The 118,092-nt window shown below is 40.9% G+C and overlaps 7 protein-coding genes across 11 annotated transcripts in view; 4 read left to right on the top strand and 3 right to left on the bottom strand.

The window, feature by feature from the left end:
• The first annotated feature begins 1,004 nt into the window (after nucleotides 1-1,004).
• On the top strand, nucleotides 1,005-7,816 carry tmem151bb (transmembrane protein 151Bb). Its single transcript, XM_086049496.1, has 2 exons — nucleotides 1,005-1,475; nucleotides 4,136-7,816. The coding sequence occupies exons 1-2, from the start codon at nucleotides 1,374-1,376 to the stop codon at nucleotides 5,543-5,545; spliced, it is 1,512 nt and encodes a 503-aa protein (XP_085905622.1). The 5' UTR covers nucleotides 1,005-1,373; the 3' UTR covers nucleotides 5,546-7,816.
• A 740-nt stretch (nucleotides 7,817-8,556) lies between these two features.
• On the top strand, nucleotides 8,557-11,537 carry mtres1 (mitochondrial transcription rescue factor 1). 2 transcript variants are annotated; one of them, XM_086050161.1, is made up of 4 exons: nucleotides 8,557-8,682; nucleotides 9,210-9,651; nucleotides 11,003-11,075; nucleotides 11,162-11,537. In XM_086050161.1, exons 1-4 carry the CDS (start codon nucleotides 8,664-8,666, stop codon nucleotides 11,342-11,344), a joined length of 717 nt encoding a protein of 238 aa, XP_085906287.1. In that variant the 5' UTR covers nucleotides 8,557-8,663; the 3' UTR covers nucleotides 11,345-11,537. The 2 variants fall into 2 exon arrangements, with proteins under 2 accessions (XP_085906287.1, XP_085906288.1); XM_086050162.1 differs by lacking the exon at nucleotides 8,557-8,682 and adding an exon at nucleotides 8,691-9,111.
• A 668-nt stretch (nucleotides 11,538-12,205) lies between these two features.
• Nucleotides 12,206-19,510, bottom strand: bend3 (BEN domain containing 3). Its single transcript, XM_086050160.1, has 5 exons — nucleotides 19,360-19,510; nucleotides 18,732-18,805; nucleotides 17,415-17,469; nucleotides 16,384-16,556; nucleotides 12,206-14,818 (listed from the first exon to the last, which is right to left on the bottom strand). The coding sequence occupies exons 3-5, from the start codon at nucleotides 17,464-17,466 to the stop codon at nucleotides 12,599-12,601; spliced, it is 2,445 nt and encodes an 814-aa protein (XP_085906286.1). The 5' UTR covers nucleotides 17,467-17,469; nucleotides 18,732-18,805; nucleotides 19,360-19,510; the 3' UTR covers nucleotides 12,206-12,598.
• A 4,790-nt stretch (nucleotides 19,511-24,300) lies between these two features.
• On the bottom strand, nucleotides 24,301-54,372 carry pdss2 (prenyl (decaprenyl) diphosphate synthase, subunit 2). Its single transcript, XM_086050579.1, has 8 exons — nucleotides 53,887-54,372; nucleotides 46,358-46,492; nucleotides 35,812-36,010; nucleotides 34,270-34,344; nucleotides 29,244-29,417; nucleotides 27,345-27,476; nucleotides 27,197-27,232; nucleotides 24,301-25,345 (listed from the first exon to the last, which is right to left on the bottom strand). Exons 1-8 carry the CDS (start codon nucleotides 54,132-54,134, stop codon nucleotides 25,190-25,192), a joined length of 1,155 nt encoding a protein of 384 aa, XP_085906705.1. The 5' UTR covers nucleotides 54,135-54,372; the 3' UTR covers nucleotides 24,301-25,189.
• A 6,314-nt stretch (nucleotides 54,373-60,686) lies between these two features.
• On the top strand, nucleotides 60,687-110,889 carry sobpa (sine oculis binding protein homolog (Drosophila) a). 3 transcript variants are annotated; one of them, XM_086050226.1, is made up of 8 exons: nucleotides 60,687-61,154; nucleotides 67,761-67,881; nucleotides 70,595-70,804; nucleotides 75,744-75,895; nucleotides 76,699-76,722; nucleotides 95,181-95,276; nucleotides 102,031-104,047; nucleotides 110,751-110,889. In XM_086050226.1, the coding sequence occupies exons 1-7, from the start codon at nucleotides 61,059-61,061 to the stop codon at nucleotides 104,044-104,046; spliced, it is 2,715 nt and encodes a 904-aa protein (XP_085906352.1). In that variant the 5' UTR covers nucleotides 60,687-61,058; the 3' UTR covers nucleotide 104,047; nucleotides 110,751-110,889. The 3 variants fall into 3 exon arrangements, with proteins under 3 accessions (XP_085906352.1, XP_085906353.1, XP_085906354.1); XM_086050227.1 differs by lacking the exon at nucleotides 76,699-76,722; XM_086050228.1 differs by lacking the exons at nucleotides 76,699-76,722; nucleotides 95,181-95,276.
• LOC147137821 (uncharacterized) lies at nucleotides 105,564-106,954 on the bottom strand. Its single transcript, XM_086049738.1, has 2 exons — nucleotides 106,536-106,954; nucleotides 105,564-106,321 (listed from the first exon to the last, which is right to left on the bottom strand). Exons 1-2 carry the CDS (start codon nucleotides 106,638-106,640, stop codon nucleotides 105,923-105,925), a joined length of 504 nt encoding a protein of 167 aa, XP_085905864.1. The 5' UTR covers nucleotides 106,641-106,954; the 3' UTR covers nucleotides 105,564-105,922.
• Nucleotides 110,890-116,783: 5,894 nt separating the features above from the next.
• The window catches only part of rock2a (rho-associated, coiled-coil containing protein kinase 2a), a 41,876-nt gene continuing 40,567 nt past the window's right edge, over nucleotides 116,784-118,092 (top strand). For both annotated transcript variants that reach the window (XM_086049387.1, XM_086049386.1), the window contains exon 1: nucleotides 116,784-117,659. In XM_086049387.1, coding sequence (XP_085905513.1) covers nucleotides 117,561-117,659 — 99 coding nt within the window. In that variant the 5' untranslated portion in view covers nucleotides 116,784-117,560. The remainder of the gene's footprint in view (nucleotides 117,660-118,092) is intronic.

Here is a 118,092-nt window from a genome sequence, read left to right as displayed (position 1 = left end):
TATCTTCTTCACTAGTAGGTTCAAGAATTCATTGGTTAATTAAATTAAATTAATAAAAAGTATATAAATTAAATTATATAAATGAAATTCCAATTAATTGTAAATTGATATACTTTCAAGGTCTATATCGACTACACACTACACATGACTACATCCAAACAGTTGGGCTAGTGAAGCGTACTCTCTGTAACCAATTTCATCCGTTGCTTGCTAACCAATAAAATTGGTAGTAGTCCCATAACCAACAGGAGTGCATGGTCAACGTTTGACCAATCTATTGGTTAATGCAACCAATATCACCTTAACCAACTAGATTGGTAGTTTTTTTTTTTTTTTTTTTCAACCGAGCCGTTTTCAGGGTGCAGCTGACTTTGGGGGAGAGGTGGCAAAAATCACAAGGCAGAACTTTTATAGTGAGTGCATTATTGCTGTAATTGGCCTGTCACCTCATCAATTCATTCGTATGATTTGTTTGGCATGGTTTTCCTGATGCAACTACACGATTTTTATCCAAGCTTGCAGAAATGCATAACATATACTGACTTATTTTTGGTTCCTTTTAGAAAGCCTAGATGATATTCAGTCCCCCACTTCATGCTTAAACGTTGTTGTGTAAATCATTGTAGTAGAATGCGGTTCTTTTTTAGATTAAAACCCATACATGAGTAAAGATTAAGCAGTGTATTACAATGGCTTTGACGTGTATGAATGACCAATATCAATATTATTGGCAGAAATAGAAAGCTCCAAAATCAAGTAAGAGGCCAACTCTGGATACAGGAAAAAACTTTGTTGGATTCACTAACACAGATTTCAACACATTTACAAAGCAAATTTCAACATTAAAAAAAATGCTTCTCATTAATGTGATGTTTTCAGTTATTCGTATTTTTTCAAGTAAAAAAAACACCAGATGCGCAGAATTGTAGTGTTGTTGTTTTGGTAGGTGTGTAGGATGCTTTCCCTTTAAGTGATTTCTGCAACAGTCTTGTCTCGCCGTGTGGGCTACCTGCATGCCTCCTGCTTACCTCAGCACCACGGAGAGCAACCCTGGCGACTGTACACACGCCACGAACGACGTCGTCCGCTAAAAAGAATCGCAGGTCAAGCTACCAATATTCTGGACGCCGCTTTGCTATCGTGTTACTGCGGCACATCGTAAAGGGGGGTCGAGGGGAGTTTGGGATGCGGGCTTTCCCATACACGCGTATCCATCTTCGAGCTACCGCATTCACATAGTTGGCTCCAAGATGCGTCTTGCGCTATTTCTCGCTTATACCTCGTGCTCTAGCTGCTGTCAGTCATGAGGAGTGTGCATTAGCGAGGTGCTCCACGGCACGCCTCTTCATCCTCATCAATCGCCCATCAGCATCATGTCTCCGCCAGCGTCGGCTGCGACGGCCAGTGAAAGCACCACCACCACCACCACCGCCGCCGCCGCCACCGTCGTGTTTGAAGAAGACACCAGGGAGGAGGTATCGTCTTAACGCATACATCTTGTTGTCTTTTCGGGAGAATGTAAACCAATCCATGTGCATGCGTTCACGGCTTGCGATGCTAATGTGGAGTCATGTGTTTTCACAGAAGGACTAATGTGACATAATCAGCCTGTTTGCTTTTTAACATGAATAAATCAATTAATAGATACATAAATGAATAAATAAATCACGAACCAAATAAATAACACAGTGAAACCCAACACTAGTTCTCCATGTTCGGCAGACTTGACATATTGCGAATTCTTCTCATTAGCTGTGCGACTGTCTCTATCCAAAATAGTAAAGTAGGCTTACACAGTCAACATTAGAAATATGCTAGGATTTCTGTCCCATAAGGTACAATAATATACCGTACATGCCCGATACGAGTCATTGCTGGAGTCCCGTGCAACAGCCAAAAATGTTAAGTATTTCCTTGGAAGTCCAATACACTCTCACATCAGTGATGAGCCACCTCATGCCTGAAAGCAGATTGATTTGTGATTTTTTTTTTAGTGAGGATAATATTTCAGTGGACAGTATAATAGTGTCAATAAAGTATAATAATGCCAATAAAAGTGGTAACACAAATTATATTTACGTCTCACACTCACCAAAAACTTTTATTACACACAACAAACAAGCTTTGTACTGTTTTTCTTGTGTATGTGTGTTTGTTGCCGTGTGAGAGGTTTTTGTGTGTGTGTGTGGGGGGGGGGGGGTGTTTGTCAGTGTTTTTTTGTTTTTTTTTGGTGTGTGTGGAGGTTTATTGGTTGGTGTGAGAGGTGTTTAACTGTGTGTGTGTTTGTTTTGTTGTGTCTGAGTGGTTTATTGTGAATGAGAGTTTTTTTTGGTGTGTGTTTTTGGTGTGTGAGATTTGGTTTTGGTGTGTGTTTAATTTATATGTTCAAAGGTTTTTGTTGTTGTGTTTTTTTGTGTGTTTGTGTGAGAGAGAGGTTTTTGTTGTGCATTAGAGTTCTTTTTGTGTGTGTTTGAGAGAGGTAAATGTTATTTTTGGCCTTAACGGGACCTCACCATGTTGGTGACGCGTGCACAAGATAACCAATAAAAGATGTGACACACAATCAGAAAACCAGGGCATCTATACAGAGTTAACTCCTGGTGCAACTTTCAGTCCTGCAATTAAAACACAACATCCTTTCAATCATTTGCTCCAGCGCTTGTCCTGATCAGGGTTCCAGGATGAGCTGCGGCTTTGGGCAAGAGGTACACCCTGGATTGATTGACAGCGCACGGACTGACAACCAGTCCTTCACACTCACATTCACACCTATGGACAAAGCAATCAATTTACTTAAAGGGTCAACCCAAACATATTTTTTTCAAGAGTATGTTTGATGCAAACCCACTAGTTGAAACAAGGCATTCCGATAGATATTGCGTTTGTGGAATAAGAGTTAATCTACCCGTTTTTAGCCATCTCCGGGGGCGGCCATTTTGTCACTTGTGTCGACTGCTCAGGGTTCAGGTAACAACCAATTGTGGCTGACATGTTTTCTGAAGTTGAGCCATGATTGGTCGTGTTGTTACCTGAGCCCTGAGAAGTTGTGATGTCATTTTCAGGTGACAGAAGTGACAAAATGGCCCCCTGAGATGGCTAAAAAGGGGTGGATTTCTTGAAAAAAACGTGTTTGGGTTGATTTCTTCTTTAACATGCATGTTTTGGGGATGTGGGAGGCAGCCAGAATACCTAGAAAAAAATCCACACAAGCATGGGGAGAACACGGCAACTCCACACAGGAAGACCAGAGCCAACATTGGAAAACCCAAACCCAGAACTATGAGGCAGACATACAAACATTGCGCCACTGTGCTGCCTAAAACATAACATTGTGCAACAATAAACAATAAGTCCAATTCAGTAATGTGTGGTACGATGTAAAATGAGACTGCAATTTCTGTCAGTAAGTTGAACAGAAAGAGAAGATGTTACAAATAACAAGAAAGAAATTCACATTAGGTGGCTGGGACTCTACCATTTGCATTTTAGGGCTATTGTGGAAAATAATCATACATGACACCTTGGCTGTGAGAGTGGGGAGTCCATTTGTTGACTGAAAAGTACAGTTTATATACCGTCACAAGCAGAGGTGGGCATTTTACTCAAATTTCCCGGTCCGTTTAACACCTTCCGCCTGCAGCCGGGGTACCCTTCCGCCATCCGTCTACGTACTTGTCAATAATAATCTAAATAAATAATAATCGCCCATCGATTCATCAAACCTTTAGGGGGCAATAAATGTAAAATACTGGGATGAATTAATGTATGCAGATTTACATTTAAGCATTACTCATTTATGGACTGTGTTTTCATCTACACATGGGAAATATTGTGAATGACAACTATGTAGTGTAAGTGTTTGTTGTGATTGTTTTAAGGTGTTGTCATTTTTGTTGCGCATGTTGTGCATGTTTTTTTTTTATCATAATGTATTGCACGGTAAAGCTTGCTGGTGTAAGTGGACTCCCGGAAGAATAGCGGTGCCGTCTTACCAAAGCTAATGCAGATCCCAATAAATGAGATGAGACACAAGAAAGACGCAACAATCAAGACAATACCACTCGCATTTGTATGCCTTACAAGGATGTCCTTGTAACACTTTTTATTGATTGCATTCTTTCTTCTTTCTCCGCAGCAAAAACCCCTCAAGCAATCTCTGAGCAAGTCGCTGTGTCGGGAGAATTTCTGGAAATGCCTTCTCTTGTCCGTTCTCATGTACGGCTGCATGGGCGCCATGGTTTGGTGCCATGTGACCGAGGTGACCCGCCTCACCTTTGACAGTGCGTTCAAAGGGAAATCCATGATGTACCACGACAGTCCCTGCTCGGATGGCTACATTTACATTCCTCTGGCCCTGCTGGGCATGCTCTACTTGGTCTACCTGGTGGAATGCTGGCACTGTCACGTGCAGAACGAGCTGCAGCACAAAGTCGACGTGGATGGCATTTACGAGCGAATCCAGAGAATGCAGCAAGCCAAGCCTTGCATCTGGTGGAAGGCCATCAGCTACCACTACGTGCGTCGCACCAGGCAGGTCACACGCTACCGTAACGGCGACGCGTACACCAGTACCCAGGTTTACCACGAGCGAGTCAACACTCATGTGGCGGAAGCCGAGTTTGACTACGGTCACTGTGGAGTGAAAGATGTCTCCAAACAGCTGCTCAGCCTGGAGAAGTCTGCCCTCACAAAGATGCGCTTCACCAAGTGTTTCAGCTTCGCCAACGTGGAGTCTGAGAATTCCTACCTTACACAGCGAGCCAGGTTCTTCACTGACAACGAAGGCCTCGATGACTACATGGAGGCCAGGGAGGGCATGCACCTGAAAAACATCGACCTGAAGGAATATGTCATGGCTCTGTCCAACCCCGAGCACCACCCCTGGTATCTGTCCCACTATGTCTTCTGGTTCGCCTCATTCCTCACCTTCTCGTGGCCTCTACGAGTGTTCACAGAGTATCGCACCGCGTACGTCCACTATCGCGTCGAGAAACTCTTCGGACATGATTACATTCCAGTGACGCCGTGTGAGGACCGGCCATATTGGCGACGAATCCCTCGCGTCAACACCATCGACAGCACGGAACTGGAGTGGCACATTCGGTCCAACCAGCAGTTGGTGCCCAGTTACTCGGAGGCGGGCCTCATGGACCTAGCCCAGTGCCCCTCCGGTTTCAGTGGCATTCGGCAGAATTGTGAGCGCTGCCACAGGGCCATCAGCTGCTCCTCGGTGTTCTCCAGAAGCGCCCTCAGCATCTGCACGGGAGCCAGCTCCCGAATCCCCTTCAGCGGCAGCCGATTCTCCTTGGCCCGACGCTACGGATCGCAAAGAAGCTGCTTTTGGAGGAGCGGGAGCTTGGACGACCAGGAAAGTCCCAGCGAAAACACACGCTGTCTGTCGGCGCGCCTCACCGCAGACGATGAAGAACCCCCGGACTACGACGACGCACTGTGCTACCCGGTGCTCATCGTCCACTGCAGCGAGAACTGCCACAACCACAGGTCCTTCCACAGAAACGGCTCTTGTGTAGAGACTTCACTATGACCGTGTGAAAAAACAAATCCAGAATATCTGTAGCATACAAACACTTGGCTGCATGTGAGATACAAAAACAAACGCCTAAATCCTGAATGTGTGAATCAGCAAAGCAATAAGTGTGATCAGTGATGTGTGAAACCCCCACGCGGACAAAGACTGTTAACACTGTACATCATTGCCATAGCTTTCGAAATCTCGATAGATAAAAGTGGCGCTGCAGTTACCTCAAGAGAGCTGGACACAAAAAAACTGTTGTCATTGAAATGTGTGCAACAAATGCATCATCAGTGACCAGTTACTTGGCCAACTTTGGCCACCAACTTTGAACTACAGCAATAAATGCAGAAACCCGAGTAGAATCATCTCATGTGTAAAGTCAAATGGAGAATGTTAGTTGCACTAATGCATATCAAAGGAAGCAGAATGAAATCAGAATCTATGCCACACAATACTCGCCTCTTGCTTTTATTTTTAGTTGATTATTATTATTATCATTATTATTTTTTTTTTGTGGTTTACTTTCATAATCTGTCCATTCATTCATTTTCAATATGGCTTGTCCGCATTACCGTCACGGGTTAGCTGCAGGCTCCACCTTGGACTGGTTGCCAGCTAATCACAGGGCACATATAGACAAACAACCATTCACCCTCTCATTTGCACCTACGGGTAAGAGAGAGTCTTCAATTGCCCTCAGAAGAACGTTTTTGGGATGTGGGAGGAAGGCGGAGTACAGGGAGAACATGAAAACTCAACTCCTTATTCTAATCCCTTGAGAGAAATTCTATGTACACTTTGCTGCAGATCATACACATTTTTTTAGATCTTTGTCAGACTTTTAATGTTTTTGCTAGCATGACACAAGAGACTGAAAATTGTGCCATACCATGCATCTGCCCATCTATTATCGAAAGCGCTTGTCCTCGTTCGGGTTGCGGGTAAGAGGCGGACGGAGTACATTCTGGACCAGTTGCCAGCCAGCCGTAATTCTGTTTGCTCCGTATGCTTCCAAAAACCTTGAGCTGTTTGACTGTTATATAGGAAATTCATTTGAATTGTTTTCACCACATAATTGCTTGCAGAAGAATAAGCAATTTTGTAAGTGGGAATTTTATTATTTTGCAAACTTTGGGTATGATATAGGCTACATACATATGGTACATACTGTACAATGAACTTGACTGTTGTAAGTGAATTTGATCATGTTGGTTCAAAGATACTCCCTTCAAGTGTACTTTTTTTTACTACCAACTGCCACGATCTGAAAATGACCCGTCAACTGTATATCACCTGCATGATTCTTGCAGATGGATGTTTACATTTTACACGATGAAGCGGTTAGAAACCTCATGACTGTATCTGTCGAACATCTGCACTCAGTGTGTATTTATCTGCAAAAAATATCATCAGGACGCCAGATTCATGTCCACAATTGCATAATCATGTTATATTAACACAATGTGTTTAACAAACATAGCTGATTGTCAACCACCAGCGATGCTTGGTGCGTATCAATTATGTAGCTATAGAAAAAGGAGTTCCTGCAAAGTCACATATCCATCCTACATTTCTCCAGCTCTTTCAAATACGGTTTACATACAATTAATGCAAATATGTTTGTGCACATATGTTTACACACTTGGTACACCATAGACATTTTATATATTTTTTGTATAACATGTAACTGGTGAACATAGTCAAGCAAATATTTAGGATTCAGTGTAGTCAAACCAGTATTATGCACTTGAAATTACAATAGACTATGACTTGTACTGAAGATGAATGTTGATGTAAATTCGTTGAAAAAACTGTACTACGATTCTCAAGCTGATATATTGGTCCCCAACCACCGGGTCATTTTGTATATATTTGGTATATATTGTTGCAGCGGTGGATATACTGTACGTCCCTACCGGGAATACGTCAACACCCACTATCTGCACCACACTGTAGAAGAATGGTGGCCGGTCCGAAATAAACCACTCCCTGGTAGAAAAAAAGGTTGAGGACCACTGTTGTATTGCATTATACATAACAAATCAAATTTGTTACTTCTTGTACAAATTTACATTATTACTGTCCGAATATTCAAATGACTAAAGGTGATTATATTTAAAAATATGTAAGCAATTCTATCTTATGCTGGAAAATATCTGCAATAAATGTCAGTACAAGATTGTGTGTTTAAATGACGGAGCTGCTTCAGGGGGACAATCAAGACACTTTTTATACTTTAGTCTTTATCCATTCACCAATTTCCTACCTTGTCCTCAATAGGGTCACTGGTAAACTGGATTTCCCACAATGGAATGCACCAATCACAGGGCTCAAATGTCATGCCATGTCATCTTCCAAACCGCTTATCCTATACAGGGTCACGGGGAGTTGCTGGAGCCTATCCCAGCCGTCAATGGGCGAAGGCAGACTACACCCCGAACTGGTCGCCAGCCAGTCGCAGGGCATACATAGACACTGTCACTGAGCGGGAATCGATCCCACGCTGCCCGCACACAACTCAGGCGTGTGTACCACTACACTATCAGGGACTCAGGGCTCAATTGATAAATAACTAAATAAATACATAAATAAACATTCACACTTGTTGACAATTAGTCTACAGATGAAAACTAAACATGCATCAACCTATGCATGTTTTGAAAATGTGTGAGGAAACTGAAGGACCCAGAGAAACCCATGCATGAACGGGGAGTAGCCTACATGGTCAGACCTCAAAACTGTGAGGCAGATATGCTAGTAAAAACAATAGACCAACGTACTCTGCTACTGCACTTTATATCATCCTAAAATTAGAAAATTAAAAGCATTTTATGTATTTTTTTCCTCAAGCACAGTCCTTATATAATAGTTATATTTTCTAATTCATGTGGTTACCGTGTAAATAATTTTATCGTGTTAAAATGGAAATGTATTTTGTGTTATGTTGTAAAGGCGTGTTAAATAAGACAGATATGAAACACAATAAAGGCGGATTAATGAAGACAGAAATGAAAGACAAATAAACAAAGCCTTCCGTACTCTCCTAGACGATAGGTGGCAGCACTACTGTCTGACAGCTGATGTGATACAAATATGAGTCAGAGACGACGTATTAACACGACAAGCTATGCGAGGTTATTTTCTAGGTGAGTGACTACACGTGTGCGTCCTTTCACTTCAATGATATAACATAGCACTACGATTTAGCAGCATAATGAAATATGATGTTTATCAATCACGGTTCCTGCCTAAATTTGAGGGAAAAAAAACACGATGAGTGTTCGCCTCGGTTAAACAGAGGAAGCCGATCAAAAACATGCGGAAAAAGCCCAACCCGTAGCCGTGTGTCGATTGCTTTCAAATTATGCGTGCATATTAGTCTGGGCTTGAAGACAACGGATGACAACACAGTTTACGTTCAACACTCCCACGTCATTGATATTTCGGCGAACCGAAGATGTTTTTTAATCTGATGCTTGTGCCAATCATAACAACGAATAAACGACGGTAATCTCGCGAGACTTGAAAGGTCGACAGAAATGTTTTCATTTCAACTAACGAAAATGACTTGTCAGGTCAGTAGTATTTTGGCATATTACACGTCCACTATTTAGTGGTCTAGTTTTCTTTATTTCGTTCCTTTTCATTAACTATTAATAACCTTGGTTTGTAGTGACTGGGTGGGGCTCCAACATGCACAGTTTGGTGGTACAAGCTCTTGCCATGAGACAGCTGGGAAGGCTGAACCCGCGTCATCTACTGGCTGCTGGATATGGTCCTGCACAGGCGGAATGGTGTCCCAGGACTATCCATACACGCCAGCTGTGGGGCTGCTCCGCTTACCCCACACTGGGCTGCCACGGGCTGGCTCTCTGCAGCAGGGATGCCGTCAGGAGGTGGTCTGTACATCAGCTGAGGTTCAAAAGCAACAGGAAGAAAGGTGCTGCTAAACCAACGCATGAAGAAGAGGAAGAAAGAGACTCCGATAGCAGCGATTCTGAGGAAGAGATGGATGAGGACCCGAACATGCCAAAGGACTACAAAGACATTGAAAAATATGTGCAGTCCTTCCGTTATGATGTCATTTTAAGAGCTGGCTTGGACATGGCGCGCAAGTAAGTCTCACAGATTAGATACACATGACAAAAGCTTGACCTGATATGCTGACAGCTAATAATGTGATCTTTTTACCCTGCTAAGAAAAACAGCATGGTTTTGTTGTGTTTTCTTGCTGGTATTGCTAGTATCACCAGCTCCTGGCAGTGCCCCGGCAACATGCTGGCTGGTCCTGTGGCTCAGTTAATAGAGCAGGTTGCCCAATGAGTGAAGGTTCGGCTGTTCGAATCTTGGCTGTTTTGTTTTGCTTTTGTCACCAGCAGGACTAGCATGAAAACACCAAAACCATGCTGATCTATGCTGTTTCTTTTAGCAGGGTAATAATATCACGTACTGTTACTTTAGTATACATGTTAGACTTTACACCAATCTGATCAAGTGTGTCAAAATCGGACGATATTTTGCATTCTATGCAAAATTGCTGATCGACTGTAAATTTGTGCGATCTATCAATGATGCCATTGATCGGCTCTGCAAAATAAGACTTTACAGCAAACAATCTCGCTCACTCCGGGATCGTTCTGTGCTGACATAGTGTATATGTGAGCCCAAGAGCTCATCTATTTTAGCTTTGACGCGTGTCTTCTGAGCAAAAAGCCCTTGTGCTGGGAGGCAGGAATCCCGCCTCTGCATCCTCGGCCAGCCAATCACAAAATAATAGCATTCGTGTTGTTTATTTATTTTTTTTGCGTGTTTGTGTGTAGGTGGGAGGGGGAGGGTGGGGGCTGAAAGAAAAATCTTTATTAGTTAGGACCTATTATTTTTTCCAATACATTTTCATTATGGCGGGGGTGACTGTAGCATAAATATACAAATTGTTTAAATAGAGATATTGCTCCATCTTCTGTTCGAGTATCGTTTTTTTTTTAAACTTCTTATCGCTGATTGACCCCAAAAACCCTGATTGTGTGTGTGTGTATAAAAACAACCTCTGTCAGTTTCACCTTTAATCTTTACCCCCAAGGACCACATGAATAGCCCATTGGCCTCTTCTAAAAATAGCTCGCCAGTGTTGGGACATGTTGATTTTCAAGGAATGTTGTAGAAGTGATCATTTCAACATGTAAACAAGGGCAGATATGACTGGTAATAGAAATAATGTTTTGCATATTGGTATTTATGTTTTAAAATTAAATATAGCCTAATAATAACATGAATAATGGTAGTTGGAGCACATGTTTTTTCAGAGGTTTGTGTCAAACTGGCCAGTTCTGGTCAAATGTCAGGTAAGTGAGATTTGTTGTCATCTTGAGTTTAAGGAAGATGCTTATTTTGGTTGCAATAGCATGTTCGAAAAAAGAAAGAAAAAAAAGTGCTCCATTCATCCAATTACCTTTTTCTTTCCAACAGCAAAATTGAAGATAGCTTCTACAGTAACAAGCTCAGATTAAATGGACAAAAGCTAATCAAGAAAAGTAAAACGGTGAGTGTTTAACAGCAATGTATTTCTACCACTAATTTCATACATTTCATGTATTGTTTGTCCTGACAAATATGTTCTATATTTAGGTGAGAGTTGGGGACACTTTGGACCTGTTGATGTCCGAGAACCAAGATACCAACACTGTTACTTTCATGAGAGTTGTCCTGAAAAAGGTTTTAGGTGAATCCACCAATGCAGAAAAATACAAAGTTTCTTTAAGGCGCTGGAAGTTTATAACATTACCCAAGGATGAGGCCTTTAAGCACTGAGGTTCTTGATGTTCCGACTGGAAGACCACGGGCCAGTTAAGGCCACTATATGGACATGGTCCACTGTACATATAATATCCTCTGTGATGTGTCGACTAAAGTGTGCTGGAGGCAACTGGGAAGATGAACAGTTTGGATTCCAGACATGGAAAAAACATTTCCCAGCAGTGCAATAAATGTGCACGTGGATGAACTTTGCATTGTTTGATGACTTGACTTGTTTACCAACTTCCAACTGTTTTTGATGGAAATGTTAAAGATGGCCATGTAAGATAAATGCACTGGCAGGACAAAATTGTGCATTTTTAACAGGTTCCTTAGTTTAGGTACCTTTTAAAGATGAAGTCAAAAAACGTCTTAGCAATACATTCTATGCACCCCCACTAGTCTAAAAATGGCATTCTGATTAATATTGCGTTTGTGGAATACGAATGAATCCACCCGCTTTTATCCGTCTAAGGGGGTGGCCCTTTTACCACTTTCCGTTGACTCAAAATTACATCACAGTGCCTAAAGAGCTCCGCTTGTGAATGTCACGACCTAATTAGAAAACAGGTGAGCCGCCGTGGTCGCTACCTGAGCCTGTAAGCACTTTGTCCTTTTCAGTCAACAGCAGGTGGTAAAATGGCCACCCCCTGAGATGGATAAAAATGGGTGGATGTCTCATTTTCACTGTTAAACAGTCTGCTGTATTTGGACTAGTGGTGAACATATGTAAACAATGTTTTCGACTTGACTTGTTCTTTAATGCTACTGCTGCCTGCCAAACAAACTGGCACAGGGGTGTCCAAGTAGGGGCAATTTATCCGTGTTAATGTGGTACATTATAGTTCAATGTCTGAACAAGGATCAAATCGAGAGTCAAAGTGTCAAGTGATTTTATTAGAAATAAGTGCTCAACGACTGTCATGTTAAATTTTCTGTAATATAAACCTCTATAACAAGGCTTAACAGCATGTTATTAAAACAGGTGTAACAAAGCAACATCAGGAACTGAACATTTCTGCTCATTTAGAAAACTATACTATGAACTACTGTACTTTTCTTCTTGTTGAAGGCTACAACAATGTTAGCTAAGCTATGACAGTTTTGGCTTAAATAGCTTTTGTCATACATGTCGAGCTGTAGCAGGACTAGGAGTTGAGCAGAAGAAACACGTGAGAGGTTGGCTTGATCCTAAAAAGGACAGGTCTGTAAAGTGAAGCTTATATGCTGTGCAAAAACGACAAAGTGTGTGTCTGGGGGCGGCTGCAACTACAACACAGAATTGGACCTCTTGGCCTTCTTCAGAATGTCACACTTCTTCCGATTGGGGCGCCTGCAGCGTTCATCGATGCTTGGCACGCACTCGTAGTGCCACACTTCCTCCATCTTGTCCACAGGATACACCGTTTCCACGTAGTGACGGATCAGTCTGAGGCGCGCAGGGTCCAGCTGCTTCTTGTTGCAGGCCCCTGAATGGTTGTACTGCAGCCGCAGGTTCTCCTGCGTGAAGAGCTCCGGGAAGAGGCGCACCAACAGTCGGGCGGCAAAGTTCCCAACCGAGAGGCTCTGCTGCACGATTTCCCGAACCTCCGCGTCCGAGAGGAGGTACGCTGGCGGAACTGTGAAGTCGGGTTTGGAAACAATCAGTTCATCCAGGGGAATTTTGCAAAAGTCTTTACTACTCTTCTCGGGAGGTACTGTGGGAATTTCCGGATCCTCCCTCATGCCGTCTGGGTGGATCTGGTTGAGGAAGAAGTCCTGCTCTGCATCGTGACCGTAGACTTTGCGGTGCTGCAGGTAGGATCTCCTCTGCTCCGTGTCGCGTCTCCGGCACCTCTCGTCAAGTTTGCCCACAAACTCCAGCATCCACACTCGGTCGTTCCTGGCCTGTGGGTAGACCAACTGCACGTAATGGCGGATCAGGTTTACGCGCTGGGGATCCAGCTGCTTTTTCCCCAGAGAACCGCTGCAGTTGTACAGCTTCCGCGTGTTCTCGTGGGTGAAGAGCTCAGGGAACATGAGCACCAGCAGCCGGGAGGCAAAGTTCCCAATGGACAAACTACATTCGTAGTTACATTTCAGCTGCTCCTTGGACAAGAGAAACTCCTGGGGAACAGTAAAGTCCGGTATGGGGATCTCCAGGTTGTCAAAGTCTATCGGCGATAGCAGCGACTTTTTGGACTTGCGTGAGGGCCTTTCATTGTCACACATCTCTGGAAGCTTCAGGACAGAAACGTCCTCGGACATGCTAGCCAGGTCGTAGCGCTCATCGTTGATGTTCTCAGGTTCACTTCCATTGCCGTTGCTGTGAGCACCGTCAAATGCATCATCCATATGCTGAATGCACACCTGAAGCCAGCTCTCCTCAGGCACATCTGGAAAATTGGTTTCCATATACTTTTTGATGATTTCCATCCTGTCCGAGTCGAGAATCTGCTGACCCGCGCTGTTCCAACAGTTTGAGCCCTCGAGCGCTTTCGTACCCTCTCGAAAGAGCTCAGGGAACAGTCGATGCATGAGGAAAATGACAAAGTCTTCCGGGGAAGAGAGCTCATCCAGCTCCTCTGTGGCTTGATCGTTGAACATCCCCACCAAGCTGCCCTGCTGGTTGTCTTGAGAGAGGTGCTCCCCTCGACCTTGCGCATTTAGGTAATGATAGGTTGGAGAGCGCTCTGCATTTATTCCGTCTCCCGCCATTGTCTGCTTCCTGAGCAGCCGAGCACTCTCCATGTCCCTCTGGGCCCAGAAGCGATTAAAGAAGTCATTAATCTGAGGGAGGCACTCTCCCTTCCATACGCTGTTGTTCTTGACTGAGGGATAGCACGCCTCCACATAGTTGCGGATCAGCTGCAAATGTAAAGACTCCAGCGATCGCTTGCTTGCCATGCAGTCATGGGAGCACTCCCTGGCTTTCAACAGCTCAGGGAAGAGATGCACCAGCAAGCGACAACCCAGCTCTCCAGCATTGGATGTCTGCTCCATGAGAGGATTCAACTCTTCGCTTGTCAGCAGATATTCCGGTGGAGGCTGGAATTCCGCCACCATCGGCACTGGTTTGATCTGCTTCTTTATCCGCATGACTTCCAGACTCAACAGGTCCACCTTGCTGTGCAGCTGAGTCATGCTGGAACTGAGGCTATTGAGAATGAAAAACATTTTCTCAATTAGAGGATAAATGCTTGAGTCTTTTGACCACGCTTGGCCGGAATTGTCCATGCTTGGAAATGCCTCCGATAAGCCATTTTCCTGGGAATTTAGGAGAGTGGAGGAGAAGAGGCTGTTGGAGTTGAGCTGATTTCCAGGACATTGGCCTGCTTGCTGCTCTGCACTCTGTGCGTTCTTCTTCTCCAGGATTCTGTGGGAGATGCTGAAGAGAGGCTTTCTGTAGGAAATTCTGGATTTGCCCTGAAGGTTGTCCCTCATCTCCCCACTTGTGCTGAGACACAGAGGCTCGTGTCTGCTGCTTTCATCTGCCAACTGCCGCCTCATCTAGATACAGTAAATAACAAAACGTGTGCAAAATTAGTGCACCATTTCAGACCTGACAAGTAGGGCTGGTTGATTTAACGTTCTGGGTTCGAAATCGTGATTGTCCGATTGTACAAAGCTGCTTATTTTTAAAAGCCGTCTTTCACTAATCAGAAGCGGCTAACGTCAATCGAGTTGGTTTAAAAAAAAGCGGCGCGTTTACGTCAAACAGCGCTGGGTGCTAAGCTAATTTTGCGCTGCACAACGTCTATGGGCAGCAGCTACGAGGTGCACATATCTTCTAAATAACTAATCCTCACCTCTGTGCTTTATTGAACCATTTTAAAACCCTTAAAAAAGGACTGTCTCCCTCACACAGACTCTTTAGTGTCCTTGCATTATTAGAGTAATAGCTTTTAAGGTTTTGATGGCATGATGTACTTGTAATTAAAAATATATATATATATTTCTAAACTTTACTGTACTGTATTACAGTGAAACATGATTTGGAGAAAATATCTGGGAAAATTTGCAATTCAATCATTTCCTAAATTTGTTCAGCCCTACTGGCAACCTTTAGGTACACATTCCTAACTTTAGAGGTAATGTTATGCGTGTAGCATGAAAGCTAGCTGTTTTCTCTGAACTGTGATCTGCTTCTCTCAGGCTGCCGGTGAAGTCCGTGCACATGACCACCGCCAAAGAACCTTCAGCAGTGCACGTTCGTGCAGCTAAGTTACCAAGCAGTGAGTTGGCTTGGCCTTTTATGCGAATTAGTCACACGGTTGGTCATGCGCTACACACATCTGTGTAGACTGCACAGTACAATAATGAAAGAACCGACTTTACACATCAAAGTCAGCTAGCTAGAGTACGTGTTGTCCTAATCCCGAGCGACAATACATGCATAGCAAACAAACAAAGGTTTTAAAAGGAACCCTGACTGTAAGGACACGTTTGTTCTATATGATTCGTTCGGTCGCTAGTAGTAACATAAGATCAAATTTTCAAAAACAACTTCCAGTTTAATACATTTTGTAGAAACTTTATTTGCATGTACGGCACCATTGTTGTTTACGGCACAATGCATTCTGGGCAGTGACAGAATGGTTGCTGACTATATTGCTGCTCTCTGCCGAGCACAGCAAACCGCGAACTACTACTAGCAGCAGCGAAAAGGAGTCAAAATGCCACGCTGTTCGTCTTTTTATATCTTTTTAAGATGGCGCCAACGCAAATGGTCGCCCCTGTGATGAACTCTCTAGTATTGTCTTTGTTGTTGTGATTTTCGTCCCTTTTTGGCCCTTGCGTACACAAACAGAAGACTTCTCTAAGCATTAGTGAGTCTACTCTTGGCCATTTTTCACCAACTTTCACAAAACCATAAAGGTTTTTGGTGATAATGCTGGCCGTGCTTTACGGTGCAAGCCGACGGAGCAGAAGGGGGAAGCGAGCCACTGTGCTAGTCAGGCTCTGACAGCGTGGATTTTGAATGGTAAAAAGTGCATGGCACTTGGTTGGTCTTTATTTTCAAATTGGGTGTCCTAGATTAGCAATCAGATTAACTAGTCTGTGGAAAAACTCACCTCTCCTGCCACTCTGACTCTCTTGCCACTTGACAAGTGTTTGGAGTCTGGTTCCATTTCTGAAGAAGTTCGTTTACCAGCCCCAGTGGTCCCAGGTGAGCCTCCCCCACGCTCTCCGGGCGCCCCACAAAAAGCAAAGTCCTCAGTCTCATCTTTTTGAACTTGCTTGTGTTCTGTCAAAATAAAATTATCATGTCTCTTTTATGTTCAGCCACATTGAGAAACAGTGATATAGAATTAACTTCAATAAGGGGGGGGGGGGAAACAATGTAGGAAGATACCGGGTTTTCTCAATTATTGGTCTTCAATCTAAGTGTCTCTATGCCCCAATTAATCGCTGACTACAATAAACACCACACCTCAAATTAAAATATCTCCCCTTTTATTCCTCACAAGAAAATAACAGGTGGTGCCACTAAGTGGTTGTAATGACCTTTACATGACATTTGGCACCATGTGTGGTGGTAAACATCTATTCCTCAACACACACGAACCGTGTGGAGCAGGCATGGTATCTGTAAAGTTAAAGTTTCAGGACAAGTGCCGCTGTATGCAGCACGGAGCATCCCTTAGCAAAAATTTCTGAACACTTCAACGGACCCGAAAAATAAATGGAATCAGGACTAATGAAGACCGTGGTACCATAATTTATTTGTGACGAATGAGAACAAATATTCAGTAGTAGAAAATGAATTTGGAGAAATAAAGGCCTCCAGTCCCCTCTTCACACTTGGTGAGTAAAACATTGCCTCCCGCCACGACATAAATACAGATGGACACTATACATTTTTCTTTTCAAGTTACTGTGTTCTGTTTTTCTATTAGAATGTGTGCTCATAGACTCCCTTTGCCTGATAATACTTTGAAAAGTGTTATGTCATTTGAAAAAGACAAGGTATGTATTTATACAAAATCAGACCAAACTAATGGAATCTAAAAGCACAGATAATGTAACAAATTATTTTATATTTGTCATTTGATTGTCATCAGTAATGGTGACACATTCAAGTTTTGAAAAGATGCTTGCTTACCCTTTTCAAGCATTTTTTCATCTGGAGCTTCCCCATACTTGGAGGAATTCATAGCCTGCAAGACAACAATCATCAATATGATGTGCTGTAAATCAAACATTGCAATACACCATAATAACTACTCGCTAAAAGTTGGAGATTTTACACTTTCGGGGGAAATTTCAGAATAACCCGAAAATAAAATACACAATAATCTTCACATTTGAACTTAAAGCAGAAGTCAAGCCAAAAATTGTCTTTACAATAATATGTTCGGTGCACCCATACTAGTCTAAACACGGCATTCTGGTTAATATTGCATTTGTGGAATATGAATTAAGCAGTAAAATCCACCTGTTTTTAGCCATCTCAAGGGGCGGCCATTTTAGCACTTGCTGTCGACTGAAAATGACATCAAAGTTGCTCAGCTAATGACTAATCACAACTCACCTGTTTTCTAAGTTTGGTGATGTGACGTTCGCAAGGCTGAGCCCTGAACAACTATGATGCCATTTTCATTCAACAAGTGGCCAAATGGCTGGACCCTGAGATTGATAAAATGGGTGGATTTTGCTACTTATTTCATATTCCACAAACACAATATAAATCAGAATACTGTGTTCAGACTAGTGGGGCTGCATAGTCCATATTCTTGTAAAAAACATTTTGGGTTAAATTTCCGTTTTAATTGACCTCTAAATTATTGAATGCCTAAGTCCAACAGTTCAGTGTTTCAATACTTTTTTGCAAAACCTGTTCTGTGTGAAGGATCTTAAAGATAGGTTTCACAACTGGTGTTTGATCCATGAATCCACCAAGACATTTCCAAGGAGGTCCACTTCTCTACCTTTCTGTGACTCATCCAGCCTCTGTGTGTCTTTGTGTCAGCCTGGCCACTTCCTCAACTCTCACAATGGGAAAGTACTCTTTTTGTACAATTGTTGAGTTTCATCTTGTTCCCATGACGTCAAAATGTGAACACCATGATGAAGTGGGTTAATTAATAACAATAATGATAATAATAATAAATCTGATATAATTAAATACCAATTCTAATTGAACCAAGAAATGTATCGGTCCATTCATGGATCAAACACATACAGTTTGCAGTTCAGCTCCTTGTTAGAGAACAAATTGCACAAACAGTTGGACATGCACATTCAAAGTTTGGATTAAGTAAAACTCATTTGAAAATGTTACATATTATTTTAGGTTCATCTGAAATTTCACCTAAAAGGCCAATATCTCTATTTTTCCTGAGTAGTGTTTGTATTTATTGCTTCTATTTGACTTAACCTGCTATACAAGAATCCGATATTAAACCTTTTTTCCCCTCACCTGTAGAGTGTTCCAGAGTTCTTTTAAACCAAGCTACATCTTTCATTTGCGTTTGTAGTCCGTCTGCCGTAGAACTGTGAGTGAAGAAACAAAGACGCGTGGGAAACGGTGATCGGTGAGGTGATGTATTGTCTTGTGCGGACACATGGCCGAACATTGCTGGCTATGAAACAGAAACGTGGCACATCATGTCATCGAAGAAGCCGTTAACTTGTCGATGTTGTTGCGCACGCCAGCACAGTGACACAGCGTGCGGCGTGTGATCGCATCATGTGTCACTGACTCATTGCAGGCGAGCTGATGTGACGCCGATTCGTCAGCTGGACGTTCCACACTACTTCCGCATTCCATCGCCCGTCACTCTTGTACAAAAACACCAGCAAATCCTGCAGCGCCGACAGCGGCTACTAGCAGAGCAAGGCATGAATCATTTCTTGTTTTTATGCCCAATTGAGTCAAATGAATCGGCCAGTGGTGTACGATGTGTGAATTCGAGTGACGCGACGTGGTTGTACCGTGTTTGCGTTGACCAACCCCTCGTCCTGCTAAAGCTATTGCTAATTTGACGGAACAGGGCTGGAAGAAAATAAAAGAAAAAGAGCAAGTGTCCGTGTAGTTAAACGCTCACCTTCATGAGTGCGTGCAATCCTGTCTGGCCGTGTTTGCACAATGTCACCGCGTATAACGGTTGTTGCCGTTGTTGACCATGATTTCCCCCCGTCCCTCCACTCCTGTGCTCTCTCGCGTGACGTGTTGTGACGTCACATTGCGCGCGACCGTCTCATTTCCGCACAGCTAGGTGAGCTTTCTCCCTAACTATATATTTAAAAACAAACTAACAAACAAAAACTAGGGGGTATAACGTTTCTTCTTGTTAGTGATTTTGTTCTAGAAAAAATACCGATTCAATTGTCTGACTTCCCAAAACAAATCATGTTGTATTGGAAATTGTTATACATAGACAACTACTCCATGCGACTGCTCTTTGGAATAATGGTTACAGAAATAAATAATAAATAATAAATAAATAAATGCAATTTTGTCACTTCTGTTGACTGAAAATGACATCACAGTTGCTCAGGGCTCAGGTAACGACTAATCATGGCTTAGAAAACAGGGGTCGCGGGGAATGGCAATATTATCATCCCCCAAAATATGGAATCATGAAAACAAGCAAAACAAAAGACTACTTCAACACACAACTAGTACTTTGTTGCACCTCCTCTGGCTTTTTTAACAGCTGTCAGTCTCAGAGGCACGGTATGGTTGAGCCAGGATTGCCATGTTTTCACTAACAGGTTCATTTTATATATTTTTTGATCAGGAAAATGAGTTGGCATTTTCTATTTTATCAATAAATTTGGGGGAAATTAGGAAGTAAGTGACTCCATGAATAACGCCTCTTAGAATATGGCCGAGTGGAATTAATAAGGCAAATTGCCGCTCCCCCTACCATTCTATCCTTGTTCGGTCGTAGTCACTGGAGGGACTGATTACAAACTCTCCATTGGAAATCATTGTACTTTCATTGCTTATAACGTCCAAAAACGGTGATCAATCGGCACCAAAATTATGTGGACATCCCTACTAATGACCATTTCAACATATCAAATGGATTAACCTCTCCATGGCTGATTTATATGAGAATGAGGAAATGTGGAAGTGAGCAGAGCTACATAGATTTAGCCTGGGACGAGCGCACAGTGCTTCTTTACCTGCTGGGAACATTCTTGAAAAAAATATGTTTGGGTTGACTTCCACTTTAAGCACTTTATTCCAATAGTCTGAATTTTTTATATATGTTCTTTTCAAAGTTCTTTCTGGCAAGACGCATCAGATCAAAGTTCACAGACGCAAAAATGAAGCATACCACGAAAAGAACACTGTCCCCACTGTGAAACATGGAGGAGGCTCTTTTATGTTCTAGGGCTGCACAGGGTAAAATGAAATCTTAAGACTATCAGGGGATTCTAGAGAGAAATGTGCTGCCCAGTGTCAGAAAGCTTGGTCTCAGTCACAAGTCATAGGTCTTGCAACACAATAATGACCCAAAGCACAGAGCTACAAAACACCAACGAATGGTTAAGAGCAAAACACTCGACTATTGTGGAAGGAAGAACAGGGGGCCAAAATATAAAATAAGTCTCACCTTAACTAACAAAAATCCTGATTGCCTCAAAAGAGAGTGCAACCTTTTTAAAAAAAAAATGTTTCTTAAATAATTTTTAAAAATCTGTGGAACCACAATTCAAAAGCAATGGCAGATATTTATTGGTTAATTTTCGTTACATTTTTATTTCTTATTACTTTTGACAGACTCAATTTATTATGTGACCACCGTGGGTTTTTCTTTCAATTACAGAGGGGGACCATACCAACAATTTTGTCCCAAAGCGTAACTGCAAATCCGTGCACGCAACTTCGGCTTTTACTCACGATTCATATTATATAGGCAACAGCGTCCTCAAGTGGCAAGATTGTGTAGTAACAGTTTAATGGATCTGCACTCAAGATCTCTTGAAATCATTTATACAACGGTAAGATAGATATGCGTAGAAAGTGTCCAATATTTTATTCAAATACCTTCGTATTGTTTCATGACACCAATGGCTGCTGCTGATCTTCACTGCATGACCACCCCAACCACCGAAGCCCCCCATCCTGTCCTACCAATCTTGGCAAAAACATTGAAATTATTAATATGATACTGCATGCTTTCTTGGTTCTGGTAAGGGTAACTAACAGTTACAGTATGCAGTAACATACAAATATAAAATATTTGTACAGTGTTACAATGTCTGTCCAGGGCCTTCTGAATCAGTGGTGCCGAACTTAAACTATTTACAATGAGACTGTTTCTTCAAACAGTTCAAATTTGTCCTCACAGTTACCAAAGTGCTTGCCCTACAGCAGAATTTTTCCATCCTCTGTTTAGTCAGAATCAATTGTTACAGACAACTTGGACAAGTCATACAAGTTTGTAGCGATCTGCATACATTAATACTAATGTATTTAATGTAATTTCCTGCAATTCAGTAATAAGAATATCTATTATGTCCGATGCATTTTATTTATATGATTTGTTTTTGTTGTTTTATTGGATGTTGCCCTGAGCAAGAACGGTGTTTTTCACTCATCTTGCCATGAATACAGTTATATGGTTTCCGTAATTGTGGCATAGTGGTGGTATAAAGAGGTAGATTAAATTGGGTACTTCCCCTGCATTTGCATATTATAATTTTTCATGGTTGGTTTTGAACAGAAGTCATGCAAAAATGACAATCAAAGAGGAAGTCAACCTAAACATATTTTTTTCCAGAATAGTCCTATGCAGGCCCGCTAGTTAAAATACAGAATTCTGATTAATATTGCGTTTGTGGAATATAAGTTAAGCAGCAAAATGCACCCACTTTTAGCTATCTCGGGGGGGCGGCCATTTTGTCACTTCTGTCGACTAAAGATGATATTGAAGTTTCTCAGGCCTCGGATAACGACCAATCAGCTGAGCTGTTTTCTGAAGCTGAGTCATGATTGGTTGTTATATGAGCGCTGAGTAACTTCTATCTCATTTTCAGTCGACAGAAGTGACAAAATGGCCGCCCCTTGAGTTAGCTAAAATGTCTGGATTTCTCATGTCCCACAAACGGTTGACTTCCGCTTTAAGCTTTGGTCGGCCACATAAAATGCCGACGCAGAGGGCCTGGTCTGGCCTGTGTCTTGCGGGTCTTAAGTTGAACACATTGGTTGGTACAAGTGGTTGTAGCCATTTCTATATAACAGAGCTGCGAAAGCGCTTTTCTATGACGACTGAAGCGTTTCGGTGAGATGAACAGAAAATTCCATTTTAATCACTGCCCATTTCGTGCACATACTAGCAGCCAATGTTCTGTCCCTTCAACAAATACGTTGACAGAGAGACGATCTAAGAAGTGAGTGTGTTGGCTGACGTGATTCTCATTAGTTGGTTAATGAGCTGTCTCCGTGGCGTTCTGGCCTGTGTCGGCCAACAGTGCAAGAGGAAGCGCGGCCCGGGGTCAGCCAGGCGACGGCATGCGGCACTTAACACAGGAAGCAGCTCGTTAAAGTGTCATTTTTAGCCAATATAATCGTCTGTGTCAAGCAGGGGTGCTCAGCCGTACTTGTGCCATCACGGGAGAATGACTCTCATCCATCACTGTTCGCAATCCGCTCATATTACTGTCACAGGTGTTTGCTGAAAGACCATTCGGAAGTGCACCAATGGAGAATTTTATCATGCAGAACTTGCCACACATTACACATTTGTTCCCGGTTGGATGTAGGGAGCACAAATTCAACTAACGGTTATGCTCGGTCAACTTCAACCTCAAAGAAGGCATCACAGGATTTTGCATTTTGTTTAATCAATTTGTTGCAGTTTGCAGTCAAAAAGTGAAGTTTGCAGTCGGGTAATACATTCAGCATCTTAGGCCAGGCTTGCCTCTTTGGAAAAGTTTTGTTTAGTAAGTACTTCGTACATTCTGGCCGTGACCCAACTGCCTTCCTTGTTTAGTTCTTTTAACTTTCCATGTACCTTTCCTCATGTCTCCTCACGGCGAGAATGAATATTTCATGAAGCGCCCGAGGCTTTCCTTGCCACATGCTGTGGACAGGAAGCCATGATGGCCAAGGAAGCCCAAACAGTAGAGCAAGAAACCTAGCAACATACAGCACTTTTTTGTTTTTTTGTAATTAAATGAGTCCAGGTCGCCTCCTCATGCATTACAATACAGCTTGTCCTTCATTTACCTTTGTGTTTCTTCAGCTCACTTCTCTACTTCGCTCATTGGATGTCATCTTTGTTGAATTTAATTTCAAACCAAGGTGATGTGAAACTGGCCAAAAGCATGATACCGTACAGAGATTTCCAAACTTTTTTTTTTTTTTTTTTAAAGCTACACAACCTCCATGACGTCATGCGGCACACTGAGCTCTGCTCTTCAGGTAAGGCCTGGCTTTGACGGACAGCTGCCATCAAGCGGCCCGAGTGGATTCACGCCTCAGCTGCCTCCTCCTTGCAGACAGCGGCCCGGGGAAACCACAGGCTACCAGGCTGGCGCCAGCTCGCGCAGCTCGGTGCAGGGCAGCGAAGCCCAATCAATAGCTCTGCATTTCCTGTCCATTTGCTCAAGTCTCTTCATTAATAATTACTGCTTGGCAGAGCTTCAGTGTTCTCGCTGGCTGGGCCAAGAGGAGAGGGCTGGGTGACCTTTGCCCGCCCCTGACTTGACTTGGATCGCATCACACGCGCAATAAAGTGACATGGATCACTTTATACTTGAGCTGTACAGGTGCCATTTCCCTCTCTAGAGAGGGAATATCATGTCAAACTCAAGTTGAAAACCCAACAATTGTTACAATAAGCAACTGATCAAAATATTTGATAGAACACGACTATTTGGGTATGCTTGTCAATTTGGCAAATGTCATCAAATGGTGCTCTAAGTGGTAAATTGGTTTGCTTTCCACTTAAAAATCACAATTGCAAAATATCTGTTCATATTTGTTCACGGCAAGAAATGCTTTCCCATAGGAGAGAGAAATCACCCAATATGGTCATGAAAAGTCATAAAACCTTTATTAACTGCACACATCAGATTGTCACATTAGACAAATGAGAATAACTTAACCACCGTATTCAAACAAAAAACAACATTCAGTGTAAATTTTAATGACTGCCGCGTAATGTAAATGTGATCCATGTGACCGATGTACTTCACACTCAGGGCTGCACGACTTCAGATTTTTTTTCTCAAATTGACACTGATATTTTTTCAGTACAGTATTAATCAATGAAATATTTTTTTTAACAAATCAAAGTAGTAGGGAACACTTTGCAGCAATCTATATTCACTGACATTGGATTAGAACCAGTCGACATCACGCTTTAAACGTCATTGTGGAGTAGTATAGTCGATTAATCGACTAGTCTGGACAAATCACAGCTCAGGCCCAGTTACTGAGCACTCCATTACTTAACTTGTGGTGCATATTCATCTTCTTTCCCTCTCTCTCCCCTTTGTGAGGCTGACTCTTACCTTTTGGAATATATATATATAATATAATAATATAAAAATGCATCCAAAGGACAAAGTAAAGCAAAAAAGTATTCCGACGTCACACTGACTTTGACGTTCCACTTAATTCCCGCAGGGCTGATTTCCAACTTCCAATCAAACAGGTTCAACAAGTCAAGGAAGAGTATGCATCAATTCAAAGCATGATGCAAAAACGTTTTTCTTTTTCTTTCATCTACGCTGTTGGAGCACATTCACAGTTTAGCTCAGCAGTCCGTGAGACAGCACCTACTTTGGTTGCTTTGTTTTCACAAGTCAAGTCACGTGTTCTGTGGTTCTCCCTTGCTGGCCTCTGCACAAAAGGACCAATCGGGGTTCACCTTTCAAACGACAAACGTCTATGTGCATTTAAGTGAATCCTGGTCAAAATTTGGTGATGGCGGAGGCAATGTTTTCCAAGGCGGATCGAGCCTCGGAAGAGGGGAAAGCCTGGATGGCTTCCAGAGCCCTGTTGCCATGGTAACAGCATAAGTTGACCGCCGAGCTCAAGCCTTTCTCTGACTTAACTGCTGCCAAAAGCTGTTGAGAGAGCAAAACACGCATTATTATTTCTTTTTTAATCGTCATCTTTGTATTAATGCTTTTGCCGCTCCAAAGATTTGGACACACAACAGAGAAAAGTTAAAGAATTTCTTCAGGATACAATTTTCATCTGACTTGTGAAGAATACAAATGCAATCTTTCGCCATAATTGTTAAGAGTGAGTTCAAATTTTTTGGCTATAATGACACTGAGTGCTTCTTTTTCTAAATCCTAAAGCAAATGTTTTTGAGTGAATACAATATACAGTCATTGTTTGAGAATGGCTTCCAGTATAGGTTGTTTTTTTTGATTGTCATTCCAATACGGCAACATGAATGTCTAAAGTAAGTTTAACGAGCCTTGAGCAACCTCTTTCATACACTGACTGATGGAACGCGTTTCTTTTCTTTTTGCTGTGGGCGTTTTACCTCATGAATTTGAGAAGTGATAAGCACCGTGGGCTGTTCTTCTTTTCCTTCTTCAATAAAAGAGCTCGGCCTCACCCTGGCACATTATCAATTTAGGAGATTCTTTTTCACTCTCGCATCACAGCATATTGCTTGCAAAATTGCCGTCCGCAATGCTGTGGAGACATTTAAATGTCTGCTTGTTGCCGAAGAGCAACAATTTTTTATTAAATGGATTTGAATTAGACTGGGTCCATCCTCCCCATTGTTAGGAGATAGCGATAATAGTGAACCTAACTCCTTGACACCTAACATGGCCGATTAATGTAACGTCGACACACATTTAAGTTCAGTTGTTTAACCTTAAAATATGAGCTTCCAAATGATCACAGTGTGATGGTAAACTGGCTGGTAAAAAAAGACAACAGTGCAGCTGCACGGTGACAGCAGTCTAAAGAGCCCAAATACAGGGCGCGAAATTGCTCGTTCACTGCAATCGCCTGGCGACAAGTCAGGGTGTACCACGTGTGATCTACTCTTTGCTAAAGAATTCATTGTGAGCTGCTTATTATGTTAATAGGAAATTGCAAAAAACATTTGTTCACAGACATTTTTCAAAATAGGACGATAATTGAATATTTGCTTTGCTATTTATTTTCACGCTGGGTGGGCACTTAGCAGTCACTCCAAAGACCCGACTATTTGTACATAAACATAAGTCAATTTCCCACAAGACTGACTTTTAAGAAGGCCCCAACTGTTGCTACATAGTATCCACTTCTATGATCTTTGCAAAGTGAGGATATACACAGGCAAGGTACTGGGAGCACTTTTCGTAGACCCCGGCTCACCTAATGAGGATAAGCGGTACGGAAAATGGATGGATGGCTAGCCCGTCTCTGTCCACTGTTGACATTCATAGGCAAGGCAGTTTGTTTGAGGGAGTTGGTCGATAGGTTTGATCCACAGGTGTCATTTTGCGAAATACTGTCCAAATGCAATTATCCACTCATGACAGAAGGAGTATTCATCTTTAGGCCCAAGGTCATCATCCGCTTCCTGTTAGGCTAGCGAGCTCTTTCCCACCTAAAGTGCTCGTCAGGTCACATGACTTTCTCCTTCCATGCAAACTTCTCACTATGTGTCCTTTCCAGCTGAAGGAGATTCTCCCACAATGCCAGTGTCTTCGAGCCTCAATGTCTCCTCCACAAATAGGCCTTGGTAACTAATCTATCCTGCTCTGGTTTCAGACAGGACCAAATAACCCCTGCAAACCCCCCTCCCCTCAAGCATCCCAATCTCCCTCCACCCAATGAGTCCCCGTCTTTCGCACCTTGACTTGGGAAGCTAACTTTCATATAAGTTGCAGTGAAATGACGTCATTTGCTGGCTTTGCATCACGAAAAGGTCAGGGGAGAACAAACAAAGCAACTGTGCTTACCTTGGAATAATCCAGCTGGTTTCTCAATGTTTTTGCCTAATCGAGAAAAAAAGCAAACGAAAGCTTTTTGGTGAGCGAAAAGGAGATTGCAGTTTAAAACACTTGAACGTGTTGGGGTTGCGGCGCCGGTGCCACGGTCGTACATTACCTGCCGCAGTTGCTGCTGCCATCGCTCGGGGCCAACGATGTGACGGTGAAAAACCACAGGGGCGGCGCTAAAACTGAAGGGCGCCTGCTCTCCCACGTTGCTCTTCATAAACGGCTGCAGGTCAGAGTTTAGCTGCGGGAAGGAAAGCGCAGCAATTGAACAAATCCAATCAAGGAAATGTGACTCATACCTGGTTCCACCCCTGATCGAGACGAGCATGATGAACGGCCCTGTAACTAGCACAGCTGGCGTGATGCAAATGGCTCTTAAAAGAACCCATTTCAACGGGAACCCATGCTGGGATCCCTGTAGCAACACAGCCAGCCACAGCAGGAGAGGGTCTAATAGAAAAGTGCATTAGTGGTAGTGGGCTCAGTAAAAATGACAGTGGACCAACACTGAAAAACAAACTAAAAAAAGTATGATTATAAATAAATAAATACAAATGCAGAATCGGACAGGTTGAGACATCACGCAGCTCCTTCACTTCCTCAAAAGTGAATGCTTTATTTTTATTTATTTTTCTGAGTGTACGTATATCCTCACAATATGGTAACAGTGTTAATAAACTAAACATGGAAATGGTAATAATGGTGAAGGAAATTAGAGCTCAAAACAATACTCATTGGCTACATATTTGACATTTCTGAGAGTTACAAAAAGAAACACCAAATGTTATGCTTTCCGGTGGGGCTGAACTATTCCATTTGGAATTGAATTCTTAGTAGTCTCGCAAGGACATTCAGTTAAAGCGGAAGTCAACCCAAACATATTTTTTTCAAGAATATATTCCCAGCAGGCCCATGAGTTGAAACACAGCATTCTGGTTAATTTTGCGTTTGTGGAATATAAGTTAAGCAGCAAAATGCACTCATTTTCAGCCATCTCTAGGGGCGGCCATTTTGTCTTCTGAAAATGACATCACAACTGCTCACAACGACCAATCACGGCTGACCTGTTTTCTGAATCTGAACCTGTGATTGGTCGTTGTCAGCAGTTGTGATGTCATTTTCAGAAGACAAAATGGCCGCCCCCAGAGATGGCTAAAAACAAGTGGATTAACACTTTTTCCACAAACGCAATATTTATCAGAATGCCCCGTTTCAACTAGTGGGCTTGCATAATAGAACATATTCTTGAAAAAAAAAATGTTTGCGTTGACTTCTACTTTAACAAGGAAAAAAAATGTCACTGTCACAGTCTTTAGCGTTCTTCCCCACAATTGTTTTCTTCTCCAACCTGTGTTCGAACAATTAAGGAACAGAGTCAACTTTGCAGGTACTGTCCTCATACAGTTTTTTGTTTTTCTGTGACAATATCAGCTTGGAGATCTCTGACCAACACCTTTATTAGACACTGAAGCATGTACGTGCGAGCTTTGCATACTGTTAACCTTTTACGCGTGCCGTCACTGTCCTCAACTGCGAACTGTAATCGTAACGCACTTCTCGGGCCAGTGACTTAAACCACAGTGGTGAAACACAGACGAATGAAAGGGATGTCATATTGCTAGCTAATTCAACTGGGGCTTCATTCCATCCCATTTCAACAGCAAACTGTTTTTTTTGGCACTCATGCTTCTAATTCAGCGCACCTGCTCCACACACTTAGCTGCCACTACTTGCTTTCTCTCCTGCTGCCAGTCTCTACGTCAAATACGCCGGTAATGGTGCACTGTGCCTCTCATTAAAAAAAAAAAAAAAAAAATTACAAAAAAAAGCTGTATCATGAATTTATAAAACCTCCCCGGTCAGCCGGACAGGGTGTAAAAAAGTGGACATGCCCAGGCAAATGAGGAACTTAGGTCACTCGACACTTTATGGAAAAACAGTATCATAAAGCTTCTGCGTTCATCTCTGCACCCGTATTCCACTCAATAACCCAAAATGGCGACGTTACCTTGTGGCCTAACGACAGGTGTTTGCCGTACATGTAGGCCAGTCTTTGGGACTTGTTATCATGTTGTGCCAGCTCCATGGCAGCTTGGCAGCTCTTGGCCAGCAGCGCCCCATGAGACAGGAATGTCTGCTCCTCCCATGCTGTTGTGTCGACTTCAGTGGTGAGATTGTTCTCCTGCAAAAACAGGCAGACGTCTTGAATGTCGAGTTCCCTCTGTCCACACCTTCAGAGTTTCTATTGAGCAGCACTGAGTTCATTTCCAAGTCCAACATTGTCCAACACCCCTGACAAGAACACTGGTTTGACACAAAGTGCATACAAAAAGTCTACACACCCCTGGTCAAGTTCTTGGCAATGTCACTGTTGTGCCAAATTTTTTCCACTTAATGATGACTGTTTTTCCTGCATTCATTAGTATTTGGGATAGACCGATTATCTGCTACGATATTAGGCATTTTAACAATCGGAATCGGGCTTTTAAAAAAAAAAAAATCTGACGGCTGATAATAAATCAATTTAAACTGTGTTAACTTCAACGATCTATTTACTAGTATCAAAATGTTCTGTTAACTTTAGAAGAGCATTTACTGACCCAGGGAACACTCTGCACCTTTTGTTTTTGTTTGAAATCAAAACTAAGATAAGTGAAATTTTAACATTTCTGTCTGGCGAACTTTGTTTACTGTCGAAAACTATAGAGAGCTATTGTTTAAGTTTTCATTTAACTCCTTAAAACATGCGAAAGACAATGGGAACTCCCCGAACTAGGTTAGAATTTTACAACAAAGATGTATATTGTCAAAAACTTCTAATTATCTTAAAATAAAAAAATAAAAAATAAACATTATGCAAATCAGAAAACTGTTCAATAAACATATGCTTAAAGACGTTTCAACAAAGTTAAGAGTTTCAATTTTTTTTTTGATTTTGACACCAATATTTTCCTTTTTACTGAAAATGAAAATCGGTTCCAAATATCGGTTATCGGCCTCCTTGTCTACTAATGATCGGTCCTGAAAAATCATATCGGTCAATCTCTAATTAATGCCGTATTTTTCAGAATATATATTGCCCTCGCAGTACACAAGTCACACCAGTCAAAAAACACATCATGAACAACAAAAAACACAAGTCGCTGTATGCAGTAAGTCACATTTGACAAAAACCGAAACCAAAAACAGTAGATCTTGGACACGCCCCCGACATTTCTGTGACCTAATCTGTTGAATTAAAATTAATGCACCAAAAATTAAGAATACGGTACATTTAATTCTTTTGTGCCCTGACTGCTACCTTTGAACAATTGTGATCCCTCTGATGTTGTGAAAGTTCTCTCAAAAATGCGAGCAAACGCCTATTTGAACATCTGAAATTTATTTGAGGTTAAACAAAGGCACTTCAAATAGTAGCTGAGTTCTGATTCCTACTGAACATGGTTTAAATGTGATTGGTTGATTCTGAACACATCCCCAGTTAAAAGAAGGTGTGCACACTCGTGCAACCACATTACCTCAGTTGTTTTTACTTCCCCACTCCAAAAGATTAGTTTCTTTTCGACTGAGCTGTACGGGTTATAGGTCACATTAATAGTGGAAAAAGTTATGACATTTTACATCACACATTTGTGGCATTTGAACAGGGGTGTGTGGACTTTTTATATTCACACTTTACCTCACCAACTCAAATTCAGAAAATGTTTATCCCGGCGGGGCAAATCACTTGGGGTGTTTTTGTTGTTCTGCTACAATGTAAAGGCGATAACTGACAAACATGTTCAATAACACTAACGTGAATATATTAACCATTGTTTTACAAAAAAACTGTCCAAAATAATTTCTGTCTGAAGTTTCCTCCTGTCAAACATTAATCATCCAATCAAAATGCTAATGGCATCGATGCCTTCCTTCTCTGCCAGACAGGAAACATCAAAAATCTATGAATACAAATTATTTGTCATTTTCAGGAAGTGCTTGGCAAAATAGGTCTGCTGCGATATAGAAAAGTTCCACCTCAATGTTTACACATTGGAGGCTTGGGATTTTGTCATACTTGTTCAAATTGCAACAAATTAATTATTCCTAAAGACTGAAAATACTTGAAAATCTAGTTTCCCAGAATGGGACTCAGAACTGTGTTTGAAACAGGAGGAATAAGATGAGCGTTTGTGTTTGTTGTTTATTTTGGAAGTCTCCTCAGTGATGCAAACCAAAGGCCCTCTTTTGTATTCATTTTTTTATTATCGACTTGCAACATCCAAAACTAACAACACAAGTCTTCGGATGGAGTCATTCCATTTAAGTGGTTCTTCGTTGCTCTTCCTGGGCAAGTTTCGTTGGAGGGCATAATCGCCTTCACTGGTGGAGGGTCGAGGGGAGGCTGCTCTCTAATCTTCTTCTTGTCTTTCATAAAATGTGTGCTTATGTGGGGAAAACTTTGTCAACGTAAACTTTGATTTGACTTGATTTGTCGCTGTAAAGGACCCCATGAACATTTGCTGTTAATTGTAGCATCTAACGTCATTCCCAATAAAAACAAACCAGGCTCGAAATATTTTTTTTTTCTTTGCAGAGCTAATTGCGAATAAACAGCTTTATTTGAGGAGCAACTTTCTAACTTTGTGGACCTCTGATTTCAGGTTCTCAGGGAACCGAAGCAAGGCTTGTATTAAACAATAAAAATATGGCAATCTAATGGGTGAACAATTGTTTTTTATACAAAGCATCAACAGTTTGTATTTCTTAAATTCACATTGTGTATAACAGTAAAAAGTTAGGGTACTCGGCTTCAGGAAACAGGTGAGCCATGATTGATTGTTGCCTGAGCCCTGAGCATCTGTGATGTCATTTTCAGTCATCAGAAGTCACAAAATGGCCGCCCTCAGAGATGGCTAAAAACGGGTAGATTAACACTTATTCCATGAACGCAATATTAATCAGAATGCCTTGTTTCAACTAGTGGGCCTGCATAGAACATATGCATGAAAAAATATCTTTGGGTTGACTTCCATTTTAAAAAACAAACAAAAAAACAAAACAGCATCCAGATAACTTCTGTATAGTTAAGATAGGCAATGAAAAAAATTAAAAGTGCCTCCGCTTTGAGCAGCTGATCCGTGCGTCCAGATATACCGTAACTCATTTTCCTGCTGTCCCTCATTTTCTTCAATATTCCTTACTAATATTGTCTCGCCTTGAGCTCTTACTGCCATGAGCCTTCGGCTCATGCAGTCAGTGCCTAATTGACAATTAGTGACTGACAATTACGAATCGACAATAATGTGCGGGTGCTTTGAAATTGACGTGAAACCGGTTCCCAATACACATCACTACTTTTGACAGTCGCGTTTGATTCTCAGTTTTGCCATTCAGTATGTAATAATAAGGCAAAAAATATGAATTTCGATGCAATAACAACGATGAGAAAACCACTTATTTCGGGCCTTGCCAACAACAATGAGGCCGCCTGACTCGGGTGGTAGTGCAGCAAGATTGCTGGTTGAATTACCCGAATATTGGCCCGAATATAAGACGGCCCTGATTATAAGACGGCCCCCTCTTTTTCAAGTTTGAAAAAAGTTTTTTTGAACACCAACTTAATTTTTATACAGAAAATAATTACAGTACATCTGAAACAAATGATTATAACAATATATTTGAGAGAAAAGGCATGTTATTTTGCCTCATTCAAATCTTAATATCTCAACATTTAAATATGTAAACTAAAGCGCAATCACATTCGTAAATGAATGGTTTTTGAAATGTAAATAAACCAATCTATTGTGACCAAACAACAAAATTGCAATAACTGCATTAACCATCAAAGTGAAGTCTAACTGTAACTGTAGTCTTGAAACAAATCTGAATAAGGAAAAACATTGCAATAAAATAATGCAAACTGGTTTAACTTGAGAGTAGCTGAGATCTGTCATGACAGAACATTACTCCTCACAAACAATTATCTGCCTCGCTGTGCTCAGTGTGGCTGTCCTTAACCCCATCCTCTGGCTCCTCCCATAGCACGTCATCCTCACGTGACAGGGGTTGCTTTGGCGCCATCAAACGTCGTGAATGGGTATCATGTCTAGACCCCGAATATAAAACGACCCCCACTTTTTCCCAGTCTTATTTCAATGCAAAAAACACCGTCTTATATTCGGGCCAATACGGTACTTGTGGGAGGTCACTGAACGCTGAGGTACAGACCCTCTTGCAGCCAATAAATTGATTTGATCTGTGATCCACCTTGATTTAGACATACTGTAAATGCTGACAAGTTACAACACACCGAGTCAATAGGTGCATTGATGAGACAACTCCTACTTGTGATCACTTTGTCAGTTTCTGGTCAAATTTGCAATAAGGACGCATTAAAATATTCTTGGAAGTTGACTTGAAAGTCCACAAGAGATATTTGTTTCATTTTTTGCAAACAAGGAGGCCTACAATTTTCCTGACATTTTACAAACATATTTTATTCATCTGTATTTTGCACGAGAAGCATCAGGGTTTCTAGGACGTTTAAGTCATCAACTTCTTTTCTATGCATGTACTCTAAATATTTGGACAAGAATGAGCAAGTCATTTCAAAGTCAGACAACTTTATGAACACACCACCACACAAAGAGGGTGTCTTTCCATGAAACTAGCAAGCTTTGTTTGTTGCCACAACAGGCGGCGGAAAATTAACCACATACGTGTTGCCGTGACTACTACTTTTACTAAGTTAAAGAAAAATTGGCTCGTGGAAACTGATTGGCTGATAAATTTAGAGAGTCACCACTGGCTATCAAAAAAGTTCCTTTAAAACCTTGCTTGCATGTATATTTCTGTAAAATCTGATCAGATCAAGATGTCATTTGTTGTGCTTGTGTCTTTTCACAGGCTGCCCCCTGGGATAAGAAAAGATTCCTTCTACATTTGGATTTGATGTCCTTTAAGATCCTGGACTGCAACTGTCCACCCTCATTTCTTTTCAATTTCCTGTTCTCACGGCGAACAATGAATTAATTAACATACTTGTAGTTTACCTCAGTGTTATTGGGATTCTCATAGTAGATTCCTTGAACAATATCGCCGATGGCACTGGAAATCAGTTCAACAACCTGGCAAACAGACAAAAACACAAAGCAGACATTAGGGTCAGCCTTTCAGCATAACAGTGGCCCTCAATATTCTACATACAGTGTTAGCGAGAGAACAGAGGACTCATGATTAAAAATGGCATAGAAACAGATGGAAGAATTGCAAGCTGATTACACGTCATCTTTAATGACCAGAATAACAGGTAAGATCTACACAGTTATTATCGTGTCCTGCTGAAGTATGTGCCGAGTGTCTGTGCCACTACAAATCATTCCCGCTGATGAGACATGAACCCTTGATGCAAATAAGAAGATAAATAGATATTGTAATCATTTGCTCTTTTCACAGCGGTAACGCGGAGGAGGGAAGTTCCCTCGCCTTGGACTGACTTACGTTTGCAAGACTGCAGTTGCCAATGTCCTCTTACAGGGGGCATGAGCGACTACATTTTAGCTTCCAGAAACGCTGCTCATTGTTAAGCTCCCACATGAGAGGCTGATTAGAATATTCACTACAACAGAATGAATCGCATTCAGAGTTCATTCAGCTCATTGCAGACATCGTCGGTTCATCAGAAAAGTCTGGTGACGCTAATGCTTGCGCTGCCCTTTGGGTAACGTAATCCATCTGGGGGAAAATATTGAGGAAACCTGAGCTTCACCCACGGACCCGAAAGGACAATGTGCCTACAGTGTTACTCTGGTGTCTCTCCCTGTCTTGGGAAGTGGGGGGGCTCGGGGGGGGGGCTTTTTTTGGAAAGTATCAGATAAGCTCTCCCTCTGCTTCCCCGTTACTCCGTTCCCAAATCCAGTCGGATCATGTTTTGCCGACAGGGCCTGCAAAAGGGAAGAAACCAGAGCTGCTAGGCAAGATTACTTTACTAAAGCGGCCTAGGTTACCTCTCAAGGCCATGACACACCATCTCCATCACTCTCATAGCTTTATAAAGCTGTAAGACATCTCATCTCCAGGTCAAGATGTTGGCAAAAATTCCTGGACAGGCTACAAAAATGTTTGTATTTTCATAATACTGCTTCATAACCTTGAGAAGAGTGTATACAAGGGATGGACGAGTACCATAAATTATTCTTATTAAGAACTTGTATTATTTATGTAAAATGACCACCATGTTTGTTTACGCTTTCCTTTTTTTTTTCCCATACCTTGATGTGGCATATTGCAAAGTGGCCTTCAAATGATGAAACCAACGACTGCGAGTCTAATCTAGTGTTGGCAGAGTGCCTGGCAAAGACAAGTATGATCTCTTGTCATCTTGGTATTGTTGTTGTATTGCATTATCGCTCCGCCGACTACTTTCTACTAGGGAAATATGCTCTTGCCCCACACATACGTGGATTTATTCAGTCTTACGGGTACAGTTCATTGTCTTTAAAGGGGAAGTCAACTCTGAAGTGGGACTGCATTGAACATATTTTTGAAAAAAATATGCTTGGGTTGTCTCCCCCTTCAAATGCCACACATATTACCTTGGTGTTGTTTAACTGGGCCAATCCGGTACAAGCATTTGCAAGGAGGAAGTCTCCACTCAGGACAGCCATCTTATTCCCAAACTCCATGTCCTTCAGCAAGCCGTCAGAAGACGTCAACTCTTTCAAATTGACAACGCCACGATGCACCAGGAACGCTGTGTGGATCAACTCTGTGATTTCTGCCAAACTGCGCTGGCTATGACACAGACAGAAAATAAATAAATAAAAGCATTCGGGCAAAAAAATATTTTGTTAAAGCGGAAATCAACCCAGACATATTTTTTTCCAATAATATGTAGTCTGCAGGCCCACTAGTTGAAACAAGGCATTCTGACAAATATTGCGTTTGAGGGATAAGAGTTATTAATCCACCCCTTTTTAGCTATATCAGGGGGTGGCCATTTTGTCACTACTGTCGACTGAAAATGACATCACAACTGCTCAGTGCTCAGGTAACGACCAATCACGGCAGAAAACAGGTCAGCCGTGATTGGTCGTTCCCTGAGCCCTGAGCAGTTGTGATGTCATTTTCAGTCGACAGAAGTGATAAAATGGCTGCCCCCAGAGATTTTTAAAAACGGGTGGATTAATAACTCTTATCCCTCAAACGCAATATTTGTCAGAATGCCTTGTTTCAACTAGTGGGCTTGTATATAACATTCTTGAAAAAATATGTTTGGGTTGACTTCCTCTTTAAATATAGGTTTTCCAGAGATTTGACATTTAGTAAGCTTTTACAATAAAATATTTTGATGGTCATCATGTTAAGGAAATGTGGAGCTTGGTGAGTATAATCATCCAGGTAGATTGGAAAAAAGAAAAAAAAAAAAAAAAAAAAAAAAACTTGATGTACACAAATATTTCCCTTTAAATCATTTTAGTCCCACAATAACCACATTTATTTCATACAATGTTTTATACAACCCTTCCTGATGCAACCTACTAGTAACATCAAAACTCATTCTCACTCTCTGAAATGTGAAAAAGAATCAAAATACACTCAGCAGCTTGTTCAATATTAAAAGTAAACTCATCATTAGCCTACAACAGTCACTTTTGATTCGAGGCTCTCAGTGCAGCCTTAGGGAGGATATAATCAAATGTTGATTCAGTCATTGGTGGGAGAAAATTAGGACCCTCTCCATATGGAAGGAGCTCACAGGGCTGAGGCAGGAGGGATTCATCTAGACAGGGTCGGGTGCCCTGATAGCCACTTACCTTTTTCAGCCACAGTGAGAAACTGATGAGCCTTCTCTGCTCTCCTCCACCCCCTCAGCCCCCACATCCCAAAACACCAGAACCCACACACGCGCATTTAGTACGCAGCCAGGTAATTGCCGAGTTCAATGTCATTTAAAAAAAAAAAAAAGAAAAAAAGATGTGATTAGCATTCAATAATGCAATGTAGTTTGCTTTTCTCAATCACATCTATTGTCTGGCAGGTTAGATGCTGGCTGCAGCGAAACACAACGGTCGCCCTCGAGGGGCGTCGCAATAAGTACGTGGAAAAGATCTTATTTGAAAGTCGCTTGTTCTCAAGGTGCACTCAAGTGATGGCAAATCTTGAGTTTAAGAGGTGAAACTATTGTTAGGAAAGAAAAGATGTCATTAAAACATGGTAAAAATGTTAAGTTCAAGAGTTCAAACTACAGTTCATAATTAGTGATTAAACTGCTAAACTACAGCATTCAACTTGCATTATGATATGAATAATCATCTGACATTGCAACTGATACAAATTATTGCACTGATACACGGCAAGGCTCCATATTCTCATGAGAATTAGGTAGTTTTGCGCATACGGGTAACTAAGTATTCATTCAGCAACTGTACTGTTGCTGCTCTTGTGTATCTTGAAAGTTATGTTTGGTTGCAATCCTCTTGCATTCATTCAAAATAAATGTTTGAATGAGTGTTTACGACTGAGTTTTTACTATTGTAAAAAAAGAAGTAATTTTAAAGTGGAAATCAACCCAAACACATTTTTTTTCAAGAATATGTTCCCAGCAGGGGCACTAGTTGAAACACGGCATTCTGACAAATATTGCGTTTGAGGGATAAGAGTTATTAATCCACCCGTTTTTAGAAATCTCTGGGGGCAGCCATTTTACCACTTCTGTCGACTGAAAATTACATCACAACTGCTCGGGGCTCAGGGAACGACCAATCACGGCTCAGCTTCAGAAAACAGGTCAGTCGATTTATTTCATTTTATTACTTAAGTTTTTCCTTGTCTTCCTGTGGGGTTAAAGTTTGGGGATGTTATTAATATTTATATTTCAACTGTGGGCTTGTGAAGCCCTTGGAAATACTTTTGGGATTATGCTTGCCTAACACATGAAAGTCTAAAGCCCAGCCATTTGGCTTTCCTACCCTTTGAGTCTGAAGGTAAGACAAGCGGCTGGATTAGTTTTGAACTAACAACCTTAGTCAGGTGTGAACAGCCCAGCAATTTGCATGTTCTAATTTCCATGACCAAAGGGCAAGCCAAGAGGTTGAAACCATTCTTCTGTAAATGTGGCAATTACTCTGTGCTACTGGGGGATGGGAACCGATGTTGCTATGGGTGGGATGAGAAAGAGGTAGCATTTTAGAACTAGTCTACACTAAAGTACCACACTATTTTGTGTTCAACAGGCTACAATTAGTCATTTTATTTCCACTGTTGTGATCATAAGGAACATTATTTTTTTCCCCTAACTTCTCTGAGAGAAGTTAAAGGGACACGTGGGTGAGCTTGACATTGGCACTTATATAATAAGTCTGTATGTAAAAACTTTCACAAGCTGACGCGGACAAGAGCATGAATGCGCACACGAACCCCGACCGGTTATATTTCGGACATTTAGCGACGCTAAACTCGTATCAACTCTCGGGAGGCAGACGGCGACTGGCAGTGGGCAAGCAATCAGACAAGCATGGATCTTCATCCCCCAAACAACGTACACCCCCCCTCCCCCATATGCTCCCCTCCCCAGCTAACAGGAGGATAACAGTACAGCCAATAGCAACAACTAACTTCAGGCCATTAAAACAAAAGGCGTTAGCACAACAACATTAGCTCCTTACTGTCCGCGCAGCGTGTGGAGGTGATCATGAGCCTGCGTCTTCATGTCGCGGCGTTGCCTCCCAAGCAGTCGCATGCGTTGTCCGACACCGCTTGCAGCAGCGAAAGTGAAGCGGTGTCAGAGTGAGGTAAGACCGCCGGGGGCGTCTTGAAGGTGCGCATCCGACTCCACAGCCGAGTGTGGTCGCATTGGAACGCACCATTTCGGCTGTTAAGTTCCATTTAACGTCGCGTTGTCGGTCGGAAAACTGGGGCCATTCCTCATCCATTCATCATCAAATGTGCACGTCTCCTTTCCCAGTCTCAGTAAATATCCTGACTGGTGTTTAATGCCTCGCCCGTCCTAACGGTGATCAGCAAAGAAGCATTAGTAGAGATGTCCACATAAATTTTGGTGCCAATTGAACACCGTTTTTGGACGTTATAAGCAATGAAAGTACAATGATTTCCAATGGAAAGTTTGGAATCGGTTACTCGGTTACCGTGACTCCGGCCGAACAGGGATAGAACGCTAGGGGGCGCAGCCATTCCCCTCATTAACAAGGGCCGATATTTATGGAGTCACTTATTTCCTAATTTCTCCAAAATTTATTGATAAAATAGAAAATGACAACTCTTTTCATTTTCCTGATAAAAAAAAATCTATAAAATGAACTTGTTAGTGAAAACGTGGCCATCCCAGCCCCACCGTCCCATTAAAACAATTTGTCTTTTATTTCTTACTGGGATTTGTTTCTGGTGCATAACATTCAATCAAGACTTCTTTACTTAGAAATTGCTGCAATGAAATATAAAAGCATGTGGATAGAGTGATAGAGAAGAAAAATACCCAATGCATTCAGGCATAAAATATGTTTATGGATGTGTACATGTGACTGTAATTTTGAAATCTGTAGTCAAGTTTATTCAACTATTTTTCAAGTTATTGTAAAATGGGTTTTGGAAAAGAGAACACGCTTACATTATTGCAATGTTTTTATTCACCCCAATTTAACATTTCAGTACAGATTTGATCAAGAATCATACAATACAATACAACTTTATTTATATAGCACTGTAGATTCTCGGCATTTTCCTTGTTCTTAGTTGACTGAGTCAGTGAACTATTACCGGTATGTGGCCAAGCACTATCTACTTATCCACCTTGGGTCCTTAGTTTAGTCACGACTACCCATCCACCACATCACACCCACAGACTTAAAGTATATATGAATGGAATATCAATAGGCACCTTATGTCTGAAGCCAGAGGGCAGCCATCTTACGTTGCCTCTATTTCTGACAACTTTTATGTTTTTCCCTTGAAAACAATGTTTTCAGTGCGTTTTACGCTGGGCTCCCTGTATTGAGACATGAACGCCTCTCAATAATGAACTTCACTGTTTGCATCAATCATTCAGTGTATGTTATCTCATATAATCAAATTGTGATTGACACGTTAGCATTATATTTCACAGCAAATTTTGTCTCGATGGGTTTTGCTTTCATTTCATTGTTGATGGTTCTGACGACATGATGCAGACAAATCTTTGAATACCATTTAGAGATATACCTTATAAGTGAAATTTAAGAATTCCATTCTCATCGATGAAATGCACATTTCGCGCTTCCCCTAGACTTATTGGTATAACCATATGCCATACATGGTGGCATTTTCGCCTCAGAGAAAGTAAATAATGTGAAAACACCAGAGAAATCACTGTATTCAAGTTAGGCGGGCGAATTTGGCGAGTGAACATAAGATCGCCAGCAAGTATGCAGTATTGTTTTACTATATATATATATATATATATATATATATATTTTTTTTTTTTTTTCCACTTCTGCTCCACCATGCCCCCTCCCCTTTTCCCTTTTTACAGAACTTGCTAAGTCCACTCAAGGTGAATGGGGATTTGATTGTAGGATACACACCAACAATGCCATTTTACTCTGCAAATCTCACAACTGTGTGCCAGGGTAATTTCTGGGTGAAATCTGACATTTGTGTGCTGCGCCTTTCAACACAAGGAACAACTGTGTCTGAGGGGTGGGGCGTGGCTAGCAGGTGATCAACTCGGTACCTAAGAATACAATGGAAAGAAATTAGGGGTGTGGTACTCATTTAGTTGCGGTGGGGGGGGAACAGTTTCGTCATAATGCCCTAAAACACCAAACGACGTTCACCAACAGTGATAAACGCTTAACCCCTGTGGCGTCCGGCCGGCTGTCGGCAAGTCACGCTGGCAAAACACACCGCAACGACAGACAGCGACGCTGACCATTAAAGTACCTTCTGCGCATGCATAAGATGTAATACCCTTCCATACCATCGGCGGCGGTAGTCACCATTTCCCATGGTTAGAAAACTCCAACCGGAAAGATGTTGGCCGGGGGCTGATTATAACAACGTAAAGAATGCATTCAGCTATAGTCTTCGCTCACGATGAACTCCCACGCTCACTAAACCATCACGTTCTTGACACGGTATTGTGAAATACATTGTCAACCCTCGCTCTTGTACTTGTAAGAAGATTAAGGCAGCGGATGCGTGCTCACTGTTTTTCCGTCTTTGTCACTTCACGTTGGTGCTCCGCGCGCTGATTTGCTAGCTAACAGCCAATCAGAGTGACCAAATGTCACGACTGGCGACGCAGATTCAACATACGTAAACGCCCCCAAGACGCTTACAGACGGGTTACGACACTACGACGGTGGCCACTACACCAAACAGACGCAACGACGCTCAACGACCTCCGACGTCGGTTTGGTATATCAGGGTCTTAAAACTTGCTCTTTGGGAGGTGCACTGATATATACACACACTATACCACACCACACTTTTACATAATCCAGCTATATTTATATGTATTTTTGTATTCTATTTTGTTAACCAATATTTTTAGCCAGCAAAACAGGTCAAAGTGCGATAAAACACTTTAAAATAAATAAAAATAGAAGACATAGGATTTCTCATCGCATCACAGAGTTTTACAATTGCCCGACAGTACATGAGAATAGGCATTCTGTGTTATAAAACTGTGTGGGTATCCCTTCACATTTTCTGTTAGGCCTAACCTGCAGACTATTAAGAAAAAAGACAGGTGAGGCCTGTTGACTGTTTAGCCATTATTTTTGAAAAATAATCATCAACTTACTTATGCTGTTTATAACAAAACCATGTGTGGGGGTGCAGCCCTGTATGGAGGTTTCTACTGAGCAACGTATCTTTCAGTGGTAGCATGCATGCGCGCTAAATCATATGCCAGCAAGCATGCTAACGTATGTGTGTATATATGTGTGTGTGTGTGTGTAATATATATATATATATATATATATATATATATATATATATATATATATATATATATATATATATATATATATATATATATATATATATATATATATACCCCCATTTCCTCCCATTTTTCATGGAAAACATACAACGAATGTTAGCAGCATTTTTTGGAAGATTTTGTGGCATTTGAAAAAAAAAAAAAAATCCCATCCCTCCCCCCATGCAGTCATGCAGTTCAATGGCCATTTATATGCGGATTTCCGCAATTCGCAGGCCGGCACGACCCCTATCCCTGCAAATAACAAGGGTTGACTGTACTACTTCTATCATTTATTTATGAGGCCATTTCTATTAGTGTAGTTAATTATCATTTCTGTTGATGATCAATGTTGTAACGCTTGCAATTGATTATTGAATTGCTTCAAGTGCGATAATACAGGTGAATTAATATGCAACAGTGCCCACAATGGGCTCATCAAACAGTCCGATATTGAAGTGATTACCAGTAGTGTGTAAATGAAATTGTAAAATATCTGACATCAGACACATTTTCATTTTATCTTCAGTAAATACTGGTAGTGGTTCCTTATGGTCATTAAAGATGATACATTCGAAAATAATCATTTGATGGAACAAAAGTTCACCTGCAGGAATGAACTCAACTGTTACTGCATGTACAGTATGTCCCAAACCTCTGTCTCCTATCTCTCAGTCCAGTTATGTATCTGAGGGGCTTTGAGAGGAAAAAGGGGAACAAGGGGGCCCGTGTATAAATAGCTTTGGTGCCTGGTTGCATAGCAACTGATGCCATCTTGCCAAGTTGTAACGCCCCTGACCACGCCTCTCGTCCTGAGTGTTCTATGCCATTTTACTCCCTCAGCTGTCTGCCTCAGCATCAAATGCAGCCATGAGGATGAGAGAGTGACTTAAAACAGGACTTTCTATCAGATGGACAACGTAATGTGTTCAGTGGCATGAACATATAGTCATTCATTCGTTCGTTCGTCCATTCATCCATCCATCCCACCGCTTGCCTCATATACACAACGACATTTCGGTCTGTCCTATCTAGCTATCAACATATCCATCCATCCTTCCCGCCTGTCCATCAATCGTCGCTATGTTTTGGTGAATCATCAGTCAGGCAGCAGAGTGGGGAATCTTTTACAAATGCTGTCTGTCAGGAGGGAGGAGACCATCCCCCAGAGGTTTCAATCATCCCCCACCTTTCATCTCGCCATCAGCAGAGGTGCTAATGAGCCTGAGAGAGGTAAGAAGGAGAGCTTGCGGAAGCACAAATGAGGTGATCAAGTCACGCTGCGTGCATGTCTACATGTGGGGTCCGGCCGTCCAACACAGTGAAGTGAAGGAATGCATGCAAGTACGGCAGTGATCCAGAGGCGTTGTCACTTTTTGGAAAGCAATTGGCATAGACCCACATGCCTGTTAAGAGCCTCATGCTGGACATGATGTTTGCACAGAAGGCTGGAAGGACCCGAGAAAGCGGAAGCAACTATCAAATTTGATAACATGGTATAGAATAAATTATTAAATTATGACCATTAGAAACAACTAGTTGAAGTATTAGAAGATAGAAGTGGAATCCTGAATTATGAGTTCAATTTGGTCCACGACCAGGCTTGTAACTTAATTTATTTCTATAGCAATCAAATTTTCCCACTGAAATGCGATTCCACCACCCCTAAAAAAAAAAAAAAAAATAAAAAAAAAAAACACCCCAATTTTTTATATGATTTATATTTAAAAAAAGAATAATAAAAACCATAAACTGGTTTTATAAAGTGTAATTTAATGTAATTACAATAGCATTCATGTATTGGATGTGTGCCTTTAAGAGGCATGGCCGAGTAACTGACAGGAGCTGAAGCTGGAGTCCAGCAACAATTGCTCTGCGTATGGGTATGACTACTCATGAGTTTCGGGTTGAAAGGGGATGCATGAAGTGGAAATTAGTCTCATGCTCAATTTGTTGTCTTAATGTTTCTGCCTGTCTTTATCTTGTCTTGCTTCACATGGTTATCATGCATGCCCTTCATGGATGAGATTTTAGCTTATACTAATAAAGAAAAATAAAAGTGCTGTGTTTTGTCATTTTTTTCCTTTTAATTTTGTTGTGCTTTAAAGAGGGCAGGGAGAGGTCACCACACATATCTAGCTAGCTAGCTAGATAAATATGATGATATACAGTATATCGCGAAGACGACAGATAACGTGATCGTGTCACTCTTTCTACTATCGTACTGTCGTCAATTGTCATCTGCATCAAACAGCATGTAATTAGTACATCAAATGTGGATTGATTTGTGCGCATATAGCTTTCGTTTATCAAACCTATGCAGCACCGCTGCCAGCAGGTGGCATAATGAACAACAACTTAAGGAAGTCAGTAATACTGCACATAGTCACCGGACATAACAAACCGTCACGTGTACCAAATTTGGACTAGACCGCACAATGATAAACTGTACACTCACAGATACTCCACATCTACAGCGTTAATTCTGAAAGAATGAAGGCATATGTTTCCAGCCAATACCAAGAAACAAGTCTACCAAGTGACATTCCACTGTTGATGTAAAAGATGCAGTGCGGGAAGGTCTTTTGATGGCACAAAAACCACTTTGGAGAAGGATTAGACCAGACAGTGCATCAGACAGCACCATGTCTGCCATGTCGTTCAATCGCTACACACGCATGGACAATGATGTAATTAATAGGTCCCCCTACCTTATGTGCATGAAGATCAGAGTGCTGCTTTGGTCCGGTGTCTCAACGGCTTAATTTATGAGGGACGGACTCTGTTCGCATTATGGACATGGCCCAAAACGCTGCCACAGCGCCAGGAATAGTAGAAGGTTTGAGAGACAGCATATCCTCCCTTGGGCATTTAAGATCATCTCCCACTCAGAATGGCGTTTGTTTTTAATGTCACCTGAGTGGCATGTCTCCTCTACAACTATAAATTAGTCCTTGTCCCAGAAATGTTCACTGCACACGTGCATGTGCCAGCCTCTCCTTTTTCACATTTTGGGAAATATGAGCCCATTTTGGCCGGGAGCACATGACCGCGTTTCTACCCCTAAAGCCGGGAGCACTGTTTTCCGTTTTTCTACCTTGATAGCCAGGAAAGCAGATACGTCATTTTCTTTTTTTTTTAACCAATTCTTGGTCTCTTAGCCAATGAAATGCATCAGAATATACACGTGATGGTTTCGTGAGCCGTCGGAGTATGTCCCACAATTTTTTCGAGCAGTAATGGCGGACGCAGACAATCACGGGAGCTCTAAAATAAGTGATGGGAGTGATTTAAAATGACGTGCTTGTGGACTTTGAACCAGTGGAACCAGTCGATCGTGATATATGGTTAAGTTACATGTTTGTTGACAACAATTATATCCACGGTTTTGTAACAGAATAGAGAATGGTAATTACCACTCAATTTTAGAAAAAAATTTACTTAGTGCTTCTCTTGCACCGACACTTTATTTTTACATTTTTGATTGAAACTTTGAATAATAATAAACTCAAGCATGTGTGAAAGCCACAGGTCTAAGCTCTCAAATTATTTTGAAATTCTGTTTCTATCTGCTACAGGGGCTGAGATATCAATTATTTTGTTGGAATTGAATTCTTAGAGGGTGATTCTAAAGTCACCATTAGGTTTTCGAGAGATGTTTCGCTAGGCGCTTTTGGCCTTAATGGGTTAGACCTTCTTCCGCAATCCAACAGAAAAGGCTCAACAGCTGTGTACCGCATACATTGAACATCAAGTGTGGCAATTGAAATCAAAGTAAATTAAACATCATACAAAATAATAAAGCATGAAAAAAAATATTTCTATTTGGTATATTCCACCAAGTAATCATTTTCCCAAAGTGAGATACTGGCGAGCGACAAACACACTGATTCGCGCTGATTCGCTAGCTAACAGCCAATCACAGTGACCAAACGTCACAATTTAGGACGCCGATTCAACATGCTGAAATGCCCACCAGACGCTTCCCAACGGGATGTGAGGTTACGACGCTGTTTGCTACAGCAATCAGACGGCGCAATCCGAGGCCCCGACGCTTATCGATGTTCAACGTCGGGTTGGTCTATCTTGGCCTTTAGGAAAATTCAAACGATGCCCAGCTCTAGTGCTTAATCAGGGCCAGTGACATGAGTGGATTTTACCTGGGGTAGATGCCGCTGACCATATCCTGAGCTAAGGGATCTGAGGACGTGTGGCTCGGTCCTGCAGCTTTTGAAAGGAGGAGGACAACCAGTCCTCTCATCTGAAGGCTGTTCCTGCTGTCGTAGACAAAACCTCTGCAGAGAAAGAGGAAGAACAATTAGGCCTGCCGCACACCAAGCAACGGGACTGAAAAGCGGCTAACCGGGCCATCGCAATAAAATTACATTTGACGACGCCTCCATCCACATGACGAAGCGTCTGAGCACTACACGTCAACCGACACACTACAACTAAAAAACTATGACCCTGAATTGGTGTTTGACGCTCCAGCTAGTAGTCTGGTTATGATTTGTGAGGCCCAACCAAGGATGGCGAATATGAATTTGTATTCATAATGTCAGCAGGCTTTAAAAATATTGAAAAAAAGTATGCACACTCTGGACATGTTTGTTGAGAATATTTCTTTAAATTGACATCTGTCAACCCCAAAGCTGGAATTCTGCATTACAGCAGAACGTACATAGCCGCTGCTTCGATATGACATGGCATGACAGGCAATGCATTTTATGCCCAATCTATGTGACCAAAACAAATTACATATTAAAAACCTTTTTTTTTTTTTTTAAATCTCCTCTTCTGGATAATTTTCTGCACTTTGATAAATGTAAAAGGTAAAACGCTGTCTCGTTCCTTCTGTCGTGATGTGTGCTGACAAGTGACAAGTGTCACCTTTGATGGCAGTGTCAGCTGAGGGGGCCTTGATGATGTGATTGCGCCAAGTCATGTAACAACGGCAATATAAATGCAGGCTTGTTAAAAACAAGCAACTAGTTGAGGCTAGCATGAAACTTCAAATGGATGCTTGATTATTAAGCATAATATTTTAACAAATTCCGAGTGATATGCACGAGAGAGTTAGCTGGGGGCCAATGACCAGCTGTTGCACTGGGGGAATTTTGGGATAATACAATTTTCCTGTTTTGGCAGCCGTTGTTTGTTGCAAACAAAGTTATCATTATAGCAAAATATTTTGCATCATACAAAACTACGGTATGCCAATTGAGACGAAAATACACCAGCAAATATGGTCATGCTGTAATGCCCCAATAAACGGTGCGATTAAATCTGTGCTGGTGCGACCAACTTTTTTAGTTGGTCACACCTTTGCTACCAGTATAGTGGAGAACCCTTCTTTTTGATAAACATTTTTTGTAAATTGCCAAATTGAAACGATGAAATCATATATTCTAAAAATGGTGACACTAGGACATATAGTTAATGATCACAGATTCACTGCAATCCTGTAATTGGAGTGTACAAAAATATTTATGCATGTACACAAACAAAGACAGGCACACACAGAGTGCAATGGTCGCTGCCTGTGCGGTAGCTCGATTAAATATCTTTTTAATGCCTCGTGGGAGCGCTTAGTCAGAGCACCTCTAATCCTGTCCCTATGGGAGCCCCTTGTGCAATGAATCACGCTCTCGTTAGGGGCTCCGAGGCAGACAAGCGGCCACACCCCCGCTGCTCAATGCCCAGACATCAGCCTCACACCTCCCACACGCCACCGTCACACCAGCCCCCACCCGACTCCCCCTCTTTGACCCACCCCTGCACCACACAGGGGAAGGCGGAGGACAGAGTGGATGTGAGAGATGGACCGTGAAAAGAGGGAGGGGATGCAGAGAGACATAGTGGGAGTAAAGCCTGAGCAGAAATGAGAATGCAAAAAAAAAAAAAAAAAAAAGAGAGAGAGAGAGATGACAGAATGACTACGTGAGTGATTCACATTGTCGTGGTACTGGCAAAACACACAACCATTCCCAAGAGCAAGTTTTTGCACCTTCCACTTCCACAAAATCCTCACAGTGGTCAATGACCTTTTGGAGCACTGTCCCTTCACCTTGTTAAAAAGGTTCAATTATGCTCCATCATTTTTCACACAGTAGTAAACATGCAACCTGCAAAACAAAAAAAGAACTGTTTTGTTTTACTGTTATGAGGCAGCTCTCTTCTGAGAGTTGGTGAGGCTCACTGGTCTGAGGGCTGGGATGTGATTAATATTTATGTCACTATCTACAACAGCATCCATCAATCAATCAATCTCGTGCAAGGGCATATATGGAGCATGGATGGGTATGATAAAAGAGAGTGAGTGAGGGGGGGACAGAGGAGATGAGAAAAATGGGCTGCTGTCATCTCGAAAGGGTTGCGAACAGGTCACCACGCCTTCTACTTGGGACTGTGCACAAGAACTTTCATAGGCCTACCAGCGACCGGACTGAGAAAGATCTCAAAATAATTCTTCCCTTGAGAAGCAGCTGAAATCTTAAGGCTTCTTTATACTCCCGCGGGCGACGTCCGCGCAGACGTCACTGCGGCAATTTTTGAAGGCACATTTTGCCTTCATACTCGCGCACAACCCACACACGTTGTTTGAAAATGTGTTGCAGTTTCACTCCAAGTCGGAAGGTGTCGCTAAGGCTGATATTAACTAGGACAACACTAGCACTAGGTGGAATTTCCCCATCCTTTTCTGGCCAATTACGTTCGGCGTTTTTTACTGCCAAACAACATTCAAAATAACGATGACCGGACAATGCATTGAATTGTATTGCAACTATTTAGACTGACAATAATGTAAAAACTTTACTTAAAGCTGAAGTAAACCCAAGCATATTTTTTTCATGAAAATGTTCCCAACAGGCCCACTAGTTGAAACACGGCATTCTGATTAATTTTGAGTTTGTGGAATATAAATTAAGCAGCAAAATGCACTCGTTTTTAGCCATCTCTGGGGGCGGCCATTTTGTCTTCTGTTGACGGAAAATGATATCACAACTACTCACAATCACATAATATTTAAAACTAGCAAAAAAAAAAAATCTGTAAATATACGAACCTATGGGTGCTGAGCCGCGAGTTATGTGGTTGTTGATGTAGTTTTAAGTTATAGTATCACAATTCACCACTATGTAGCAGACATGGCTTAGTTGTGCTTGCACTGTTCTTATACCGCCTTATATTCTTCATTAGGCATAATAATTTTTGGGCCAACGTTAAATGATGTGCAGGACAAACATAGTACCTTAATAATTTTGAGTGAGTTGATTTTTGTTAAAGAAAAATGCACAAAATTAGTTGTTTCACTTAATGTTGGTTTCTTCTTCAGCAGTTTTTGTGCAGTTCTTTAATGGTAATTTTTATGCAAGAGCCCTTTCCACTGGAAAAAAATAATTCACAGTATGTGGTTACTTTATTTGCTTCAAACCCTTTGTTGTTGGGTCAGGATATCGGATGCATGCATTGAGAAATGTACAATGAAAATGTAATATATTAAGAGCACGTATTTTGCACATATGCACGTATTTTGTCCATATTTAAATGTTATTTTTGGCACACATTTGCTTAGGAAGTGTGTGATGGTATGTGGCCGCTGAGTAGCACTGATGAAAAATTGTGACCCCGTCCAGCATTTAAGTTGTCCATCCCTGTGATAATCGATACTGGTACTCAACTGTTCCAATTTTTGGAACTTTTTGTGTGTGTGTGTTTATGGTAATAAATGTGTAGAATGTTTATTAATAAAATCTCAACATGTTTCAATTTAATATTTATTTTGAAATAATAATACAAAGAACGAAGATAATAATCATTTCGTGTTCATTCATCTTCATTCCTTGTGCAGTTGTTTTTCAAGAACACTTTGGCCTTTGGTATCTGTGATTTTGTATCTGTGATTTTGTTTCTTTTACCAGTGTGTTGATAATACCACATGTGATGATCATTGTGGTCATGATAATTGTGTTCATTCAGTGGTGTACGTATGTATGAGGGTAAGCGGCATAGAAAATGGCTGGATGGATCATTGCCATATGAAGTTTTCGTATTGTTTCATCTCTAAGACCATCCTTAATTTAAAGATATAGAAGCAAACCACAATCCCATGAGAACACACTAATGAAGAGAAATGACCGACTGAGGGCACGGCATGTTGTCATCTAGCCCCAGAACAAAATGTTAGAGGTCTGGTACCCTTTTTTCACTAGCGCATCCACTGACAAATCTAATCTAGTGCCCAAACTAGCACCGGTTCTTCCAAGAGGAATCCTGGAGTGGTCGTAGTTTGTAGTGGTCTAGGACTGAACAGTAATATATTGAGGGAATGTTATTTTCTCAAAATACAGTGGTACCTCGACTTACTAGGACCACCAGTTGACAGTTTCTGAGTTGAAGCAGTCGCACGCCTGATTTTTTGCTGTGTGTTGCAAGGCAATATTAGAGTTATGATCAAGCTTCAGATCAGACTTGCCACTTCAAAATAAAACCTTCCAAATTATACAGGTACATCAAAGTCTTGGTAGGCTTTTACTTTGAAGTTCATAATCGCAGCGTGAAGCAGCTGGCTTGAATTGTCGTCCTGACTGGGGGCTAGCCTGAGCCCAGTTTTTATTGCAATCACAGACCCAGAATCGTGTAGAATCGCTAATTAAGATGAAAAACAAAAAAAACTAACCACAACTTAATTATGCTGTCATTGTATAATAAACTCGCATACTCATGTTTTGGCAGCCGTGGATTTGAATATTCGCAGTTTTTTTTTTAACCCAATATTTTTAAATATTTCCTCATATTTTTTTGTTTTGTCTCGTTTCGGTTGAATCCAATTTGCTCCCTATTTTTCATAGAAAACAATGAATGTTTATCAGCCTTTTTTGGAAGCGGCTAGCTTCGATGCTGACAGCCTGACACTGTTGCAGTTCTACTTTCCGACCAATCCGTTTTTAACAAACCTCAAAAGTGCTGTTTGAGCAGGCAAAAGAGCGACCGTGTTCTGACATCACTTAGCCCAAACTCTCATTGACATCACTTAACCCAAACTCTCGTCTACTCTTTCTAGACAGGGAAATACAATTTGCTGCTACGTACAATTTACATTTAAGAAAAGGGTTTGATTATCTAAAAAAGATAACCAATAGGTCATTCATTATAAGTGAAATGTCTTTGTGTATTCACAATTGTTAAGCAAGTAAAATACTTTATCTGATTATTCAATAGAACATTGATGGGCAACTGGGAGCCACAGGACGCATGCGGTCCCTGCCCTCCCTTTGAGTGATTTCAAGTGCGGTGAGCGGGTGTGGTATTATAAACTTGTTTCCTCTAATACAGTGGCAACACCTTGGCCTGCTTGCAGATGCCACAGATTCACAGAGTAGCTGATTTTTTTCCCACTATTTGTTTTCAGTTTTTGTTTTTTGGGGGGAGGGGGCGGTAAGTCAACCCCCATTTTGTGGAAAATATATAATAGTGGTTTATCAGCGTTTTGTAAAGAATTTGGGGCATTTACAAAAATAAAAAAATAAAAAAGTCAATTTAAATGGATTTCAATGGGTGCCTACTATATGCAGATTTTCGCTATTCACGGGCCGGCCCGGTCCCAATCCCCTACGATTAGCAGGAGTTGACTGCATAGTTTTAAGTTGGAATATCACCAACCATCACTAGATGGCAGAAATCACTGCACTAGGTCATATACTACCCTATACGACGACGTGGGTAGTAGTAGGCCTAATACTATTTTTTCAGATTTGGAATGACGTACAGGACAAACATAGAACCACAATAATATTACAGTTCTGATTAAGTGGATTTTTGTGAGAAAAAAAATGCACAAAAGCAATAAATTTTGGCTTGCTGCTCAGCAGTTTTGTCATGTTCTTCATAATTAATTTATTATGCATGAGAGCCCTTTTACATTAGAAAAAAAAAAAAGAAATCACAGTATGTGCTTATTTTTGATTGTTCAAAAAACAATTACTGTGGAAGACTGGATCTTTTGTACATGCACTGAGCATGAATATTCAGACACTGTGATGTACATTGGTGCACGTATTTTGTCCATATTTGAATCATACAACAAGTGTGTGGTGCTATGTGTCTCCCCAGAAAAATTGTGGCCCTCTCCATTATTCAAGATGCTCATCCCTGAGTTCTGTTGAATTTCAGTTCAACTTCTGACACGTACTTTCGTGTAGGTATTGCATATCGTAGTTTGAGTGTCTGTATCATCATCTTAAATCGCTGGTTTTCCATGACACTGTACAGTAGAAGATCCTCGCATTTCAATGCGGCCAGAAACTGTTATCTTCTGTGCGCAGACAGAGCTTGGCGTCAGTGTGCATGCGACTTTACAGGGGGATGCGAAATGACCTTAAATGTCAGATTTAAAGGCATAGTAGAAGGCGCCCGCTTTCGACTGCTGCTGCTTGCTTTTGTCACCATTTTGTTATTTCGTCGAACTGCTTCCGTTCATACAACACAAATCATATGCAAAGGCCAGGAGGTGAAGCGATTCAGAGGATTTGCTGAATTGATACTGAATTGCACGGCGAAGTATTGCAACACATTGATGGAGCGATGTTTTTACCTACGGATCCAATCAATGACTTGAATGGATTACGACTTTATGGCCAATCACAAAATTAGCGAAATATCATCTGGTACGATAGTCGATCAGATCGATGGAAAGTCTATTGTTTAGTAACAACAAGGCAACAAAAACAGAAGTCGTAAGAGTACAGTGGGCGAGAGGCAAAATGTTACAACAAGAAGGTTGTGGGTTTGATTGCTTTTTGTGTGTGGAATTATCATGTGCTCCTTGTGTGAGCTGCCTCTGGGTTCTACATCTCAGTGAAGCCTCTAAATTGTTGATGCAAATGGATGGAAAGTTTAACAGATTTTATAAACCAATTGAAAGTCATAGGATGAAACAAGATGCTGGTAAATGGGACTACAGTGGAACCTCTAAAATTGTACATCCCGGAGGTCATCCAGTATTCAAAAATATATCCAAAAGTCAACCAATATTTTTTGCATGAATACGTCTTCAGAGTTGCACAACAAACGCAATGTCAGTGTACTTCATTAGACTACAGCAGGTGTCAAAACAACCTATGCATTGTTTTTGTTTGTGAGCATTATATGTCTTTTTAGTAACACCAATAAGACTATGCACAGGAAGCAATCAATCCGATTTGCATTTAGAGCAACAGCAGTCCATTGTAAGAATACTCTTTATGTTTTACAGCGGTTCCTTTCTTTTTACTCCTGTGAAAAAAATAATGCCAAACATGAAATATTATTAAAAGTTTATATTTAAAGCACTGAAATTATTTTACACTTGCATGACAGTTGAGAATGTTAAACTGGCCTTCAGAGTTATACGACTTGAGACGATAAATCTTATCATTGATGGGGAAAAAATACTGAATATTCCAAAAACAAACTGGAGATCCGCCAGCATCATGTGTTGTGTTTGAACTGTACTAACATATTTTCTACTAAATGTCCCAGTCATGCCAAAGGTCACAATGAAAAACAACATAATAATTGCAAGTTTTGATTTACTCTGACCATCGTCTGTGGAGGTAGGGAGATGAAATACACTTTGCCGTCGAGGGTCAGGCATTTTCGAAGTTCTCTCTTCTCGAGCAGTCAAAGCGAGGAAGACTAATGGTTTTACCTTGCAGTGTTAAGTAGAGGGTGTTGGGTTCCGACCAGCTTCTTGACATGCATGGCGACGTTACTGAACTCGTCACTGAGTAGACAGCGGAGGCTCATGAAAGAAGTTGGATAACCCACAATCTTTTCGGCGTCGGACACCACTTTACTCCAGTTTGAAGGTCCTGGGCTGGAGAAAAGACTCAATGTCCTCTGCACTAGTCTGGACCAGACTGTATATGGCAGTCGCGTCCATAGAGGCGCAAACATCTTCTCTCTGTTATCGGCACTTTTTAACAGCCTTGCAGATATCTAATACCATCTTACATTTGAGTATTTCCGATGCCTCATGTTGTTAACCGGTATTTATCAGTTTGGTGTTTACAGACGCAATTCACAGTTTTGCAACCGACTGTTTCACAACACACGACCTGTCACAGTGCGCTGCCATCTTGACCAACATAGGACGTTACGTCATCCACTCTGTCAACGTCACTTCCTGTCAAACTATTGCAGTTCATGTAGGTTCACGTGGTTAAATGTAATTGACAATTATATTTATCATTATTCCCAAATAGGCGTACGATTGTATTATACTATATACATTATAATATGTATATTTCTTTACTATTTAAATTTGTGTGTGCGTGTGTTGATGTCTTCTTCTTATTATTTTTTGGGGGTTTGTTTTTTTGTGTTGTTTATTTTGTGGGGCAAACCCCCATTTTTCGTGGGAAAGATTTTGGGAGTTTACAATACATATATATATATATATAATAACAACTGCTAGCCACTAACGCCGGAGACTTGTGCCGTATCATACAATGACAGCGTAATTAAATTATATATATATCCTTGAACTTTTAACTAGTTCTGATTTTAATAAGTCCCCACAGAGACCAACAGATGCTCTCTGTGAGGACTTTGCAGACCACTTCAGAAGTAAAATCGATGACATAAGATCCAGTCTTTTAGCCCGTCAAAACACAAGTTTTAATAAACCCGGACAATCATATTTACATGAGGAAACACTGGAAAGTTTTGCCCTGGTTGATGCAAGGACACTTGTTCGAGTTTTCTCCCAGGTAAACCCAACAACCTGCCTTTTGGATCCAATTCCCACATTTCTTTTTAAGACATTTTATGGATTTTTTGAAGAACAAATTTTAAATATAGTCAATTGCTCTCTTCAGACAGGCGTCTTCCCCGCTGCCTTTAAAACGGCGGTGGTGAAGCCCCTTCTGAAGAAGAGCGGTTCTGACCCGAGCGTTTTTAATAACTACAGACCCGTATCCAACTTACCGTTTTTAAGTAAGATTTTAGAAAAACTGGTTTTCATCCAGTTGAATCATTTTTTAAATACAAATAATAATTTGGAGAAATATCAATCTGGTTTTAGGATGAACCACAGTACGGAGACTGCTCTTTTAAGGATCTTAAATGATATTAGGTGCACTGCAGACGTGAGAAAACTCACAGTCTTGGTGCTACTGGATCTAAGCGCTGCTTTTGATACAGTAGATCACCAAATTTTATTAAATAGACTTAAAAATCTAGTGGGCATCTCTGGTACTGTTTTTGACTGGTTTTATTCCTATCTCACAGACCGATATTTCTTTGTAAGTATGGATACTTGTTCCTCTAAAACTCATGAAATTAAATGTGGGGTTCCTCAAGGTTCGATTTTAGGCCCCTTACTTTTTAATCTTTATATGCTTCCCCTCGGGGATGTCATCAGGGGACACGGCATCAGCTTTCACAGCTATGCTGATGACACGCAGCTGTATATTGCCGTGTCTCCTGATGACACAGGACCCATTGATACCCTTTTAAATTGCATTTTAGATATCAAGTCATGGATGGCAGATAATTTCCTACAGCTCAATGAGGACAAGACTGAGGTTTTAGTTATCGGTCCCGAAGGTCAGAGAGAGAAGCTTTTACCAAAACTACACATTTTTAATCCCTCACACTGTGTGAAGAACCTTGGCGTCATTTTTGACTCTGAGCTCAGTTTTATTCCTGATATTAAAAATGTAACCAAGATTGGTTTTTATCACCTTAAGAATATCGCCAGAGTCCGCCCGTTTCTCTCTCAGGCTAACACGGAAGTGCTGATGCATGCGTTTATTTCCTGTCGTTTAGATTACTGTAATGCCCTGCTCTCTGGCCTCCCGAAAAAGAGCATTTCACCACTGCAACTACTGCAGAATTCAGCCGCTCGGGTGCTGATGAGAACCAGAGGGCGGGAGCACATTACGCCAGTTTTGAAATTGCTGCATTGGCTCCCTGTGTGTTTCAGGATCGATTTTAAAGTACTTTTATTAGTTTATAAATGTGTTAATGGTCTTGGGCCATCTTATTTATCTGATTTGCTTTTATCATACCAGCCCTCGCGGATCCTGAGGTCCTCTGGCGCCGGCCTTTTATTTATTCCAAGGGTGAGGACCAAAATGCATGGCGAGGCTGCATTCAGCCATTTTGGTCCTCACCTTTGGAATAGCCTGCCAGAGGATGTCAGGTCTGCAGAGACTGTTGATATTTTTAAGAGGAAGCTCAAGACACACCTTTTTAGTTTGGCTTTCAACAACTTTTAAATAATTTATCTTTTCTTTTGATTGAAGATAATTCTATGTTTTGCTTTGAATGTTTTAAAGCACTTTGAGTTGCAATTTTATGTATGAAAAGTGCTATATAAATAAAATGTGATTGATTGATATATATATATATATATATATATATATATACACAGTAACACTGCACATTTTAAAGTGGCCTTTATATTGTGAGCAGCCAGACACAGACTTGTAAAATAAATCATGCTGTTTATTAATCAGCATCTTGATATGTCACACCTGTGAGGTGGGTGGATTATCTCATCAAAGGAGAAGTGGTCACTAACAGATTTAGACAGATTTGTGAACAATATTTGAGAGAAATTTACTTTTTATGTACAAACAGCTCAGGAAAAATGGGAGAAAAATTAGGTGTTACATATATTTTTGTTCAGTATAGTTTCATTTGCAACAGTTTTAGAAATGTATGAATGGAGTTTAATTTGATTATCCATCCATCCATCCATCCATCCATCCATTATCGATACTGCTTCTCCTCACAAGGGTCGCGGGCGTGCTGGAGCCTATCCCAGCTGTCTTCAGGCAGTAGGCAGGGGACACCCTGAATCGGTTGCCAGCCAATCGCAGGGCACACAGAGACAAACAAACATCCACACTCACAATCACACCTAGGGGCAATTTAGAGTGTTCAATCAACCTACCAAGCATGTTTTTGGAATGTGGGAGGAAACCGGAGTACCCGGAGAAAACCCACGCAGGCACGGGGAGAACATGCAAACTCCACACAGGGAGGCCGGGGCCGGGATCAAACCCACAACCTCTGAATGTGAGGGGGATGTGCTAACCAATCGACCACCATGCCGCCGCTAACAAGCCTAATCATGAAAAATCTAACAGATGAATCATTATATACATTATTATTCTTACATTCCCCTCTGTTTTTCTTACATTTGCACAGTCCATTGTTATTGTTTTTTTCTGTCCCAAGGACTCAGCGTCTTACCACGGGATGCTCTTCCTATTTTGCGGCTGTGTCCTACTCACATTCCACTTTCTTCACAAGCAACTTCGACTTAATGATTAAAACAAATTCATAATGCTGAAAAAAAAACGTACAATAATTATAAGAGAAAATATGGTATAACCTATGAACAATTATTCTTTCTGGTAGTGAAAGCTCAATTGAAAGTTGAGATTGTTCTTGTAAATGTATTGAATTGTCATTGCAGTCATGTAGTTACAGTTAAGTGCTTTCAGCCAGAACAATGCACACACTCACACACCACCCTCCCTCAAGGAGAGAAAGGTTGCGGACAGTGGTAAGAAGTAACAAAGTACTCTGACAGCATGCCACTGTGCCATTTACGTCATCTGGAGCAGTTCCAAACCAATATTTATCTAACGACGACAAAGTTATATAAAATTTATCATACTCACATAGGATGAATAGGTATTATGTGTGCAGTTGGCTACAGACGTGTTTGGCTATTCAAACTTGGCTTGGTCCAAACCAGGATTTAGAGGACAGGAAAATGCAGATGTTTCCATAGGCTAGGTAGCTGAAAATCCGAGGAGAATTTTAAATCTGATCAGTCGAGGAAAAAAAATGAAAAAACAAAACAAAACAGTCCCCTTATACAATACAATACAATATTTGGTAACATGGACTCAGTGTTTCCCCATCCTAAGTCAAAATGTTTTAATTTGTATTATGGCTTGGAAGATTAAGATAAGATGACAGCTGTACTGTAGGGCTGACAAAATCTTATTTTTATTTTTATTTCTCCTGCATGTGATATTTTGTTTTTCATGTTAATATGCGGTTCTCAATGGAAAAAGTCTGGATTCCCCTGCTGTACTGCATGATGTTTGATGGGGTAGGCATCTACTGTATAAACTTTTGCTTCAGCCTTCTCCTTTTGGGCTCTTATTACCATGTATATTGTATGTAAATGCATTGTCTGGAATGTACTATACCCAACTAAACTAAACTAAACTAAACTAATTTATCTTCACAAGGGTCGCGGGCATGCTGGAGCCTATCCCAGCCGTCTTCGGGCAGTAGGAGGGGTACACCCTGTATTGGTTCCCAGCCAATGGCAAGGCATACAGAGAAAAACAAACATTCACGCTCACAATCACACCTAAGGGGCAATTTAGAGCATCCAATCAACCTACCATGCATGTTTTTGGAATGTGGGAGGAAACTGGAGTACCCGAAGAAAACTCAAGCAGGCACGGGGAGAATACGCAAACTCCATACAACCCACAACCTCTGCACTGTGAGGCAGACGTACTAACCAGTCAACCACCATGCCGCCCCAGTAGACAGTTATACTGCAGAAAAAATATATGAAAAGGGGATGTTCTGAAAGCTTTAAGCAACGATCCACAAAAACAACATACCCTTATTATTTAATTGATAAAAATGACAAACACCAAAACATGAATGATGCAATAAATCATTTTAACCAGTTTTGGGTAAGTATTGGCCTAGTGTTGGCAGCTGGCATTGGTGGAGCAGACAACTGGTATATGACTATGTACAAGAATCCTTTCTCACGTTTCATCTCAGCAACTAATGAGAAGAAAGTCGTCCTGAAATGTAAAACCAAAAAATCCGCTAAGTGTCATGATATTTACATGTTTCTGGTTACAAAAGTAATTTAAATATTGTAAAACCATTAACTTATATCTTCAACTTATCGTATGAGTCTGGTTGTTTTCCTAAAAAGATGAACAATGCAAAAGTAATACAAAAATTTGTGCAAACATTTGACTAATTCCAGACCAATTTCTCTATTGCCTCGTTTTTCAAAAATTCTGCAAAAACTTTTCAACTCTCAAGCAAAAAATAATAAATGTGTGACAATATATATTTTAGAACCAAATGAACTACCTCTGTGGTAATTGCCACAATAGAAAAAAATCACAAATGCGCGACAATAGAAAAATATGCAGTTCGTATCTTTGTTGATTTTTAAGAAAGCATTTGATGCAATAGAACATTCAATTCTTATTAATAAACTGGAACAAACAGTATTCATGGTGTAGCTGGGGACTGGTTAAAACGTTATCTTACAGGAAGGATACAATATGTTAAAATGGGTCAAGATACATCAGAAGATCTTGAGATTGTTTGTGTTGCTGTCCAGGGCTCCGTGCTGGGTCCGAAGCTGTTCAGTGCAGGGGCGCGAATTTCGAGAATTTCAGGAAAATATGTGAATTTTCCCAAACAACCGGTGTATTTCCAGCTGGTTCTGCTCATCACTTAATTTGAGAGGATACAGAGATTTTACCTTACCTAAATGTATGACTGCTTGGAAAAGTTTGTGTGTGTCTGTATGTGGAGTGAAACGGAACAGTCTGGATGTACAACACAAACATTGTACATTGCAAACAGGGTTATCATAATTTTGGAATTTTCGTTATAGTTAGTTTTTAGTTCGTTTTAAGTTTTATTTTTTATTTTTAATTAGTTTTCAGGGCATCTTCAATACTTTTTATTAGTTTTAGTTTTTCAAAAAACGCTTAGTTTTAGTAGAAAATAACCTTGATTGTGAACGAAGGTTTCGGTACCACTAAATCAACAAGATAGTAAGGTGGTAAGCCATGTAATATTTTCTGAGTAAGTTGCAAAACCTTGAAATCACATCTCAAGTGGACCAGGAGCCAATGCAAGATGGCTGGTATCGGGGTAATATGACTGAACTTTCTCGTCTTTGACTTGGACTTGGGCATCCCTGCTCTAAATTGCCCCTTGGTGTAAATGTTTGTTCTTCTATTTGTGCTTTGTCAGATGACAATGGCTCCAGCACACCCGTGACCCTAGTGAAGAAAGTGGTAAAGTAGATGGATGGATAACTATTCTACTTTATTAAAAACATATAACGGAAAATGGTGGTGGTTTTGGGGTCTGGAACAAATTAATGGAATTTCAATTTATTTCAATGGGGAGCATTGATTTGATATTGGAGGAAATTAAGTTGCGAAAATTGCCATGGAATTGTAAGGTACTACTGTATTAAAGTTTCGGCCACTTGAAGCGCACTTAAACAAGCTTTGTTAAAGGGTATTGGAGTACAACTTCCAGCCAGGCAGCATTACAAAATATCCCGAGGAGCACTTGAAGTTGGATGCCACACCGCTGTCACTATAGTGTGGACAGGGTGGGCGGCTGTGAGAGCACCTGTTTGCCTCTTGCAGACTCCCCCAAGCTAAGGCAGTTGCACTGAAATGATGCGACTGCACTGATTGCGCTCCATGGTAAACTGAGAAGACCGTCTACCTCAAATCATCAACACGTCATATAATGTTTCAGCGTTGGCCCCTCCCACTGTCTCCTTTCCCCCCTCGCTCAACCTCTCCTTTGACTCTTGGACAGAGGCGACACAACAGTGGTGCACGGACCGCGGAGGGGACGGGCAGAAGATGGCTGACTTAGCCCGGCAAGGCAAGCCCTCGGCGGCATCGCCAGCTTCAAACGGGCCGCGCAGAAGCTGCAAGACATCCGCCGTCTGGCGACTGTAAAGAGCTGCCTCTCGTCCCCGCTCCTTACATCCAACCCCCCTCCTCCTCCCCCCACCGCAAATATTGACAGAAGTATCAGCGAGAAAACATGGCAGAGATGGAAAAAGAGGGCAGACCCCCGGAAAATAAAAGAAGCCGAAAACCAGCTCACCCGGTGAAAAGGGAGATTAATGAAGAGATGAAGGTAACGGATTTGCATGCTGTTTTGGTGTGCTGGTGAGGAGCATGCGCGTGTTAAAGCACCAGTGGCCCCGATACTGTAAATGATGCACCCAAGTGTAAGATTATCTTGCATGCAAGACTAACTTGAAATGTGTTTGGATTTTTTTTTTTAATTACCCAAGTTCTATTGTTTGAATCGCGCACCCTGCTATAGACCGCGCTTCGGCGCGGCATATCCACGATCACTCATTATTTCAACAGCAAGTTTGAAAGCAAGACAAATACCAAGCGTGTTTCTATCGCTTTGTGACATCAATGTCGCCGCACGGGTTTGAATACATCTTTAATGAATGGTTAATAGAAAATCCTATGTGCCATGAAGGCACCTCGCGCCTCCGCTACTATTATTAGTATAAACGCTACAAGGAGAGCATCCAGTGCGCATAATTAGTACAAATCAATGGGGGAATACTCGCCTCCTCGTGCTACGTTTACGTGCTTTCATCGGCGCGTGCGTTTGTCTGCGTGTGTGCTGCCCGGCTGCCCAGAGGCGTGTGATCCAGATGTGCCTCTGTTGTCAGCTTTACGCACTCGACAAGAACACATTGTCTTCCGTGTTTGGCCTGCAAGGTTTGATCCCCAAAACACGTTGTTTCCATTCGTGGCTTTTGTCCGCTACACATTATGATATTTGAACCCAGTGCGGTTAATTGAGGAGAAAGAAAGTGATGACGGTTTTTGACGGCAGATGTTCTGTCTGTCGCTTTGTCTCCCATCTCGGCATTGTTTGTACACATTTCGGCCAATCGCGTTCAAAACACTCCTCTGGGTAGGTATGTGGGCGATCACACTCGGGGTGATTGTGGAAATTTGCGTGTTAGACTGTCAGTAACTGGGCTGCTCTTAGTGAGATTTGAAACAACCCTTTTTGTGTTTGGACCCATTCAGTTGGAATTAAGACGCATCCATGTGTCACAGCGTCCTCTTTGTCACTGTAAATTGGTAAATTGATGAATACGTTCTTTTCAAATCTGATGTTGTATGGATGAATATATATATATATATATATATATATATATATATATATATATATATATATATATATATATATATATATATATATATATATATATATATACGTCATGATTCATGATTATTACAGTTATATTTGTAGATAGTAGCTTACATTAAAATCTATTTTTAGAAAACCGTTTCATTCTTAGTGGAGTGTTAGACTTTCAATGACATTTCAAGCCATAATTAGCATAATGTAACATTTATTTTATTACCTGTAATTGAAATTAATATACTCACTCCGACCAGTCAGACTCATTACACGTGAGTCAAAACATAGACACCGCTGTCAGTATATTGTAGAACAGTTACACACCACTGCAAGCCACAACAATAAGCACAGTTAATTAATACTTATGTTTTTTTAATGTCAACGTCACAATGTCAGTTCTCTAATTCAATTTATGTGTCTTGTGTTGGGATGTATGCCTACTCTATGTCCTTGTTGTGTGTTTTCTGTGAATTAGTGCCATTTTTTACGGTGCATTTTGTTCCAGAAGAAGAACTCAGGTTAGTTTGTCATCATCAGTGCCATTTGTAGCAGCCGTAGCATTCCATAATCCTAGCACTCCAATCATTCAAATGAATAAGCTTCAGATTCAGTACGGAATAAATCGAGCAAGTAATACTTAGTCAATGTGTAATGGCCATTAGCGGGCAGTGCTGCAGCGGTGATGTGTAGAGAAAACACACACTCAGGCCTTGCTGTCAATAGTTGCATTAAATAGATGTGGTTAAAGTGACAAAACATTTTCAAAGTAAAGACACGTTCAAGCGTAGCTCACTAAACCTGGAATTTCATATTTTTTTGTTTAAAAGACACAAACAGGCTCACACGAACACATGCAAAAAATGTGTTTTTTTTTTTTAAACTTGCAGATGTGGAATAACATATTATAAACAGTAACTCATCCCCTCCAAAACACAATTGCAAAAAAATAGTCAGAACATTTTCTATTGTATATTTGTGCATCATTTCATCTTTAATATGTTAGTCCAAGGCTGGAGGGAAAAAAACATGCGCATACACAAATACACAATGTTCCCTTGTGAGCACTCCACTGGAAATCTTAACAGTCTGACAGTGTTTCCTTCATCTGGCTGCAGCTTAATGTGTGCCATGGCAAAGTAAGCTCTGGTGAGTAATCACGGGGAAGAAGGAGTGGGCACGGAGGGGAGAGGAGAGGAAAGGAAAGGGGAGAAAGGAATGTATGGAGCACGGGGCTGGCTAAGCTGTAAAAACTGTAACCTGAGCGTCTCCAGCGGCTCAGATATCAAGGAAAGGAGAGGGAAATGAAAGCAGAGAGGGAGAGGGGAGAGAAAGTAGAGACAGGAAAAGTGGACAAGTTACCCGCAAAAGGGAAAGTTCGCATGTGGATTTGGGGATTCTATCCTATATTGTGCTCTGAGTCCTGCTCTGGTTTCTATCCACTGTCATCATTAGTCGATGACTATATTGTTCTTGCAACAAAGTAAAGAGGCTAGAGGAGCACGCTGGGCTTAGATTTTTTTTTTTTCTTTTTTTATTATCTGCTCCTGAAAATATTTCAGATAAACACCTTATGTGCAGTCTGCATCTACATGGATAGCTGATGAATGCTACTCACTTTTTTTTTATTCTTCTAAAAACTGAAATAACAACTTCAAGAGTTCTGTTGGTTCCCATTTTCTATGAGAAGAATTCTGGACCTGCTTTATTAGGAAAGTGCTTCAAGGCACACAGTTCGGTGTAAAGTATGTTGACCATTGCAGAGTTTTTATGATTTAGCCTTATACACTAGTACAACAGAGTCATAAGAACACAATCAAGATATGTTTAAAGTCCAAGCCAGGCCAGGCAGCTTTATTTATATAGCACATTTCATACACAAGATGACTCAATGTAAAAAGTACTTCACACTGACTTTCAGTCTGGTCAGTCGAGACTATCATCTTTAAGAGGTGATTCACAAATTTGGACCAAAGCATAGATTTCTGTTGATTTTTCATATATATTTTGCAGTTCTCTATGACACATTGGTTGGTTTAGAAACAAACGCAATATACTGTATACTCAAATTAACATCACATCAGTCATTCAATGTTGTATCACTTCAAAATCACATGCCAACCTCATGGTGGTGCTAGAGTAAAAGTGAAGGGATCACTCAAGTCCTTCATGGCAGGGCTGAACAAAACCGGTTGGTAATGTCGCCTCATATGTCAAGAAGTATCTGTGTTCAAATTTGGACTTCGGTCTTACTGTATGGAGTTTTCTTATTTCATTTCTCACTGTGCCCTCCACAGTACAAAAAACGTCCACCCACCTCAGAAAGTATTAGAACAGTGAGGCTAATTCCTTTATTTTCATGTAGTCGAAAATATTTGGATTTGGTATAAGAAGTTAAATATGAGACAAGAGAGCAACATTTCATCCTTTATGTCAAGGTATTTACATATGGATTTGATACACAACGTTGAAGGTGGCACCTTTTGTTTGGACCTACTAATTTTTCATGTGAGCAAAAGTATTGGAATATTTGACTGACAGGTGTTTTTTGTTATCCAGATGTGTCCTATCACATTGAGTATTCTAAGAATACGTAACTGAATATCTACGCTCAGTTTCAAATTTGGGGTTTGACTGGATTTACAGTCACTCGTGTAACCGCCATGGAAACCAGAAAGCTGCCCAAGGGTGGAGAACGATTACGCTGAAGTTGAGACAAGATGCAATCGGAACCAGTGCACAAGCATTGCGCATAGCCAATAACATGCGGCGAGGTTCATGACTGGTGAGGCACTCACTCCAGAGCTCTGTAGTTGGATATAAAAATATGCACCTAAAATAGAAGGTTATCCCATATGTCAATCTGTATTTGTTTAAAAACGTTTAATTATGCTTCAATTAATTCCACACTGTTCAACAATGTGATAGAGAGGAAAACAAAATAATATTTAAGGTCAAATTTATTGTTGTTGTTTTTGTTGAGCTCTCTTTTTTTTTTTTTTTGAAAAGAATTTGGTCTTACCTTTATATTTAACATGAAAATGGATATGTGTATGTATGTTATGAAAGCACCAATTATAAAATGACCTATATATCTGGTATCATAACTGCATGTCTGATGTTTCTAAGGCCCAATCCCAATACCCACACTTGCACCCTACGGTCCTCATTGAAGTGTACATGTAGTGGAAGTGCACGTAGTGTTTGAGAGCGCAGGTTACAAGTGTACACAAATTTCAGAATTGGGACAGTGCGTGTGACGCCAGTGACTTACACCCCTCATTGACCATGGCGACACGGGTTATTGTTTTGGCAATTTTGCTGTTTATAGTTATATTAAAGTGTAAGGGACACGAAAAGAAGTTGCCCTAAAATCTTTTTTTAAGAAGTACAAATACAAATATTGAGATTGCAATGATTACTTTGGTTAAAAATGTCATTAAAGAGGCCTCAAAAAAGATGCAGAAAACATAAAAAAACAGAAGACAACAAAATATTTTTGCGAGCTGGGTCCGATCACTGGCCGTTTAACCCAGTGCGTGCGTGACGTCACTGGCCCAGCATCGTCATCTTCAGACTCTGAAAATGGCAATGAAAAGCTGTCGGTAAGTATTGGTCGCTCGTTTTTATTGTTCAATTCAAGAAGAAACGAAATGAATCACAAGAAAAACCACGACGAGCACACTTCACAGCCAGCAAGTCAGAGATGGCTCGATGACGTCATATACAGAGCTGGGCATCGCCTAACTGTTTTAAATATGCAGACAGGAACTCGACGTCGGTCAGACAATATCCAGCTTTGGTCATATCCGCCTTCTTCACGAATTCGCCCCGCTCGGAAGATTTTTAAAGTCTAATGCCAAACGAAGGAAATACTTGGTTAATGTGTGTCAATTCGAGAAACCGTTCATTGTGACATGGATATTTTATTGTTTAATACAACATATTAAAATTGTCAAAATCGTGTCCCATACACTTACCCAAACATATTTATTTCCAGAATATGTTCTATGCAGGCTCACTAGTCTAAACATGGCATTCTGGTTAATATTGCATTTGTGGAATATGAGAAATCCACCTGGTTTTAGCTAGCTCAGGGGGCGGCCATTTTGTCACTTCTGTCGACTGAAGATGACATTGAAGTTGCTCAGGGCTCAGACAACGACCAATCATGGCTCAGCTTCAGAAAATAGGTGAAATGTCATTGGTCGTTTTTTTTTTGGTAGTGCGCCATCAATTTTCTAATGCAGAATGGGTGCCTTGGCTGAATAAATGTTGGGAAACATTTTGTAATGTTACTTGGAGGTATTTGTGGACTACAATCACATACAACAAATCTATACCATGCATACTATACTAAACCTGTCGGCGGATGATCAGTGCATATCTGCTTCGTCTATAGCTGCCCAGAGCCCAAGTTTGTGCTTCTCCTTTGATGAGATGCCAACCAGGATTAGATTCCACTCGTTATAATCCTCCCACTTTCTCCAAGTTGTGGGGTGACACAAGGGACAGGGTTCTGTGAGACACTGAAAAAAAAAAATGTTTTCCTTTTCCTTTCCACTGTTGCGTTTTATATTTAATGTGACTGCCACTCTTTTTGTTCAATGGAAAGCATTGATTTGATGCTGTGGATGTGCCTGACCGTGTGCACTTTGACACTAACATGGTAACTTTGGCCTCAATACTGATCAATGGCAACTCCGCATAAGTACACGTACGCATAAGGAGGACACCTCATCAGATTGCACTGAATATTGTTTTTCTCTTGCCCCGCTGCATTATCACACAATTCTTGGGCATCTTTATATATATATATATATATATATATATATATATATATATATATATATATATATATATATCTTTTTTGGACATTATGTATTATGTATTATCACATTATGTGATCATGAACGTAATCACATTAGAAAGCTATTTTATGTTGCAAAGCACATTGCTGATCAATGTAGGTAAACTAGTATGTCGCTGAATGTTCATGAATGGGATGCTCCAAGTCCAACATCATCTTACTGTGACTTGGACTGCGGCTTATCTTCATGTCACATCCGCCCATTGTCCAAGCCACCATTGTGGTATTTGATATCAATACAGATCAATAGGTACTGTCAGTGGTCATTAACAATGCTCTGACTCAGAGTTGAAAAAGCTTTGCACTTAATAACAAAGCTAAATTTAGCACAGCTCATCATACATACAGCCTGAGAAACAGAGGAACCAAACTAATGAGAAAATTCACTTACTTTGCTTATGCTACTTTCTAATAATAATAATAACATAATGAAAGAGTGCAAATACTGGAAATATACCTTAACTGTATAGGTTCCTGCTGTGCTTTGGCCCAGTAGATTTGACTGATGTTCACTGGGCTTTTTCACTTTTGTTTTGCCTTTGATATCTTTTATATTTTAAAATACAATACTACAATTGACCTTTTTTGAATTATTATTACTAACGTAATTTCTGACATGGTGCTTTATATTTTGTTACGCACCCCACACATTTACAAATTCTGACACTCATTATTACCCTTTTGTCTGTATGCAGAGTTTTGCAGAGAACACCATGAACGAGCTGCTGGGGTGGTATGGCTACGACAAGGTGGAGCTGAGAGATTCGGACAACTTGGATATTGGCGAAACGCCACAGCACATCTCTGTCCTGAAAGGTGCAAGACACTAACACCTATGAGAGATGCACATTAACTACATTGAAAAGTACCGTAAATTACAGTCCTACATTTGTTACCCTGGCCTAAATGTTTTTGGATGTTTTCATTGCACAGCTCTTTAAGTTGCATTTTTATGTGTGAAAAGTGCTGTAGAAATAAAATTTGATTGATTGACTGATAAACCTTTCTCGACTTAATCAAACCCTTAATAGCACCAGTATTACGTCGCAATTATAGGAACCATCAATACTAAACAAAAACACAATATAACAGCATGCACCTGTGACATCATCTTAAGTAGTGATGAATCAATATTTAGCTAATAAGGTGACAAAAACAAACAATGCAAACAATGCTGATTGTTAAATGTACTCTATTCATTTGTGCAGATTGCTACAATTGTGCTTTGTTAGTTGAAGTTGGCCATTACAATTGCTGCTCTGACTAACCAATCAGAGGACAGAAAATGCTGATGTAATTGAGGTCCAGCGAGGTGGCCCCTCTGACGCAAAATTGAAATCTGATTGAACTAAACTCACATGACAACAAGCAGCAGTTTGGCAAATATTAATAAACAATTGTTTAATTAAAAAGGAGGCGTCAAGCTTTTTACTGCCACTTCCAGTTGGTTTACTGTCAAACTAAACATAAAAAAGATAATTACACATTGTGTGTTTAACCAAAGCACATAGCTTTGCCTTATGCTACGTTCACACTGAAGGTGAAACGACGCTTCGCCTCGCGTTTCTGGCGTCAATTTGAGAGGGAATATTACAAACATAGCTGCTTCATTCGTGCCATGCCCCAACAGAGAAGAGGAGGAGTCCCTCTTTCTCCTCTGGCAGGAAGAAAAGCATGAACATCGCTAGTCGATCAGGTGGCCAGTGTTTGCTAAATGTTATTGCTCTCTTGTTTTACAACTGGGAACACAAATTCCTTGTGTGTTTTTACATACTTGGCCAATAAATCGGATTCTGATTGTATTGAAAGCTGACTGTGCCCAAAGACTGCAATGATTATTTTGATCAACTGTTTGATCATTGCTTCTCCATGCTACGTGCACAGCACACCATGTGTGTGTGCTTTGTGTGCCATGAAGATACCTCTAAAAATCGGCAAAAAATTGTCGTAAAAAATTTAGTAATGCCGACGGCAGACTACACAAATGTAGCCCGATTTTGGGCCGAAGGACGTGTCGCAGACAAACGTAGTGTCTCGTAGCCGATTTTGAGTTGTCTTGATGCATCGTAGCCCATATAGTGTGACAGACTCTAGGATTGGTCGTTTGGCATCTGGGACGCTTCATGACCACCACGACAAAAGTCTGGCATGTGAGAAATTTTGTACATTTTGCCGCATAGTGTGACGTATCCTACGTCATCCTTCAATTAGTTCTTCGGCATTGACCAATAGGAAGACAATGCCCTCCTACTTATGACGAGCGACTGAATGTGGCGCGCACAAACAAACAAGCGTGGTGTCATTAAACAAATTCGTTACCTCAAGTTCTTTTTGGAGAATAGACAGTGCTGCACTCTCCCCACCATCCACATACGGGTACATAGTCTCTTCTTTTTCCTTTTTTTGCCTTTTCTGAACTTATGAACAACGCACATGCACATAACGCTTCGGTCGACATGGCTACATAACTGATTGTCCCGCCTCCGTTGAAATGACTGACAGCTGCTTGTCCTGTGCCGATGGACAGATTCTTGCGACGATTGAGCGGGGTCTGATTGATGACGGACTTGTAGTGTGACGTCTCAGCCGGTCCAAGACTCAGAGTGACATTATCTTGTAGTCTGACATTGAGACCATTGTGAACGACAAAAAAGTAATGTAGTCTGAGAGTGCCATTAGAAGGACATAATACAATCAAAAGCAATGGTCTGCCAAATTCCCAAACACGGTAAACGAGAGTTGCTCCAGTTCGGCTCGAAAATGAAGATGTGCCAGTTTTTACACTGAGTGCACGTGTGCCTGTCTAAAAAATAGAACTCTCCAAGTTTAACTTAACTGTCAAACTAAACTAAACAAACACAAAACAACAGTCTTTCAGTCTCCTAGCTTAATTCTAACACTAGTTAGCGTCTACGCTACGGTGCCTGAAAAACAAACTGCACTTACAAATAATTTAACTTTTTTTTTGTTTGGGATTTTTATGGGGGTGTCGTTTGGTGATTAGGGCTTGATGTCACATTGCTCTACTCTAACTGAAGTAAAATGAAACTTTTTAAATGTTCTTCACTGTTGTGGTGTGCGCTTTCCATATCATAATTAATTTGTGGTGATAATCGCGTGCGTGTGTGTGAGCATTCGTGGATGCTGAGACATCCGTGCACGACTTTATTTTGAAGGGACCCTCACAAATTCCTAGTTATATCACAAACCACGAGGAAATGTATGTGCTATAAGAGATTTAGAAAATCACCTTTAAGTAATGTAAAACCAGGTTCTTGTGGATAAAAATAGAGCCAAACAATACACAACTGTATACTGTATGTTAAAAAAAAACTTTTATTCTCATTTTATTCCCTAAATTACTTTCAAAGCCAAAACTCACTTTGGGCCTATCAGAAAACACATGATTTATTCATTCAAGAAATTTGCCCAATAATTCACATTTTAAGATACTTTGCTCTGTCGTGATGAATGGACGTGCAGTGAGAGTAACAGCATCTCATCAGTGTTCCTTCTATTTAACTCACAGAAAACTTGTTGCCAAAAATTCCAACTTCAAGACAGAGCAGTGATGTGTCTCCGGATCGAGCCAACAGCTCTCAGTGTCTGCCAAACTCCAGAAACGGAGTCTCAGAGCACCCCACCACACCGTCCACCTCGACAACCAGCACCAAGGAACATGGCAACCAGCCCATCACTGTGCCAGTGTTACCCCCGCCACTGATCAAGCCACCAACAGGTAGAGGCAGCTTTTGGGGCACTTTGGTTTACATAAACATATACATAAGAACAAGAATGTACTGTATTTTCAGGACACGAGTCTAGTATATCAGTTATCAGAAATGGGATCGCATGGGCAAGTCTTAAAGCGGACGTCAACCCAAACATATATTTTTCAAGAATATGTTCTATGCAGGCACAGCATTCTGATTAATATTGTGTTTCCAGAAAATGAGTTTAGCAACAAAATCCACCCATTTTTAGCCATCTCTGGCGGCGGCCATTTTGTCACTTCTGTCGACTGAAAATGACATCACAGAGCCTCAGGGCTCAGATAACGACCAATCACAGCTCACTTGTTTTCTGAAGCTGAGCTATGATTGGTCGTTATCTGAACCCTGAGCATCTGTGATATCATTTTCAGTCGACAGAAGTGATAAAATGGCCGCCCCCTGAGATGGCTAAAAACGGGTGGATTTTGCTGCTTAACTCATATTTCATAATTACCATATTGCCTTGTTTCAACTAGTGGGCCGGGCCTGCATAGAACATACTCTTAAAAAAAAACATGTTTGGGCTACCCAAACATGTTTTTTTCAAGAATATGTTCCCATCAGGCCCACTAGTTGAAACACGGCATTCTGATTAATTTTGCGTTTGTGGAATATAAGTTAAGCAGCAAAATGCACTCGTTTTTAGCCATCTCTGGGGGTGGCCATTTTGTCTTCTGTCAACTGAAAATGACTTCACAACTGCTCACAACGACCAATCAAGGCTGACCTGTTTTCTGAATCTGAGCCGAGATTAACAAGTATTCCACAAACGCAATATCTATCAGAATGCCCTGTTTCAACCAGTGGGCTTGCATAGAACATATTCTTGAAAAAAATACGTTTGGGTTGACTTCCGCTTTAAGTAAGTCTCAAGTTTTAACTTTCAAATCTCCAGTTATTCCAACGTCATTTTGTTTTGGGCAGGTCAAATTACAGATTATTTTAAATAAATTCTAAATCAAGTATGATGATAACTCAAATCAAGGTGTGTGAAATGGGACAGGTCTTCATGAAAACAGAAGTCCAATAAGGTCAAATAAGGATATTATTAGAGAATTTATCTAACCATCTATCTATGCAGGTTTAACACCTTAAATTAAGCTCTTTTCTCGTAGACATCGCACATGCAGGTGCAAGCCTCGTTTCGCGTGTTTAGGAATTTGGCAGACCGCACTGCACCATGCTGGCTGTTCCGACGGACCGAGGGTGTTTCCTTTTACAAGCCCCTGGCGCACCTGGCATTTTGGTGGCTGAAAGTATGGCTTACACACGGACTCAAATGATTGGGGTAGAAAGCGGTTTCCAAGTGCCCACTTCATAGCAGTGATCTGTGATTGCCCTAGCCATCTTTACATCATCTGGAAATGGAGATCTTGTAGTTCCTTAGAAACGTACTTTGTACACGTCAGTCTCCCGAATGGACTCCAGCGCCTCTCCTGCGCAGAATTTAAAGGGAATGAAAGGAGTCGCTTCCATTTGTTGCAAAGCAAGCTGGCTGTGTTCCCGCCCGCAACGGTGCAAACGACCAGCACGAGTTTAAGTAGCAATGGCTCAAGTCCTTATCCCTGCCATTTATCCAATTTAGAGTTTAAGATGACCTAACTTTGGAGCGTGGGACAAAGCTGGGGGATACAGAGAGAACCCACACAAACATAAAGAGCATACAAACTCCACAACGAAAGGCTGAACTGAAAGGCTGAGAAATATGCTGACATCTTGTGGAACCTCATCCCTGATGGCGGTCCATCTTTTGGAATAGTTGCAAAAAAGCGACAGAAAGCGGCAAAACTCAAGGAAAAACAAATTCAGTTGTTCCTTAATAAAAACAACGGTTGAATTCATGGTGGTACAGCTTCAGGGGCATCCGACTTCAGAGGTTCCGCTGTAGTCTACAGCAGGCTTGGAGTCAACAAAAATAGTGAATTCAACATTCAAACTTTGTGTCCCCACGTCAGGCGGCAGACAGGTGTTTAATGAGCTAGCTACCTGCTGTACGCCTTGTTTTTCTCCACCTGCTCCACGTGTCAATATTGCCCCATGAACTCTCCAAGGAAATGTCCTCACTCTGCGACCAGACAGCGGCATCATTATCTCTTGCGTCTGCTGTTGCACAGGAGGTTGTTACGCCCTGTGGAAGGTACGAGCCTCCTTGGCATCGCCGAAGAGGAGTCCCCACTGGCCCTGCCTTGGCATGGGGGAAACAGATGGTGCGATGCCACTTAAAGCCCAGTACCCGGCCAGCACCCCCTTCGAACCGCTCTCCTCTCAACCCCCACGCATGCGCTGAATTATTCATGTACCTTGCAAAATCTGACAAAAGCTCTTTTGAAGTGCAGTTTCTTAAACATGTATCAGGACAGTCTGAATAATTGTTAGTGTAACTCCCTCCTCATACAGATGTGCATGGTTTGAGATGGCCTTGTTTTACTAGGCAGGTGTAGAACATTGAAAAACAATCCACCTCAAATTTTGTCTTTTCATGAAAATGAAGACATTGTACTGCAATGTGAATCCACATTTACCCTTGCTCCTGTTCATTACACTGTATCCCACTCATTTATTCCAAGCAATTTACTTACACAGTCAATTGTGTTTTTCACTTTTTTTTATGATGAGCAGTGGGCATGAATCCAGAAATAGAACACATAGAAAAGACGGATAAATGCTCTTAGATTTAAATGTCGAACAGAGGAGAAATGTCAGTTATGCCCTTGGTGTCCATTGTCCTGTCCTAACAACCTGAGGGAGTGATTCTTTTAATTGTGAGTTAGTCTTTAACTTCAAATGGGATGGCCCTGCAAGTGCATTCATCCCAACAAGAGGCGAAAAGCCTGGCCAGCATGCGATGAGGGGGTGAGCAGGGGCGAGAGACAAATGGCTGTGCTTTTTTTCTTCACACCCGCATAGTCATAATGCGAAAACAGGGAGAAACTCTCAGAGGATCTTTCTTCACTTACCACAACAGCATCAGCACTAAAAGCCTGCAGCTCATCAATGGTCACAGAGCCACATCTTAACACCAAAGAGCCTTTTCAGTGTCACTAAGGGTCTCTTCAGAATAATTTGTTGTCCACACTAACCACATCGCAGCACTGCGGCTGTATACATTTTAATGAGAGCATAAAACATTTGGAAGATTGAAAGATATTTGGATGTTCAGTAGTTGCTCCATTAGGTATACCTGGACAATTTCATGCAAGGCTTGAAATAAGCGGTTTGGCTTCACAATTTTGGTCAAAATTCTCTTCAGTCATCTCTGGAGTAACCATTCTCTTCATATGAACTGAAACATTCCTGCCTCTATATTATTATTACCGCTGCCAAGTCTAAGCGTAAGCTAGCGATAATATATCACTGTCATTTGTTAGTTAATAGGTTGGCAGAATTATGCAAAGTGATGATGGATAGACATGTCATAGAGGGGTGATGTATGAGCCAAGGACGGTCACAATACATTTAAGACGGATTTGAACTGGCGTGGATTGAAGAATCCCATGCAGCCAGTACATTCATAAAGTCCACACAAAATGAAGTCAAATCAAGTTTGATTGACTTACTTTGTCGGTAAAGGTGGCAGAATACCCAGCTGTGTTAAAAGAAAAAAAAAACCTTAGTAAAGCACCCTTTACAAGATTAGAGATTGGACCGGAGCTGTATTTCCCAGCACAGTTTTTTCAATCAGACAAATAATGCTGAATGGTATCTAGCCTTTCAGATAAGTTAGATAAGATCAGTGGTCCACGTAACACCCCACTCCGTCGATGACCTTCCAAAGAGCAATATAATCAATATAATTAGGGCTCGGTGATTGAGAATCGTGGCATTACATGACCAGCTGCAAGCTATGAGCAAATCTACTCCATCACATGGCAGAAATGTGTGAGACTGCAGCCAATCAGAGTCTAGCCTAACTTTGGTTTGCAAGTCGAAGTCAACAGATTCCATCGATAAATGAAAAAAGAAGCAGTAAACAGAAAGTAATAGTAACAATGACCAAATGTGCAGCTAAACGCACAGCTGATGGGCAGCCATGATTTAGCGTAATATTCTGAAGATGAAGCTATTGAGAAGTTTCTTCCCATCGCTTTTGTTGCGGCATCTCCAGAGTGACGTGGATGAAGCCGTTGTGCAAGGTACTGTATGTCGTTAAAAACAAGGCGATACAACAAACCCGTTGAATCATTTGAACAAGTAGCACCCAAGTAATGAAGTGGAAAGCATGAAAATGTGAGCACAGTTTGCTCAGCCTTCCCACATAAACATTAGCAGTTTAGCCGCTCATAGCTTGCCGGCCGGCAGCCACTCTCTGTTGACATGGTGTCGATCACAGCTCAGTTTCAGAACACAGGTGAGCCTTGATTGGTCGTTACCCAAGCCCTGAGCAATTGTGATGTCATTTTCAGTCGACAGCAAGTGGCAAAATGGCCACGCCCTTGAGATGGCTCTTCCACAAACACAATTTAATATGAATGCTGTGTTTAGATTACCGTATTTTCCGGACTATACGTCGCTCCGGAGTACAAGTCGCACCAGACGTAAAATGCAAAATAAAGAAGGAAAAAACATATATAAATTTCACTGGAGTATAAGTCGCACTTTTCTGAGCCGTGATCGGTCGTTGTGAACAGTTGTGATGTCATTTTCAGTCGAAAGAAGACAAAATGGCCGCTACCAGAGATGGCTAAAAACAAGTGGGTTAACACTTATTCCACAAACGCAATATTCATCCAAATGCTCTGTTTCAACCAGTGGGCTTGCATAGAACATATTCTTGAAAAACAAATGTTTGCGTTGACTTCATCTTTAAGGAAGATAAATGTAGGCATAGAGGATTTTTTTTTTTTTACTTTGCCATTAACTGTGTCTGTGACTAGTAACAATCACAACAACATGCTGTTCCAACAGATGAAGATGCAACCAGCGTGCAGATTATGTGCGCCTGGTGCCAGAAGATCGGCGTCAAACGCTACTCTCTGAGCATGGGGAGTGAGCTGAAGAGTTTCTGCAGTGAGAAGTGCTTTGCTGCCTGCCGCAGAGCCTATTTCAAGAGGAACAAGGTAAAGAAATCCCATCAAAATCATCAGCAAGACAATAGCATGATATTTCTTTGCAGTCTTTTTATTTTATTTTAGGGTGTATGATGATCATCTTGCAGACCTGATTCGAAAATGAGACTGTTATGAGAATTCTACAGTTTAGGGCGTATAAGTGTTAAGAAAATTAATAAAATAGAAATTGAAAATGGTTAGAACTCACTGACTGTTGGTGAACAGATTTGTGAAAGCAGCATTAGGTGATTTGAAACGGTCAGCTGTTTTGCGTTTGATGTTGTTTCAGCGATGAAACGATTGTGAGCATCCTTCACAAACCTGTACATGCAATACGTACACAAGCATATGTCTTCAGATGTTTCTATTTTTAATCTTGTTTTTCTAATCTGAGTTAAATGCCTACGTGGAATACTCTTCACATATGTTCATGTTGTGTTGCCTTTTTGGAAAAAGGAGCAATGCAATATCTGATTGAAAGGCAACGTTCACACTTTCTAAATTGGAAACTTGCTCTGTTACCAGTCAGCCAGCTGCATACCTATTAAGTATACATCTCTTGTTGACATAAAATGTTCATCTTTTTGTCAGGTTTGCCTTGAATCAAAAATGCCAAACGCATTTCACCTGAAAGCATTGAGAATAAACTAAAACCTGACTTTCACTATAAAAACCTCCGCAGGCTATGCTCTTATAGCATTTAGCATTGATCCTTATAGCATAGGATAGCATTGATCAGTTTTGAGATTGAGTTTTCTCATTCCACCCGCATTTTGTTAAACAATCTCTTCTCTGTCTTGTACGTACTAAAGCTTGGATATTTAAGGAGTTACACTGTGAGTATGCTTTGTGCTGTGTGTTATTTTCTTGCCTGTCTGTCCTGAAGTCAGTTACTCATCCGACACGATCACTTCCTCTGCACCCCACCAGCACAGCGAGCAGCATTTGCGACAGATAATTGTCTCTTTCTATTTCCTCTTGTTCATTGTCTGAATTTCATCGTCAACCTGACGATGTGATCTCTTTTACTTTATCACTGCACTTTCCGTGAATGTTTTGACAACGCTAATATTTGACATTCTGATGCCCAGAGGAGGGTGTTAGTCACCTACTGTAGGTTCAAGACATAACTAAGACTCAAGTCCTAATCTTTACGTTTCAAGCAAGTCCCAAGTTAAGGGCTTTTCAAACTGCTTTTGGTTTTCTTGGAGCCGGTCGCAGGGCAGCGCGCAAGGACGACGGCGCCGTGGTGTAAGCTTGCTCACATTTGGAAGTGCTTGCATAGCAGCCTACTAGGAAGTAACAGGGAGGCTTTTCCCGCTGGTTGGAGTGTTGCTGTTACTACTCTGAAATCATCCTGCCTCCTCCGTCTTCTTTTGGATGCGCATTGAGATGTCACCATGACGCCGCTCTGAAATGATACATTTATACATTTATCGAGGGCGTGTCATATCGTGACACAGCTCTACAAGGTGTTCCGTCCTCGGGCCCAGTTGCAAACCTTGCATGTTGCCATTGTACATGACCCACACAAAAAATGTTCCTTTCAAAAGCAAAGCACACTACCTTAACAATTCGGATGAACAGGATGAATTGTCAAGTAATGTTGTTTAAGTCACAGTTAACACGTCTTTCATGAGCTGCAAGTCCTAAAATTGGCGTCACCTCATAACTGATGTTGGCAGTTTTCAAACGCTGTGCCACGATTATTGTTATTCAGGGTGGGCAGATACTTTACACCCATTTCCCACACACTCAAGATGCACTAATTCAATAAAACGTGGCTTTTATGCTGCTGCTGGCTTCCCTAAAATTACATTAGTCAACAGCAAATTTTGATCAGAGGTGACTTTATGTATTTTTTACACTGATTTAAAAAATGTCAATATTTTTTTCCTAGTTGATCGTGTTTTTGAGATATTTTCAATTTATGTGTTTACCTTCTAAAAGCTTGCGCAATACAGATTTTACCATGCATGGTAGTTTATAGCTTTGATGTTTCAGAAACAAATTCCGCCTGTTGATGAACCTAACACTTCTAATAAATATTACTCAATATATTGCTATATTACATATTATATTATCGTTGTTTTTATCTTATTATTATTATTATTATTAAAACCTGATGTGCTAAAGAAAAAACAAGGGGCAGATTCAGATTCAGAATCAGTGCAAAAATATAATCTACAAAAATGTAATTGCATCTCTGATTAAAAATTGTATCCAATGTATGTATCCGAGCAGTACATTTCTTTTCTGTAACTCAGTAATATTTTTGTTTGACTCTTCCACTAACACTTCCAATTCCATCACTTCAAACTTCATTGTGCGCTTGCGGCGTTTTCCCTAATTTTCACTGGTCAAAACTATCAGAACGATCCCCACATCAATCGAGAGTGGGAGGGTGCAGACCTTGCGTCACATTAAAAGGAGCAACAATTTAAAAATGAAAATGAAATATTGTAATAAAAATACTTCATCATATACATTATGTATATCTGTTTTTAGATGAGCAGAATAAATAAATAGTATACAAAATAAATAGTATCCAGTTACTGATGAGTAAAATTGATTTGTTTAGCTCTAGCATCTCAAACGATGACATACTTCCGGTTTGAGCTCATACTTTGTAGAACATCACCGGTAAATTATCGTTAAAAGTGCACTCGGTCCTCATTCAAATGTATTTGGCACCGTAGGGACACGAGAGCTTAGCTTCTTTTCGCTTTTGCTGGGACTCCATTTTGACTAAAATGTATGGGAAAGGGATGCATGGAGCAATGCGCGTGCTTCATGTGTTGATTGATCCGTAGTTGGTTAGCAGTAATGTGTTTAAACCTCACATTTACTCACAACCTCAAAGATGGACGTTAAGGCATCAAAATTGAATAAATAAAATGAAAATATTTGTTGACAACATTTGTTTGATGATGCGCTTTGGAGCACATGACTCTACATTTTTGTGAGTGATAACGTTTCTGTGGTTACGTTAAATTAGTGTTGCATATGTTGTCATGTTGTGTTTCTGAAACCTGCTTTAGAAAGAGATTCTTCACTTACACCTCTAAGCAATGATGGCATTTATGATATTGTGCCTTAAATTCATTACACCTTATGGGAAACATACTTAATCATGCATTCATTTCCAAAAGCTACTGAAATACCAGAAAATTAAAATAAAGAATAAAATACACAAAATACATGGGAACCCTTAGCTGCCGTTAGATAAAGATATATTAGGAGAAAAAAAGTTGGTACTGACTCAAATTTTGTGTTCCACTCACTTGTTGCTGCGTCAGCATTTCAAATAATAATTTTTTGCATGTTTTATTTGAATCCAGAAATATAAGTAGGGGCAAAGGTGTAGTGTAGGGGCAGGGGTGGGCGGTTATGTTGAAGGTTGGGCAGTGGCATTATGTTGCATGAAAAAACTTCACTGCCTCATCTACGAGACTTAATCTTAGGGTGCTGATGGCTGATACTTTCTCACACCGCAGGTTGACCCATGGCAAACAGGTGTTATTTCGGTGAGGAACCAGACATAGCAAGGCTCAAAAGATCCCTATGATGAATAACAATAATGGAATAAGTTTGGCCTGGACGCAGGTCAACTGGGCCCCCCTCTGGAGCCAGGCCTGAAGGCGTGGCTCGATGGCATGAAATGTCGTGTGCATGTCCCCAAATACCTCAAAATTAGGAGTGATTGGTCAATACATAAAATAAGATAGCTTTCAACACTTTTTGACCGGTCAAAGATGTTATCCCACCATACGGGCGATAAAGATATATAATACTTTATGAAAATCATCAAATTGAAAACGCGGCGACAGAGCACACTCCACTGGTCATCATATCTAAGAATACATGCGGAAAACACAATTTTCAACAAGCCACTGCACATTTTTCTTCAAAGGAGCGCAAAACAGACCTGTGCGATGTGAACACACGAAAAAATAAAAAATAAAAAATAATGGAACCCAGTCAATTGTCACATACCTACACTTAAGCCAAACATCAACAGCTAGCCACTATTATGTTGTTGGGGTGTTCTCGGATGCCCAGGGGAAAATGACTAAGATGTTAAGACGACTTAGCATCACCAACAGTCATTCTAAGGAATTAAGAGCTTTAGTTACTTGTAGCGAGTGTGCACAGAACCTCATAGCCAAACGAGTTAGCTACCACTCTACTTGCTAGCAGTTGTAACAAACACAGCTTGCCATTAATCCACAATTCCTGACTACTTAACATTTCAAGACATAGAGGTTAGGTTTTGCAAATGTGGGCATTCTTGATGATATCCTCGGTCCAGTCTATGCGCTTAAAAGCCTGCAGCCACATACTTTTAAACACAGGCCTGTGCTGTTTTTGAAATGGTCGGTATTCTCTTGGTATTTAGAAATGTTTTAACCCCTTTCCACTTTACACACCCATACTCACAACAGCTAGGCATGTAGAGAATTTTTTAAACTACTAAAAAATTATGATAACGCCTCACAAAAAAAACCTCTTCCTAGCGAAGCAACATATGTCTACCGTTCTTTTGTACCACTTATGCGCGCGCAGATTTTGATGACGTACAATGGAAAGGGGTCTGTCTATATGAGCAACCTTTCAGTATGAAATGGTTGGGATCTCATGTGTACTTCTCAAGTGTTTGGTCAGTACACAGAAGTACACATACATACACACAGACATACTGCATGTCTAGTGTATGTATAGTATATAATGTATACAGTACTATAAGTGTAATTTGTAACAGTCATTAAAAAAAGTTTATGGAGGCTTTATGAGGAGAGCTCATCTTTTGTTTGTCGGGTTGTTGCTGCCATACCACCGAGCTTTTTGTTCACACCACAAACTATCCCCCCTGGAGACCTCATACCCCCATCAACAGCTCACCCCAGGAGCTCCCTCCTGGCAAGAGAGTGCAGAGTGCCGCTTCATGTCATCCCAGAAATGTCACATCACCTCAAACACACATGCCTGCTCCCTTCCATACCTCCCTGTGGTTGGCATGGCATGGAAGCAGACTGAATGAGTGAAATGTGTGGTGTGTATTTCTACTCTGGTGTCGAGGAAGCCTTGAGTCCTGCCTCTCACAGCTTCGGGGCATTGAGGGGAAGGTGATTATATTGTAGCTGCCAGCTATTCTCTTCAAATAAAGACCCAAGTATGTTTCACTAACTAGGCCTTCGGATTGTATCATTTCCTAAACTTGTTTTTGTTTGAGTAATGAATTGGAAACACCGCTGTAAAAAGTACCCTACTTGCAAATGTGCATTCGATTATCCATTTTTAGTATATTGTGATGATGGAGGATGAATGAAAGTGGGTTACTCTCCTGACTTCTGCACAGGCAGCCTGCGTTCAACTCATACACAGTGATGAATATGAGTGTGAATAGTTGTCTTTCTCTCCATGCTGCCCTACGATTCACCAGTTTAGAGTGTAGACCGCCTTTCGCCCAAATCAGCTGGGCTCAACTTCAGCTCCCCGCAACTCTGACACGTTGCCTTGGCACTGTGATCAGGACAATGGCAATAGAGTTGAATCTACTGTAATCTAATATTTATATCAAAGATGGGCAGCTGGCAGCATGTGGCCCGCAACCACACTCTGAGTAATTCCTTAGTTACAGATAATTTTTTTTTAAAAACAAAGGTTTTCCCCAATTTTTTTTTTATTTATTTTTTTATCAATTTGAAATAAAATTGTTTTGTTTTTCTTTTATATTGTTTTTTTGGGGGCGGAACAAACTACATTCTTGGTGGAAAATATATCTTGGAGGTTTATCAATATTTTTGTGGATTTTTGAGGGGGGGGGGGCGGGGGGTTACAAAAATAGGATAAAATTCTCAAGGGCATTTAAATGGCCGTCAATCATATACAGATTTTTGGTATTCATGGACCGGCCCCTATACACCGAGAATAATGGGGTTCCACTATATAATTTTAAGTTGTAATATTACCATCCACCACTAGATGGCAGACATCGCTCAATTACGCTTGCACCAAGTCTTATACTGCCCTATACCACAACGTAAGTAGGCCTAGTAATTTTTTGTGCATTTTTAATTACATGCAGGACAAACATAGTACTTGATTAAGATGAATATTTTGAGTGAGTTGATTTTTGTGAAAAAAGTGCACAAAATTAGTTGTTGCACTCAAAGACCCAGTGTGAAGTACTGGCCAACCAACCTTTGAGTAATACTAACGGTTAAAACTATTTTAAGCATACCTTCGTTAGTTTTTATGACGCAACCCACCCAGATTCATAATTATACCCATAGCATCACGCTTAACAATGAAAATATCAATGTTTGGTAATCGCTGGTAATCTTCGGCGAGCCACTCGAAGAGATCGAGTCGCCAGTCGCCAATTGTATTGCTTTGTTTACTGTCACGTTTGCTGCTCTTTGCCGTTGCTTGGCACGTTTTTCGGCAAAATGCCTCAGCGCTGTGTGGCGATGTTTGTTCACATTCAGGCCAACAGTTGTTAAAGTCACCAAAAGATAAGAATAGAGCAAGTAAATGGACGCAACTCTGGCCGTTCGGGCAATGCCAGTCCAGTAATTTTGTTTTTCCTGTCTGCAAATTCGTCACAAGCAACATGGAAACTCTTCAATTGCATACCTGTTCAATTCTGCAATAAATACTTGAAACAAACAGACTTGTTTACAACTCCCAACTTGGCTGCAAGAAATTGTAAACATAGTAAAAAATGAAAATATAAAAGGTAGAGAGCGGTATTTGAACCCGTGACACTATCACAATGTGACAAGAAATAACGCAAATTTGACAATGTGTGACACCAACAAACTATGACGTGTGCTCTCAGTGCTAGCAGAATAAATGGACCAAGTAATTTATCTCATCATGTGTAATTTACAGCATGGCACAGCATCGAATTTCAAACAATAACCAAAACCTATAGCTTACCATTCTTCCAAATCTGAGTCTCGTCTCCACTCCATGTCGGGTCGTTCGGGTACAACGCTTTCCTGGCCTGAGCATCTGGCTCGTACATGTATGGTCCAACATACATCATGCTAACAATCTCTCCTCCAACTCATCAAACACCTGGATCGGGTCAGATAAGTTTGAAATACTGCTTTCCCTGTCGATTTCTGACACTTGTACACTTTCCATGCTGCGCACTGTCATTGTCTTCTTGACGTGATGTTACACTTCCGGGTTGTCACCCACCAGGGTCAAACTTCGGAAAATCGATTAAGTTGTTGAATATAGGAATTAGAAATGAGTTTTTCATGTTTTATTTTTTTGTGTGATGATTAATTACTTTACTTGGGCTTCATTTGGCATTTTGCTGTTCAGCTGTTTTGTGCCATCCTTGAATGGTAATTTTTTTTGCACAAGTACCATTTGCACTGAGGGGAAAAAAATCACAGCATGTTTTTATTGTGCAAACACTTTTTGTTGAAGGCTGGATCCCTTATGCATGCATTGAGGAAGGTATTATGAAAAATGAAATGTATTAAGAGCACATACTTTGCATGTATGCGCATATTTTGTCCGTATTTAAAATGTTTTTGTTTTTTTTGTCGTAGTGTTCGGTCCTATGTGGCCCCCAGTAGCACTGATAACAAATTGTTTCCACATCTCATCCCATGCCTCTTTTTTCTTAGCAAAATGCAGATGAGCATGAAAATCTTGTGGCCCTTTCTTTCTCCCTCAAAAAGCACACGCTGGAGAGAGGCGCTTTTTGGAGGTTCCCACTACTAACCCATTACAGTGAGAAGCATGGCTGACTGCAGACGCACAGGCTGCTGCTTCACATTGGCTCTTTTACTGTCACTCTTAAAATACTGGTACTAGAAAACCAAAACATTACATTTCTCTGTAATATAAAATTAAGCTATTGCTGTTCCATCAAGATCTCTGAATCCCATTATTTTGTTACTGTGTGACCTTTAAAATTAAAAAAATTAAAACAATTCTGGGGGAGTTTTTTAACCGATAGCGATATGCTGAAACATGATGGTTTCCAATCACGTGATTGGATCGCGACAACTCGAGTTGGGAGTGTAGTGGTTAAACCAATGTTGACAGTTCAGGTTAATGACACAACTGCAAGTATCTGATTGGCTGGTGACCAGGGGCGGAGCCATGGGTGGGCCTGGGTGTGCACAGGCCCACCCAGATTGACAGACTGCCCACCCAGTGAAATTCATGATTTTTATTATTATTTTTAAATTATTATTAAATTATCTTTTAATTTGCTTTTTGTTGTGTTTTTTATTTTGATTGAATATTTAGAATGGCATAATTGTGGTTGTCTTAGGAAGATCTGAACTTCATATTCAGTTTGTCATTTTATTTGAATATACGACAGAAATATTTAGGCCCATCCAGATTTTTCCAGGCCCACCCATGAGCCACGTTCTGGCTCCGCCTCTGCTGGTGACTGTGTGATACTCACAAAATAAATGTTTTTGTATATATATTTCATCGCGATGTATTGCGGAAGTGTGGCTCATAATCCAAGTTGATATAGAGAGCGCAACAGGTGTCCCGCGTCGCTGATTTAAGTGTTATTTTTCATACATCCAGGTCAGTTACTTATTTTTACTATGATTACAAATATTTGTAATCATAGTAAAAATAAGTAACTGACCTGGCTACTACTGACCTTACAAATATCGCTGATTTGTGTGTGTTATTTTTCATACATCCAGCGTACTCCACATCGAAGGATTATCTATATAAATGTCAGCAATGACCTGGTCGGGATCCGCTACAATTGATGATATAAAATCCCCATAATCCTGAACGTGTTCCAAACTTTTTTTACAGGCAGAGCAGTAAACTGAAAAAATCAATATAGGGGCCACATCGATATTCTCCCCTTTCATCTTATTAAATCATAAATATAAATAATAACGATAAAAAATGAGTTGAGGGCTGCAAATGGGTCAGGTTTTGGATGCCTCTCAGTTAAAAGTGAAGAATAGATGAATAAATCAAAACATTCTGAGCATATGATGGATGGATTCAACCATATAGAATCCTCCTTTCTTTTTGTAACGCCTGGTTGTCTTGCCTGCCATGTGAGCAATGGCTGGATTTGAGATCAGCTCTGCTGCGCTTGGTTGTGTTTGTCTTTGGATTCGAGAATAAGCCTGTGAGCGTTTTTCAAATGCAGCTTTGTTGGCAGGTGATAGGTACGCTCACACACACACGCATGCGCGCACACACCTGGACATGTATATGAGCCCAGATGGCAGCTGGTACAATGGCAGCTTGCAGCTCTATCTATCTATCTATCTATCTATCCATCTATCTATCTATCTATCTATCTATCTATCTATCTATCTATCTATCTATCTATCTATCTATCTATCTATCTATCTATCCCTATCTCTCTATCTCTATACAGTATATCTCTCTCTCTCTGTATCGCCATCTCTCACTCACTCTCTCTATCCATCTATCTATGTATCTCTTTCTCTCTCTATACAGTATATATATCTCTCTATCTAATTCTCTCTATTTCTCTCTCTCTGTCTTTCTCTCTCTCTCTCTCTATCTATCTATCTATCTCTCTATCTATCTATCTATCTATCTATCTCTCTCCATACAGTATATCTCTCTCTCTATCTAATTCTCTCTCTATCTCTCTCTCTCTCGCTATCTCTCTATCTATCCCTCTCTCTCTATCTCTCTCTAGCTATCTGTCTGTCTGTCTGTCTTCCAGTGAACACCTCAAGCTTCATTCACAGTGCCAACACCTCATTAGTACAATATGCAAATTAAGTGGCGCGGGGCCAGAGGGTCAGAGCACAAACTGGAGATGGAATAATAGCGTGAGGGTCTGTGTGTGTGTGTGTGTGTGTGTGTGTGTGTGTGTGGGTGTGTGTGTGTGGGTGTGCCTGTGTGTGGAAGCAAATAGAGATCCGCCCAGATCTGTGCGTTCCGTTCATGTTTGCTTTTGTGCGTGTTCGAGAGAGAGCGATAGAAGCAGCTCATTTATTTGACCCAACACCATATGTGTTTGTTTTAAATCCGTTGTGCCATTCTAAAATCTTCCTAATACATTGTAAAACAAGTTGAACAGTGTTTCAGATCTTATATCCTTCATTGTATGGAATTTGTGTCTCTTATAACCCTTTTCAAATCGCCCATTACCATCAAAGAATTATCTATTGCAGTTGCAGATGCAAAATCAGCTTTAGGGTTACAAACAGCATGATGTCCCTACGGACAGAGGCTAAATTGACATGTAGCAAATGCAGAAGGTTAACACATCAGCCTCACAGTTCTGAGGTTCTGTGTTTGAATCTCAGCTCTGGCTTTGCTGTGTGGAGTTTGCATGTTCACCCAATGCTTGCATGTTTTCCCCCAGGTACTCTGGCTTCCTCCCACATTCCAAAACCTTGCATGTTAAGTTAGTTAAGGACTATCATTTCCATATGGATGGATTGATAAATGTGAGTGTGAATAGAAATAGAAATCAAATGTTATTGTCTTTTCATGTCACAAGTACGGAACAACGAAATTCATTTACAGTTTTTCTTAGTTGCTTTGGTACATTTCACAGATCAGAATTGAATTCCTCAAAACTACTTGTTCGGTTTTGATATCATTGTGTCACTTGTGTACATCAAAGAAAGCAGTTTCTCAATTCTCTTAAACAAGTTTCAAATGCTGTGATACGTACATGCAAATCATTATGTACAATTTTCTGTTGTTTCCTACATTATCAGTTGCCTTTGTCATGTTGATCTGTCTTAAAATAAGTTTCTGTTACATTGCCTCACATCCAACATTTTGACATTAGTTCATCATATAAGTCAAGGGTCGGCAACCTTTAACACTCAAAGAGCCATTTCGACCCAGTTTTCCATGGAAAAGAATACACTGGGAGCCGCAAATACTTTTTGACATCTGAAATGAAGATGTTGGCCTATATATATATATATTACATTTAATTTATTAAATGACCACATTTTGAACTCTTAGAAAAAAAGCTTAGAGTTAAAGGTCTCTTTCAAATGAACTATAGGCTGAACTTAAATTATCCATCTAGCAAACAAAAATGCCTGAATTTGAAAATACAGTAGAAAAAGAGCACTATTTCACTGAACAATGAAAATAAATAATTGCAAAATAACTACCTGAATATTTATTTAACCTGGTTAATGGGACTTCTGCTCCTGAACCTTTGCGCACATGCAGCGTCTGCAAATCGGGGCTGGGAAGTCATTTTCATCTTTCCGCAGAACTGTCATCTTTTTTCATTTTTTAAAAAATCCGATTTTTTTTGTGTAAGCGTTCATGTTACATTATAAATGCGACCTTGGTCTCTTTTGTGTGTGAACATGCGCCTGAAAGTGACCTGCATGTGCAGAAGAAGAGACAGCGTAGTGTTTATGCAAGTACATGTGGTCCGGCATGTTGGAGCATTTCTACAGTGGAGCTATTCGGTCGGAGGTAGAAATACAGTATTTGGGGGAAATGATGAAGTGAGGCTTTTCTATCTCATTTCAGAGACGTTACTAAAGATTACATCATCGTCACATCATAACTTTACATAAGAAATTAGCCAATCTGAACCGTGGTTGAATTACTATTTCCACCATAATTGTCCACTTGATGCTTCATGTTTCAAATATAATTAAAGTCAAGTATAAAGTCAATACTGTTACTCAAAACAATTTAGCAGATTTGATCTCCCGGCTGCCAGCACTTCACCTCCGCCCACGCGGAGAGCATTTTGGGCTCCAAATGACCTTAATGTCGGATATATGCGACGTGTCGGTTCAGACTGCGGTCCCATTGCAAAAAATCTGATACGTATCCAATCTAGGGCCACATATGAAAGTGGCCAAAAACTTTGACTTAAAGACCCAGTGTGAAGTAAACTTAGCCAACCATCTTTTGAGTAATACTAATGGCTAAAACTATTTTAAGCATACTTTCGGTAGTTTTTATGACGCAACCCACCCAGATTCATAATTCGACCCATAGCAACGTGCTTAGCAACAAAAATGCAAATGTTCTGCAATCTCAGGGTAATCTTCGGCAAGTGACGTCACTAGAACATATCGAGTCGCCAGTCACCCCTAGTACTTCATTGTTTACTGTCCCGTTAACTGCTCTTTGCGTTGTTATCGTGTTTTGGGGCGAAATGCGTGGCGATGAATTGTTCACATTCAGGCCAACAGTTGTATCAGTGGCCGAAAGATAAGATAGCACGTAAATGGACCAGTTTGGGTTCCAGTTCAACTGGCTTCCACATTAACTGGCTCCCGATTCCAGCTGCGGCCGTTCGGGCAATGCCAGTCCAGTAATTTGGCTTTTTCGGTCTGCTGACTCATCACAAGCAAGATCAAAACTGTTCAACTACATACCTATTCAATTCTGCAATAAACACTTGAAACAAAACATCTCGTTTAAAACTCCCGACTGGCTGCAAGAAATTGTAAACATACTAAAAAATAAAAATAGAAAGGTAGAGAGCGGTATTTGAGCCTGTGACACAAAGGGGGAAAAAAGCAAACGCTCTACCAGCACACCATGAGCTGGCATGACTGTTGATGAATGAACATGGCACGTCCTCTTGGAAAACTGCCAAGTCTAAATTCACTTGCATTTTATGATTTATTAAACATACCTTAGTTGTGCCTACTAGTACTATCACAACGTAACAAGAAATAACGCTAATTTGACAACGTGGGGCACCAACCCACTATGACTTACGTGGCTGTCAGTGGTAGGAGACTATATGGAACAAATAGGTAATCTCATTATGTGTAATTTACAGAACGGCACAGAATCGAATTTCGAACAATATTGCTAGGCTAATAATCGTAGCTTATTTATCTTACCATTCTTCCAAAGTCAGTGGGTCTCATCTGGGCGTTCGGGCACATTTTCATCATCCTGAGCATCTGGCTCGTACATGTACGGCCCAACATGCGTTATGCCAACAACCTCTTTTTCCAGCCCTTCAAACACCTGGATCCCCTCAAATACTGTAAATTCAAAATATCACCTTCTGAGTCCATTTCTGAGTGGCTTTGTACACTTTCCCCATTGAGTGCTGTGCTTGTTGTTCGTCTAATGACGTCGCACTTCCGTTTTCGTCGCTGCCAGCTTCTTACTTCGGAAAAACAGTTAGTTTGTCAGATTTACGAAAATAGAAATGATTCTTTTCATGCTTTATTTTTTTTATAATGTTTAATTACTTTACTTGGATTTCATTTGGCATTTTCTGAAATTACTTCACTCAAGGTCTTTAACAAGAAGACATGATGCACCTTTTTTGAGACAAATACCATTCCCTTCAATCGGACTCTTATAATTTCACAAGTCGCGTGTTGCCGACCCCTGGTATAAGCAGTGCTGGGCATCGTCAATCCATCGATAACTTCTGGGCGGTATTTCCGGCTGACCCACGTGGTCACAGTCCGTCTCTCGTTGGCGACAGCCAATCAGCGTCGAGAACATAATTTTCACGTCACACACAAGCAGACACGTGACCAAATTAAGCAAAAATATCAAATAAAAACAGGCACACACACATTGGTGAAATAGAAGCAAAATGGGGCACATGTTAGTGCATCTGTGGGACCGACCGAAAGGTATACAGCAACACTGTTCTATTTATTTTTTCTTTGTTTGGCTGCATGTCAGGAGTGGGCCACCTGCGTGTGATGTGATACCGTTAAAGTCTGTTCTCAACGCCGTTTGGCTGACTGGGACCGACCGGGCGGGTCTGAAATATACTGTAGACGGGCACTCATAGACTAAAACATAGATGCCCAGCTCTGTATTTACATGCAAAATGGTTGAACAATTTCTCAAGTTGACAAGTATTCAAGTCAAGTTGATGTCACCAGCAAGACCAGCAGCAATAGCAAAACAAAACAGCCAAGATCCAAACAGCCGAACCCTGGGTCACTGGGCAACCAGCTCTATGAAGTGAGCCACAGCCGCTCATCGAGGACAGCTTGTTGCTTGGATCCTGCCAGGAGCTGGTGACCAGATTGTCTTGGTGGTGTCACCAGCTACCAGCAGGGTAACAGCATGTGGCTCTTGCTGGGTGGTTGTGGCTCAGTTGGTAGAGGCTGCTTTTGTTGTGTTTTTGCTGCTGGTCTTGCTATAACGACACCAGCAAGACCAGGATGAAAACACAACAAAACCATGCTGGTCTATGGTCCGTGGGGGTGAGGGTGGGTGTGCGAGTGTGTGTGTATGTGTGTTAAGCAGGGTTATTTTCCCGAAGGTGATTGCCCCATGTTAACATTTCTACATTTTTTTGGTCTATGCAGTGCTGTCTTTATCTTGGTGTAAGGCGTAACTTTCAATTTAGAATAATTGTCATCCAAACTTCAATGGCAGTTTACACCAGAACATGCCTTCAGATTGCAAGATGACAAAGCAATTTGACTGTTATCCATACGCAATGACACAAAGACCTGTCATACTAATGTAACTGACATGTTCAGTGATACAGATATTTACTTTTGAGAGATGTACTAAGCATTTTGAGAAAGAAAATGGCTTTTGCATGGGAACCATGATGTTTTGCTATTTGTATGAATTGTTTTGAGAATGTATGTAATGTTTTGCAACTATGAATTCTGATCTGAGAAATGTACCAAAGCAACTGAAAAAAATGTAATGGTTTGAACTCATCCAAGGGACATAAAAAAAAATGACCAACAGAGGGGGGCCGAACGGGAGGTCTGACGGCTCGCCTGATGGCGACCCAATTTTCATAGATGAAAGAGAAAATAACAAAAGAAAGTATGAGGGGGGGGGAATAACAAGTCCCAAACTATGCTCAAGTAAGGGAAGGACACACCATGGGGTCTGGAAAAAAAATCAACAAAGAGCCACATGAATACAAGACATAAAACTTGCACATGTGGAAGTGGAAGAGGGCGATCGTGCGGGGGAAGATATTACAGCCCAGATGCCCTGAGAGAGTGAACGCAGCCTGGAATGGACGCACGCATCCTCCACAGCGCACTTGCACTGTAACGGAGGGAGGGATGGGGTAGTGTTAGCTGATGGAAGACATTGATGATAAGGTTGTGTATCGTGTTGTGTGTCCATCCGTTCCTCCCCAGCTCCTGGAACGATACGTCCTCGCAGAGTCTAGGTTCAGTAGTGAGAATCACAGGAGAAGGCGGTATAAGGGAGATAGTGGGCTCTGGTCTGCATAAATATGCCGGCGATAAAGGCCTTCCCAGGGCAAAAACTCCAATAAAAACATCTTTAATGTCAGTCAGCCTTGTGCCTCTCTCTGGACCACTTAGTGGGGAATCAATTAGCTGAATTTGTGATCAGTTCTTTGATGTGAGCTGACAACTTCTCAAAGTCGTCACCCATTTTGCGAAGGAGCGCCGAAATCCATCCGCCGATTGAGACCACTCATCGCCTGAGTCTGAGTGTTGGCAACATGGCACAGGCCCTCAGTCATAACTGGCAGCTTCCCCATTTCCAATAATGCTACCAACGTCTTCAGAACTTTGCGATAAATCAGGAAGCTGCCAATTCCAAGCATACAGTCCTCCACTTATTCCAGGAGCTCATAGTAATCCAATTCAATACTGGTCCTTAAACAATTTTATCGTCGAAACAATTTGGTCGATGACCGTGAGAGACCAGCTGATCAATACCATGATTTTTGATTTTCTTAGGAAAATGCAGTGGGAGGCTCGGATGATAGTGTAGACCAGGGGTGGCCAATTAGGTGTGTTGAGGGAGGGGGAAAATGTAGGGGCGCTCAAGGACCGGACTTGGACACCCGTGGTTTAGACAAAAAGACGACACAAGACAAAGCCAGCAAGCAGGTGGCTGGTGACAAGGGCAGGGGGGAGCAGAAGAAAAATCATTCCCCCTCGTTAGAGAGCCATGAAGAAAACCAGGTTTGTTTGTCTTCATGTGCCCTGCGAGTGACTATCTCCCGTAATTTTTCCGGACTACAAAGCGCACCTGATTTAAAGCCACAGCCACAGCCATGACAAAAAGTTGCACATGTATTGGCCACTTTGCTTTATTATCCGCAGCTCTTCACTTTATAACATGGGATATTTGCAAAGAAAGAGGGCACACAGATGGATTAAAAAAATGTAATTACCTTAACATCAGTAAACACTTTTTTTTCCAAACAATGCAGAACACGACAATAGAGTCCCAGAAAAGTGTGCACTAAACCCACCAAAGCCCTCTCTTTCAGTGTTGGAAAGGAACAGCCTTGCAACTCTTTCATTAAACACTTTTTTAGTCTCTCCCACCGTCGCTGCCACGAAGCTAATTCGCTAATGAGTTTGTGCTGTGGTACTCTTGGTGTGCGTTCAGAAATATTGTCCGAGCATGCTCTGCTTCACCCCAAAAACACCACTTTCAGGGTCGTGTTAGGGTGTCAGAGTGAATTTCCGAACGCACTCTATTAAGGCTCCCACTGCACTCGGAGCACCACTTTAAATGCCAGATTCACACTATTGTCGACTTGTTTTGCTTGCCCTGATTCATTATCATTTTTGTCTCATAAATGTGTTGGCTACATCAAGCTTGTAAGCAAAAATCCATAAATTAACCACCACACATTTAAAACCGCAGCGCTCAAAGCGTGGTCAAGAAAGCAGCAGCTTGTGGTTTGGAAATTACAGTAGATAGGTTTTAAAGATGCCTTGCAAAAATGCATCTCTTGTAATTTCTGACAATGCAAATTGTTAATTTTGAATCTGGAATGTACCACTGATTTCAAACATTAGCGTGTAGCTACTGTTTCTTTCTACACACTCAATTGGTATGATTAGTACTATACAGTCAAAAGTGTCAAATCAAGGTCCAAAAAGTAAAAACCTGCCACAGTTTGGCTTGAGCCACAGGTGCTACTCAACTGTCAGGTAAACGAGCTCCTTGATTAGAAGCACCTGTGGTTAAAGTCAAACTTGGCAGTGTTTGTACTTTCTGGACCTGGATTTGCTACCTCTATATACGGTAGTGTGAATCTTAATCCATTTCATGGTTTGTCTTGTGTGTTTGAACATTACCAATTCTCTATCATGAAAAGGTGAAATATTAAGCAAAAGAAATACAACTGCTTGTAAACGAATAGTTGCGTCTCTGGAGTGCCCACCCATCCATCCATAAAGTGTGAAATTACACAACAAACTCCTTTTTTTTTTTGTGAGCTGCCTATTTCCTGTCTGCAAGCAAGATGTTGTGAATTTTACTAGAAACAAATGTCATGATCCTGCGAATGTAAATAATATCACCCCAAAACAAGTTTCTTCACCAATTGCTCGGCAGCTCGGCTGTGCGAATATCATCCTTTTTTTTTCCTTCGCAAGCAGCGGCCGGACTACACGTACACACAATCATGCTAAAACTAAGCACTAAGTGTAGCTGTAGTGTTGATGGATATACAGATTAGGGTTAGCTAACAGTGTTATTGGAATCAGTCTCTGATAACCGGCACATACTCGACTGTTGAGAGACGTTGACCCGGGCTGGGCAAGGCTATTTTGTGCCTTGGCTGCATTACCAGCTGCCTCTAATCCTGTAAAGGTGACCAATGCACTTTTGTAATTATGCAACGGTGGACGCGTCTGTACATTTTCGCCAGCGGCCAGACCACCCGTCCATCATCATTAGTCCGTCAAGCCAAGCCAAACCAAACTGTAAACGTCAGTCCGTCACTTCATCATTATATTAACCTAGCTTCCGTAATCGCTAAATTATAGTTCATAAAGATAGTCCATGGAGCACACTTATATAGCAGGGTATCACCATCATGCGGTGCTGCCCACAGAGCTTTACAAAGCCTTCCATTCACTTATTTGCAAATGTAATCTATTAAACTGTAACGTACTGACAGCTAGTGGCTGCCTTTTAACTCCTGAAACGACAAAAATAATGTAATAATAATTAAATAAAGGGACTTGCGTAGTCCATCAATTTTAAAATGTTAATTTTTGTCAATCGTCAGCAAAACGGGCGTCCTTCAGTGACGGATAGACGGACCGGTCCGTCACATAGACGGAATGCCCAGCTCTGTTAAGAAGGTCCATCAGAACTGACCCGGTTAGTGGTGATCACACTGACGGAGGAAAACACACTTCCGTCAGTGCTTAGTACGTCAGTTTTTCGACGTTTACCATCATTTGGCAGCAAAACGGTTGTCTGTCAGTGACGTAGTGACAGAACTTCCATCAGTACTGACAGATTGCCCACCTCTGTAATTATGATTTTTGTAGTGTGTACAATGACCTCATCCCTTCTGCTACTAGTAGCATTGCCCTTCTTCTTCTTTTTCTTCTTCTTCTACTTGTTATAATACTTACAGTGTACGTCTATTCATTGACTTGGCTTCTCCACCTTTTGGAAAAGAAAACACACTTACAATACAATGACTTAGGTGTGTCTCAAACTTTCCCTTGGTTGTTTTTTATGTTTTCTGTTGCAAGCCAAATTTGAACTTCTTCAAATCTTCAGATGCGCTGCTTCTTGAGTGTAGCGGGAACAAAAGACCACGGTCTTCTTCAATGCACTTTCAGCTATTCAATGAATTGGACAAACAAACAGAATAAAAACACACACAATGAGCACGGAGAAGATTCTCACACAATTTTTATCATCATATATTTCAATGCAGTGCTTTTTTTTTTTTTAAATGTGGTGGTTTGGAGAGCTGGAATGGATTGTTATTTCAGTTTGTTTTAATGGGTAAAATTTATTTTATAAAAGAGAATATTGACTTTTACTTTTTTTTAACATGTTTTCTACTACCTGGCAATTTGGCGAGTATTAGGGCTTTACTGTAAATATTAGACTGGGCTTCCAAATAGGATCCTGTGAATATTAAATGATTACATAAATTAGCATGAATGAAAAGGCGTCTTACTGATGGCTTTTGCTTTGTGCGCCATTCCTTAGCGAGGCGGCACTGCAGCAGAAACCCGAATTAAGTGGAAAATTATTCAGATTAAAGAGACTTTCAAAGAGTTTAACTGTGTTGGTATCATTTACATTTTATTATCATTCCATTTTCTTTTTATTTGGCCTTAGATAAATTGCCATTTGAAGGCACAATCACTGCTCAGCATGAACACCCACTTTCAGTCTCCCACAGTTTAGTTTCAAATACTTTATATTGGTTTACCCTTAAACCAAAGTAAAGTATTTACCCATGTTAAAGTCACCGTTTTTTTCCCCCTCATTTGTTTTCCATTCTTGAGTTTCCTTGTTGCCTCTGTTCACTTGTTCATTTTGTCCATCCATAAAAAGCAGCCATTATTTCTCCCCCCAGGCGAGAGACGACGATGGCCTCGGTGGGAAATTACTCCAGCACAACTTTACTCAGGACACGCCCAGGCTTGTCTTCAAGACAAACAGCGATGTGCTTGTAAGGACCCTAACCACTTACCACCAGATAGCGCTTCAGCTTGATGTCTTACTGCGCAAAAATGTTTTCATGTTGTTCTGTATTAAAGGAGGACCATTTTCCTGTCATGTCTTCCACAAAGACATCTTCATTTGTGGATATTACCTAAAAATTCAGATAAAGACATTTTATTTTGTAAGATCAATATTGCAATGAACCATATGCACAGAAAAATAACGTGGAAGTCAGCCCAAACATATTTTTTTCAAGAATATGTTCTATGCAGGCCCACTAGTTGAAACAAGGCATTCTGATAAATATTGCGTTTGTGGCATAAGAGTTAACACCCGTTTTTAGCCATCTTTGGCTAAGTATTTTGTTACTTCTGTCAAATGAAAATGACATCACAGTGTCTCAGGGCTCAGGTAACGACCAATCACAGCTCACCTGTTTTCTGAACCTGAGCCATGGTTGGTCGTTATCTGAGCTCTGAGACACCGTGATGTCCTTTTCAGTCGACAGAAGTGACAAAATGGCCGCCCCCTGAGATGGCTAAAAGTGGGTGGAATTTGCTGCTTTACTCATATTCCACAAACGCAATATTAGTCAGAATGCCTTGTCTTAACTAGTGGGCCTACACAGAAAAAATAGGTTTGGGTTGACTTCTCTTTAAGCATTTCTAGTGGAAACGGCACATCAGTTTCTGCTGTCAATATTACAAGCTACTGGGGATGCCATCTGACTGAAAAATAACTTCAGTCATTAAATGTGTATTGACCTGGGGTGGTATATTTAATAGTTTGGTGCAAGTATTTTTTTAGGTTGAAATGCCATCAAAGGTTGCTAAAAGTTGAAGATAGCTCCTCCAGCCAACACTGTAGTGTGCCACTATGTTGGTCGTCAGCTCGGCTTTGAGGTTTAACGGTAGTTCTGCATGCAAAGAGTCCATTAACGTTGAAAAGATGCGGTAATAATGCAGGTATTAATAATAACAGTAGGGGGCCTCCTTGTGGAACACAATGAGCTTCAGATTGTGAAATGCAGATGATTTATCTGTCTTGGTATAAGCATATGTCAAAATAAGCGCATGCTGGAGCCACTAGATTTCGTTTACATCTTACGTTACATTTACATATTTAAATTTGTGCGTTTTTTCATCCCTATTCATCTGTTTGTCCTTCTTGTACATTATTTTAAATGACTTTGGTTAGGGATGTGTTGGATCTGTGTCATTTCGGGAAAAACACAGAGTTGTTTTAGATCATTTTTCAAGACTACTAATGTTCTTCATTGACCTTTCTCACTGCAGGCAGCAAAAGTGAACAACTGATAACATTACTTAGAGCTCATGTTTCATGCAAGTGTCCAAGGAAGAGATAGTGATGAAACATGAAGAGTTACAGTAAATGGGATTCAGGCATGATGTTTTTTCTGCATTGACAGCTCAAACAACGGAAGAAAAGGGTACCCGCTGCCATCTGAAAAATGTGAGGACCCCTAAATGTATATCAGATCATTTGACCAACAACTAAACAGAAACAAAAATGTAGACATTTTATTCAAAGTGTAGCTTCTTTTCTTTTTTTTTTTTTTTTTTTTTACAATGACACTCATCCAAGAGACCTGCTGATGGTGTAATGGTAAACTCGCCATGAGTGTGGGCAGCGTGGGATCGGTTCCCGCTCAGTGATGGCGACTGTGTCTACCCTGTGACTGGCTGGTGACCAGTTCAGGGTGGAGTCTGCCTTTTGCTCATTGTCAGCTGGGATAGGCTCCAGCACCTCCCCGTGATCACTGTTGTGCAGTGGGCACGTGGAGACCGCCACCCAACCTGATTGTTCGTGTCTCTGTGTGAACCCCCTTCCCCTATTCCCCCGCCATAGCTTTGTCGAAGCCGTGGGGTGATTTCAAAAATATATTTAAGATTATAATATTAATAATAATAATAATGTGTTCACTGAATATGATTATCGCAGCATCTCTCTGCCATCTGTTTTTTATTTAGCCTTTTTAGCCTCTGCAAGCTCTTCTTTTCTGTCTTCTTCCCACACATCCTCAACAATCTTGTTTAATATCAACAATGTCTTCTTGACATTCCTTGTGCGAAACCTCCTCATCTTCCCCTACAACCTGTTGATTAGGGTGTATTTGTCTTGTGAGATAGCTATCGTATCAAGCTGCCAAAATAAATGCTGACATCCAATCTCCCAAATTCGCTATCATCGGATCACTGGACTGTTTAGGGCCACTAACCTAGTCGTTAGGCCTTGTCATTAGGTCTCCGATGGTATACACATGAAGCCTGGCTGACATGACCGATTGGCGAAAAACATGATAATTGCTGTACTGCAAATGGTTAAACTGCACCACCAATGTCTGGTCTTTGGCCATGGTAGAAATAAATGACCATAATTAAATTGAACTGCAAACATCTGTGTGCAGGATGTGAAGAGCACAACTCCATTAGCGTAATGTGCAGTGGAGTTTCACTCACAGCACACAGTCGTTAAGTGCTTTCCATCTGTATTTCTGAGTGAAGGAACATTTAAGCACATTTATAATTCAAATTTCTTAGGCTTACCATTAAATTCAAAGATGGCCTTTTTGACTTAAATTTACTCATGACTTATTGCATTAACTAGGATTGCCTAAATTGGCATTGACTTTTGTAAAATCTTTAAGACTGAAATCTTTAATTTTGCAGCATTTATGATCCCAACAAAGTTAGCAGTTAGATGTTTTTGGAGTAAACTCCCATTTAATTGCATTTGCCTGAGTTATGCCCCTTGAGTGCTGCCCACTAAAATATGCATTACAAGTTCATTTAGTCTTTTTGGGAAACTCATCTCTTTGATGACCCTGATACTCACTCGTCCAACAAACAGCATGTATCTCATAATGTTAAGTTTGATTTCATGTTTCGGTCGAAAAGGTGTTAAAAACGTAGAAAATATGAAAACACCTTTGTTGGAATAAACAAACTAACCAAGCAACCAACCAAATAACAGATGTTAGAATAACGCCTAGTTTAATTGATAAAACGGCCTCCAGTAAATTATGACCAATTGACAATTCAGTTACTATTCAGAAGACAGATGGAGTGCCTTTTTCTGTCCCTTCGCTGCTGCCAAAGAGGAAGGGGCCAGATAAACAAATGTTGCAATGCCGTGGGGCTAAAATAGTTTTTCCACCGACAGTTTGCTTCCTCCTGCTTATTAACATTCAGTACCCAGGGATCTTAAGGATGTGTGTGATGGATGGTTGTCGTTGAGGGGTCTGACAACTGATTAATGCCTTAATTATCTCCAGCAAGGACCTGCCACTCCTCCCAGAGTTGACAGAGTGAGCTGTGTGTGGCCTAACAAGTAACACTGTGTTTAGGGCTCGCCCACTGCTATCTGTTCTACCAGGGTCACATTCATTCTCTTCCTCAAGAAAAATGTGCTTGGTTTGTTTCCGAAAAGGTGCAGGACAGCGATGACAGTGAGCAGCAGGTTGTTCAAGGGTTAGGAACAAGGACAAGTAACTGAGAGATTCGTCACTTTTAATAAACTTGAGTGTGGTGTCAGTAAAGCATTTAGAACTTTCTGACATTGAAAATCAACTTTAGTCATATGTCGTCGTAAAAGATTTGATTATAAACAATTGCTCTGATTACTGTTGATATACTTTATACAAAGTGAAAGTACAAGGGTACTATGGTGACTTATAGGCCTTGTCGACACGTAGCCAGGCTTTTTCAACAACCGAATATTCCCCCCTGTGTAGGAATACACATCCCAAAAAACGCATCTACATCAATGCGCGGAAGTGCGTTTTCAAATGCATTGATAAGCATGCCAAGCCTCTAGGTGGCAGTAGATAGCCAAATACTGTCCATTCAGAAGTTACTTCCGTCTGTGTAATATACCTTGGACGTACCAGAGGTATCTGGTGGTCAAGAGGCGACCTTGTCGTAATGCATCTTCGCCTGTACTCTGCAACGAGAAGCAGTAGTTGGTTGCGAACAAATAAGGAGGCAAAAAGCACCTGAAGGATGGCTATAACCAACGCAGCTCGGCGGACATCCATGTTGTCTCTCTTGGAAACAAGTCGCATAAGTGACATCAGAGCATTTTTGTCGCATAGTGACGACATAAATCTTAGGTTCCAACTGTCCACAGTCAAACGTGGGTCCGGAGATACCCGCAAAACTCCACTGTGGCCGGAGTTTTCGGTTTTCAATCAAAAAACCTCTGGTGACGTGTGGATGACAGGGTAAACTGCAAGCTAATATCCGCCGTTTGCAAAACCCTCGGCTACGCGTAGACAAGGCCTGACCAATAGGGTCCATTGGTTGACTAATGGCTCAGATTGCATTCAACTTTTGGGATCAGTTTCTACTCAATGTCCCATTCATGATCGCCCTGCCATTGACTACGTTTACATGCAGTCAATATTCGGGTTAAGGTCAAAATTCCGATTTCGGAGTCATTCGGAATAAATGGCTTGAGCGGACAGAGTTACCCCCCACATTTAAATAACCCGATTGAAACGGCGATGCAAGGACGTCATGACGCAATTATACGTTATCTCTGCTTATATTCATGTCACTCACCGCACGAATTAACGCATGAATGAATGAAAAGTGTGGTGTCGTACTTACTCTAGCTTTCGACATGCTTTGTTTATCACTAAACGTGTATTTCCATTGGGTTTCGCGCCAAACAGTGCACATACAAGCACTATCTGAACTACAAAGACCAAGATTCCTTGCGGTTGAGCATGCACAGAGTGTCCCGTGCATTTGGGATAATCCGATCACCGTATACATGCATGCATATTCGGGTTGGAAAGGAAATGAAATTTGGAATTCTTAAAACCAGAATAAGGGCATATTCAGGTTAATGCACGCATTTACATGGCTTTTGAAAACCCGAATATTGACAATGTTTTAAAAGATTTATTGGCTGCATGTAAACGTAGTCCATGACTACGTTTACATGACTACGTTTACATGCAGCCAATAAACCTAAATCCAACCTAACTCGAATATTCACTGAATGTAAACGTCCATCAGTCAGTCCGTCAGTAAAGTCAATCGACAGTTTGTTCGTCAGAAGTCCGTTGGTCAGCGATTCGATCCCCCCCAAAAAAGCATCAGCAAAATGGGCGTCCGTCAGTGATGGACTGACGGTCATCACTGATGGACGCGGTTAGTGACGATTACTCTGACGGACGAAAATCCACTTCCGTCAGTACTTAGTCCTGCATTTTTAAAATGTCTTCCGTCATTCGTCAATTGTCAGCAAATCGGGCGTCCATCAGTCTGACGGAATGTCCACTTCTTCTTTTGGATGTATTGTACTTGTCAGTGTAGTTTGAATGTGTCTTAGCTTTCATTTTTACTTGCATTTTTGTGAAGAAGAAACACTACGTTTACTCTCTTACATTTAGTTACATGACATTCGCTCGCTACATTTATTTTATTCTATTATTGCTCACACAATCAATTGAGAGCCTTATTTCTCATGTGCTATCAAATGACTGTTTCACCAATCCAACACAACTACTATCAACGTTTGACTTCACCAATCAAATAAAGCCAGGCAGTCACATGACTGCACACAAGTCACCATAGCCCCACACAGAAACAAAGTTTTTAAAGTGACTAATTTAAATGAAGTATTGCAGAAACAAGAGTCAAAAGAGACAGAACACCGCTGGCCTCACATACAATCTAACATTACCTTACAGACTATGAAAACGAACGGCCATTGTGTGTCATGAGCTGAGTTGCCTTGTTTGTCTTCTATGTAATCTGTGCCTAATGAGCCTATTGGGCTGTTTCACGACTTTACACAAAGAAAATTAAGACAATTTCTTGTGGCTGAATTCTCCATCGTTTATTTGATAAAGTTTGAGTTTATATATTTTTTGTATAATTAGTGTTGTTGGGCAGTATCTGAATTTGCAGATTCCTATTTTCTATTTTTGTCTATTTAACATTCATGCTCTGATTTAAAAAATAATTAGTTACTCAATACCTGTGAAGTCTTCAAATTTGAACCTCCAGCCTACCGGTACATTTTGACTATTCATATATACATTCATGCAGGCATACACAGGAATATCAAATGTTTGGCTGCACAGGAGTCAGGTGAAAGTTGAAAATTGCAAATATTTTACTTCTGAGGATTCACTTTAACTCATAATTTGATTAGGGTATAAAGAATTTTGAGTGTAAATGTTGATGGATGTTGATAGTAAGCGTGGAAAATAAACTCAACACATACCATGTGTAGGCTATCCACTGACACGTTCCCTTTGGTAATCATGGCAATCATGTTTTAGTCTTGGTTGAAGACATTTTCTCGGAGAGTGATCGGTGCTTACTTCTGAATGTGTTTCTTTGGCCCCAAACATTCATCCATTAATTTTCCGAACTACTTGCCGTCAATAGAGTCGTGGGCATGCTGGAGCCTCATAGACAAACAACCAATCATGCTCACAGTGTAGGAGTAATTGTTAAGATGTGCATGTCTAATGACATATTGATATACAGTGCAGACGCACACACACACACGCACACACGCGTAAAAACATGAACATTATTGAGTCAAAGTTAAGTGTTTCTCTGGAATTTACTTTTCCTTTACTTTACGTGTATCCTCAATTGGTTTAGATGCGGTCTATTTTTTTACTCCAAAGGAGAATATGACCTAATTCAATTCAGAAACTCTTTTTGAAGCAAGGTGACTTAATACAATATGTGTAATATGTGTTTTTGTCATAGGTATGTGACTGGTGCAAGCATATCCGCCACACTAAGGAGTATCTCGACTTTGGGGCTGGTGAACGACGGCTGCAGTTCTGCAGTGCCAAATGCCTGAACCAATATAAAATGGACATTTTTTACAAGGAGACCCAAGCAGCACTGCCTGGGGCTCTCTGTAACCCAGGACATGGGGTCGGAGGTGAGGGTAAGGCAGAGTGCAGTGGCGGTGTACAACTGCTCACCCCTGAATCCTGGGGAACACCTCTATCGGACATTCGCCGTAAAGCTCCCTCCCCTGGAGGCCCCACCAACGCTTCAGCTCCTTGCACTTCATCTGCCACATCGTCCTCAGATGCTCTTTGCTCTCCGACCTCCTCTTCCTCCTCTGCCAAGATCCCCACACCTCGACTCCATGAGAGCCCTACACTCCCACCCCCTCCTATACCTACTTTGCATCCAGCGGTTGGGGTCCCTCCTGGGAGTCCTCCAATGGTGATGACTGCCCGCGGGCCAATGCCTTTGCCTCTGTTTATGGAACATCAGATGATGCAGCAGATCCGGCCACCATTTCTTCGTCCATCTGTCCATCCAGGCGGACCCAACAGTCCCCTGTCAAACCCTATAATTCCTGGTATAGGTCCCCCACCTCCTCCCAGGACTCTTGGTCCTGCTTCTAGCCCCATGCACAGACCCATGATGTCCCCACATGTCCATCCTTCATCCAATCCCAATCCTGGCATCATCCCTCCTCACCCTGGTCTCCACATACCGGGATTTCCTCCTTTCCCTTCAGTTAACATAATGCCCAATGGACCCATTCCTTTGCCACCAATGATGAATTATGGCATGTCATCCTTAGCTCCATTAGTACCACCACCAACCCTTTTGGTCCCTTACCCTGTCATTGTACCCCTTCCAGTCCCAGTTCCCATTCCAATTCCAATCCCTTTCAACCCCAAATCTTCCAGGAACCAACCAGAAAACGGTGACCCTCTCTCCAGTGCACCTTTGTCTTCAGATGTTTCAGCATCTGGGCTAGCAAAGTCTCCAGGATCTTCTGGAGGCGAGAGAGGCAAACAAAGAGAAGATCCTGATGGTGGAGAGCGTCTCTCTCCCGGATGCTCGGATAGAAACAGGTCTTCAGTGATGAACATGACTGTGAAGACAGAGGATAACATGAGAAACTTGTGCTCAAGTGTTGACACTGGACAGCTAGAGGGAGTTATTGATCTAACTGTAAGTCAGAAACCATGCCAACAGCATGTCATTCAGAGGATTCTGCCTCATGTCAAAGTAGAGGCAGAGGTTGAGTCAAGATCTTCATCGGATGTTGGGCTTGAACAGGAAGTCAATGGCTGTCATGATCTGGGGGAAAGGGCCGAACTACAGAAACCCCTCACTAATACAGAGCTGTTTTCAGCCACCAGCTTAGAAACACTGGAAACATCGAATCCACCTTCCAGCAAAAACGGCTCTTCTTTCATGGCTAATATTGAAACCGACATTACCCGATCACCTGTTCCCATCACACCAAGGACCCAACCACACCCTCTTCCACAGATCCAGACTGACCCTGCTGCTTCATGTAATGTCATTGTCAATGGTACAGGGTGGCATTCACTTTATACTCCTAATTTTAATTCGGACAGAACAGGAGCTGGGCTGACATCAGAGGGAAATGTAGGGGAGCACCCAGCAAATGGTGAGTTGGAACGGGAAGCCCTAAAAGAGAACAATTGTGCCGTGAGAGAATGGGAATCTGTTAAGCGTGGCTCAACTCAAGTCCAGATGGTAGAGACCACAGAGGGTAAGCCAGACCCTGACTCCAACTTGGAGGAGGGTGAACATGCTTACACCTTGCCACTGCTATCTACTGGGGGTTGTGTGGTTATCCAGCCTGTGCCAAAGCCTGGTACTGAGAAGACAGCCATCCTTTCCTGTTCCATCAGTGCGCCATTATCAGCTGCTGGAAGCCCTGAGCTGGAGCCCCCAATGAAGAGGAGGTGTCTGCGAATCCGCAATCAAAACAAATAAGGTTAGTCCGCCATAGTGTCCTCCCACAATAGTTTTTATGCAGCTGTTTGTGTATGGATTTAGACAGATTTGTATGGTATTATTCAGTTAGCCATCAAATAATCAGTTGTTTTTTTCTCTAGTGTCACCACCATGTGAATATATGGTGGTGACACTAGATGACTACCATTAGTCATCAACTATCCAAACTAATAATTTTCCATAATATAGATATGGCTATAGTATTTAAATATGTGTTTGGGTTTTAACATTATTAACAATTTGGCATTTAAGTTTCACTACAGAAAAATATCATTATTTCCATCCAAAGTGGATTTTAAAATGTGGTGTTTGATAAATGCCAGTAAATTATTAAGAATACAAATCATAACTGAAAATAGTGAATGGATTCTATTCAGGTATACAGTGTGCGCGTGTGTGTGTGTGTGTGTGGGTGTGTGCGTGTGTGTGTGTTGCTCTCGATGAAGTTGGGAAAATAATTAACTGTGGACTACACTAACCAGTATTTTCACTTTTTGCGGTTGAAGTTTGCAATGGTCTGCACTGCACTGCTTTCTACTGTATGAATTTAATGGCCCTTAAAGGGATCATCCTGCCGAGATGCTGCATTTTTCTCTAACAAATCGATTTGTTTGTTTTTTTTAAATGAAGAAAATAATATTAGTTTGCATTTTCAATTTAGGTCCCTGATAGTGTAGTGGTACACACGCCTGAGTTGTGTGCGGGCAGCGTGGGATCGATTCCCGCTCAGTGACAGTGTCTATGTGTGCCCTGCGACTGGCTGGCGACCAGTTCGGGGTGTAGTCTGCCTTCGCCCATTGACGGCTGGGATAGGCTCCAGCAACTCCCCGCGACCCAATATGGGATAAGTGGTTTGGAAGATGACATGACAAGATGGCACTTTCAATTTTGTCAGTTTGTTTGGGCAAAGGCGGCATGGTGGTCGACTGGTTAGCATGTCTGTCTCACAGTGCAGAGGTCATGGGTTCGAATCCAGCCCTTGCCTTTTTGTGTGAAGTTTGCATGTTCTCCCCCTGCCTGCGTTCTCCTGGTACTCCTGTTTCCTCCCACATTCCCAAAACATGCACAATAGGTGAATTGAACACTAAATTATCCCGAGGTATGATTGTGAGTCTGAATGTTTGTTTGCTTGTGTGTGCCCTGCGATTGGCTGGCAACCAATTCAGGGTTTACCCTGCCTACTGCCTGAAGACTGCTGGGATAGGATCCAACATGACCCTCGTGAGGATAAGCAGTTTGGATAATGGATGGATGGATGTTTTGGAGAAATCAGCAGTGTTGTCACAGATTACTTGAAAAAGTAATCCGATTAACTGATTAATCCTCAAAAAAGTAATCCTGTTAGTTTACTGATTATTGAATTAATAAATTAACTTAGTTACTTTGAAAGTAATTTATAAGTTACATTTTTACAGATTTCCTTCCTTTGCTGCCTCAACATAAGAATGACAACCGGTTACTTAAAATAATACTTTATTGAAAGTGCATGAACTTCAAACATGAACATGTTTTCTTGTTTCTGTTTCATTGGCTTTACAATGCAGAAATTGTTGTATAACACGTTACACCTGCAGGCTGGTTACAAACTGTAACAATAACAGGCTAGTTACAAACTGTAACTATAAAATGCACTGTTCTACTCTTCTCTGTTCTTCTCTGCCCTTCTCTACCCTGCTCTTTTCAACCATTTCTTGCTCTGTTTTACTCCAAGATACTCTGCTTTGCTGTACTCTACTCTGGAGTGAACCAGCATGAACTATTCTTCCCAGTGAGGCAGGGCAGAGGGGTGAGAAAACCAGTTGTTAAATCTTAGAAGGAGCAGCTTCTCAAACCTCTGGATAGAAAGGCGGTTCCTTCAAGGGGTGAAAACCAACCCTCCAAGACTAAACCGCCGCTCTACAGGAGCGCTTGATGGGGTTGGGGTATTGTACTTCAAGAAAACCTTCTTTACATTTGAAAATCTGTCCAGAATCTGAAGGTCATGCTCTGACCCGAGATAGTCCATCACCTCTTTTTCTGCAGAGTATGACTCCTCTGAGCCTGTCTTGAAGGAGAAAAAGTCTGCCTCACCTTCACTGGCAGGGCCCTGTGCAGCAGGACCAGCATAGGAGCGACATTCAGCTGTCAGCAGCTGTTCTACTCGCTTCCTCCTACCTTCGTCTCTCAGCCACCGCAGTTTAAACTTGGGACAACTGACAGCTGCAAGAAGGGCATCATTGTTGTCCAACAGACTGGAAAAACGAGTTCGGATGGCCTGAAAAAAATAATTTGATGTTTTGAATTATCTAGGTTATATATTTAAAACTTTTACAGTGTTAATATGCTTCTACTATTTTTTTCTGTCTGCTACTGACAAACCTACACAAACTCCATGGTGTTCAATGTTCATGAATAGTGCAGTGTGTGTGTGTGTGTGTGCGTGGGAAAGTGAGGAGGACAGCGTGTGTGTGGGTGTGTGTGAGACTTACCTGCAGTATGACATTTGGAAGGCCTGCAGTCATCTTAGAGAGGGTGTCTATCAGAGCCAGTGTCTTCTGCATCAGCACTTCACAGTGGGGATAGCAAAGTCCCATAGGGACATTCACCTTGTAATATGTCCAGTGCTACAGTCAGAGGCTTCATGGCGGGGCAGTACTCATGCAAGAACCGGTATTTTGTCTCTTTGAAGCACGAGACTCCCACAGTGGCGCAAAGAGTATTAAGATGTTCATGGGGTTTTCTGATATTCTTTTTATGGCATCATAAAAGGAATTCCACCTTGTGGATGACGGTACGAGGAGTTTTCTTGCGTGGACTTCCTCCACTTTTTCTGCAACAAGGGGAGACCGGTTTGCTCTGCTCCAAAGAGCAGTGCATTTAGCTGTGCTGCTCCTGTACACAGCTTTGCTCTCTGCTTGGGATGCCAGGTATTTATCCACCTCATTTGTAGCGATGATGTTTATGGTATGTGAAGCACACCTGTTGTGTGGGGGGAGTGTCACCTGTCCATCAATGGCATTCCCAGCTGAGAGGATTTCATTCATATCTGAAAAGGTGACATCATCTGTAGTGGGCCCCTCCTCTTCCCCTGTCTCATCATCGGAATCTACAGGCTGATAGACTCTGAAAGCCTTAACGAAATTGGACCCATTATCTGTTACTGTGGCCACAACTTTATTTTTAAGTCCATATGATTCATGAATGTTTTCAAGCTCTGCGCCAATAACATCACAGGTGTGCCTACCACGGATACTCCGACATGCTAATGCAGCCTTATTGCGCTGTAATGTTTTTCTGCTAATCCAGTGGCACGTTACCCCCACGTGACTCTTGTTATGTGCGGTCCAAATAGCCGCTGCGGTCGATACGAAATCAACCTCGTTTAGCGCAGCCTTGAGGTTTTTCTCCATGTCGGCATACTCTTTCTCAACGTATGACGAGAAAGACGTTTTGTGGGACAGCTCGGCATTGTTGCTAGTGGGGATCTTTTCAATTATTGCACAGAAACAGTACTCAACGGACACATTTCCTCTGTAACATATCACCCGACCAACTTTTTCAGCTCATTCCCACTTATTGGTGCTTTTTTACTAAAATCCAGCTTCATCAGGGGGCCTGAAGTAACCGTAGAAGTGCTGGCTGTCTCGTTACCTGTAGGCTTTGCTTCGAGTTGTATCACGCTGTGCTGTGATTCCAAGTGTTTCCTCAGATTGGATGTGGAGTTTTTAGCGGTCGACAGTGTTTTTGAACCAGCGCAAAGTTTGCAACGCACAGAGATATTTCTGTCATCTTTACTGGACAAAAATGTGAAATAATGGCTGTATTTCCAGTGAGCAAATGCACCCTTTTGTAGTGCTTCTCCTGATTCTTTCATTGTGATAAGGTAGCTATGCTATGTTGTTTTGGTCTCAGACTCTCAGCGCGCACACAGCATGGAAGTACACGTGACCTGGCTTTTTGTCCCCGGCTGAGAAACCGTGACATGCGATGTGCAAGAGAAATATTTTTTCTTCGAAAATGACAACACAATTCTGCATTCTACATATATTATGAGGCAATAACAAAATAGTAATGCACAGCCACTAAGGAATTCAAGTAACTTTAATCAGATTACTGGTTTGGAAAAATGAACGCGTTAGATTGCTCATTACTGAAAGAAAGTAATCAGATTACAATAAAGCGTTAATTTGTACCGCATTAGTGACAACACTGGAAATCAGTAAATAAATAACTAGTCTCAAAACGCCCCTTTCTAGTCAGCAATATATCCACACCCCCTCTCTTCCCATATTTTGGTGGTAAAGGTACAATCCTGGTGGATTAAAATGCTTCCCAGTCCTTGTGCTAACTGAAATAAATTGCCATGACAATAAATGAATGTTTTTTCTTGTACGTTGTTGTCTTCTTCTACTTCTTCTTCTTCTTCTTGTTCCTCTTATTCACAGTCATCATCTTCTTCTTCTGTCTTTTTGAGATTGGCAAACAACTTTTGGTGCATTACTGACACATTCTGAAATGGAGTGCGGGGCTGCAAACTACCATTTCACGACCACCTAACCCTACTCTACTCTTTCCAAAAATAAAATGTAAAACTTAACTCACAAGAACTACTAGAGTGTGAGGTCTGCTGGAACTTGGCCCAGTGTTCTGCCAATATGTACTACCCGTGTGAAGCTTCCTACCGTAGGCTAATTTGACATCTTAACTCTAACCTTAACCCCAACCCTAACCCACCTCACTATCGTCGTTATTGGTAGGACTCGATGGGTAGGAAGGAATTTCAGGACACCGGTTACTGACAATTACACAGACGGACGAAAACCCACTTCAGTCTGTGCTTGGCCTGTCTTTTTTTTTTTTTTTTTTTTTTTTTTTTTTTTTAAGTTTCCCGTCTCTTGTGTAACGTCAGCAAAACGGGCGTCTGTCAGTGACAAACTGTGAGGTCTGTTGGTACTTGACCCGGTTACTGACGATTACACTGGCGGACGAAAATCCACTTCAATCCGTGCTTAGTCCGTCTTTTCTTTAAGTTTCCCGTTTATCGTCTAACGTCAGCAAAATGGGCATCCATCAGTGACCAGTCCGTTAGACTGACGGAATGTCCACCTCTGACTGTTAGATGAATAAAATTAATCACTCCCCCATTCCCCAACACAAATGGACTCTTTCAGGTGTGGGAGGGTCTGTGTCATGTGACAGGCAGCTGTTAACTAACTGCACCCGTGTGTCACAGTGTTTTGAAACTGCGATCAAGGGGAAAACGTACAACTAGTACAAATTGCTCTCACGGCTTGGAGAAACTAATTCCACAAAGGTCTTGTTAGACGGGCCAGGATTTGAAGAATGCGTTGTGATGATTTTCCAAATGATAAAAAAAAAAGACTGAAATAGGTTTAAAATACAGTTAATGTAAAAAAAAAAAAAAAAAAATTAACGTAACGATCAAAGGAGCCCTTTTGTGACTTTGCCAAGTCAAGTAATAGGTCAAATAATAGCGTTTTTGCGGCACAAAAGTGGGTTTTCCTGTATACGACATGTTTACAAACTGATCAAATACTATGCGACTTCAAGAAATATTGTGGCCACAGTGACGAGTTAATCTCAGATGTTTTTTAAAGAACTAATGAAGAAAGAAATAATGCTACGGTGTATTGACTTGCGCATATGCAATTTTTATAGCATTTGCTATAAAAATTGGATTCTAAATATAAAACTTTGGATTTATTATGTATGCAATGCATGATTTACGTTCATTTTTCCTCCCATAATGCCATGGGGTATTGACTTAGGCACGCGAATACCCCGTGGAATTATGGGGAAAATTGCGAATGGAAATCATGCGCTGTAGACAATAATAAATCATAAAAATGATGAATAAAAAATGTTGACGTACTTCATTTCCGAACGTATTGGTATAATGTAGGCCAAATGCTAAAATGTTTTTATTTACCATTTTAGTCAATACCCTGCGGCATTATGGGAAAAAATGCTAAGTTTTTAGCATTTTGCCTAGTACTTACTTGCCTAACAAAAACGTTTACTCCACATTGGCAGTTCCATGCTTCAGTATAATACACACTAATGTCTTTTTTTTTTGTTGCGATTTCACTCACCCTCTTCAAACACACGCAGAAGGGGGAGTGCACATTTTCAGAAAAAGTATGACAGCTGAGATAAATATGGGAAGAGTGTCAACAAAATGAGATGAAAATCACCTCTGTCAGTTAATGCATGCGAGAGTAGTGTGGCTTTGAAAAACATACTTGTGTGGTCCCCTTTGACACGACTCCCCATTCATTTTCATGCGACATTTTGGGGGGGATTGCATTGCCATGGTAACATGGCATTCTGAAAAAAATCATTGTGAACTGAGTTGGGCCAAGACACAGGTTTTGATATCTCCCTTCTGCGGCTACGTTGAACGCACCGTGCTAAAATCTTGACCAAGAAAAGGCCTGAATAATAAAGGATTAAATAAGGTGTGATAAGTATACAGGAAAGTAATTTGCATTGCTACATATCACGTGCCATAATTAGATGTTGAAAATAATGCCATGTCGCCACAAATAAATGTTTGTGTGGATAATATTTATCCAAACAATTGAAGTTGTAAACGGCGCTTCACGTGAATGTGTTGACTGTCACGACTTGGAAGTCGGAGGTCTTCCTTTATTTGCCCACTGACTGTTTCTATTTTTTCACAGATGGATACTCCAAGGACCACTGTGCCATCCATGCCACAACTCACACTGCATACACACTCACACAGGTGTCCTTGTCATCATCCAATCTACCAGCATTACAACTCGCCTTTGACTTCTTCAAGTCAATAAAATGTGCATGTCATAGAAAAGATGACAAGCACTCTTTTGGACCATATAACTGATGCTATCATGGAAAGCTGTCAGTGGGAACACCTGACAGCAAATCTCACTGCACAATGGACCCAAGTACAGTAACTTACCAATAGTCCCTGTTGATTCATTCCGTTGACTATTATCTATAGAGTGCACCATAGTGTGCAAAGCTGTTCGGAAGTTTGTGAAGTAGTCATTATTTTATACAGCACTGCACTGTGGTCCAGTCGGAGTCACACAGCACATATGAAATCATTGCTGCAGTGTGTTACTGTAGCTTCACCCGGTTCCAAAAACAGAAATGTTGCCCTCTCTCTTAGGCCTTATTATGACAACCAGAAAAGTGCACTTGGCAACCCAACACTCTGTTTTCTGATTTTGATGCCAGTCGCCGCAAACATCAACAATATAGTGAATGCGCGCTGACTAATGAGTCTATGAATAATCATACATGAATATTAACTGGGCAAATACTACATCCCGGTATTGTGCAACCTCTGCATTTATCAGTGGCTTTCATTTGTTTTGTCGTACATATCACAGAATTTGAGAGTTACTTCAGATCCCTGCTGTTTGGGAGCTGTGAAAGCACGGCTGCCTGTAATGGTGAAATGACTTTTCTATAATACATTAGCAGTGCTGTTACTGTCACAGGGCACTTTGAGACTGATGGGCTGAATTGAGACAGGGCTGAGAGAAGCCAGCTTTTATAAATAATTCTCCGAGCACTTGCTGAGTAAAAGAGAACACAACAAAAATATTAACAAGAAGAATCACACACAAGACATTTGAAAAGTTTGCCTCATGTTTGACGTTTCATCTTGCCTTTTGTTTTTATGCCAAAATGTTTATTTGTAAATCCACGGTAATTCAAGAACCAGCACCATCCATGATCATGCATCGAGTTTAGATTGAGACTACTCGGGAACATTGTGCCTGTGGGAGGAAATAATGCATTATCACATGCCATTGGCTCATGGTGTGTTAAAACAAACACCTTGCTAAATTGAAAACTGACTGATGAATCGGAATTGCTAAAATAGCAAGTAAGCACTTACCATAAAATTCTAAACCTGCTACATGTGATATGACTAACAAGCTTAGTTTCTTTTCTCTTTTTTTTTTCCGTCATTTTAAGGCTTTTGTATGCCCAAATGATCCCAGTATTTGTGAGACTTATTCCTGGAATCGCAGCATGCAGTAATATGCATCCTCAAACAGTAAACGCTGTAAACTTCATTTTGTGTGTGGGCTGTGAGGGGGAGGTAGGTGCGAGCAGCAGTGGAGATTGCAGAGTGCAATCATCTGCTGCCTGTTAGTCATGCATTTAGCTTCACGTAGCTGCTTGCCAAGGCCTTGTTTTGGTGTCACTTGAAGCATTTCCTTTCACTTCTCTCCAATCAATGTCAATGCCAGTGAAAAAGTCATGCTGAAGCTGCCCTTATCTGCTTGTTTCCGCAGTGCGCTTTTCCTGTATTCTACTAAACACCACCGACCATGTTCATGATAATTTACATTCTATCAAAAGAGGGATTAAACATTTGATTTTGGACATTTTAATAACTCTGGCTAGAAGATGCATTTCATCATACTGTCCGTCATGACTTTGTTTTATATCAAACTTAATTGTCTACGTTGGTTAATTAAATGGTTTTGAGGGTCACCTACAGTGAAGAACTCATAAGGTTTTAAACCATTTGTGTACACTGGTTTCAGAAGCATACACACTGTACTGCGCAAGATGAACTTGAAAGGCTGCGAGACATTCCAAGAGCAAAGAGGACAGACAAATAGTAAAGGTGTTCTTGCATGGGCAGCATGGCACATTAGATTAATCCATGTTAGTCCTGTCAACATCTGGTTAGAATGATGAATGATACAATATTTACTTTAATCACAGAATGAAACCTTCCAATAAAGACACCCTCAGGGCAATATTATCTCTTTACATGGATACACAAAACATAAGGTAAAAAAAACAGCCGACATGGTTTGGCCTGCAATAACATAGAGAAACTCCCAAGGTTGACACGTAGTCCTTTCGTGTCAAGTCAATTGTTGATAAATGAAATAAAAAAATATATACAGTATGTATACATTTTTTAAACAATACAATTAAATGGCATGTGATGTGTTGACTAACAAACTACAGTAAATTGCCAGTTCAGAGGGCCCGAGGCATCTTTTTTCCTGTGAAAATTCGTTTTCTCTGCTTTTATTATAATTGTTCACTGGCAGAATGTTGCCATATCGTGCTGGCCAGTCAGGACAGAGGTACAGCTTGTGTATACTACTATACTGCTTTCGTTGCTACGCTACCACACCTTTACGTTTGTTATTTATTTTCGGTTTCATGATCGTCAACTCATCACATTTTCTATTTGCTTTTTGCTTCTGTGATGGCATGAAAACAAACCCAAAGTGAAAGTAAAAAAAGAAATTCTGCTCACTGAGCTAAAGTCGCAAACTTAAAGTTTGTTAAGGTGCTGCGTGAGTGCATGATGGCGATTCAACCTATTTTTGGATGTTTGTGCTATTTTAGAGATGCATTTCCCCCTAAATTTGAATGAAGTTCAAAATTATATGACTTTCGGGGTGTTGGACTTTTGGAGGTTTAACTGTATTATAGTGTTGCTGAGCATACTTATTAGCGGAATTAGGACTGTGTCCAAATTGTAAAAAATGTGTGTACTCTAAAGTGTAATTACGCTATGCCTTCTAAATTGTGAATCTTTGTCTAAACTAAGAAGCTTCACATCAATCTATTTTCAACAGGAAAGTGAAAGTGATGCGTAAATTGGTCAAATGTATACTTACATGTCCAAAATGTCACTCCATTAAAAAAAAAATAAAAATGCTGACTCTCCCCCTCTTTGCCACCATCATGTAATTTTATGTTCTTGTAAGCTAAATCACAAATTGTAGTCTTATCTATTCCTCATTTTTAACACACGCACACTCTCTTGAGAACACAATTTAGAGTTAGCTTGGTGTTAATTTGCACAATATTGTGGTGCCATTGTGAAAGCTATGATGCTGACCAATAGAAATGCCGCTTCATTGAGTCATTGTTGTTTGTAATGGCAAACAAACAAATATTATCAAGCTGTTTAGATGATAGACTGCAGGCCGGGTCCATCGCTATGAATTATGCAATGACAACCAACCCTAAAAGAGACAAGAAATCAAAAATGTAAACTGTTTCATCAAAAACTACAGAGAAGTTGCCTTATCTCTTGCTTGAATAATCTTTACAGTTACGACAATGATGCTCACACTCTGAGGAGGACTCTCGCGCTTTCTTTGTACTAAAGGAAATTCACCAGAAACAACTTTGTTCTCTTGTGTAAATGTATAGATGATCATGTTTTTTCTGTAACTTGTAGGAATTGTCACTTTTGCTCTCAACCCAAACATCCTTGTTACCAATCACCTGGATTACCTTGTGGTGAAATGTCAATCTTTTTGTGTACATTTTTGACTATTATTTATTGTTGACATGTTTTGCATTTACAAATAACAAAAAAAAAGTGACAAGGGTTTGACCTGAACATTCTGTTTCATTGTAAATGCTTGGAGAGCAATGAAATTCTTTTGTAATTATATTAAAATGGTGGAAACAACAGTATGAGAAGATCTTTTTATTATGTGTCCAGAGTTACTTTGGAAAGTAACTTTATTTTGTGTTGTAACATGAGTATTTGTTCTTGAATTGCTTATGAAGAAAAAAATAAATAAGAGGCACACAGCTGTTTCAGACTGTTCATGTCTATACAAATGCACACTCTACTTGCACAATGAAAGGGCATTACAACATGACTTAGTGATCTTATATTTTCTTGTTTATAACTTAGATACAAGATACAATAGAATAGTGTAGAATACTACAACTTAAGATACATTCCGGACATTTTAATGTTTTACTTTCAGGACCCAAAACTGAAGATACAATCAGATATGAACAAAATCAAAATATAAACCCTCAGCTATAAATCAGTACATTAAAATCGGCATAAACGTGTTTTTGGAACTGAATATACAGTTGGCCCTTGATTCAAGGTCATCGTGCGGCAGCAAAAAAACGGTTTAGCTGTATTGTAGCGCCATCCTCTGGCTTCTGAAAGTACTGATTCGATGCTCAATGGATAATGCCCAATAACGCAGACTTTCATAGCAGTGAATGTCTCTTGGTGACCCAGAACTTTCTTCATTAGAGAAAATGATCACATGAAATAGCTCAGCTAAATATTTGCAAAAGGAAACAAAAACCGTGCCGGGGTTGCAAGTGCTAAGGTACAACCATTGATTGTCTGCCGGACTTCATTCATATTAAACTGTGCATATGTGAAAATGATAAAAGTTATGGTAGTTAAGGAGAAATAAAATAAAATATAATACAAAAAAACACCCTAATGTGTAATTAATAAGTACATACACAAAAAATATGATCCTGCTAAAAAACAAACGTGGCTGTTCAATATTTCGGTCCTTTTTGCACAACTTTCTGTTCTCTAACAATGACAAAACTCAAGTGTTTGATCCATCTGCCAACAACTTTTCCTGGTTCAATTAGAATTGATATTTAAATATTTAAAACTCTACTTAACAATGTGATTCTCAGTTTGACAAGACGACACTTACCAATTGTGTGAGTCATCGTGTCACCAGTAGGTTGCAACATGCAGCAGATAAGGTCTACATTCACAAAAAGGCGTAGAAGTTTACATATTTGGAAATTTGGGAATTAAACAATTTCATATAGCCATTGTGAAACATACAAGTAGATCTACCTCAACTCACCTTAACTTGAATTGATTTTTAGAGTACTTTGAAAAACAACAACCACAGCTGCAGCAAATTTCTGTACATAATATCAAACATAACATAGATGATAATGGTAATAATAATAATACAAATAATAATAATCTTATCATCATCATCATCATCATATGAAAAAGTAGGCTAAATATGACGAGCTCTATACATATTGGCAATTGGCATTTGGCAAGAGGTTCTTGATGCAGTCCACATGTTTGGTAAAGCTGTTTGAAGATGAGAAAGAGGAACATCAGTGAAGTCTCCACCGAGGCCGTATGACAGCCTGCAAAACATTAATGAAAGAAAGTGTCTATATATATATATATATATATATATATATATATATATATATATATATATATATATATATATATATATATATATATATATATATATATATATATATATATTTTTTTTTTTAATATATATATATTCACCATTCACCACCAGATGGCAGACATGGCTTGGTTGCGCTTGGTCTAATACTGCCCACACTATGTAAATAGGCCTAATATGTTTTGGCGATTTGGAATGACATGCATGTACCTAAAAAATATTTAAATTTTGAGTGAGTTGATTTATGTGAAAAATGCAGAAAATGAGTCCTTGCACTTAATGACGGTTGGCTTCTCAGCAATTTTATGCATGGGAGCTCTTTGTACTGGAAATAAACACATTATGTGGTTGTTTTGTTGTTTTCTTCAAACCGTTTGTTGCTGAATAATTGATCTTTTATACATATTGAAGAATGTATTATGAAAGCTTAAATATATTAACAGCATGTATTTTCCACGCATATTACATATTCAAAATGGCATTTTTGGGTCATACATCTGGTTATGAAATGCTTAATAAGTGTCCCCGAGTAGCATTGATGTATGGCCTCCTCCACCATTTAAGTTGCCGAACCCTGATTTATACTACGAATAATGACGTTACTTTCCAAACACACATTTATGATTCCATTATTTAAAAAAAAAGACAGTAAAAATGTTACTTTCTAAGTGAAGTCTGTTGGAGATAGGTTGAGGTGCAAGGTCCCTTCTGGTGAATCATGGGAATTGTAGTTCTCTCTGCCCGTGGGAGGAGGCAGATCAAAGACTGCGTGCCTGTTTGCATGTGCGTTGCTGCTGTAGATGTGAGTGAATCGTGAGGATTGGGTGTGAGGATTGGTTAGGTCGACTTTTCTCTTCCAAGCGAACAAGCATTTTTTTCGCGACCAAAGCCGCCGGACGAGACGACGGTTGGAAAAACGTTCGAAAATGCCAGAGAGAATCCAGGAAGAGAGCGCGTGCCTATTAAAAACTGAGCGCGGGATTTTCCTTGTGCCTTCGTAACACTTGTGGCATCACCGAGGACAAACTTGGACACCAACTGGTTGCCAACCTTTCTTGAATGGGCTGAATTGAGGCTGTATTTTTTGGAAAAGAGAATCTGAGGCATTTGCAGACGTTCAAAAAAGGGGAAGGGGAGGCGAGGGGGCCAAAGAAAACGCCCTGCTGCCACTGCCTGTTGCGGCAATCTCCAAATTCAAACTTTATCGTCGACTTTGAACATGCATCTCCCCCTTAACGGGAGATGAGATGGAATGTGGAACGTTGTCTTTGTTGCTTGAAAGGCTAACGTCTCTCTCTTTGTTAAGTTTTTGGAAGTCTCGTTGCTTTCGGAATAATTCCCACTCGTTGTTGCACTCTCTTCCCGTTGGAGACTGTCTGGGTGGGCTGGGAGCCCCGAGGCTGCCCCGCTAGGCCCGAGCGACGTTTCACATGTAAACCAAGGAAGCGGTCGCGGACCAAAACAAGTCGTTCTTCGTCTTACTGGACGTGCGACGCCGCAGACATGTCTCAGGGCGCCGAGAGGAGGATGGAAAGCCGGCTGAAGAAGTTGGAGGACATGATGAGAAACCCCAGGTCTGCGTTGAACCTGGAAAGTTTGCTGGTAAGTCAAGTGGAATACATCTACATTATTTAAGAATGTGCTGGTGGTTGCTCTCTGAAACGCGAGACACGTACTCTTGTTATCGTCCACTTTAAGTCTGAGATGTTAGCATTGTCCTTTGTTATTAGGGAGACTGCTGGTACGACTCGTCCTCGTTAACTCTTGTCATCGTAAAACTACATTTTCCAGTCTGTCCTGTAATCAGATGCAGTATCTCGCCATTACAACGTATTTCATGAAAACTGCAATGGAAGGCAGTGTGCTGGTCCACAGTAGGGTAGGCCTGATTAATAGTTAAGGCTGACCACAGACCGTGCATTTGGGAGGTCTGTGGTGTCTACAGATTAGGATTAATTTGTGGAGAATGTTCCATTTAGGGTTTTTAGAGGGACTAATGTGTAACAGTTGGTCACTGCTGTGGTCCTCCTGCTGG

This window comes from Filicampus tigris, chromosome 13 (assembly GCF_054856515.1).
Source record: "Filicampus tigris isolate MCC_2025a chromosome 13, RoL_Ftig_1.0, whole genome shotgun sequence".
Taxonomy (NCBI): domain Eukaryota; kingdom Metazoa; phylum Chordata; class Actinopteri; order Syngnathiformes; family Syngnathidae; genus Filicampus; species Filicampus tigris.
The sequence above is the reverse complement of the archived record's forward strand: the minus strand, read 5'-3'. Positions and strand labels throughout refer to the sequence as shown.

Coding starts and splice junctions, on each gene's coding strand:
- LOC147137821 (XM_086049738.1), bottom strand. CDS start 106,640: ATGGGACTTTGCTATCCCCACTGTGAAGTGCTGATGCAGAAGACACTG. Junction 106,322..106,535: donor TTCCAAATGTCATACTGCAG/GTAAGTCTCACA, acceptor TATTTTTTTCAG/GCCATCCGAACTCGTTTTTC.
- mtres1 (XM_086050161.1), top strand. Junction 9,652..11,002: donor GGCTTGGACATGGCGCGCAA/GTAAGTCTCACA, acceptor TCTTTCCAACAG/CAAAATTGAAGATAGCTTCT. Junction 11,076..11,161: donor TAATCAAGAAAAGTAAAACG/GTGAGTGTTTAA, acceptor TTCTATATTTAG/GTGAGAGTTGGGGACACTTT.
- pdss2 (XM_086050579.1), bottom strand. CDS start 54,134: ATGTTTGCGCCTCTATGGACGCGACTGCCATATACAGTCTGGTCCAGA. Junction 46,493..53,886: donor CCTCTACTTAACACTGCAAG/GTAAAACCATTA, acceptor CTTTCTCTGCAG/AGGTTTTGTCTACGACAGCA. Junction 29,418..34,269: donor AGAATCCCAATAACACTGAG/GTAAACTACAAG, acceptor CTGTTTTTGCAG/GAGAACAATCTCACCACTGA.
- sobpa (XM_086050226.1), top strand. CDS start 61,059: ATGGCAGAGATGGAAAAAGAGGGCAGACCCCCGGAAAATAAAAGAAGC. Junction 61,155..67,760: donor AGATTAATGAAGAGATGAAG/GTAACGGATTTG, acceptor GTCTGTATGCAG/AGTTTTGCAGAGAACACCAT. Junction 75,896..76,698: donor CCTATTTCAAGAGGAACAAG/GTAAAGAAATCC, acceptor TACGTACTAAAG/CTTGGATATTTAAGGAGTTA.
- bend3 (XM_086050160.1), bottom strand. CDS start 17,466: ATGAATTCCTCCAAGTATGGGGAAGCTCCAGATGAAAAAATGCTTGAA. Junction 16,557..17,414: donor TGAAAAAATGCTTGAAAAGG/GTAAGCAAGCAT, acceptor TTATTTTGACAG/AACACAAGCAAGTTCAAAAA. Junction 14,819..16,383: donor GAGTCAGAGTGGCAGGAGAG/GTGAGTTTTTCC, acceptor TACTGTATCTAG/ATGAGGCGGCAGTTGGCAGA.
- tmem151bb (XM_086049496.1), top strand. CDS start 1,374: ATGTCTCCGCCAGCGTCGGCTGCGACGGCCAGTGAAAGCACCACCACC. Junction 1,476..4,135: donor AAGAAGACACCAGGGAGGAG/GTATCGTCTTAA, acceptor CTTTCTCCGCAG/CAAAAACCCCTCAAGCAATC.